The 129,377-nt window shown below is 37.4% G+C and overlaps 12 protein-coding genes across 12 annotated transcripts in view; 4 read left to right on the forward strand and 8 right to left on the reverse strand.

Annotated features, from left to right (window-relative positions):
- Positions 1 to 2,493, forward strand: part of LOC146164903 (inactive rhomboid protein 2-like) — a 23,331-nt gene extending 20,838 nt beyond the window's left edge. The window contains exon 20 of the mRNA XM_083383111.1: positions 425 to 2,493. Within this exon, the coding sequence (XP_083239237.1) occupies positions 425 to 661 (237 nt within the window). The 3' untranslated portion in view covers positions 662 to 2,493. The remainder of the gene's footprint in view (positions 1 to 424) is intronic.
- A 7,396-nt stretch (positions 2,494 to 9,889) lies between these two features.
- On the forward strand, positions 9,890 to 16,219 carry LOC146164904 (uncharacterized). The gene is made up of 4 exons (XM_083382404.1): positions 9,890 to 10,157; positions 12,686 to 12,862; positions 13,636 to 13,825; positions 15,385 to 16,219. The coding sequence occupies exons 1-4, from the start codon at positions 9,982 to 9,984 to the stop codon at positions 15,493 to 15,495; spliced, it is 654 nt and encodes a 217-aa protein (XP_083238530.1). The 5' UTR covers positions 9,890 to 9,981; the 3' UTR covers positions 15,496 to 16,219.
- A 4,202-nt stretch (positions 16,220 to 20,421) lies between these two features.
- On the forward strand, positions 20,422 to 25,940 carry LOC146164905 (cytochrome P450 2J4-like). The gene is made up of 9 exons (XM_083380874.1): positions 20,422 to 20,703; positions 21,632 to 21,780; positions 22,120 to 22,222; positions 22,465 to 22,574; positions 23,076 to 23,197; positions 23,564 to 23,679; positions 24,303 to 24,447; positions 24,876 to 25,039; positions 25,626 to 25,940. Exons 1-9 carry the CDS (start codon positions 20,422 to 20,424, stop codon positions 25,938 to 25,940), a joined length of 1,506 nt encoding a protein of 501 aa, XP_083237000.1.
- Positions 25,941 to 31,409: 5,469 nt separating this feature from the next.
- LOC146164906 (putative MFS-type transporter C09D4.1) lies at positions 31,410 to 32,786 on the reverse strand. Its single transcript, XM_083380875.1, has one exon. The coding sequence runs from the start codon at positions 32,784 to 32,786 to the stop codon at positions 31,410 to 31,412; it is 1,377 nt and encodes a 458-aa protein (XP_083237001.1).
- Positions 32,787 to 37,620: 4,834 nt separating this feature from the next.
- On the reverse strand, positions 37,621 to 39,068 carry LOC146164907 (choline/ethanolamine transporter flvcr2a-like). The gene is made up of 2 exons (XM_083380876.1): positions 38,053 to 39,068; positions 37,621 to 37,999 (listed from the first exon to the last, which is right to left on the reverse strand). Exons 1-2 carry the CDS (start codon positions 39,066 to 39,068, stop codon positions 37,621 to 37,623), a joined length of 1,395 nt encoding a protein of 464 aa, XP_083237002.1.
- A 4,058-nt stretch (positions 39,069 to 43,126) lies between these two features.
- On the reverse strand, positions 43,127 to 48,163 carry LOC146164908 (putative MFS-type transporter C09D4.1). The gene is made up of 2 exons (XM_083380877.1): positions 48,092 to 48,163; positions 43,127 to 44,506 (listed from the first exon to the last, which is right to left on the reverse strand). Exons 1-2 carry the CDS (start codon positions 48,161 to 48,163, stop codon positions 43,127 to 43,129), a joined length of 1,452 nt encoding a protein of 483 aa, XP_083237003.1.
- A 1,742-nt stretch (positions 48,164 to 49,905) lies between these two features.
- Positions 49,906 to 51,345, reverse strand: LOC146164909 (choline/ethanolamine transporter FLVCR1-like). The gene has a single exon (XM_083380878.1). It carries the CDS (start codon positions 51,343 to 51,345, stop codon positions 49,906 to 49,908), a length of 1,440 nt encoding a protein of 479 aa, XP_083237004.1.
- A 1,568-nt stretch (positions 51,346 to 52,913) lies between these two features.
- Positions 52,914 to 86,542, reverse strand: LOC146164910 (F-BAR domain only protein 2-like). The gene is made up of 24 exons (XM_083383218.1): positions 86,364 to 86,542; positions 85,814 to 85,905; positions 84,608 to 84,682; positions 84,190 to 84,331; positions 83,586 to 83,738; positions 82,916 to 83,020; positions 81,695 to 81,793; positions 80,709 to 80,805; positions 78,918 to 79,149; positions 75,282 to 75,309; positions 74,309 to 74,353; positions 73,597 to 73,698; positions 72,072 to 72,155; positions 69,923 to 69,941; positions 66,972 to 67,017; positions 65,851 to 66,143; positions 64,686 to 64,835; positions 61,888 to 62,089; positions 61,222 to 61,377; positions 60,155 to 60,287; positions 59,151 to 59,245; positions 58,114 to 58,218; positions 56,800 to 57,023; positions 52,914 to 56,162 (listed from the first exon to the last, which is right to left on the reverse strand). Exons 1-24 carry the CDS (start codon positions 86,448 to 86,450, stop codon positions 56,137 to 56,139), a joined length of 2,790 nt encoding a protein of 929 aa, XP_083239344.1. The 5' UTR covers positions 86,451 to 86,542; the 3' UTR covers positions 52,914 to 56,136.
- Positions 86,543 to 93,196: 6,654 nt separating this feature from the next.
- LOC146164911 (uncharacterized) lies at positions 93,197 to 102,274 on the forward strand. The gene is made up of 7 exons (XM_083380879.1): positions 93,197 to 93,273; positions 95,476 to 95,537; positions 95,704 to 95,797; positions 95,977 to 96,062; positions 96,814 to 97,070; positions 99,202 to 99,565; positions 100,832 to 102,274. Exons 1-7 carry the CDS (start codon positions 93,197 to 93,199, stop codon positions 101,362 to 101,364), a joined length of 1,473 nt encoding a protein of 490 aa, XP_083237005.1. The 3' UTR covers positions 101,365 to 102,274.
- Positions 102,275 to 105,422: 3,148 nt separating this feature from the next.
- LOC146164912 (uncharacterized) lies at positions 105,423 to 109,806 on the reverse strand. Its single transcript, XM_083382657.1, has 5 exons — positions 109,617 to 109,806; positions 109,014 to 109,180; positions 108,139 to 108,256; positions 107,519 to 107,694; positions 105,423 to 105,842 (listed from the first exon to the last, which is right to left on the reverse strand). Exons 1-5 carry the CDS (start codon positions 109,735 to 109,737, stop codon positions 105,681 to 105,683), a joined length of 744 nt encoding a protein of 247 aa, XP_083238783.1. The 5' UTR covers positions 109,738 to 109,806; the 3' UTR covers positions 105,423 to 105,680.
- A 3,804-nt stretch (positions 109,807 to 113,610) lies between these two features.
- LOC146164913 (metalloproteinase inhibitor 2-like) lies at positions 113,611 to 118,886 on the reverse strand. The gene is made up of 6 exons (XM_083382774.1): positions 118,778 to 118,886; positions 118,237 to 118,376; positions 116,523 to 116,659; positions 116,083 to 116,200; positions 115,103 to 115,287; positions 113,611 to 113,892 (listed from the first exon to the last, which is right to left on the reverse strand). Exons 2-6 carry the CDS (start codon positions 118,358 to 118,360, stop codon positions 113,713 to 113,715), a joined length of 744 nt encoding a protein of 247 aa, XP_083238900.1. The 5' UTR covers positions 118,361 to 118,376; positions 118,778 to 118,886; the 3' UTR covers positions 113,611 to 113,712.
- Positions 118,887 to 129,115: 10,229 nt separating this feature from the next.
- LOC146164914 (RNA-binding protein RO60-like) overlaps positions 129,116 to 129,377 on the reverse strand; it is a 10,331-nt gene continuing 10,069 nt past the window's right edge. Inside the window, exon 12 of the mRNA XM_083382103.1 lies at positions 129,116 to 129,377. This exon is cut by the window's right edge and continues 1,119 nt beyond it. The gene's annotated coding sequence lies outside the window, so the exon portion shown is untranslated.

Here is a 129,377-nt window from a genome sequence, read left to right on the forward strand (position 1 = left end):
GTTTTTAAATAACTCACATATAAAGTTGTATTCTAGTTATTGTTGAAAAAATTCTAAGTAATACAAGTGACCCCAACCCCAACTTCTAAAAGAATACCGAACTTCCGAGATCTAAACTTGTTTACAAATACAAATACTTAAATAATTTCTAACAATATCTACAATACTTGTAATCCCTCTCATAACTATATTGAACTACTGAACGAATAACTTTGTAACATTCACGATCCGAAAATAAAACAATCTTCTTTTAAAAGAGTATCTTACTTCCAAGATCCTTACTTGTTTACAAATACTTATATAATTTCGAACAATATCTATAACACTTGTATAATTCCGCACAGTAACTATGGAAGTACTGAACGAATAGCTTCGTAACATTCACGATCCTCTTGCAAAAATATCCTCCTGCTCTTTTTTCCAGCTCCTCTCCTTCGTCTTCCTCCCCTACATCACCTTCAGCAAGTTCGACAAGCACCGCAAGCGGATCCAGGTCATCACCTGCTCCTGTCTCTTCGTCGGACTCTTCACAGCGCTCATCTTCTTCTTCTACGTGCATCCGCTCACCACGTGCGACGGATGTCGCTATGTCAACTGCATCCCCTTCACCGACAAGTTCTGCTCTAATCACGGCTTCCAACCCGAGGATCGCCAGCACTAGGGATGCCCGGTAGTTTAGTATTTTGTTAAAAGGTACTTTGGTACTTTGTTAAACGCGCATTTGATTGTAATGCCATTTTTTTGCCAAGGAACTTTTGAGAGCTATTGAACTGTAGAAGCTTAATCTTTTAAACTTTTCCGCTTAAACTTTTTGAAGCTCGAAAAAGCATATTGCACCGTTATCTTGCTAAAAAAGCTCGAAAATTCCGTATGCTTAAATTAATTTAGTCAAAAAAGGCTTGGGTATTTCATTAAATAAGCGCGCATTGATCGATGGTAATGCCATTTTTAATAGGATTTTGCCAAGGAAGTTGTAAAGGTTATTGGACTGTGCAGAAACCGCTTAAACTTTAAAAAGTCCTTGCGAAGCTTAACTATCTTGCCAAAAATCTCGAAAATTCCATTGCCTTGAATTAGAAAGTCACGTGAAGATGTATAGTTGGTAAAAGTGATGCCCGATACTTTGATATTTTATTTAAAAAAACACCGCGCATTCCGCGATTGTCTAGCCATTTTTTGATATGATTTTGCCAAGGAAGTTATGAGGGATATGGGACTGTGTAGAAGCCGCTTAAACTACAAAGAGTTATAGCGAACTCGAAAACGCATATAGTGCGGCTATCTTTCTAAAAAGGCTCGAAAATTCTATTGACGCTCGAAAATTTCATTGACTTAAATAATTTAGCTGAAAATTGCCTTTTAACGAAAATCCATAAGACCATTTAAAGAAAGTCTGAGTCCGGCTATAGTTAGGTCATGTAAATATGATTTGGCAAAAGACAGTTCCATGGTATGCAAGGCGCCTTTTGGTTACGAAGACTCGCTTAAAGCTGTAAATTACGTTTGACAAGTCCGGTCGTCTGATCCGATAACCGACCTTATGGCCAATTAAGCACTGCTGGTGAAATTCAAACGCTCCAAAAAAATGTTTCCAGGTTTTTAAGTCAAATTTGCTTCAGTGCTTGGTAATTAGTTACCTTTCATTGTTATACTTTCCCCAAAAAATACCTTTGAAGGTGGCAATCGATACGTTGGGTATAGCACCAACATAAACAAATTAAAAATCGTTCTAATATCGGATTATTACCGATATCACCGCTTCATATAGGGTATTGGTTTCGATTCATTATTGTCAGTTATCCCTACCAAGTACTAACGGCCACTTCAATGCTCTAAACCGCACTTACTCGCGATATTTCCCAATTCTAGGAAATTATAAATTTTTAAATAATGGCAAGGTATGAAATTTTTTGTTTGTGGAGCACCTAAACTTAGCGAAATTTTCGACTTGCTAATTCTGTTGACCGAAAGAGTCTAACGTTTATTCCGTCCTTTACTACTTGACAAGTGTGCCGCCTCATACCTGTCCTTTCCACATCTATACGTACTTTTTATATTTTTACAATTGTCGCAGAAAATGAAAGTATATCGTTCACTTCTTTTTAAATCGCGTTTTTTATTTCTCCAGTAGAATGTTTTTTTTCTCAGTTGTCCGCAAAGTCGCCTAACATAACTTGTAATTGTGACACTTTGGCGTTAAAAGTTTTTATCGTTAAAAAAAACACGTATCTAAAACTCGGCGCTGTTTTTTTAACCTGTCGTTTAATACAACCGCTCACGCTTTTTTAAAGTTGTTTCAATAGTGGTCAACGCCTTATCGCTGTAAATTGTCAACAAGCAAAGTGTTTGCGCCAGTTTAAGCATGACCCAAATTCCGATGTTCATGAGGTTGGTTGCAATTTTTTGTGTGTACGCTTTATAGTGTATGGCTTAGACCAGTGGTTCTCTCCCTTTAGGTAATTACCCCCCCGAAAAACGGTTTAATCGGACAATTACATGAGATGATACGTTTGGACGCTAAAAAGCAATACACAGTATATAGCCATACAATTGTTTACCTTTTGCTAAGTTTAACTGAATGCAAATTTCTGGTCCATTCTAGTGTTGTTTATTCAACAAAAGATAATGCAGTGCACAACTTTTCATTTTTTTAAATTGGGTTATTGAAATCCATGAAGTTCTTTTTATGGTCAACGACACTTAAGGTTTCAAGCCCCACTTAGGCAAATGGAATCTTTTCTGTTTTGCACAACACGCCCCCCCCCCCCCCATACGACAAAATTGCTGTGAAAAAATGGCGGAAACGTCTCTATTTCATGATTTAACTTAAACTTGTGTCTAAATAATTTGACCGTGATAAAAATCCGCTGCCTATATAGCTACACGATTTTTAACGACTCGAAAATCGCCTTTGTAAGATTTTTGCCAAAGTAAAGTTTAACTTAAAATAGTAACGAGCTGAGATATGACGTTGCAACAATTTGTATTTTTACATGGCATACTTTTTTTCGCAATTTCCCAATACAAAACACCCGCACACCTCTCACAGTAATATCACAGTATATGAACGTTATCGCACCAAAATACCCGTTAAAATGATTCCAATGCTTTCGTTTTTTCTACGCAGTACGGTTAATCGTCGCCCTTTTAGTTTCGTTGCTTTATATCTCCACTGCCACAAGATTTAGTTTTCGCCCCAACTTGTCAAACCAGCCTTTTTCGCTCCCGTAATGTTGCACCGCGTTTCTACTGTACGCGGTTCGTCGTATTGCAAAATCAAACGCGCTGGATATGGTACACATGTGCTGTAAACACGCCAAACTTAAATATTCCGGAACCCCCGCTTATTTTGAAAAAGTTTCGAAATTTCATGACAGTATTTTTACACGCATGTATTAAAAGTTTTTGGGGGTTTAAAACGGAGTTTTTTATTCTTAGTTTAGCACTCATGGTAAGAAAAAACTTTCGTTATTATTCTGATTCAAATGAACGGTAATATGCGTTATAAACATGTTTCAGACATATAGGTTCTTTGATTAACAGTTTCCTAACATTGTTCAAAAACGTTGGAATTTTTTGCACTTTAAAAGTTATTACGCAAGCAGCCTTATTTATGAGTTGTGACATTTTCGTTTTCGCCTTATAGTGCTCGCCAACACCCCCACGCAAATGTGCTTGCCAGTAGGCCCATTGCCGTGTATTGCATTTACCGCCCAGCAGCCATCACTTTTACAGCCAATTTGCGCTTTCAGCGTAAAATCCACGTGTTTTTGTGCTCGTGTCATGACAGTCTGCCTCTCCGGCTACACTGTATACCAGGGGTTCCCAACCTGGGGGTCGTTAGCCTTTTTAATAGGGCCATGAAAAAAAATGAAAAATAATATTTTTTTTAATTTATTATCTCTAAGTCTAATCCGCTATAACGAAAGAAATAAATTTCTAGTGCAGCAATAATCTACTTCTTGATCTTGAGTTTAGGAAATATGAAGGACGATATCTGTGTTGTATTTACATCGTTTTATCATTCTAACTACCGGTTCCTGTATAAACCATTTTTTTTAATTAAAATGCGTTTTTTAATTTTTGTAAAAGGTTGAAAAAATAGGGGGCTATTGATTTTCTCAAATTTTTTTTCAAGGGGCCACGTTGTAAAAAAGGTTGGGAACCCCTGCTGTATACGGTAGCGTTTTTTAGTTACGTCAAACGTCAACGCGTATATTCATTTAACACCATGTCTTAAATACTTCTTATATTTCTATTCTTTTCTGCGAATTGTACAACATTTTTTTTGTATTATTACATTTTTTAATTTGTATTGTAAGTTTTGCTACAGTTTGCCTTTTTACCGCTTCGCTCGTTAGACTTGCAATTGTCTTCGAATTTGTATAGAAAGCAGTGGAGAAACTATTCCGCTAACTGTATTGTGCTTTTAGGCTCCATTACAGTGGTTCTCAAACCTTTTTATCTGACGAACTCCTTTTGCCTCTCTGTACCAAAAGGAATTTTCCTAAAAAAATACTCTGTAAAATAATTAACACTATAACATCGAATTAGTGAGATGTATGTACTTTCTTTGTTTTTTTTTCTTTAAAGAGTGTAGCCCATGGCATTGCCTAAATATGAAAATGAGCCAAAAAATTATTTTACATTTCAAACTACAACACAAAGCGGGCAATTTTCCAATCATATAATTTTTTGTAAAAATCAATGGCTTGGACAGAAAAGCCAAAAGGTTATCTAGTCCCCAGGCGAAAAATTATTACAAGTTTCCTATGGATCCGTGGAAAATTGGTACAAAAGTATGATAAAAAACATTACGTTTATATTCATGTAAACAAAAAAACTGCAAATATCCCCGCTCAGTTTAAAAATCATGCTCGTCGTCGAATCAGCCTTTCTTCATTTCTATTTCCTTGCATCACTTTCTCTCGTTTTTTGCTGGCAAGTTGCCGTCGTGCTTTCGCGCTTACGCCAGATTTGGTTACACACGTTTGCTAACAAACACCGTTCGGTGACCTATTTTTCCGGTTTGCTTGAAAGACCGACATTGGCGTTAAGCCGGATGAAGATACCAGACAAACATGAGGTTGATCTGTCGTATGCTGCATGATTAGGTAATGCGATTTTAAAATTCCCAGTAAACCACAAAATGATACGATTGTTTAAGCAGTGTTTATAAACCGGGCTGTCGAGAAGTATTTTTCATTCTTCTGGATGCTAGTTTTACTCTATATAGGTCAGCTTTTTGATATAATCGTTTGTGTAAGACCAGGGTGCATGGAAAATATCAAAGATATATTTTCCTACATTGTTGCAATTTGATTTGTTGTAAATTAGTTTTTTTATGACATTCCACTGAACTACTTCAGGATAATGCTAATATGGGTGCCGCAATCTATTCATGTTTTCTGTATGGTGTGTTACACCGGAAGGGTTGAGAACCGCTAATTCATAGAATAACATAAACGATCGTGCACTAAAGATAGGAGAATTAAAGAGCTGTAGGCTATCTCACAAACGCTGGACCTACGAGTTCCTAAGAAAATGACAGATAAGATTTTCTTTTACGTTGCTGGAGAAAAAATTATTAATATTAAGAAAATTTGTAAGTCGCTGTCGCCCTAACACTCGTTCAATATGCTTTACTGGCGACTTAAATAGCTGCTTACAAAAAAAACCCAAATGGGTAGCCCATTTAGGTAGGCTTAGTACGCTGTAAATTTCTTATCCGGTACATCGCCTTAACCCAGTATTCTTAACCTTTTATAGCTTACGGCAACCCTCAGAAATCAGTATTTTACTGAAATATCACTATAAACGGAACTGGAACAACAAAATCAACTTAAAACGTAGGAAAATGCAATTTGAAATAATGGTCTAATAGTTGTATCAAGAAGCTTGCCAGTTGAGCAAAAATCAGGCACGCTTGAGCATTAGAAATGGCACACTAGGGTGCCGAGGCACCCCATTTTGAGAACCACTGCCTTAACCGCTTAAATAAGACCTAATGATTTCGATTCCTGTAATGTTCGAATCTGATTTCGAACCCTGCGCGACACCTGAGCCGCTCGTCCTCTGTGTGGCGTAAACAAGCGCCTTTGTTTCCAACAAGGTCGTTTCAAAAGACCTTCCCGCCCACCGGCCGCCAAAACAAAGGCGCCAGGCTCGTAATCGAGTTACTGCTGGTTACTATGGAAAAACTGCCCGCCAGCCTCGCTTATTCTTTCCAACCCGGTGTATGTGTGTGTGTGTGTGTGTGTGTGTGTGTGTGTGTGTGTGTGTGTGTGTGTGTGTGTTGTTTGAGGACCGAGCCTTTTAATTGGGATTTAAATCACGGCGACGTTTGCCCGCAAGTCGGGAGGCTATTTTCGGTGCTGGCGAAAGTTTTGGGCACGGGAAAGCTTGTCTAAAAGGCAGCTCGGCTGCTGCTGTTGGTGCTGGATTGCGTTGCTCTGTGCTGCTGTTTTTGACGAGTTGTATGTTTACAGTCGAATAAATAGAGAGGACCGATTTTTAGAGCCACTAGGAATGCAGTTTATCGCAGAGTGCTGTTTGTTTTGTCAAGTCGAGGGTGCTGATGATATGAGCGCGAAATTTTGACAAGATATTATACAGTAAGGATTTGGGTAGCCACGCTTATCACAACTGTTTTGTCAATTCATAAAAAAATTGTTCGCTAATGAAAGTTTTTCTACCCGGCATTTACAGACAGCAGTTTGGGTACTATTACAAAACGCTACTTGACGGACGTACTATACGTTGGTCTTTTGGAAAAAGTTATTAAAATATGTATCACGTATTGATTTGGCGTTGTTTTAACAAGGAGGCCAACGGCTTATCCGACCGGCGTTTTTTGGTTATTATTGAGTGAGTACCCTGTTGTTTAAAAATGTGCAATTTTATCCTGTGTAATGTGGTGCTCATTGCGATGCCTTGACAGGTGTACATTTGACCTGCGTGATTTTCTTTAAAATGTGTTACCATAAAGCTTTTGTTGTAAACCTATTACTCTCGAGTCCTAACGTGTGCTTTACAACGGTCAATACTTCGTGTGTGAGATTGATTAGGCATAATTGTAACGCAAATAGAATGCTAGTGTTGTCGCTTACCTTTAGCAAACCCGGAAAACAAACTTGACGAAAGATTTGCCGCCCGCCAAGGCCTTTAAATGCTGTTCAGCAACCAATATGTATTGAACCTGGGTAACCAATTGCCCAATCGGTACACAGTTTGAGAAAAATTGTGGTTGGCACAGGCCTGTCGTGGTTAAGTGCTTGGATGGCGACAGCTCCCTGAAATAACAAAGTGCTGAAATCGGCCAACCAAGTGTAACAAATGGTGCGATTAAGCGATGCCATTCATAAGCTGATTTATTTCCTATATTGTTGTTACGGTATTAAAATAGTAATATTATACTTACAAAGTCAACGTAATTTGGGTCTCTTGGTTTAATTTTCTCCAAGGAGGCTCCAATGAAAAACGGCACATCTATCTTGTCTGTTAAACTTCAAATTAAACCTTGAGCTTGGATCTTCTCGATCACAAAAAATAACTACCAGCGTTAAAATGACTTAAGTCAAATGACTCGACTTGGACTTATTTCTTTGAGTCGAAAAACATGGATTAAAAAGAGCCCAGGTCCTAGGTGTTTTCATTTAAAAGTATATTATAAAATTTTGCACGTCAAACGATTAGCTTGATAATAATTAATAAATCTGAAAACCAAAGAGGTTGAGGAAATCGACATCATCTTGATAAAGATGTTTCGATACTTGTGATGCAACAAGTGCGGATTGAAACGTCTTTCTCAAGATGATGTCGATTTACAAGTGTTATAATGCCTTGACTTTAGTCACTGTTTTTAAATGAATTTTCTTGATTTAAGTTTTTTAAACAAATGGCTTGGCAAAGTTGACAGTCTTTTGGACAAATGACTTGGGTAAAAAAGTGTTTTCGTTTAGCAAATTTTTATAAAATTGTGTTTTTTATCTTAATTTTTGCACATAAAACAATTTGCTTGCTATATGTTGCGTATATTATAATTTTTACTTGAGTTATTGCTCATAATCGGACAAGTTTTTTAGTTTATGTAGTTTAAATTTTATTTTAATGACATAGAGACTTCACTTAAAGTTGACTTGCATTTATTGGTCCTTGGTGGGTTTTAGTATCCGCTAGCATCAAACAGTTTTTTATAGGCCAGTGTGCGATTTAAAGATAGCTATACATGCGGATATTAGGGTATTTTGCGTATGTTATCACGAACATAACAAATAAATAAAAATGGAGTTTTAAGTTTCCTCAAAATTGATTTACAATAAGTGGAAATTTATTCGCTTAAAATGAGTATGGCAAATATTTGTGATGCTTTTTTGCGCTATGTGCGTTAATGTACCAATTAGTTACATACACGCCGTTGGACCAAGTTACAATTAAAACGGTGGTTGCACAATATTATTTCACGCTAAAAAGCCTGTTCAAGTCACAAATCATTCAGATTTTCTTTTTACGCTTGAGATAGGTACTTGTATTACTTGTTCATCACCATTATCGTTGTCCAAGAGCTCGGGCGGAGAACGCGACCTTCTGCACACGCGCGTGGCACTTCAAATCTTCAGCACCCGGAGAGATGAGTAATCTCCGCTTTGTGCTCGCCAACGCCAAAACTCTCACTAAGGGCTGTCAAGGGCTAAGCAAACACGACGCAGAACCGTGAATTATCGGCCATTGTGACGTCATACGGGGGGTCGGCGGCGCCGGCACGGGGGCGAGGGGTGAAAGGGGCATGAGCTGGCGACAAGAGGCCTTCGCGCGCCCAAGAAAGTCAAACGAAGCCACTTTGGCGAATTAAAGTGGCGCCTGCTTGAAGCGTAATCTCCTGAAAGTAGCTCGTAATACACAAGCGTCAAGGAGCCTTTGCCATTTTCTGTAGCTGTTCAGAAAGGTTCAGTGTGGCCCAAAGGACTGAAGAGGAATTAGCGATGTTTACGTATACGAGGGCTGACACTGTAACAGTTGTACAGCTGGTGCAATTTTCCGACGATTTACCTTCTTCTGTTGAGACGAGATTTATTTTACAGATGATTTGTTTAATTTTACAACTTTGTAGATCAGTAAGTTTCAATTGAGAGTTTAGATTTGAGACAATTTGAAGCTTCGGAAGTCGAAGTCAGAAAATAGTTTTGCATATGCCACTAAATATATTTTGTTAAGGGCCATCAGAATCAATTCGTTTCAAATAGCGGGTCGATGTTGCAAGGGCGGATCCAGGATTTCAGTTTGGATGGAGGGTGATATGAAAATCTTACATTTGACGACAAAAGTGACGCCATATTTCAAGTAATCTTAAGAAACATGTTGGTCTCGAACGAACCTGTGTGGTATTATGCAACTAAAGCTAAGTTAATCGATTAAAACGCGAAAGAGATTGCGTCTATAGTTGCCAAGACATTTCCCTTGGCGTAAACTTGACGCATAAAAGTTTGCACGAAGCGCAAAGACATAAAATGTCTTTATTTTGTTTCAACAGGTGGTACTGCATATACAATGGCCATATTGCAATGATATATAAAAGATAACATTAACTAGATAGTTTGGCAAAAATTGAATTTTGGTCGTATTTTTTCCAATTTTTAATGTGATTTCTTTACTGGTTCATAAAAATAACCTCGCCAAAAAAAGTCGATGGCCCTTCAGATGGACCACGCTGGCTTATCCACATTACAAATGCTCTAATGCTGCAACGCATTTGATTAGGGTTTCAATACTGTGATAATATTTTTGAGCTTAAACTTTGTTATGTAAACTATATTTAGTGGCGGTTTGTTGAGAAATGCTTACACCCAAGATTTAAATCGCGCATTTTAACTTTTTTCCACCTTTCAGGAAACGTTAGGTTGCTTATAGATGCCTTTTATTCCCGCCAATGCATAGGCAAGTTTGAAATCAGCCCTTCGATAACCAACGGCGTCGGTCATCGCCATGACGACGGCTACCATGACGACCGCCCTACCGCCGGCCACCCAAAGCCCCAGTCACCCTTCGGGGCGAAGGTCACGACATCGACGTAGCGCTAACTTACCCACTCGCTTACCCAGCATCACCCCGCAATCCACCCTCATCGCCCCAGTGCTGTCGGATCTCAACCCAGTTAAACGGTGAGTTGAACTGAAGTGACATATCGTTAGCAAAACGAGGAGTAATCTAATAAGGAAATAATGTATTGTATAGGTATGTATCTCATATAGATGTCAATAAGCAGACGGCTTCCTTTTTTAAACCTTTTCGTGAGAACTCATTTTTCGTGAGTGATGTTGAAAACATTCAAACTTTTTAGCAGTGTTTCAATAACTTCAGTCAATTACTTGACTTTAGTGCACGTAAGTCCTGGTTTTCAAATGACCTGACCTGACTCAAGTCTTTTAAACAAAATGACTTAACTTGACTTTAGTCTTTTGGGAAAAATGACTTTGCTTGACTTAAGCCTTTTAAACAAATGACTTGACTTGACTCACGCCTTTTAAACCAATGACTTGGGTGAAATGAAGTCTTTTGTTATAAAATTTGGTTTATTTATCCTAATTGTTGCACATGAAAGAAATTGCTTGCTGTATAATGGTTTTGGTATTTTTTTAGTTTGGGTATTGCTCATAATCGGACTAGAACGACTAATTTTTATGGACGTGGAATTGACTTGCTCTAATTATGACTTGATTGGGACTTGAATTGGACTTTAGTTGTTTTACAAATGACTTGACTGGGACTTAAGTCTTTTCAAAATGACTTGTTTACAACACTGCTATTCAGCAATCCTAAATAAAAATAGCCAAGCGGTAAACATCTTGACTGAAATACGAAATACGGAACGGAAACTTTAAACCTTTCGACATGTATATAGTTAAAACTGGTCCAACAACATATATCCATTTGTACCTTGTATTGTGTTTTTCATGTAGGCGATTTTAGAATTTTTTAAGTCAAAAAAAAATTTTTTTTTAAGTCACAAATAGAAACATAAGGCTGCCAAGTACAACAACACTTTCTTGATTTGCATATTTTGTGCCACCGAAAACAACATATTTCGCTTCTTGTGAAACAAAATACACGGTTGTGAATCGCAAAAAAGGTCGAAGCCCTTTTAAAGGGCTATATGGATCCCGGGGTATAATCTTTTTTTCCGTCGCAGAAATTTTTTCTCAAAAACCTCAACAAATATTAGTGTATAGGCAAAAATGAAACAATTGTTTTTAAATAAATTTAGCCTTTTAGAGAATCTGTTTCTACATAAAAATGATTTTTAAGTGTAAAGCAAGCGTTTTTCGCTGATTAAAAAATACCTAAAGAACTCGGAAACTTGTTGCAGTTAGCCAGTCTGAGACAATGGGAAGGTATAGCCTACAGCCGCTAATACGAAACGTCAACGACTCTAGAGATAACAGCATCTCGTTTGTCGCGGGACAGTGACACGAAGGATCGCTGTTAAACCAGTGTGGGTACCCTTGTAATAAACGCCGATCTGTAAAGAGCCCTATTGCCCTGTTTGTTTGATGTAGACTGGAACAAAGGCTCGAAATGCGAACAAACCAGGTCGGGTTACGCGTTATCGTGCGTCCTGTGCTTATATGTCGACGTAGTTTAGTCGCTTTCCATTGTGTAATCGGCAGGTAACGTGTCCTAATCGCACCGACGAGTTTTCGACGAACTGGTCTACACAACAAGCCGTGTCACTGCATAAATTCCCACGTAAGGGTTGATTGAAGGTGAAAAGTGCGACTACTTTTTGGAAATTGCGCACATAAAATAAGAAATCTATTTGTCTTTTTGGTAAATAATACTTAAGAGGATATTTCACAAAACTTTAAGTTTGCCTGATTCAGCAAACGGTCGTTTAAAAACTTTTTGGGGTGCTTATTAAAGGCACATGCAGCCCAATCCGAGCCGAACATTAAGATATAGCACGAACGCAAAAAAAAACAAGTGTGTATAACGTCAGGCTTCGAAGCGTCTATAATGCAGGTCAGACATACACAATACACATATATGTGTGTATCATATCATGAAACCTGAGAGTCGTCAATATTTTGTAAGATCCAACCGCTTGATATGCGGTTGAATCTGTCAGTAGAAAAAATAGTTCCAACGAAATATTATTTTATCAGACTTCAACCACACGTGATGATTTAAAGCAGGGGTGGACAACCAGTCAGCGACCAAGAGCCACATTTCTGCTATGTTAACCGCAAAGACCCACACCTTACAAATGGGCAGAAATAACTTTCAAAAACACCGTTTCTTTCTAACATGCACAGATACTGTAATTTTTCACAACCAGATTTCTTTGAATGTTACCTGTACGCATCAAAATGATTATGAAAAATTTTAAGAAATCACTGTCGTGTCTGTTATATAATACTTAGCGGGTAAATTATAATATTCTTCAGTGGCAGGCTTGCAAAAGTCAGTGACAAGGTGAATTAGTGGCAGAAGTTGACTTACAATCTAAAAAAATACGAAACACAACATGAACCAAAGACCCACATAAAGCGTGTTGGCCATCCCTGGTTTAAAGCAATGGGAGTGGTGTCACTTTGCGTTCACCCTCACTATACATACCACTCTTTTTTCTCGCAAAGTTTTTAATCCTTCTTCCTAATCTTCCCTCACACCACCCCCTATTTTCCTCTAGGATCGACGTGCTCCACCCTCCCACCGTTCCGCGGCGCACTGTCTTCATGGAGACGGCCGAGTCTCAGTTCCACATGCAGCGCAGGTGCCTGCTCATGCAACAGCAGCAGTGGATGCGCGAACACGGCGAATGGCAAAAGCCTCTGTACGGAACGGCTGCGGTAAAAGAAGACTACAGGTGACGAAAAACATGACGCTGTTGTGTCTTGATTTGGATTTTGTGTTAACCTATGGGCTAAGATTATAAGCTTTTAAAACAGCCATTTGATTTTGGCAATAGAGGACGCCGCAGGTATCCTTTTACAATGTTTACCTCCAGACCCCTAAATAAGAATTCACCTCTAAACCCAATATTACCAATAACAGGAGATAGTCAAAATGTTCAAATCGTTACCAGTTTCTTAAAAATATGGGTTCTCACCACGTCTATAACCACTAAAATCTCCAACCGTTATGCTCACTATAGCTTTACTATATAGTTTTCATCAAACAAAAAAACTTGGAAAGCCGACCACCAGGTTCGGCTAGCTTATATCGGAAGTAACCCCGGTTTGCTATTGGTGTGTGTTCCGTCATCGTTTGTCAGTACTTTTAGTATTGACTTATTGTCGGTCATAGAAACATTGTATATGCTTAGGTTAAGAACAGATTTAACTGGTACATGTCAATGATTTCGCACATGTGTGTTCTCAAAAATACACAGCAAAACAAGATGATCATGAGACATATAGTATCTTAAGGGAAAATATATTTTGCAGTTAATAGCCTATTAAAAAAACAACGTGCCCTCAGCTATATATATATATATATAATAGAAACTATTATTTTTAATTTTGTAGAGCATGTCTCACTGCAACCAATAGATGTATGACACTCTGCTGTTTATAGAAAGTGCCCTATATAATCACCATTAGTGTTTCTAACCAAATATCTGCCGTATTTTCCGCTCAGGTCCGGCATTCGGTCGACGCTCAAAACGCAGATGGAAGACCGACAGCGCAGTCGGAACGTGCAGTGGCGCGAGGGAATCAACGAGAGCATTATGACGTCAGAAAAGGACCGACGCGATTGCATGGAGGACGCCGAGAAGCGTCGAAACAAACTCAACTTCCTGCTCACCTTTACGCGAGCAAACAAAGAGGTAAAAAGGCGGAATGTTTTAGCGTATCAGAGTAAATAGCCATGATCTGCACATATGTATTACCATATGGGTCGCGTGTAGGGGGGAGTGTTGTCAACAAGTAATTTTAAAATAATGTTTAAAAAATTGAAATAAGTGCACTATAGTACGCACGGAACTGTAATAAAGCTGGATAATAATGAATCTCAAGACCAAAAAGGTCGAAAATCGCATTGTTGTAAACAAGTCATTTTGAAATAAAGTCCCAGTCAAGTCATTCGTAAAAAAAACTTGTAGTCAAGTCTCGTCGAATAAAGAACAAGTCAAGTTCCAGTCAAGTCATTCGTATAATAACTGAAATCCAAGCCAAGTCTTTTGAAATAAAAAACAAGTCATAATTAGATCAAGTCAAATCGTTGTCTATTAAACGTTAATGTATATGAAATTTGGTAAACAAGCCGAGACAACACAACTAAAAAATAATCAAATACATCACAATTATGGCAAGCAAATTGTTTTATGTGCAAATTGAAGTAACCAATTTTATGAAATATCTTTAATGAAAACATTTCATTTCCACCCAATTCATTTGGCAACAATTTCAAAAAAGTTTACATTCCGCTAAATGTGAGTTTTTAAATATATAAGTACCTTTAAACACCCAAAAAAGTTTTTACGTGGTTACGTTTTTCTATCTGAAAATACAAAATTATGAATTCAATCGAAGTCAATGACGAATCGCACATTTAGGGTAAACACCAACACCATCCTTTCAAAAAAATATTTGAGGTGCTTTTGCAATTTATCACTTTTATCGTTTGAGTAAACTTTGAAAAAGCTTTCAAAGGCCTACTTTTAGCAAGCAAAGCAATCAACCTCAAACCGTTTCATCTTTCAAAAGACTTTTGAATTTGTTTTAAGTAACGAGTGGCCAAACCGGATTTTTGGCGCTCTTTGTTTGGCAAGTGAGGGCAAAGTTCAAAGCAGCTTGACCTGAACAAACAGTAGAACACAGAAAATTCCTTTATACGGATTTGGAAAGTTTCAAGTGTCTTGAAGTGATTGCTTTCGATCAAAGTAGAGATGGTCATATAGTTAACTTCCCGCTTTTTAAATCGCAATAATACAATTTAGTGCATTTCAGATTATATTTTGTATAGTATTTTTTGAATAATTCTTACAATAGGGTCAATAGGGTTAGTAAATTATTAATTTGACTTCTAGGTTTTGATTTCGATTATAAATATCTTATAAATTTAGGGCAAATAAAGGTCACACTATTGATGACTGAAACTCAAACAAAAATGCTTTTTATTTTGTTAAAAGTTTTCTCTTATAGCCTATATGTTGTTGTGTTATACCTTGCCGTTCTACTCAAAAAATAAAACAAGTTGAGTCACTTAGCCTAAATAAATGTATTAGGCTACTTTCTAATCATAGTGTCTAACCAAATACACTAACCAAATCACAGATTGTTGATATTCTTCACGCGTCTGAATTTCGTTGGCGGTGTTACTGATTTGCAAAAGTTGAAGGATATACCGTTGACTCAAAATTAAACAATTCTCTTGTGTTTTTAGATGATGGAATCGCGCTGGAAAGAGAAAAGACGCGAGAAAGTGATGGAAAACAAACGCGATTCGGAGCAACTCAGATACAATCCTATTAATTGGAGTAAAACCTTGAAATAGGGTTACTTTTTAGATAAGGGCCTCCGGAACATTTCTGGAGTGTCGAGACCATTACCCTACTAATCGCTGTGTTTTCGGGATTTCTAAGAAATCGGTTTCCTTATCCCATTACAAACCAATACGTTCGCATAACTAGGATTTTTTTGTGCTAGCCTAAATATGTCTTGTTGCATCCAGCCAACTCTTCACCATGTTTTTTTTATATTTGCTCGATGGCCTTACTTACAAGTTGCCGAACACATTTCTTAACTTTTTTTTATATGTTTGGCAATTTGAAGCGATGCGACGTTTTATTCAAATCTCGATTGAAGTCAACCTGCTTTTCGGCCTGCTTTATTGCGCTCTGTCGCCTTACATTCTTTTTCTCTGCCTGTAATTTATTGCTTGAATTTCTACCATGACATTGCAACATCACCGTAAAGCGGAGGCAACTTCTGCCAGATTTGGATTTGCCCGTGGGTAAACTGCAAATACAACTCTCCATTCGTACCTAGATTTCTGCTTGGAACTATTTTAATCTGCAAAAGTACCGCGACAAGGTTTAACCATGAGACTTTTATATACCGTTATTTAGGAAGCGCACAAACCAAGTTGTTCATGTCAGCCTTTTTTTTTCAATTTTAAAACATGACTTGATTTTTTAAGTCAGTAATCCTATACTTTTTATGTTTTTTACTTTGCGTTTTTTTGCACGTTGTCGCGTTTTTACAGGCGGTTTCAATACACTGTGTCGCTTTCGACCAATAGTGTTTAACTATGCTTGGTGGTTGACAACCAATGCCATAACTACTAAAAAAACAATTGAGGCTATTATTTAATGATAACAAACTTTCATAAACAACACATCGCCGTTTATCTAAAAATGTAAAGTTACAAGTGTCTGGTCTAAATGAAACACATATACAAGGATCGTACAAAGTGATACACCTGTTGCCAAACTTAAAACTTCTTTGGAAAAAATGACATTTTATTCAGTAATAATGCTGTAAACAAGTTATTTGGCAAATGACAAAATCCAAGTCAAGTCGTTTACAACAAATAACAAGCCAAGTTCCAGTCAAAGTCATTTTGAAAGCAAGTCAAGTCAAAGTTTCAGCATTGAAATAAAAATAAATACTCAACTTATAAAATTGGTGAACGCGTTACATCGTGACCAAGATTTTTAGTAAACAAAAATACAAAAATAAATAGGCAGTTGATTGAATAACAATTTGCCAAAAAGACATAAGTCAAGTCATTTGTAAACGGTGACTGAAAACAGTGTAAAAATGTCAACTCTGTAACGTCACAACTTTTGGAGATTTTGCCCAAAAACAATCTCAGCGCGCAATCAGAACGTACGGTACCGGAAGCCTATAGTTTATATGCCACACGACGCCACATGCCATATATTATCTGTATACTGTATTTCTGAATAGATTAATTTGTACAAACAATCACAAACACAGCAGAAAACTACTGCGAGATATTTAATTTTCAATGTAATACAGTTAAACACAACAAACTTAAACTAGATATTGCCCCGAAACAATTTCCGCGCTCACTTCGCTCAATTGATTGAATTCGTAGTCAACAAAGCTCTGTTGCGCCACGATGCGGACGTCGAACAGGAAAGATATTTTTGAAACAATATCGTGAAAAAATGACATGAAGTTGAAGGTATTTATCACTTCTGGTCATAGAGTAGCTAATTTGATATGAATTTATAGCAATAGCGCACTGACCTTGACACTTGTAATTTTCCCTTGTGCACTCACTATTCTGATCACCGAAATGTAAAACATTTTTGTCATTTTGTATACACTGTTCACAGCAATATCAAAAAATCTTAATTTACACATTTGTAATTATTTTCTTAAAAAGCCTAAAATATTTACCACAGACGGAACAAGAAATTCAAATATTTCGGAGTTATTGCGCTATATAAAAATCTCGGCGCGCCCAGTTCGAGCTAACCAGGTAACGTTTCAAACCACTAATGTCCGACTTTGGCCGTAAAAATAAAGCCGAAGCCGAATCCGACTCTCGACCCTGCACATACATCCACCTAAAAAAAAACTAAAATTGGGAATGCATATATAGTAATTGACTTATAGGACTGTGTTATAGCTCACCCACTCATGAACAAAAACTACTCGGCTTTGGAACTGACATGTTCAAATTTTAACGATTCAAACAACAATTATACTCTTCAAAACGATCAATCACACTAAGTCATTTTTAATCGGAACAGGTATATTCAACATTCCGTGTTAAAACCTAACGCTCTCCAAAAATTTTACTCTTCAGCAATTTCTCTTTCTCGTATTTTGCTTAATAGTTTAGGAACTGATAATGAATTGCAAAACCAAAACGATCGAGTAGATCGACATCATCTTGGTTAAGACGTTTGGATATAAACTTGTATCATCTTCAGTTAATGTATGATACATGATACGACCCGTATCGCAACGTCTTAATAAAAATGATGTTGATCTACTTGACCTGTTTGGCTTTACTATTTTTTTCTCATGTTATTGAAAAGTTAACCGATAACATAACACTGCTTACAGAAATAGTTTGCTCGAATTATAATCTGTCCCAGGGATGGATCCAGGATTTTGTGTGGGGAGGCGCAGGTTTCATGGATGACGTCACAAAGTTACGTCATAACGTGACATAAAAACGCAGCTAAAATCCATTCTAGTCGCGCGAAAAAATTGCGTTTATTTGGTTTAAATTTGCAAAAAAATTCAATTTAAAAAATACGTGGCGCCTTAGGCACATAAATGTGATTGAAACATTGCTCGGAATAACGACTATTTTCTTCCAATTTAATATAAATTTCACAAATATTTGCAAAAAACAAAATTTGGGGGGTTGTTGCCTCGACCCCCTCTGGATCCGCCTTTGATCTGTACTTATGTTAAACTCCTCAAAGAGTTTAATTATTCTGTCAAATTCAATTAAACACAACTAACTGAACTTTATAAGCTTGTGTTCTATTTGAAGCTCTAACTTTTTATCATAAACAGAAACAAACTGTAATGTTAACAGTCACTAATGAAAGGTCCTATGCTATTCAGTTCTGTGGAATTTTACATTTAATGTCCCACTGTTTCCATTAGCATGCCTAACCTTCTTATATTTAGAAGTATTTTTTGCTAGTATTTTAATTTAGATCAAGTTGGTATGTACAACAACATGGTCAATAAGCAGTGTTGGGGATGGCAATGGAAGAGAAATTCCTATCAGCTCACCCAGTGTTAAATTAAAAAATAATAATTAACTTCAAAACATAGATTTATAAACATGCACTTATGGCTAACTATTACACCTAAAAAATAGATCCAAAATTTAACAGTCCTAAGCATAAAATACATGTGAATGTAAAAAACACTAGCAAATTGTGCACAATCTTGCTGACTACTTTACTTGTATTAACACACACAGTTATTATTTATTATTAGGTTTTCCTACTAGCTTTGAAGATTGTTTACAACATGTCACTTAAGAACTTCCACCAGAGTGACAAGAGTTGATTATATGGTTGCAATATGAAGCAATTAAAGACTCGACAACCTACATGACACAATACAACATAACAGGTACAATAGCAGGTAAAATGTGAACAGTATGTACTGCAAATGTAGTACATCAAGAGAAAAGTGATCTGGTAAAAACAAATAGAAAACAATAAAACACTGTCTTGGTTTTCTGTGGTGATTTAAGTTTTTAAAGATGATAAATGGGATAAAAACAATTATCTGTGACTGTATGTCCTAAATTACTGGAAATGTTTGCATTCAATCTTAAAATCGTCTGAATTGAATATTTACTTGTGCTAAACTACACTGATACATTATGTAATAGTTCGAAATAATTAAATACTAAACACACCCACATAAAAGTAGCAATGCACCTTTCCACAAAGAAGTTCCAAAGGGTATTTTTGCTTGCACATAACCCCAAAACCTATTCCAGCGCGCCAAGTTCGCACAGGTCCAATAAGGTTACTAAAAGTCTATGCCGATTATTTCACGGCAAAAACAACACAACATTTCATTGTAGGGATATTTTAAACTAGGTTTAAGTCGTTTGCATGTGCAACTAACTGTTAAACGCCATAATCTGATACAAAGTTTCAGGAATTCACTGCACGCCGAGATTAGACTCGCGCCCTGCTTACGCACGTGCCTTGTGTACGGGAAATCCCCTCCAACAAAACGACAACAACTGACGCACTGAGTCTGGACTTTGTACCCTGGAGCTGCCAGCGTGTTCAAAAACGACGGGGTGCCCTTCTCATTCGAAGTGAACAATTTCACGCGATTTAAATTTTCGCGTCATATTCTGCCGTGTGTACCAAAATCGATTGGTGTAGGTGATGCAATTGTCGGCAAAAACCGACATGTTTTGCCCTATAAAACAGGAGACACCCCACAGGTTTACCACAAGGTACAAGCAAACTAACTGTAATCGTTAAACAGGATAAGAAACGACTTTCTAAATTTTGAAATAACTGTTTTGGTTTTTATTTAAACATTGAAGTTTAAAGTAGAATCGGGTGCGCCTTAGTGTAACTCATTGTAGTATTAAATACAATGTAATATAACATAATAATTATTTAGTCGTTGTAAATATCCGTATTTGTCTAATTCTAAATAGATGAATCAGGTGGACCACTTGATTCATCTGTGATTATTTGGTAAATTTGATTAGATAAAATTTGTAGCCGGAAACTTTATTAGATGTGCTTAATTTTAGTAGGTAATATGGCTGAAGATTGTAACGCAAACGAAATCTGTTTTACAGCAGTATAGCCACCGTTGAACAATCGACAGGCCTATATGTATTTAGTTCATGAGCTTTAAAAACTTTTATTTTCTGTCTGAAGATTTGTAAGTGAAGAAAAGTCGAAAGGTAAATTTGTGAAATAAACAGAACATGTGTGAAATGAATTTATTGTCTTTGCTCCCGACCGAATCGTACGCGACCCCCCTAATAGTGGGACTTTTCACCGCCCTGCTATGTTTCATCGCCTACCGAAGACCCAAGAATTACCCCCCTGGTCCCCGGGGCTTTCCCCTGGTCGGGGTCTTGCCCTCCCTCGGCAAAAATACGGAAAGGGTGTTTCAAAAGTGGAGCCAAAAGTACGGCGGCGTGATATCGGTGCCCGTAGGAATGAAGGACTGGGTGGTGTTGAACGATCACGAAAGCATACACGAGGTAACTGTCTGGTGTGTTTGAAATTTGTTAAATAAAACTTAAATGTAAATTTAGCAGTGTTGTAAACAAGTCTTTTTGAAATGACTTAAGTCTCAGTTAAGTCATTTGAAAAATAACTTAAGTCCAAGTCAAGTCTTTTGCGAAAAAAACAAGTCAAGTCCCAGTCCAAGTCATCGGTTGCCCAAGTCAAGTCCCAGTCAAGTCATTATGAGAGCAAGTCAATTTCAAGTCATGTCATTGACATAAAAGTTTATATATGAAATTGTTAAACTATTAAAATTAGTAAAATCGTCCGATTATAAGCAACAATTTAATTAAAAAATAACACAAACGCTATATACAGCACTTAAAGTGTTTAATGTGCAAAACTTGAGATAAATTTTAATGAAAAATACTTAATTTAATCCCAAGTTATTTGACAAAATGACTTAAGTCCAAGTCAAGTCATTTGTCCAAAATACTTAAGTCCAGTCAAGTCATTTTGGTCAAAAGATTTAAGTCAAGTCAAGTCATTTGAAAACAGTGACTTAAGTGCACAACACTGAAATTTAGGGTTAGGGTGTGCACAACAGTTCCAGTAACTGTTTTACAGGTGTACTAGTACTAGGCGCTGTGACCAAGAGTCTTTTTTTGGTGGGGCATGCTTTATTTAAAAAAAATGAAGTCACAAAGTTACGTCATGAAGAAGTAATCTTAGGAACACTATGCGCAGATAATTTTTTTTTAAGTTACGACATAAACTTTCGTAGTACCAAATGTTTTTAAATGTTACCATCGTGCCAAGCCAAGATATAACGTGTGGTGCTTGGCAGAGTGAACCACAACTGAGTCATTACAATTTGCTAGAATACCATTTTGCTGGGAGACATGAAAGTGTAACACGGTGTTTTGTGCAGCTCAGATTTTAACAATTGACAACTTTTTTAAGGCTTTGGTTAAAAACAAGGAGAACATATCCGGTCGGCCTAGGGACCCAGTCATCGATATAATTAACCAGAAAAAGTACGGCATTGCGCTGCTGGACTACGGACCTCAGTGGAAAGCACAGCGAAAGTTTGGAATCCATACTTTGAGAGGGTACGTCTAGATGTAAATGCAAATATTATACAAAACTGAACAGTTTATTCATATACGTTGTATAAATGTGGTCTTCCTTTTGTGCTTCTGAAGTTGTTCTGACTTACAATAATAATATACACAGATAGATTTCCAATATTTTGACGCCCCCAATCGTGACCAGTTAATTACAAGAGAGATTTAATAAAATAGTACAAGAGAGATTTAATAAATAGTAAAAATAAAACAGGATGTCCACTAAATTGAACTCTTCTGTTAGTTTTGAGAAAACAACCAATATAGGTTTGTAATAAATAACTTTGCACCTTAACGTTGTAACGGCAAAATCGTATTTATTAGGTTTGGCGTGGGTAAGAAAAGCATGGAAGAGCGAGTAATCGAAGAAGCAAGTTACCTCTGCAAAGCAATCCAGGAATTTGGCGAACAACCCTTTGACATAAAAGTAAGATATATTGTCAAGCAAACAGGTATCAAAATGAATCTGATTAAAACTTTGAACGCATTTTCTGTTCGGGTTAAATGGTCGTGAGACATTTCCCTCTGCAATAAATATATTTAAATAAGGGATGCTATGGCAAGAGTTACTAATTGATTCTAAAGGCGATGTATACAGAATCCATTTTGCCGGAGAACATTTATAGCGTGCTACTGTTTTGATAACATAACCTCATTTGTGATTTTCAGGAATCTTTGCAAAACGCAATTGCGAACAACATTTGCAGCGTCACTTTTGGCAAACGCTTCGAATACAACAACCCTAAGTTTATCAAAGTGCTGTACCATCTAACAAGAAAGTAAGTTGCTAAGGTCGGCGACGAATGGTCAACGTTTTAATATTGAATGGTTCAAATAAATATTATCTAGTATTCTAAGAATGGTCCAGGTTTTAATATTGAATTGTTCAAAGAAAATATGACCTAATATATTAAAAAATGGTCAACGTTTTAATATTGAATGGTTCAAAAACATATGATCTAATATACTCTACTAAGAATGGTCAAAGTTTTAATATTGAATGGTTCAAATAAAATATTATCTAGTATCCTAAGAATAGTCCAGGTTTTAATATTGAATTGTTCAAAGAAAATATGACCTAATATATTAAAAATAGTCAACGTTTTAATATTGAATTGTTCAAATAAAAAATTATCTAATTATACTAAGAATGGTAAAAGTTTTAATATGAAATTGTTTAAAGTAAAATAAAATCTAACAAACTTGGTGAAGACAATAGAGATTTTCAGTATTGTTAATAGCAAAATAGCATACGCTAATAAATACTGTTTTTGTAACAGCATATCTGATGCCGAATTAAGCTGGGTGGATAACCTTGTCAAACTGGCTCCTTTCCTGAAGCACTTTCCGCCTTTCTCCAATTACCTCAACGCTTTGCAGCACGACATGGACGTAGTACACGGTGGGACATACTAATTTATATGTACTTAATGCAGGGATGAAAGCAAAATAATTTGTTCTCAGCGCAACCATGGAAATTTTAGATGATGTTAGACAGTTTCGTCATAAATGGACGTCTCTGAATTAACCTTTCGAAAACGAAGGATTTTTTTCGATGTAGTGCATAAATATGCAACTAAAAGTTCTTAGTTTGAACAACGTTTAAGAAGATGGCTTAGTGAAAAAAACATTTTCTTACCGGTACAACGTACCTAAATTAAATTATTTTAACCGAACACTGTTCCGGACCGTTCCCACAAACTTTCAACACTGACTTAATGTTAAACAGCAGAGCAGCTGGTTTACTTGTAATTTGCTTTCACCACAGATACACTGCAGGAGATAGTGGACGAGCACAAGGCAACACTGGATCCGGAAAACCCGAGAGATTTCATCGACGCGTTTCTCCTGGAAATGAATAAGAACAAGGACGACACTTACACTGTGAGTTTTGTCAAGATATGTTGCAAAGGCGGAAATGCCACTTGTCACTTCTGCTTGTAAGGCTCGGAACCCCCTGAATATTTATTCGCACCTAAATGTAATGTGTTGAAATTTAAGCAACCTCATTAATTCATTCGACCACCATAACGAGGGCCGGCGAATATAGTTGCTGGGCTTATGACTTTGAATTTTCAACAGTTACAAAACGTTATTCCCATAAGTGACGATGCATAGCAGACCTAATCTTTAGTGGCTTTCGAGTTCCTTTGACAAGCTCTCAACACTTTGTTGCCTCCATGTTCACGTCCCCGAAACATACGTCACGGAGCACCACAAAGGATATCTCTTAAGTCAAATTCAAAATCACAAATTTGAGTTTAACTAACTTAAAACAAAAACGCTATAGACAATGTATATTACACAATGCGTATTGCCCCTAATCCGTGACCCCCGGGTAAAGGTCACAGTTAAGAAACCCGGGGTCAGAGCGGCAAACAAAGCTTGCAGCCATAATGTCACGCTATAATTCGCTATGATACTAACACAATACGAGAACCAGCATTATAATTCAAATGTATAGGCAAAGTTTGAAACTCCATCTGAACCAAAAGCTGTGATTACAGGAGAAGCAGCTTCGTCACTACGCGCACGATTTGTTCTTCGCCGGAACTGAAACAACTACCAGCACTTTGCGCTGGGCCATCTTGGTCATGCTGCATTATCCGGAAGCTCAGAAGAAGCTACGCAAGGAAATCAGGCGCGAAATAGGTAAATAGGTTACGCTACCATCCGATCAACACTCCCCCAAAACTACACCTATATGCGGGTTGTTTATTTATGTCATTTCGCTACAAATGTTGGCCAGGAGTTAAAAGATGTTTATTCGAGTGGTGATATCTCGCTAAACGTGGGCAAACAAGTCATTTATCAAGAACTAATGAACGCGGGAAGTTTTCGTCCAAGGGCGTAGAATCAATGATTTGAAATCAAATAAACTCGTTGATAAAACGAACAGCCAAAACATTTGGTGTATATGGAGCCTACTGCTTTATACACTTAAAAAAATTCACATCCAAGATTATCACCCGAAGCGTTGTTAGTTTGTTTGGAAAAACGATCAACGAGTGGCCCACATCATTTCATGTTGTTCAAATGTAAAATATAGTTTGTGGAAAAACATATTTGTTTCCAATCAGGAGAGTCGTCGATGGCAAACTACTCGGACAGGACCAGGATGCCGTACACCAGCGCATTCATGGAGGAACTATACAGGTTTCGCACCCTGGCGCCTTTCGGTCTTCCGCACAAAACCACTGGAAAAGTGACTGTGGGAGGCTTTGAAATACCCGCCGAAACTCAGGTGGGAATTTCACTGTTTTGCATAGCAGTATTATATTTCAGCTTACGTGTTTTGAAATGATTCGATTTGGTCAAAGTAGTATATGTGTAACAAACTTGTCTTAAGTCTTTCGAACAAATTATCTGACTTAGGTTTTGGGCAAACCAGTCAAGATAAATTTGTGCTTTTTAATTTAACAAATTTGCAGGTAATTTGTGGGATTTTCATAAATTATTTTATAATTTTAAAAACATTTTGGCTACTATGTGTTTAGCTTTTTAGTGGTTTAGATAAGATTTTGCAACTTATTTTCTAATATTGCCAACTTGTTTTGAATAGTTAAACTCATGAAATGAAGCTTGGCTTGATCTTTGTTAAAAACGACTTGAGATGAATGTTGTGTTTTTTTCTTATTTATCCTATACGCTAAAACAAATTTAATGGATCCAGGGCCTAAAACATCTGTCGTAAGACCTTACGTTGCTTGCGGGCTTGTATATAGCCAGACTTCGTAGATTTAAATAAAACTAACTTAAAATTTTGTTTCACTTTTTATAAAAGCGGTCAGAAAGATCCGATTAATTATCAAGCGCCACTTTATTTTAAGGTTATGCCTAACATTTGGGCGGTTCACAACGATCCACGGGTCTTCGAACAGCCTGAAGTCTTCAAGGCCGAGCGTCATTTAGACGGCGACGGAAACTTCGTCAAATCCAGTCACGTGATTCCGTTTTCCCTCGGGCCACGTCATTGCCTGGGCGAGCAGCTGGCAAGAATGGAGGTCTTCATCTTTCTGGTGTCCCTCGTGCAGAAATTCGAATTTCGGCCGGTTACCGAAGGGCTTTTGCCGGAGATTAACGGCGGATCGGATAGCGGAGCTTTCATTCCGCTGCCGTTCCAAGTAGTGGCAAAAGAATCCTAAGAAAAAACATAAATCACGCTTAAAATTTTGAGCATAATGGTTGGAGGTTGTAGTAAGACGTAATAAGAATATCAAAGCCCATACAGAAGTAGGTATCGTTTTGAACGTTGCGAATAGTTCTTTATTCATTTTCAACATGTTAAACTACTTATGTATGGGCTTTGATATTCTTATTACGCTTAAAACTGTTTTAACTATGTTGGTGATTGTGTCGCTCTTTAACGCATGTCACATTCTTTCACTTATAAGTTTCTTTTAGTGGTGTAAATAACTAGACGGCGTGGCGGCTATCCTCAAACGGGTCGTTTAAGTACTACCAGGATGGGTGAATAAAGAGAGTAACAATTGCTGCTTCGTTATCAGCAAATGTGGTATAGAAATGTTTTAGGCTTGTGGCCGATTCTACCCGTTTAGCAAAATTAAAGTTCAATACAATTTTTTTATTTTATCCTCGATCGTCAATACTTTCAAGTATTTAGACCTTAATAAAAATACGTTTGTTGGGCCCTGCTTTGTATGTAAATTATTTGTATGTTGTGTTTCTTATGTTGTGTTTATGATTGCGTATGTTTCCTTTATATCTATTCTAAAAAGTTATATTGCCGATATTATTTCAGTCCTTGCACTTAACCTGTCATTTATTGCCGCACTTTAACTCATAATCATTTTATTTAAGATGTAAAATCTTGTTTTAGCGTTTGTTTTTTTGTAATAAAAAAGGCAATGGCATTGATAAAACCACTTGTTTACTTAAGTGTTGGAACATTAAACCTGGGATGAGTTTGGTACCAAGACACGGTGAAATAACATACGACATAAAGCAATGCTTTCTCAACAGGGGATCTCGGCCCCCCTGAAAGGCCATGAAGCAGTCTTCGGGGTCACCGGCATAAAATAGTTTAATTTACCGTCAATTTTGTGGATTTTATTGTGACTTCATAGATTTCTCTTGTGACGTTTCGTGACATATATTTCTGAAATGTGTGGGTGGGGTTATACCTCAACTTAACTTATTGAGAGCTCATGAGCTCATGGAAGGGGCCAACATACATAAATAAAAGGTTGACATACCACTGGGCTATCAGCTTTTGACAAATTCTTCATTAGTGCTCAGTTTATTGTGGGTTCGTCTAAGCCGATATTTATTATGACTGTCAATTCAAAACATACAGTGGGCTCGATTGTTGTTTTTGCTTTGGTGAAGACAATTTTTGTAAAGTTGTAATGTCCAAATTTAATGAAACAATTAGCAAATTTAGAGAAAGTTGATATAAATTTGTTGGCAGTTGATATACAATTTAAAATAAAATTATTAAATATAGTATCTACTGATTCTTCTGTTACGAATTAAGATTTAGTCTTATTTTATTTTTTCTAATATTAGAGTGTTAACCGGATAACTTTATTGAAATTAAGTCGTCAGGTTCGATAAAAAGTGTTTGAAATGAAGTTACTGTTGCTTCTCTTAAATTGTCTGTTGGCAATTCCGTCTTTAACCGGCACTGTAACTACTCTATTATATTTATTCATCTTAAAACCAAAGAATTACCTACCGGTTCCACGGGGCTGTACCTAGACCGGGTACCCCCTTTACTGAGAAAGACTCAGGAACGGGAATTTCAAAAGTGTGTCAAAATATATATATATTGATCTCTGATTCTAGTGCGTATCGGAATGGTGAAGAAGGCGTTTTTTTAACGACCTATGAACGTTCCAAGCAGTAGAATGAATTTTGAAGCCCATACAGAAGTATGGGCTTTGGTATTCATTCTACGTGTAACTACAACCTCCAGTCATTATGCTTCAAAGTTTAATGCAGTTGTTCCAATCTAAACCGTTCATGTGCCTGCTACCTTCGAGCTTTTCGGCAACCGCTTTGTCGTTATTTTCGGTGGAAAACAGATTAGTTTGACCACCGAAAAATGGTAGTTCTTTTTGTTTGGGAAAAATATATTTATTTGTAATTAATAAATGAAAATTTCGTCAAATCAAGTCACGTGATTCCGTTTTTCCTGGGCCTACGATAGTGTCTGAGCAAGCAACTGGCAAAAATGGAGGTCTTCATATTCTTGGACTCCCTTGTGCAAAAGTTTGAATTTCTACTGGCGACCGAAGGGCGTTTGCTGGAAATCAAAAAAATCATTTGCTGGAAACGTTTTGCTAGAAAATCAAAGGGAATATACGTAGGAACTTTCATATCGCTGCCATTTGAAATGATGGTCAAAGAGTTTAAAATGTTTCTTTGACTTGTAACATCTACAATTAACACATTGTAAGACTTAAACAGACTAACCGAATTAGACGATTAGTTAAGGGTTTTTATGCAAGCCATGCTAGAAAAACAACTAAACCTTGCGGTGAGGTTCAAACTTCCGACCACCGGACATGCTGGGACCGCCGCTCTACCAACTGAGCTACACTGACTCAGAAGGAAGCAAGTCGAAAAACATTCATGGCACGAATGCTTGCATCCTGTTAATACAAACAACTTTGTACTTAAAAATGGGATCTACAGTTACGAAGTCTAATCGCTAGTTTCCAAGTCAAGCTAGGACCGCGCTCATCAAAAGCCGTTATCGTCGATTAAAAATCTTTCATTAAAAGTTCTTCAAAGCCGTTATCGTCGATTAAAATACGACCTTAGAAGGGCCCGATCAAAATTGTTGTAGGCCTACACGTGTGTCGTGTGTGTATGTATCTTTAATTCATTGACATATAGAATTCATTAGAATTTTCAACCATTGTTCGGGGAGGGTAATTAATTGGGATATTTTGAAACAATTTGGATAAGTATAAAATGGTGACACTCTAAATAATGCACTCGCTCCCTGGATTGTCGTCAACTTTATTGTAAAACTTTTAAAAAAGAACCTATAGGTTCGCCAGTTAAATGTTTGCTGCATATCGTACGGCCCCCAAATGTCATATTTCAAGAGGATATGTCTTCTTATCTTAAGAAAAATTAATGGTCCTCATTGGACAGAAATAAATGCCTAAATGTCAGATTTTTATGCATTTTCAGATAATCACCTATTTTGAACACAACTATACTTATTTATATACTTATCTATAAATCTTTTGGGGATGAGGCAAAGTCTAAAGTCAAGTCAAATGATTTTTTGGTGATAGTCAGCATGATGCCTAATTATCTTTTCTCTTATGCTATGTACCTAGCCTACTTGCTTAAAATGCTAAGTAAATTTTGTAGTTGATATTCTGCAGTTATTTCCACCACTGTATTTTCCAAGTGGCTGCATTGACAATCGTTTTTACGTTCTGACTCCGAGGGCGTGTAAATATTTGCAAATCAAACTCCTATTTGTCCCTGGTTTTAGCGATCGTTCTGGGAAATATAGCAATACAATTGCTGATAATAGTGAAAGAGGCGTTACTGGTTAAAATAAAAACGGTTTGAAGAATAGAAAAACTCTTCTTTGTGAGCTCAACTTATATAGGCTTAAGCCCTAGTGATGATGAATAAAGTTTCGACTACTATTCCATGCCAAAGTTTTGTCAAAATTCTGACTGATGCATGCAGAACAAGGTCTATAAGCAAACACATAGCGTGTTTTGACATCTATTATTATGTGTCAAAATGCAGCCAAAGGGTCCTTTCAAATAACTCACACGCGTTACATGCCTTCCACGGCATAACTTTCATTTGGATAAACATTAAATTTTTTGTTTACTGCGAAAGGCTTACTCTATATAGCGAAAATAAAATTACAGCATAAAAAAAATAGTTTTCGTTATAAATAGAGACAGTGTTTTAAGTGCACTTAAGTCACTGTTTTTTCAACCTCTACTTGTTATTAGTTTTAATCTGTGTTGTAATGACCTGACTTAAGTGCACTTAAGTCAATGTTTTGGAAAGACTTGATTTGACTTAAGTCTTTTGGGCAAAATGACTTGACTTCAGCCTTTTGGACAAATGACTTGACTTGACTTAAGTCTTTAGGACAAATGACTTGACTTGACTTAAGTCTTTTGGGCAAAATGACTTGACTTGACTTCAGCCTTTTGGACAAATGACTTGAATTGACTTAAGTCTTTAGGACAAATGACTTGACTTGACTTAAGTCTTTAGGACAAATGACTTAACTTGACTTAAGTCTTTAGGACAAATGACTTGACTTGACTTAAGTCTTTAGGACAAATGACTTGGGTTAAAATTCAGAGGTTTTACATACTTTCTAAAGGGTTAAAAATGAGGTTATTTATCTAAATTTTTGCACATAGGCTACAACAATTTGCTTGTCATATTTTGCGTTTGTTGTTTTTTACTTGATTTATTGCTTATAATCGGACGAGTTCACCAGTTTTAATAGTTTAAAGTTTTATTTTTAAGACAATGGACTTGACTTCAAGTTGACTTGCTCTAATTATGACTTTACTTGAACTTGACAACCGATGACTTGACTTGTTATTTATTCGAAAATACCTGACTTGGCCTTAAGTTAATTTACAAATGACTTGACAGGGACTTAGGTCATTTCAAATAACTTGTTTCCAACATTGGTTTCAACGAAGTCCACCACTGCCGAAACAGTTTGTGAAGGCTCTCAATAAAGGAGGGGCTTGTTTAAAATATATTCGAGAGAAGTTGTCTTATTTAAGTACCGAGAAAGTTAAAAAAGGCGTATGTGTTTGATCTTCAATCAGAAAACCTACCAAATATCCTAAATTTGAATATACTATAAAGAATGTGAAAAAAGGCATGGCTTTCTTTAACAGAAGTGCAATCATGGTTTTGAGGCAATGTAAAAGATACTGAATATAAATCATTACGACAAACTTGTTGATTTATTTCCTAGTACTAGGATGTCGAATGAATTTGAAAGTTCGTTTTTTATATACACGCTATACATTAATTAATTTCCACAAAACTTGGGCATTGTCAGTAATAAAAGCGCGGTAAACGCTTTCACCAGGATAACAAAAGTTTGGAAACGGACGAAGGACGATGGGATGTAATGATGGATGACTAAGCAGTGAACTGACAAATAAAAAAGGCAAAAGAATAAAATCCATACCTCGCACCAACAATAAAACACATAGAGTAGTATGAATGCAATTTTATTGTGCAAATGTAAATAAAAATGTGTTTATTGAGCTATGTAAACAAATGCGTTTTTGGGCAATATTTATATTTAAACTATTTTTCAAGTTATTTTGCAAACGAACTCTTAACAACACTGGTAAGACTTTCTCGCCATTACCTTGCCCCAATTTTTATTGTATAGTAATCAAATATTCTATTTGATAGACTAAATTAATTACATTATTTGGTGCACATTGAAAAAATCGAGCAAAGAGTTTTTATCTCGCCTGGAAAATAATGCTTTACGTTGACATGCGCGTAACATATCAACTTTTGTCAATTTCTCTGGTTAAATTTTAGTTTAACCGAGTTAAAGTTGTCTTCGGGCATATGACCACTGTCGTTCTACCGACTGAACTTTGATTTAATTAAACAGCTTGGGTCAGTTGCGATGCCTTTTCCTCAGTTTGCATTCGCCTAAAGGTCGGCTTAACTGCGCACGAAATCGCAAGGCAAAATAACAAACAGCTGCTGATGGTGCACAAGGTACCGTATGGGCCAAGGCTGGAGAGCGTTAGACGCCCGAGCAGCATAACGCCCAGTCCGACGAAATTGTCAACGACGACCATGCACAGCGTCACAAAGGTTTCGTCGAGCGGGTAAGTCTGCTGAGTCACGAGCTCGAAAACGCTGACCTGGCACGCGCTGCAGGAAAATCCGAGCAGCGAGTTGCCAGCGAAGAGAACTCCGAACTGCTGAAAGCTGTAACCCGCTATGAGAGCCAGACTCGCGCAGAAACCAGCAAGGCTAGCGCACCTGGTCAGCAGCATTACACGCTCGCTTTTGTCGATCACCTTGGCCGCCACGAGACCACCACATATGGCGCTCACCGAATACGCAATGATGAGGTAACTGCTCCACGAGTTTTCGTTTTCCGACGCGGTTTTGCCGAGGCTCCGAACTATTTCGCCCAAAAAGGCGAGCTCCAAGTCGAACATGTCGAGTTGTAGGGCGTAGAACACGGTCAGCAGCAAGTAAACCCGATCGCTAAAGAGCGCTCGCGTCTGTTTTAAGACATCCCTCGCGGATTGGACTAAGTCGCTCTCTTCTGCTTGTCGTTTTAAGCCTTGTGCCACCGTTGGGGCCAAAGGCGGGGTGTCTGTCACAAAAACGCAGGACAAAATGAATATGAACGCCGCCGCTAAAAAACAAGTCAAGTCTACTCCTGTGAATGAACTCCTGTCCTGTGCTTCCCAGCTATTGTTCTCAGCTTTAGTCCAGGTTTTGTTCAACTGTGTAGCGGGAACTTTAAGGATGTTAGAAAACAGGAGCGAACCAAGGATGGTCCCGAACGAAAATCCTATAACGCTCAGACTCATTGCCGTACCAACCTCATGGTTTGGGAACCATTGGACGGCGAAAACTCCTCCGATCGTATCGAGAAGAACAATAGCGGCGCTTGCCAACGCTTGGCCGACGAAAGCCAGCGATAAAAGGCGGCGAAACCACGCCGCTATGTCGTTGAGTAAATAGCAAAGCGCCATAGCGCCGGACGCCAAGATAATAAAGCTGCGAAACTTAATCAGATCCCTTCCACTTGCCCAGATTAGGAATGGCGAGGCCAAAATGGAGCCAAGAAAAGCGGCGGTTATCATCCAGTCCAGTGTGGCGTAGCTAACGTTGTAGTAGGCCGCGTAGACGTTGTTCACTTGACCGTAGGCGAAGTTTAGGGAGCTGATGATTTGCAGGAGCACCAGTGCTAAGAGGATGATCCACCTTCTGGCGTAAACTTTGGTTTCGATCATGTTCTGTAAATAAGAGAACAAGATGGGTTTGTCGTTAAGTGGTACTAGGCAGCACTGCAAATCTTACGCGAAAATTTCAAGTAAAAAGATTCATTGCTCTTAAAAACGCTGTATTTCCCACTATATAACTAAACTTAAAAGTATACCGTATAAGCTGTCTTGACCGAAGTAGAAGTTGATTTTGAAGAAACGCAAAAAATACCCTGTAGATAATAAATCTTGTCCATACAAGGAAAAAGAAAAAAACGTTTCAATGAACTAAATAATCGCTAAAAGGTTACTCAAATCACGCGATCAATGGTGCAAGCAAGGCAGGTTAAAAAACAACCGGGCTGTGATGAGCTTCGAACTCACGACCTCCGACCATACCGGAACCGTTGCTCTACCAACTGAGCTACACAGCAGGCTCAGAGAGGAGCTAGTCGAGAAACAACCATAGCACCATTGCTTGCTGCTGACACCATTGCTTGCTCGTGTACGTACAAATTACTAAAAAAAGCCCTTGAATGGCAAATTTTGGGTTAAAAGTAGCCGCAGATTAAGTAATATGAATGTACAATTTATGAAAATTACCGCAAGACAAAACCGGATTCCTAAACGTTTCGTCATTAAACCGGGGACTTGGTGTTCTTTTTCTCTTAGTTTGTTGCATCTTGATTTTAACGGGTCCTAATTCCCGGACATATACCGTTTTAAAAATACGAAATCTTAAAATTGTGGCCTGCTGGTCGTAGTTCGTTGACCCCTGATCCACACCTCCACAAAATGTTTTTCTGTTCAAAGGCTAAAATGTGTTTTGTGACGCAGGCTGAAATGTGGTCCTTCTAGCAATTTTTAATAAGCCGAGAGCTACTTTTTATTATTTCGATGTTATCATGTACTTGTTGGCCGCATATTGACTGTAAACCCATTAAGCTCTATTTACATAATTTGTGGTGGCTACAATTTTTTGTTTGTTTTGACTGATTGTTGAAATACCTACTTTTAGCCAAACTTTAACTACATGAATACAAAGTTTTCTTAGAGAATTCTCTTTTTTTCTCGGCCATTTACGTCATTTTGAGCTACAATGCATATTGGCCCGAGGAGGTTAACCTTAGTTGCGTTCCGTGCGCAATATATTTGGTGCCAAAGCAATACTTCAAGAGAATGCAAAACATTATGCAGGGAAAATTCCAAAGCGCAGGAAAACGGCAAAATGTAAACAAGTAGGCCTACCTCAAACAACAGTAAACGGACTAACACCTATGCCTAGTAGAAAGCTAACTTTACTAATATATGTTTTGCAACTCTACACGTCATTAAACTCCGGTACAGTTCAGATCAAATTGTTCACCACACTCAAACCACATAATGATAATTTTTTTCTCTATATGTTTATAGAAAGCTGGCTATATGCTTAAAATGTCCAATGTCTCTAATACAGAGGTTCTCAAAACTGTGCGTGTGACGCCCTGGTAAATTGATATAATTTTTTATTGGATCTCTCATAGTGGTGCTGTTTAGTATTTACCGTGAATCAATTACGATTTTTTTTACCAAGCAATAAAATAAATTGGCTGTGGTGTACAGATGTTAGTAAAATTTAATAAAATTCTAGGTGTGTCGCTAGTCCAACAAACGTTTGAGAACCACTGCCTTAATTAAAGGGTTATGTTTAACCTAACAGAAGCCAAATTTTCACGCAAACGACTCGCCTCTGCCTTAACTTCTTGATTGTAGCCTAATTGGCCTCCATTCTCTTTATACACAATAGCGGTCCACAATATATTGCGCAAACGAACGTGTATCCGCGTAGGGAGCAGCGTAAAACCGATTATCGCAAAATTGGGCAAGCTTGCGTTTATTGCAACGAAGGCAACATTCCCGTTGGATTTATTGCTGAATTCGAAAACATGCCGCGCCAGAAAACTTGCTTGCTCACCTAAAAAAATGTAAGTTAACACCTCTCCAACTCTTTGGTTTTGCTGAATGTCTTTCCTGGTTATAAACTCAACAGTGGTTCTCAAACTTTTTTTTTTTAAAATACGCAACGGTCCCCTAGCAACTTTTTAAATTGCTTACGGTCCCCTTAAAAATATACACAAATTAACACAAAATAATCACTTTATTTGAGTCAAGCAATCATGAATAGTTTTAAAACCGTGACCGTACAACCCACAGTGGCAGCGCAGCAAACAGTAAAAACGTAATTCTCATTAGCACAATGCAACACTATGACGTCACAATGGACAATTCAACTTAAAGCGTACAATAACGTTAATGAACAACTAATCGTAGCTTGTGGTGACGCGCAAAGGCGTTGGAATTAAGTTATCATAATGTCACTTTGAGCGTATAGGTCGAGCCTTACTTTGGCTTTCTTTCTTTTGTCCCACAATTAGGCCTATGTTACGGCAAAGTAAGTTTACTGAAAATTTTAATGCACAAAAAATATCTTCTTCAGGGGCGTCGTGTTGTTTATTTGTTAGGTGCTTCGCGGTTCCAGAAAACTGTCTCGCGGACCCCAGTTTGAGAACCACTGCTTTATAATGATAGATAACACTCAAAACCTTCGTAATATGAGGATGCTTTAGTCTTCTGATAAAATTATTGTATGATTTATAATGGCCAGTTTAACAGTTATTAGGAAATTGTTTTGTTCCGCTGCGGCTGCACCGTGTGGATATCGCGATCTTAATTTTTAGCACTGCTAAAGGTCTATTAACGGAAAAAGTACATAATTTATCAACAGATAAATACATATTTAATCAAGAGTTTTGATTTTAAAAAGCGAAATCTCTTGTTTCAAAAGTTTTCTAGTTCACATTGGGTAAATTGTAATCATGTGGTTTGGGTGTGTTGGCTAACACTTTTATCCTATTTCATCTGAACTTTATCGAATTTTAATGACGTGTAAAGCTGCAAAACATCTACTAGCAAAGTTAGCTTTCAACTGTATAGGCTTGGGTGTTAGTCCGTGTTGACTGAGGTATATATTTTCCCATTTCCCTGCGCCTTACAATTTTCCCTGCGTAATGTTTTGCATTCCATTGAAAAAGTGCTTCGTCACCAAATATATTGCGCACGGAACGTATCGAAGGTTAACCTCCTCAGGCCACGAGACTTTCGTGACACTGTGCATGGTCGTCGCTCTCCAGCTTTGGCCCATACGGTACCTTGTGCACCATTAGCAGCTGTTTGCTTCTTTGCCTTGCGATTTCGTGCGCAGTAAAGCCGTCCTTTAGGCGAATGCAAACTGAGGGCAAGGCCGACGAACGATTGAAACTGACCCAAGCCATGGACAAGTGTTTTTGTGTGGCGCGTCCGACCTGTGAAAATCAAAGCAGGGCTAAAGGTTTAAGTTTAAGTTAAGCAAAATGCATCAAGGGAAAAAAGTAACACTTCACCTTTTAATAACAATTAGTTGTTCCTTGTTTAAATAAATAAAAGTCCAGTCTGTAGAACGGCAATCGTCATATACCCGAGGCCAACTTCATCTGGGTAAAACTAAAATTTTACTAGATAAATTGACAAAAGTTAAAATTTCGAGCGCAGGCAACGTAAATCCCTCTATTTTCAATGTGCATAAAATATTTTAAATAGTTTCACATATGAAATAACATAATTAGTTACTGTACAAAATAAAATAGGGATTAAGGTAATGGCGAAAGTCTCTACCCCTTTTGTGAAGAGTTCATTGCAACATAACTTATTAGAATCCTAAATTTGAATATAATTTTGCACAAAGACAAATTTACAGATCTCAATATATACACAGTTTTATTTGCTTTGGTTCAGTAAAATTGCCTTTAAATTACCTTTAGGACTATGTTTTTACACTGCCTGTGTGGGGTATATAAGTTACTTTCAATCGCCAACAGCAGTCTATCATTATGGTTACATCTTTCATTAGTCCAAGTCAAGTCTTTTTTTAAAAACCCAAGTTTTTTAAAATGAGTAACACCCCGTCAAGTCATATTTAGAGCAAATCAAGTCCCTGTCATAAAAAAACGTTAAATTATTAAAATTGGTAACTCGTCCGATTATGAGCAATAACTCTACTAAAATATAATTAAACTGTTTTTAGTTAGCATAACACAGATAGTTAAATCAGGTTAGCCAAGCAGATTCAAAACAGTATAGACCACGCTTAAATCTGTTGGAACGCTTCACATCTCATCAAATTGCATTATATATTCATCGCAATACAAATATTTGTAAATTAAAAAAAAAAACAGCAAAAACAACTTTTACAGATTTCGGCAATAATTTGAGCCGGTCCACAGCTATAGGCGTGTTAATCGTAGGTAGGTGCACCTTACCGGTTCACTTTGCCATTGGGTTTCAATTTATCCTCCATTGTCCGCTCGACTTGACGTGAATCGTCGTGCCTCGGTAAGATAATGCCAAGTGATAGCCGGAACAGCTAATTCACGGCGCAGTTGAAACAAGAAGAGGCAGTCAGGATTTATCGGGATCTGAGAGGTTTGTGGGGCGTGTGTTTCACTGTTAAACAACAATTACATTACAAGTGCCCATCACGTCAAACCACCGACATACTGTGGCGGTACAGCATTTGATTTGATTTGGCAATACTACAGAACGAATACATGTTCATAGCATAAAGTTGGCATTAACTTAATTACGACTAATTTATGTGAATAATGCCATTGTTATTGTTCTGCGTAACAAAACTAGATGTGTAATTTGATCGCCTACATTAAGTGCGTCCGTTGAACATCCCGTTACGTCGGACCCATTGAAGTAAACATTATATTTGCTTGCTTTAGTGTTTTGTAAGGCTTTTTTGTTCCAGCATTTATACTCTAAACTTTAATCACGCGAGCAGCAATCAGAGCCCGTTTCTTGGCAGCAGAAGAGTCCTTGCATCCTCCCTATGGTCATCCTGATCCACGTCCAGTCGCTTGTTCCTCGAGGATACGGAGGCAAGACAGAGTACCCCAAGCAGGAGAAGAGCGGCCTGGAAGATCACGACAGCGGCGCCTCCTCGCCAAGCGAAGATCGCGCGTCCAACCACTCCTAGAAGCAGACCAAACGCGGTCTGGACGCCGGTCATCCACGTGTTGACCAGTGCCTCGTCCACCGGATAGGTCAGTTGCGTGCCCAAATCGAGCGTGACCACAGCCGCGGTGCCGAGGAAGAAGCCGTACAGAGCGTTGCCGGCGAAGATGGAGGCCGCCGAGCCGCCGAGCCGCAGAGAACGCCAGCCGCTACCAAGGCGGAAGCCGCAAAGGCAAAGGTCGCGAAAATGCCACCCAGTAACTTGTAGCGTTTGCAGCGGTCAACGACTTCCGCGACGGCCAGCAGCCCTAGAACGTTGCTCAGACTCCACACCGCCATAACGTCGCCGCTGAGCTCGTTTGATGGAGTCCTCCGCGGAAAAAGGCGCGTCGGAAGCGAGCGGATCAGCTCCGACATCATCAGGCTCTCGAGGAGTACAAGCTGGAAGCAGAGCGCGATTACGTAGAGGACGGCGACGTAAGAACGGTTGGTGAAGAGCAGCTTGCTGTCTTGCCAAACGCCACCGCGCCTTTCGTCTTTGGTTTTTAATTTCAAACGCTGTGCGTGGGTCGGAGGAGTAGGCGGGAGATCGGTAAAGAAACAGTAGAAAAGAGTTGCCACAATGGCGGATAGGGCGAAAAAGGATCCGTACATTGCCGAGAAGGAAACCTGAGCGCGGCTGAGAAGTTCTTCGTCAAGCAGCGCACCTTTGCGATTCCCGGTGTCGTTTTGCGTCGCGTAGAGAAGGTAGGGAGGCAGTAGATAGCCGGTCAAGTCGCCAAGACTCTGTCCGACACATACCATGGCGATGGCGGTACCCACTTGGCTCTCAGGGAACCAGAGAACGGCAAACGTCGAGGGCAAAGCTGTGCCAATCGTTTCCGAAAGGCCGCAGAAAATCTGTCCCAAAACAATTAGCGGCATTAGGGCGCTTTTGGCCAGCGATACAGTGACCAGCAGCAGGCCGAGAGTGGACGAGGCGGCGGCTAAACTGACCAGTGCTCGAAGGCGCAGCCTCCTGCTGGACACTAGCCAGGCTAGCGGCGCCAACCCCAGCACCCCTGCCACGTTACGTGAGTTTGTGATCCAGTCGACTGTCGCGTAGCTGACACCGAAAAACTGCGTGTAGAAGTTGCTCACCTGTCCGTAGCTGGCAAACGAAATGCCGGCCAGGAACTGGTAAAGGGCTAGCCCGGTTAGAAACAGCCAGCGCCGCCAGTACAGCACGAAGTCCTCGCTTTCGTCGCTCGGGGTTTTGTTTGAGTTTTGGTCCGCCATTTTTTTCGGTGGCGCATGAATATTGCGACAATTGTATTGCATGCTGTTTATTGTTCGATTTGAGAAGTTGCCTGAAATATAAACCGCGTAAATAATTAATTAATCCACTAATTCGGTTAATCGTTAAAGTCGTGTTGTTGAATGATTAGTGAATATTGGCTTTGAGCTGTCACCCAATACAAGTTCTTATTATTATCCCTAACTAGTTTAATCAGTTTAGACAGGCCAATAAAAAGATCCAGCATTTGTAACTTGAAGGGTATTTAGGTAGAACGCCATAGGAAATTCACGCGTCTAAAGTTTTAAATAAAGCGTCCAGGGCGTTGACTGCCCATCGTCACGTCAGCTAAACAATTTGCGGATATATAGAAACTATTGATACATGAAGTGTAGAACTGCTCATCTTATAGTGTTTTGACATTTGCCAATCAATAAACTTCTGGACCGAAAATCATTAAAAGCAACAGCTATAGTAGCAATAATTTTAGGTTAGTTAACTAGCGCTCAAATCGAATATTATTTCAATTAGCTGCGCCTTTTGCATCGGCTTCCTGAGCCATCACACCAAAACAACGCAACTAGGCTTAGGTAAGTATGGCGACTTTGGTATTTTATAAATGCCTCAAAAACCTAGTTGTTTTGCTTTTTAATTAATGTTGCAAGTGATTTTTTACTTTTCGATCCCTTGGAATAATTTCATCAGAACTTTTTTAATTGGCTTTGACATTTCAAGGCTAATAGTTTTAACTTTGTCCTGCTCTTTAGAACCTTTCAGAACGCTTATTGCTTCCAGTTTAGTCTCAACTTTACAGATTCAAGCAAACATCTCAAACGTGTCGGAATGGAATTACCGTCTGTAAGGCACATTTGAGTGAGTGATCGTGAATGGAAGGAAACGTTCAGTGTTTCAACTCGGCCAATTAGTATTTATTCGGTGGACATAATACTGTTGGATGCTACTTTGTAGCATTCGTAGGTTATTGCTTTCACTACACGTCAGTTTCGAGAGCTAGATTCTACATTGCAGTTTATTCTTTCCTCACATACAATTCAATTTGAAAATCTTCGAAGTTTGAATGGCTTCGTCTTTCCAACTTGGAAATGGAAATGATAGACTTCCAAGAAAGTGCAATTTGGAAAACAAAATTTATAGATTTGAATTACCACCTACAAAAAACTGAAGCACAAGCGGAAATGGATGGCAGCGAAGTTATTGCAATTGAACGCCGAGCGGAAAATATAATCCTTACAGAATGGAATTCCCTACCAAACTCGTTTGAAAACATGAAACGATTTGCGGTAGCTTTGTTAACAATGTTCGGTTCCACATATTCGTGCGAGTCATTGTTTTCACACATGAATTTCATAAAATCGATTACCAGAAATCGTCTCAGCTCAGATATAAGTGCTGCATGTGTTAAGTTGAAAACTACAAATTACCAGCCTAGGATCACAAGACTTGCAGAGAAGATGCAGCAACAAGTTTCTCATTGATATCATTAAATCTGTGACCCACTTTGCTTTTTTTCAGGATTAAGGTCTCGTCTATGACCCATTCACTTAAAAAGGTTCGCCATCCCTGCTCTAGATAATGCACTCGCTCCCTGGATTGTCGTCAACTTTATTGTAACACTTTTAAAAAAGAACCTAGGTTCGCCAGTTAAATGTTTGCTGCATATCGTACGGCCCCCAAATGTCATATTTCAAGAGGATATGTCTTCTTATCTTAAAAAAAATTAATAGTCCTCATTGGACAGAAATAAATGCCTAAATGTCAGATTTTTATGCATTTTCAGATACTCACACATTTTGAACACAACTATACTTATTTATATACTTATTTATCAATCTTTTGGGGATGAGGCAAAGTCTAAGTCAAGTCAAATGATTTTTTGGTGATAGTCAGCATGATGCCTAATTATCTTTTCTCTTATGCTATGTACCTAGCCTACTTGCTTAAAATGCTAAGTAAATTTTGTAGTTGATATTCTGCAGTTATTTCCACCACTGTATTTTCCAAGTGGCTGCATTGACAATCGTTTTTACGTTCTGACTCCGAGGGCGTGTAAATATTTGCAAATCAAACTCCTATTTGTCCCTGGATTTAGCGATCGTTCTGGGAAATATAGCAATACAATTGCTGATAATAGTGAAAGAGGCGTTACTGGTTAAAAAGAAGGTTTGAAGAAAAGAAAAACTCTTCTTTGCGAACTCAACTTATATAGGCTTAAGCCCTAGTGATGATAAAAAAGTTTCGACTACTATTCCATGCCAAAGTTTTGTCAAAATTCTGACTGATGCATGCAGAACAAGGTCTATAAGCAAACACATAGCGTGTTTTGACATCTATTATTATGTGTCAAAATGCAGCCAAAGGGTCCTTTCAAATAACTCACACGCGTTACATGCCTTTCACGGCATAACTTTCATTTGGATAAACACTAAATTTTTTGTTTACTGCGAAAGGCTTACTCTATATAGCGAAAATAAAATTACAGCATAAAAAAATAGTTTTCGTTATAAATAGAGACAGTGTTTTAAGTGCACTTAAGTCACTGTTTTTCCAACCTCTACTTGTTATTAGTTTTAATCAGTGTTGTAATGACCTAACTTAAGTGCACTTAAGTCAATGTTTTGAAATGACTTGATTTGACTTAAGTCTTTTGGGCAAAATGACTTGACTTGACTTCAGCCTTTTGGACAAATGACTTGACTTGACTTAAGTCTTTAGGACAAATGACTTGGGTTAAAATTCAGAGGTTTTACATACTTTCTAAAGGGTTAAAAATGAGGTTATTTATCTAAATTTTTGCACATAGGCTACAACAATTTGCTTGTCATATTTTGCGTTTGTTGTTTTTTACTTGATTTATTGCTTATAATCGGACGAGTTCACCAGTTTTAATAGTTTAAAGTTTTATTTTTAAGACAATGGACTTGACTTCAAGTTGACTTGCTCTAATTATGACTTTACTTGAACTTGACAACCGATGACTTGACTTGTTATTTATTCGAAAATACCTGACTTGGCCTTAAGTTAATTTACAAATGACTTGACAGGGACTTAGGTCATTTCAAATAACTTGTTTCCAACATTGGTTTCAACGAAGTCCACCACTGCCGAAACAGTTTGTGAAGGCTCTCAATAAAGGAGGCGCTTGTTTAAAATATATTCGAGAGAAGTTGTCTTATTTAAGTACCGAGAAAGTTAAAAAAGGCGTATGTGTTTGATCTTCAATCAGAAAACCTACCAAATATCCTAAATTTGTATATACTATAAAGAATGTGAAAAAAGGCATGGCTTTCTTTAACAGAAGTGCAATCATGGTTTTGAGGCAATGTAAAAGATACTGAATATAAATCATTACGACAAACTTGTTGATTTATTTCCTAGTACTAGGATGTCGAATGAATTTGAAAGTTCGTTTTTTATATACACGCTATACATTAATTAATTTCCACAAAACTTGGGCATTGTCAGTTATAAAAGCGTGGTAAACGCTTTCACCAGGATAACAAAAGTTTGGAAACGGACGAAGGACGATGGGATGTAATGATGGATGACTAAGCAGTGAACTGACAAATAAAAAAGGCAAAAGAATAAAATCCATACCTCGCACCAACAATAAAACACATAGAGTAGTATGAATGCAATTTTATTGTGCAAATGTAAATAAAAATGTGTTTATTGAGCTATATAAACAAATGCGTTTTTGGGCAATATTTATATTTAAATTATTTTTCAAGTTATTTTGCAAACGAACTCTTAACAACACTGGTAAGACTTTCTCGCCATTACCTTGCCCAAATTTTTATTGTATAGTAATCAAATATTCTATTTGATAGACTAAATTAATTACATTATTTGGTGCACATTGAAAAAATCGAGAAAAGAGTTTTTATCTCGCCTGGAAAATAGTGCTTGGAGAGCTTTACGTTGACATGCGCATAACATATCAACTTTTGTCAATTTCTCTGGTTAAATTTTAGTTTAACCGAGTTAAAGTTGTCTTCGGGCATATGACCCCTGCCGTTCTACCGACTGAACTTTGATTTAATTAAACAGCTTGGGTCAGTTGCGATGCCTTTCCCTCAGTTTGCATTCGCCTAAAGGTCGGCTTTACTGCGCACGAAATTGCAAGGCAAAATAACAAACAGCTGCTGATGGTGCACAAGGTACCGTATGGGCCAAGGCTGGAGAGCGTTAGACGCCCGAGCAGCATAACGCCCAGTCCGACGAAATTGTCAACGACGACCATGCACAGCGTCACAAAGGTTTCGTCGAGCGGGTAAGTCTGCTGAGTCACGAGCTCGAAAACGCTGACCTGGCACGCGCTGCAGGAAAATCCGAGCAGCGAGTTGCCAGCGAAGAGAACTCCGAACTGCTGAAAGCGGTAACCCGCTATGAGAGCCAGACTCGCGCAGAAACCAGCAAGGCTAGCGCACCTGGTCAGCAGCATTACACGCTCGCTTTTGTCGATCACCTTGGCCGCCATGAGACCGCCACATATGGCGCTCACCGAATACGCAATGATGAGGTAACTGCTCCACGAGTTTTCGTTTTCCGACGCGGTTTTGCCGAGGCTCCGAACTATTTCGCCCAAAAAGGCGAGCTCCATATCGAACATGTCGAGTTGTAGGGCGTAGAACACGGTCAGCAGCAAGTAAACCCGATCGCTAAAGAGCGCTCGCGTCTGTTGTAAGACATCCCTCGTGGATTGGACTAAGTCGCTCTCTTCTGCTTGTCGTTTTAAGCCTTGTGCCACCGTTGGGGCCAAAGGCGGGGTGTCTGTCACAAAAACGCAGGACAAAATGAATATGAACGCCGCCGCTAAAAAACAAGTCAAGTCCACCCCTGTGAATGAACTCCTGTCCTGTGCTTCCCAGCTATTGTTCTCAGCTTTAGTCCAGGTTTTGTTCAACTGTGTAGCGGGAACTTTAAGGATGTTAGAAAACAGGAGCGAACCAAGGATGGTCCCGAACGAAAATCCTATAACGCTCAGACTCATTGCCGTACCAACCTCATGGTTTGGGAACCATTGGACGGCAAAAACTCCTCCGATCGTATCGAGAAGAACAATAGCGGCGCCTGCCAACGCTTGACCGACGAAAGCCAGCGATAAAAGGCGGCGAAACCACGCCGCTATGTAGTTGAGTAAATAGCAAAGCGCCATAGCGCCGGACGCCAAGATGATAAAGCTGCGAAACTTAATCAAGTCCCTTCCACTTGCCCATATAAGGAATGGCGACGCCAGAATGGAGCCAAGAAAAGCGGCGGTTATCATCCAGTCCAGTGTCGCGTAGCTAACGTTGTAGTAGGCCGCGTAGACGTTGTTGACTTGACCGTAGGCGAAGTTTAGGGAGCTGATGATTTGCAGGAGCACCAGTGCTAAGAGGATGATCCACCTTCTGGCGTAAAGCTTGGTTTCGATCATTTTCTGTAAAGATAAGTACAATAAGGATTTGTTGTTATGTGTGAAGTGGTACGAGGCAGCCCTGCAAATCTTATGCGAAATTTTAAGTAAAAAGCCGGCCGAGAGGTCACTGAGCAATGATACCTCTTAAAAACACTGCATTTACCAATAAGATATTAAACTTACTAGTAACTTATAAGCCGTCTTGACCGAGTAGAAGTGATTTGGAAGAAACGCAAAAAATTACTCTGTATAGATAATAAACCTTGTGAATTCGAAAAATAAAAAAATGAATAAACTATCTTGTTAAACATTTCGTTTTTAAACCGCGTAGTAAAATCAGCGACAAAGTGTAATTCTTGACTATGAAAACAATCTGTTCCTTATTAGGAATTGGTTTGTTGCATGCTAATTTAACTGGTCCTGATGAAAAATATACATAAGGGTCACCAAACTTTTTTTATAAAGGCCGTAAAAGATGTAACGCCCAACCATCGACAATTGGTCAGTATAACATTTCACCAAAATATTTTGTTTGGAATTAGGCTACATCCCGCAATATTTAAACTCTACTTTATTCTCATTAAGGAAATATGCCGCTGGCTGGATTAATTGACCCGTCAGGCCCGCTGGTCGTAGTTGTTTGACCCCTAATTAACACCTCCACAAAATGTATTTCTGTTCAAAGGACAAAATGTTTTTTTTGTGACGCAGGCTGAAATGTGGGCCATCTAGCAATTTTTAATAAGCCGCGAGCTACTTATTATTATTTCGATGTTATCATGTACTTGTTGACCGCATATTAACTGTAAACTCATTATAAGCTCTATTTACATAATTTGTGGTGGCTACAAGTTTTGGTTTGATTTGACTGATTGTTGAAATACCTACTTTTAGCCAAACTTTAACTACATAAATACGAAGTTTTCTCAGAGAATTCCCTTGTTTTTTTCTCGGCCATTTACGTCACTTTGAGCTACAATGCATATTGGCCTGAGGAGGTTAACCTTAGTTACGTTTCGTGCGCAATATATTTGGTGCCAAAACACTACTTCAATAGAATGCAAAACATTATGCAGGGAAAATTCCAATGCACAGGGAAATGGCAAAATATAAACAAGCACCTCAGTCAACAGTAAACGGACTCACACCTAAGACTATATAGTTGAAAGCTAACTTTGCTAGTAGATGTTTTGCAACACTACACGTCATTCGGTACAGTTCAGATCAAATTGTTCACAACACTCAAACCACATAATGATAATGTTTTTCTCTATGTTTATAGAAAGCTGGCCGTATATGCTTAAAATGTTCAATGTCCTAATGCAGAGGTTCTCAAAACTATGCGTCGCGAGACCCTGGTACATTAATTTAATTTTTTATTGGATGTCGCATAGTGGTTCTGTTTAGTATTTACCGCGAATGAATTACGATTTTTTACCAAGCAATAAAATAAATTGGCTTTGGTGTACAGATGTTAGTAAAATTTAATAAAATTCTAGGTGTGTCGCTAGTCCAACAAACGTTTGAGAACCACTGCTTTAATTAAAGGGTTATGTTTAACCTAACAGAAGCCAAATTTTCACGCAAACGACTCGCCTCTGCCCTAACTTCTTGAATGTAGCCTAATTGGCCTCCATTCTTTTTATACACAATAGCGGTCCACAATATATTGCGCAAACGAACGTGTATCCGCGTAGGGAGCAGCGTAAAACCGATTATCGCAAAATCGGGCAAGCTTGCGTTTATTGCAACGAAGGCAACATTCCCGTTGGATTTATTGCTGAATTCGAAAACATGCCGCGCCAGAAAACTTGCTTGCTCACCTAAAAAAATGTAAGTTAACACCTCTCCAACTCTTTGGTTTTGCTGAATGTCTTTCCTGGTTATAAACTCAACAGTGGTTCTCAAACTTTTTTTTTTTAAATACGCAACGGTCCCCTAGCAACTTTTTAAATTGCTTACGGTCCCCTTAAAAATATACACAAATTAACACAAAATAATCACTTTATTTGAGTCAAGCAATCACGAATAGTTTTGAAACCGTGACCGTACAACCCACAGTGGCAGCACAGCAAACAGTAAAAACGTAATTCTCATTAGCACAATGCAACACTATGACGTCACAATGGACAATTCAACTTAAAGCGTACAATAACGTTAATGAACAACTAATCGTAGCTTGTGGTGACGCGCAAAGGCGTTGGAATTAAGTTATCATAATGTCACTTTGAGCGTATAGGTCGAGCCTTACTTTGGCTTTCTCTCTTTTGTCCCAAAATTAAGCCTATGTTACGGCAAAGTAAGTTTACTGAAAATTTTAATGCACAAAAAATATCTTCTTCAGGGGCGTCGTGTTGTTTATTTGTTAGGTGCTTCGCGGTTCCAGAAAATTGTCTCGCGGACCCCAGTTTGAGAACCACTGCTCTATAATGATAGATAACACTAAAAACCTTTGTAATATGAGGATGCTTTAGTCTTCTGATAAAATTATTGTATGATTTATAATGGCCAGTTTAACAGTTATTAGGAAATTGTTTTGTTCCGCTGCGGCTGCACCGTGCGAATATCGCGATCTTAATAGTTATTCGCAGGCAATCTCACAGGGCATTGTGCACTGCTAAAGGTCTATTAACGGAAGAAATACATAATTTATCAACAGATAAATACATATTTAATCAACAGTTTTGATTTTAAAAAGCGAAATCTCTTGTTTCAAAAGTTTTCTAGTTCACATTGGGTAAATTGTAATCATGTGGTTTGGGTGTGCTGGTTAACTCTTTTATCCTATTTTATCTAAACTTTATCGAATTTTAATGACGTGTAAAGCTGCAAAACATCTACTAGCAAAGTTAGCTTTCAACTGTATAGGCTTAGGCGTTAGTCCGTTTACTGTTGACTGAGGTATATATTTTGCCATTTCCCTGCGCCTTACAATTTTCCCTGCGTAATGTTTTGCATTCCATTGAAAAAGTGCTTCGTCAATTGCTGGAATGCCCACACTTTGGCCGCGGCCCACAGTTTGTCTCACAGTGCATGCTATATTCTAAGGATCACTCAACGGCGGCGGGCCAGATCCGGTCCGCAGCAAAGGTAATTCTACTGGCCCGCGGGATATTTCCATGATGTAGATAAAGTACAGTTGAAATATTAACTGATGTAATTCCAGACGTAACACTTTTTCTTTTCATAACAATTAATTGTCCCTTGTTTACATAGATTGAACTTAAGACGGTAGAGCGGCAGTCTTGATATGCATGATGCACCAGGCCAACTTTAACTGGACCAAAACTGGGGGGGTTGTACCAGCGAAATTGACCAAAGTTGAGGTATTCGGTGAGCGCCATATGTGGTGGTCTCGTGGCGGCCAAGGTGATCGACAAAGGCGAGCGTGTAATGCTGCTGACCAGGTGCGCTAGCCTTGCTGGTTTCTGCGCGAGTCTGGCTCTCATAGCGGTTTTGGTTACTGATTTTATTCTGTATTATGTAGTTTTGTTACTGCACCTTTTAACATCAATTTGAACTCTTTTACATTAAAAAAAAAAAAGAAAAAAAATTGCAGTTCTCTTCGCCGGAAACTTTCTGCTCGGATTTTCTTGCAGCGCGTACCAGGTCATCCTTTTCGAGGTCGTGACTCAGCAGACTTACCCTCTCGACGAGACTTTCGTTGACACTGTGCATGGTCGTCGTTGACAATTTCGTCGGACTGGGCGTTATGCTGCTTGGTCGACTCACGCTCTCCAGCTTTGGCCCATACGGTACCTTGTGCACCATCAACAGCTGTTTGTTTCTTTACCTTGCAATTTCGTGCGCAGTAAAGCCGAACTTTAGGCGAATGCAAACTGAGGGAAAGGCCAACGAACGATTGCAACTGACCCAAGCCATGGAAAAGAGTTTTTGTGTTGCGCGTTCAACGTGCAGCAATCAAAGTAGGGTTAATGGTTTAAGCGTTAAGCAAAATGCATCAAGGGAAAAAAGTAACACTTTACCTTTTAATAACAACTGATTGTTCCTTGTTTAAATAAATCAAAGTCCAGTCTGTAGAACGGCAGTCGTCATATACCTGAAGACAACTTTAACTCGGTAAAACTAAAATTTTACTAGATAAATTGACAAAAGTTAAAATTTCGAGCGCAGGCAACGTAAATCCCTCTATTTTCAATGTGCATGAAATATTTTAAATAGTTTCACATATGAAATAACATAATTAGTTACTGTACAATATAAAAATAAGGACTAAGGTAATGGCGAAAGTCTCTACCGCTTTTGTGAAGACTTCATTGCAACATAACTTATTAGGATCCTAAATTTGAATATAATTTTGCACAAAGACAAATTTACAGATCTCAATATATACACATTTTTATTTGCTTTGGTTCAGTAAAATTGCCTTTAAATTACCTTTAGGACTATACTTTTTACACTGCCTGTGTGGGGTATTTAAGATACTTTCAATCGCCAACAGCAGTCTATCATTATGGTTACATCTTTTATTAGACCAAGTCAAGTCTTTGATTAAAAACCCAAGTTTTTTAAAATGAGTAACACCCCGTCAAGTCTTATTTAGAGCAAATCAAGTCCCTGTCATAAAAAAACGTTAAATTATTAAAATTGGTAACTCGTCCGATTATGAGCAATAACTCTACTAAAATATAATTAAACTATTTTTAGGTAGCATAACACAGATAGTCAAATCAGGTTAGCCAAGCAGATTAAAAACAGTATAGACCACGCTTAAATCTGTTGGAACGCTTCACATCTCATCAAATTGCATTATATATTCATCGCAATACAAATGTTTGTAAATTAAAAAAAAACAGCAAAAACAACTTTTACAGATTTCGGCAATAATTTGGGCCGGTCCACAGCTATAGGAGGTAGGTGTACCTATACCGGTTCACTTTGCCATTGGGTTTCAATTTATCCTCCATTGTCCGCTCGACTTGACGTGAATCGTCGTGCCTTGGTGAGATAATGCCAAGTGATAGCCGGAACAGCGCAGTTGAGGCGCAGTTGAAACAAGAAGAAGCAGTCGGGATTTATCGGGATCTGAGAGGTTTGTGGGGCGTGTGTTTCACTGTTAAACAACAGTTACATTACAAGTGCCCATCACGTCAAACAACCGACATACTGTGGCGGTACAGCATTTGATTTGATTTGGCAATACTACAGAACGAATACATGTTCATAGCATAAAGTTGGCATTAACTTAATTACGACTAATTTATGTGAATAATGCCAATGTTATAGTTCTGCGTAACAAAACTAGATGTGTAATTTGATCGCGTACATTAAGTGCGTCCGTTGATCATCTCGTTACGTCGGACCCATTGAAGTAAACATTATATTTGCTAGGTTTTGTGTTTTGTAAGGCTTTTTTGTTCCAGCATTTATACTCTAAACTTTAATCACGCGAGCAGCAATCAGAGCCCGTTTCTTGGCAGCAGAAGAGTCCTTGCATCCTCCCTATGTTCATCCTGATCCACGTCCAGTCGCTTGTTCCTCGAGGATACGGAGGCAAGACAGAGGACCCCAAGCAGGAGGAGAGCGGCCTGGAAGATCACGACAGCGGCGCCTCCTCGCCAAGCGAAGATCGCGCGTCCAACCACTCCTAGAAGCAGACCAAACGCGGTCTGGACGCCGGTCATCCACGTGTTGACCAGTGCCTCGTCCACCGGATAGGTCAGTTGCGTGCCCATCTCGAGCGTGACCACGGCCGCGGCGCCGAGGAAGAAGCCGTACAGAGCGTTGCCGGCGAAGATGGAGGCCGCCGAGCCGCAGAGAACGCCAGCCGCTACTAAGGCAGAAGCCGCAAAGGCAAAGGTCGCGAAAATGCCACCCAGTAACTTGTAGCGCTTGCAGCGGTCCACGACTTTCGCGACGGCCAGCAGCCCTAGAACGTTGCTCAGACTCCACACCGCCATCACGTCGCCGCTGAGCTCGTCTGATGGAGTCCTCCGCGGAAAAAGGCGCGTCGGAAGCGAGCGGATCAGCTCCGACATCATCAGGCTCTCGAGGAGTACAAGCTGGAAGCAGAGCGCGATTACGTAGAGGACGGCGACGTAAGAACGGTTGGTGAAGAGCAGCTTGCTGTCTTGCCAAACGCCACCGCGCCTTTCGTCTTTGGTTTTTAATTTCAAACGCTGTGCGTGGGTCGGAGGAGTAGGCGGGAGATCGGTAAAGAAACAGTAGAAAAGAGTTGCCACAATGGCGGATAGGGCGAAAAAGGATCCGTACATTGCCGAGAAGGAAACCTGAGCGCGGCTGAGAAGTTCTTCGTCAAGCAGCGCACCTTTGCGATTCCCGGTGTCGTTTTGCGTCGCGTAGAGAAGGTAGGGAGGCAGTAGATAGCCGGTCAAGTCGCCAAGACTCTGTCCGACACATACCATGGCGATGGCGGTACCCACTTGGCTCTCAGGGAACCAGAGAACGGCAAACGTCGAGGGCAAAGCTGTACCAATCGTTTCCGAAAGGCCGCAGAAAATCTGTCCCAAAACAATTAGCGGCATTAGGGCGCTTTTGGCCAGCGATACAGTGACCAGCAGCAGGCCGAGAGTGGACGAGGCGGCGGCTAAACTGACCAGTGCTCGAAGGCGCAGCCTCCTGCTGGACACTAGCCAGGCTAGCGGCGCCAACCCCAGCACCCCTGCCACGTTACGTGAGTTTGTGATCCAGTCGACTGTCGCGTAGCTGACACCGAAGAACTGCGTGTAGAAGTTGCTCACCTGTCCGTAGCTGGCAAACGAAATGCCGGCCAGGAACTGGTAAAGGGCTAGCCCGGTTAGAAACAGCCAGCGCCGCCAGTACAGCACGAAGTCCTCGCTTTCGTCGCTCGGGGTTTTGTTTGAGTTTTGGTCCGCCATTTTTTTCGGTGGCGCATGAATATTGCGACAATTGTATTGCATGCTGTTTATTGTTCGATTTGAGAAGTTGCCTGAAATATAAACCGCGTAAATAATTAATTAATCCACTAATTCGGTTAATCGTTAAAGTCGTGTTGTTGAATGATTAGTGAATATTGGCGTTGAGCTGTCACCCAATACAAGTTCTTATTATTATCCCTAACTAGTTTAATCAGTTTAGACAGGCCAATAAAAAGATCCAGCATTTGTAACTTGAAGGGTATTTAGGTAGAACGCCATAGGAAATTCAAGCGTCTAAAGTTTTAAATAAAGCGTCCAAGGCGTTGACTGCCCATCGTCACGTCAGCTAAACAATTTGCGGATATATAGAAACTATTGATACATGAAGTGTAGAACTTCTCATCTTATAGTGTTTTGACATTTGCCAATCAATAAACTTCTGGACCGAAAATCATTAAAAGCAACAGCTATAGTAGCAATAAGCTTAGGTTAGTTAGGCTAGCGCTCAAATCGAATATTATTTCAATTAGCTGCGCCTTTTGCATCGGCTTCCTGAGCCATCACACCAAAACAACGCAACTAGGCTTGGGTAAGTATGGCGACTTTAGTATTTTATAAATGCCTCAAAAACCTAGTTGTTTTGCTTTTTAATTAATGTTGCAAGTGAATTTTTACTTTTCGATCCCTTGGAAATAATTTCATCAGAACTTTTTTAATTGGCTTTGACATTTCAAGGCTAATAGTTTTAACTTTGTCCTGCTCTTTAGAACCTTTCAGAACGCTTATTGCTTCCAGTTTAGTCTCAACTTTACAGATTCAAGGAAACATCTCAAACGTGTCGGAATGGAATTACCGTCTGTAAGGCACATTTGAGTGAGTGATCGTGAATGGAAGGAAACGTTCAGTGTTTCAACTCGGCCAATTAGTATTTATTCGGTGGACATAATACTGTTGGATGCTACTTTGTAGCATTCGTAGGTTATTGCTTTCACTACACGTCATATACTCGATTTTTTCAAACATTGTCTAATTCGAGATAAAAATTATATTTTTCTTACCATGTTTAACGTTTAAAACACTGTAGGCCAATGCAATACATGTGTAATATATCTATAAAAGTAACAAAGTGTAACAACTTACCGACAAACATAGGCTTCTAAAAATATACGATTTATTCACAGCAGTCTGGCAAACTCGTTTTTTTAACATGGCGCACATATGGATAGAACAATTAGTTAAAATACCACTATTTGTTAAAGAAGATTGTCACTAACAAATCAATAAGTTCGAACCATGTATGGTTTGACATGTATTGTATCCTTACCTGGGTCGGTCAATTCTCGGTAGAAAAATGCAATGCAACAAAAAGTATTTTTATAAATTAAAATGGTTTTAAAAATCGATAAAAGTTTCGGTACGCCGCAGCAATTTAACAGAGTAGTGAACTGCTTAATCCTACAGTTAAAATAGAAATTTTAATATAAAAGTAGACCACTTACCTGAATGAAAATCAGCAGGGCTATGCTGAAAGCTCAACACTAAACCATCGATAAGAGACAGCAGGGTATTACAGGTTTTATTGTGAATCGTAAAACGTACGAACGCGTATACTATAACGATAATATCAATCTCTAAACAGAAACCAATTATAGAAAAAGGAATACACGCGCGCGAGAGAGAGAAACTTGAAAGCGCAAATGATAAATCGAGTCGCGAGAAGATGCCAAAAAAAACACAAGAAAACGGAGTTGAAGCATACTTTGATCGTTAAATGAATGTGGGCGAAAGCTTAGCAAGGACGTCAATGTCATTCGGGGGGCAAATGACACGGTCACGAATCCCGTAAAAAACTTGTTTATTTTGTAAGACATACAGCAGTCGACACTAGAAAATTGCGCAAACTATATGTTGGCGTTTGTGAAATAGAAGGGGTTCTTACAAGATTCGATGCCGTGTTGTTTTGAAACGTTGGAAAAACGCCACCCTTGTGGGTTTAAGGCGTCTAAGGCTGAACGCGTTAGTTGAATTAGGTTTTACAAATACGATTAGCAGTACAAAAAATAAAGAAACACGAATTAGGAGTTACAATCACTTATCGAGAAGGTCGCAGAAAGTTTTTTCTAAAAGGTGACCACATCCTAAAGGTGATATTGCACAAAATCACGCACGGTTGTAACTTTCTGCCGACTTTAAACACAGTAGTGTTTTTTTTAAGAAAGGCTAGGGTTAAACAAAAAGAAACATGACTTTGATAGAACCCCAAGCTGGATTTTGTTTGTTAAATTCTTACTTATAACCTTGAAATAAAAAGAAAGGCGCACTGGCGATCGCCATATATGGTGGTGATGGTTTGGCCTAACTTTACCGCTCCGAAAAGCATTTTAAGTGTATTTACGTCTTTTTACAATGCTGGCCGTTTTTTCTTCCAATTTTCTCACCCAAACCAAGGTAGTTTAAAATTGGACAAACGTACGATGGGGGAATGGGTCACAATAATCAGGGCGGATTTGGCAGTGGCAAACACGACTGTTGTGGAACCAATACGAACACACAATACTTCCCGCAGCACCTATGCTCGTTTACTGCAAGAAAAGAAAGGGGGACTTTGGTATGTTGAAGTCCAGAATAGAGATACTGAAGGGCTGGTGTACAGGTTTCGGCGTTGGTTTCGAATACAAGGGTTCATTAAACCGCGTAAACTAAGTTAGACAGTTAACTTTTGCCGTTTTAAGAGGTGCCACCGGCTTCGTTTTGCGACTCAACCAAGGCAACTTGCGAATTATTTTTGTTAGATGAACGATTTTGGCCGAGGAGGTTTAATTTATTTGTTACGGTTAGCAGGGATACGTAATGAATTTTGCCAGAGTTTGGCTTTTGGAAAAATACACATTTATAATTTTCGGTGTTTGTGACTCGGTGAGCAAAATTCTGCGCAATAGGAATGTTGTGATTAAACATCAGCAAGCTGGGAGTCTAGAGCTGCGTGAAAGAGAAAAAGAAAAGGCTAAAGCAAAATACGTTTTATCGTCTTCTTAATGAAATTACCGTTGATCCACCGATACTAGCTTCACTAAAACGCTTGGAGGGGTAACATCCAGATCAGTTAAGTATTTTAGCTTTAACCATTACTATTTAGTGGCAGTTGTTTTAAGGAATTTTCGAGTGAAATCAGCTTAGGTAATGGTCTTAAAGCAGTGCTTTGCAATAATTTTATTGGACCATCGAGGTGCCATACCTGTACCATCTATTCTATACAGTCACCGTTTGTGTGTAGTGTGATCATGCATAAGTGTAACCAAACTCGAAAAAAATGCCACATTCCTTTCGGTAGAATCCAGTCGATGCACATTAAACTTACAGTTTAGCCTTGGCCTTTGTGGTCTGGCGCACACAGCGCGCACAATGCAACAGGACGCAAAATGGAGGCGACGAGCATCACAGAACGCTATTGCACTTGAAGAAGACAAAACATTTCACCGGCGAGTCGGTATCGGTCAATTGCGCTTTATTCGCGAAATGGGCACTGGCAGTCGCTAGGGACTATGGAGGTCCGATGCCAGGTTTTTGTTTGGATACATGTTCCAAAAATTATGCGACGAAGTAAGTTGGGATGAACGTTGAATGTCAGCAAACTTTTTTGGACAATACGAGATTACACGGTGTTTGATCGCTAATTATGACTAAAATCAATTTATTTGATATTGGACAGTACAGTACTGGACGAGAACTGATACTATACCATTTGGTATAATTACGATCACATAACATTGGATAACTCTAGCAGAGGTTTGCGGTTATTACCTCCTTTGATAACCGGCAACAAAATTGGTCCTAGCTGATTGGGAAATGGGATTCGGCCAATTTATACAGCAACTATAAAACAGTCGGATTTGAGTTGCAAACAGGACAAGTAATCATTGCAGAAAATAGACTGACAGCTTTAAAAATCGTTACGTGTCACCCACACAATAGTAGTTTCTGTCATGTTCACACAGGTCTCGGGCTAAGAAAAATTTAGCCGTTATTATACTGAGGTGATCTAAAAACGACGAAATTCGGTTAACGCTCGCAAACAAACTGTTTTTTTACGCTCGTATAAAGAAGTTCACCAGCTGAGTAAAAAGGTGCTAAATACTACGTAATAGCTTTTTTTTTAAACCCTTATACCAAAAGTTGTCTTTCTTTGAAGTTCGCAAAATATCTAGGCGACTTGATTAAATTTTAAGTCAGACGGTAAACGTACGAGCTGAAGGGTGGATCACAAATTTAAATTAGAAAAAAATCAGTTGATCACAGGCGGGGATTTCCCTCAAGAGTCACAAGGGGGATTTCCCAAATCGGTAATCGTAACGATACGTCTATAGATTTCACTACTGCGGAGCGATAAAAGGAATAACGCTGTAGAAAAGGAGAAGTGGAAAGAGAAGGAAGGATTGTATAAAACGACAACATATTTAATGATAAAACAAGCGGAGAAAAAAGCTCTACGGAGATCGACAACGAGTCGTCTGGCGCGAAAGGCCAGCGGCGTGATTGGTCGAGTGCGTTTTGAGGTTAAAAATGACGCGTCAACGAAAATCGACAAGAAAAAATGCCGCGTCCGATTTGCAAACTTTTCTGACAAAAACATCAAAAAATCGAGAGGTTGATAAAAAGACGAACAACTGACCCTTCCACTAATTAAAGTGGAGCGGGGTGTATACTTTTGATTGGCGACCGCGCGACGTTTTTTTAGCATTTTCTGCGTCTTCTATCATGGGACGATTGTCGAGGCGTCAGGTGTGGTGGGCGCTAAGTGCAGTCGGACAAGTACTTTCCTGTCAAAGTCGATTGCAGCGTTAATAGGGGTTCGTTGGAATATAAAGAACATCATGCGGCTGAGGGGACAGCCTTAGGTGTATCACTAAGTTATTTTTTATACAGTTAATCGGGATATGTTTCGTTTGTTATCGTACTTAATCTGCGGCTCCCCAAGCAAACTGAATTTACTATTGTTATTACAAGTGTAACCGTTTTAAGTATTACCAGTGTAACCGTTCTTTACACCAAGCAACAAGAATAAGTCTTAGATCTGATATAAATCTCCCTTAACCCAAGGATTGCAAATTTTCTATTAATCACATCACAAGTGTAAGAGATAATCCCTACAGAGCATTTCCAACAAAATCCATTTTAAATCTCGTAGAAAAGACCACGAAAGTATCGCCTCAGTAATAGGCACTTACCGAAATAAAAAAAAAATTGTATGAAAAGCCCTGACAAGTATCGTCTTAATAATAGTCACTTCTAGAAATATAAAAAAATCGCATGAAAAGCCCAGAAAAGAATTGGCTTAATAATAGCAACTTACCGGAACTGTAAAAGCCTACAAAAATCGCCTTAAATTAAGACGATAGTTTTGTGGGTTTTATATGATTTTTGACAGACTAGTCATAAATAATAATAGCCACTTACCGGAAGCAAACCTCTTCTTGACCAGCGACAGCCTGTAACCGGTTCCAGCCAGTTCGAAGTCGGCGCCGGTGGCTGTGCCCCCCTCAGACATGAATTGGGCGGCCAGGGCGGTGGCCTTACCCGGTCCCGACGCCAGGCCCAGACGGCTGTGTAGTTGCCCGTCCAGGGAAACCCCGCTCAGGGGGGCGGCCAGCTTCCAGGCGAGTCGTTTCTGAGAAGGATTCCTGTAAAAGAAACGGTAAGGTTTGGATATTTGTACTTCGTTCAAATGAAACTTGCAACCATCATGCTCCAAGTAGTTGGTTAGAATTGGCAAAATTGCTAGTTACTAAAGTAAAATCTTGATTCTATTAGTGAGTACAAAGTAAAACAAGGAAAACTGGCATTTTAACCGTACTCAATATAAAATCTTTAAGACACTGAAACATTTATACAAAAGTGCGTTTTCCTGTAAAAGACACGGTAAGGGTTGGATATTCCTACTTCGCTCAACTATAGCCTGAACAATTATGCTCCAAAGATTTAGTTACAATTTGGCAGATTGTTTGTTACTATACAGTAAAATGTCTTGCGTATATTAGTAAGTACCATTGAATAAAAAAAGATATTTTAACTGTGCTTAACAGAAAATCTTGTATTATGTTTTATATTGACACAGCAATTTTAGGATATTTCCAAAACTAAATCTTACAACCATTATACTCCAAAGAATTGGTTGGAATTGGCAAAATTGCTAGTTCTTAAAGTAAAATATTGCTTCTATAAGTGAGTACAATAAAAACCAATAAAACTAGTATTCTAACCTCACTCAATATAAAATCTTAGTATAATTTACTGTATAATTATATTGAAGACACTGAAACATTTATACAAAAGTGTGTTTTTCTGTAAAAGACACGGTAAGGTTTGGATATTCCTACTTCGTACAACTAAAACCTCCGACCATAATACTCCAAAGAGTTGGTTAGAATTGGCAAATTGTTAGTTACTACAGTAAAATGCCGCGTATTTAAGTGAGTAGAATTCTGGCCAGCGGGTCGTGGTTTGGTTACCCCTGGACTATGGGCGGTAGTTTTGGGACTCTTCTGATATTTGTGGTAAAAACACCGAGCTGTAACCTAGTATAATTAGTAGCTTAGTAAAAAATAAAAATAAGGAGACGTTTCGAATAACTTTTCAATATAGACTAGGTTGAAAATGAATGTAAAATGCTATACCTATTTACTATACTTCTGTATGAGCTTTGATATTCTTACTACGTCTAACTAAGACCTCCAATCATGCTTCAAACCATAAGGAGCCTAGTGAACTTACCAGGTGGCGTGAGGTTCCGATTCCACGTTGGTGACAGCGCCATCAATAGGAACAATGAACTGGACGTTCTTAAGCGCGAGGTTTGATGCTGTTTTGCTGTTGTATCTGGAGAACAGAGGTTATCGTGCAATACGGTAAAATAACTTTTAGATCAAAAACATTTTCTGTTCTTATGCGGACCCTTCTCATAAATAATTTTCCATCCCTCATCAGGCTGGCCAGATTACTTGTGACAAGCATTTTCGGCCCAAGTTCCTCAGTTTTTGGTTGCGTCCCTAATGGTAATTGCTGTGTTCGCCTCACGAATGCAATGTAATGCAGAGCTATCATACGGCTGTCACGCAATTTTCAGAAAAATATTCATAAACATTCAATGACTTTTCAAAGAAAATTTTAGACCTAAAATTTGAGATAGTCCAACGTTTTTCGCATAACTTAAAAAAGTACAAATACCATGGTCAGCGCAATAACAAATGGTTCCAAACTTGGTTTTACTACGACACTTTCTAAACCAGCGGTTCCCAAACTGGGGTTCGCATTAGTTAGAAAGTTGTCACATTAGAAAGAATCTTGACCGCGCTAGTGTACTACAAGAAACATGGGTCAACTGATCCTTGAATTTTTATAGGGCCGCAAAAAATCAAAATAATTGCATCGGGTCCACCAGGCAAAATTAAAAAAAAAATGGGAACCGCTGTTCTATACATACAACTTAAGCTGCACATAAAATAAATTCAAAGAATTCAGTAAAAACACAGGATTTTTTAAGGACATTTTAGTACGAAAATTAATTGAAATGCGCTTAAAGATTCAACGATTTTGCGGTACACATTTTACTTTACTCGCACTTCAGTAATTCTACAACGACTTAATTAAAACGCTTGTTCTTTACACGAATCGTTATCGTTCGGCAACACAGCAACCAATCGTGGAAAAATACTGCCAGTCGAAAAATTATATTTAAGTGAAAACGAAAAATCTTTCTGAAAGGTAAACTATAGCTACACTAAACAGTTAAGGGAAGAGTCGGCACTTACTTGTACTCTATTCGGAGATCGGTAAAGTCGTCTGTGCACTGCCAGTGGCTGGAGATGTGCAAAGGAACCAGATCAGAACCCGACGGCGTACTTATCTGAAAATACATTTTGTTATTTAGGTGCCTTGCTGGGGTTAATAAGGTAAAATCATCAACTGGTTTTCTGAATGGCAAGTCTCAATCACGTAATATCGACTGTAAAATTAAATTGTTTTCGCCCATAATTGACGCAATATTATAAGTCAGTGGTTTTAAAGCTCTTTTTTTAAGTTTGGCGGACATGTTTATTCATACCTAATGAAGAAAGGTTGTGCGAAAACTTGTCAATCTCATAACCAATCCGTTGTTTCAAAAGTTTAAAACTTAGTCAATTGTCACATTTCTTCTAAACCAGGGGCGTGCAACCTGCGGCCCGCGGAACCAAAATATGTGGCCCGCGGTGTGCTTTGGTTTTTGGCCCCCACCACTAAACATTCAGGTAACTGTTAAAATATTGAAACTTCCTGACTGTTCCTTAGTCTAGGTCGCCTTATATAGCATGTAAATTTTTAGTTGATTAGAATTAGAATAGAATGTGACCTGCTAACATATTAGAATAGAATGTGACCTGCTAACATATTACAATAGAATGTTACCTGCTAACAAAATAAAACTACAAAATGTGTTTTGGATGCTGTTGCTAAAAGTGTACAACTTTGTGTGAAAGTGAATTGCACTGAGTGCTGCAATTTTTTTGTTCTTGAAATGCTTTCGAATAGCTACTTATGACTATGTAAAGAAAGCTTATTAAAAATGTCCGTTTGATCTTTTTCGCTCATTTGAAATGTAATTGTTTTATATTCAATTTCAATGTTCATGCGAGTTTTAAAAAAAAGAAAAAAATTTCTCTGCGCAGCGCAGCGCAGCTAAAAAGTATTTTTTAATGACGTAACATGTTGCGAGGGCAAAGTTGTTTAATGTGATTGGTCAACATTGCAACCTGCTAAACATTTTCACTATTTTTACCTGGTAGGTGAGCACTTGAATGTTGTAGTAGGGGGAGTTTGGGTTCTTTTCGGCCATCTTCTTAACGTGTGTGGTGAGCGAAGTCATGTTGAACCAGAAGTTTTGTTGTGAGCCGTCCAACTGCGACGCATCGCTGAAACAAAACGGGTTGGTTTTAAAATTATAATAAACCAGTCATTCCCGACCTTTTTGTTCTCGCAACCCCTTTTAAGCTTTCGATAACTTGCGCCACCCCACAATTATAGTGCATGATACATAAACCAGAGTCAATAAAAAACACATTTTAAAATTGGAAAACTCAAATTTGGAAAAACTCTAGACGGATTGTATCAACATTTGGCTAAATATCGGATTTAAGTATGCATACCAAGCTTAAGTTACGGTTTCAGCGTTGATTCATATTAATTAGACATTGTTTGACTGAAGCTACGCTTGATCCATTAATTGAAAACTGTAATGGCTTCATAAACACGACTGGTTCACTACAGCAAATGTTATATTAACACAAATGTTAGACTGGCGGTTGCTCTTGCTCCTTCTATACTGCTAAACTTCTAATTTATATTGCTGTTTTTCTTTATGAATTACTACGCGACGAACCCCCAGGCAAACCCGTTGGGGGTCTCGAACCCCAGGTTGGGAACCACTGCAATAAACAAGAAAATACAAACCATGATGAGAGAACAAAAGATAGCAGCGTTTCAATGAATTAGGTTAATATAAGTCTTTCGGGGAACATGACTTGACTTTTTGGTGTTTGTTATGCGAAATATCGCTCAGTATGTAATGCGTTCACTTAATAAGTTAAAATTTTGTTTTAGATGCAATGCTGCGACTTGAGTTTGACTTTTTTTGACAAAATGACTTAGCCTGGGTTTCAACTTACTATTTGTTGAAAATGACTTAACTTACAACACTGGAAAATAGTTTTATGCTTACGCTGTACATGCGTGGGATGTTTATTTTCGTACTGTGCAGTTGCACGCAGTACAAAATGAGTGTTTAAAAAACGCTTCCAAAAATATCCGTTCCTTGAGTGAAAACAGGTCTCTGGTATTACTACTCACTGGAAGAGCAACGTCTGGTTCGGACTGAAGTCTTTTATCGCAGCGCATCCCTTGATTTTGAAGCTCAGGACTGGCGGGTTTGGGTTAGACGTGAATGCTCGTACGATACCGGCAGGAAAAGAAATCTGAACCTCACCAGTGATCTTCACCATACATCTGACAAACAAGTAAAATGCGTTAAAAAGTCTCGCTTAAAAACAATAAACTTTTTTTAAAGCTAACTATATTTTTGGTAATGTGAATCTGGGTCGGCATCAAAATTTTGGTCATAAATTGACGTCATAAAACAAGTGGACTTAAGAAACCTGTTGGTTTTGGTCCAAAAACTGTTGTACTGAAATGTGGGCAAAATACAATCAAGAAGGTCCTGGGGCATTTTTATCAATTAAACTATTTTCGCCTTTGTTAATTGCTCTGTTTTATTCTAATTCTTATTAAAAATGCTACCAATACCCGCAACTATCTCAGTTCTAGCTGAAATGGTAAATGACACTGGGGTAAAAACACGAAAATTTGGGTAACCAACTAACCACCAATTAAACCAGCTAAAAATTTAAAGCATCGTGGCATAGATTATATCATATAATTTCAAAATTCAAACTCTAAATTGACTCTCGAACCCCAAAAGCACAGCACAATAACAAAACCCCAAAACACTTCACCCACTTGCTAAGGTGATTCCCCTTGAAGTAGGCGTTCAGGGTTTCGGTAAAGGCCACGGCGATGGGTATGGGATCCCCGTGCATCAGGGTGAGGGGGCTAGGGCCTCGGGATGATGCGAAGCTGTCCATTGGGGTCCCCCCCACTGAAGAAATGGACGACCAGCTCTCTGAAGAGGCGAGAGGCGCAGACGGCGTGTTGCTGCCACCTGACGGAACGGGAAAAAATGGTTTTAGTTCACTGGGTGGCGCATTTTTTTTTTGAGCGGGAAATATCAGTTTCATAGTGTGGGGCATTATAAACAGGAAGTGTGGCGATACACAAAAGTGAATGGTCGTTAGCTGCCTAAAAGCATTCCTATTGTAAGTTTTTTTCTTCATTTTTTTTATTAATGAAAAAAAGTTAATAGTGTGGGGCAGGAATTATCAACTGGCGGGCGGCGGTTTATATACGTCAGGGCTATTCAACTGGGACCGCGGTCCGAATGCGGACCTTTTCAGTGTTGAATCCGGACGTCATCTGTTTCAGTATTTACTTAGCAATGCGATATGATGAGTTTTTTTCGGCAAAAAAATTCTGCTGTTCATTGAAAACCCATTTCTAGTAACGGGCATTATAGAACAGCGATGGACATAGGTAAATTATAACGTATTACATTTTGTATGACTGTACATAATTTCATGAGAGTTATAACGGACCTTCGAAAATTTTAAACTTTTGTAACTGGAACTTTGCTAAAAATAGTTGAGTAGCCCTGATATACAATATACAGACGTTTCCAGTGTTTAACACGGACTTCATTACAGGTTAAATTTAGTGAAAAGTTAAATATTATAATTATGTACGATGACATGATAGTAAAACAGAAGAATGCCAGAAGATGACATGTTAAACCACACAAGCTTTGTTTCAAGGATATGTTGATTTGTATAAATATTTATTGTATTCCATTAGGGCAAACTACAAAGTAACTAAATTTTAAGTGAAACGTTTTAGGTAGTTCTTTTGGGTTATACTTTTAAGCCAAAAAAAACGCAAAGTTTGAACATAAGGCAAATTTCCAAAGCATAGATAAGACCAAACACATGCAAGAACTGATAGCTGCTGCCACTCAGCAGGTAAGCATGCTGTCAAGAAAAAACGAAAATAAATCTGTGCTCTATTTGTCGGCGGGCTGCCTTGAAGCTATAAGCATATAAAAGAACCGGATAACACCTGTAACAAAAAGGTAATATTTTATAGCTAAAGCGTCGAATGCAAATATTCACGATCACTTCAATGTGACGCTAAAATTTACAAAGCCAGTCTATATTAAAACGTTTAAGTGTATACGTATTGCAAAAAAGGGATATTACACTGGTTATCAGCAGTATTTTTGTGGTGAAAAGGTGAAGAAAAATAAAACCAGTACTTTGTTAATCTTGTAATATAAATTTCAGAAAAAGGAAAATAAGTCACTTAGCCAATGACTTGTCCGATACTTGACATCTTATCGTGAAACGCGATATTTTTAACGAGAATTATCGCGATTCGATACCATATGACGTTTTTTTCATGTTTAATCAAGCAAAATCGATTTAAATGAGACGTTCAAAGGTATTTTTTAGGTTATTAGGCCAACATCTGTTTAGCGTTTAAGAAGTTTAGTTACCTTCAGTTGTTTATTTCATGTTTTTGAATAAATTAACTTTTCAAAGTACAACGTCTGCGTTTAATTCTTGAATGGCAAATTATTGTTGAAATTCCTATAGAAAAATGGTGTCGGACAGGCACTGGCAGCATCCTAGTATCGGGTGAGTACCGATACTACCACTTGGCATCGAATATCGGTTACGATTCGATATATCGGACATCCCTAAGATCACTTTGATCTTCCGCAAGTAATGAAATGAATGCGCGATGATATGATATTTTAGCAACAGTTTTTGCTTATAGTTGTTCGAAATGAATCGACACCGGAGTTTTCTTTATTCAGTCGAATCTCGGTTTCACACGCTTTTGGTTAAACTTGATTTGTAAATCCAATTATTACTGAACAAAAATGTTAAGACGCGTCAAGTGTGCCTGAAGTAGAGTGTAAAACATACACCAGTGACATTTGCTTTATGTGTTGGTTAGTATTTTTGCCTATTTAAATCAACAAACCACGGTTGTCAACTAAGCTTTCGAGTATTGAAGATTAATATATGTTAAAATGAAAATAAATTAAAAACTGTTTGATATAAATGATAATGTTATTAATTGAAGCAGAGAAATATTATACATTATTTTGAAGTAGCTAGGGCCATATTTTCAAAACAACCCAGGTCAAAAAAGTTAGTTTCAAGTGTCACTTTGCAAAAATCGTGTATCCCAAAAATGTCACAAGCAAAACAAATCGTTTTTAATCTAATATCCCTGTGCCAGAGGAACGTATTTTGATAAATACCCATGGCTTATAGGTTGAACAAAATTGTAACTTTAATCTAAACATTTTTTTTTCAATATTTTTACGGGCCAGTAATATCTAATGTCATTTTGCTTTACGTCTTGTTAGCCGTGTGTGTCATTTCCTGATGAAGACTTTCTAAATAGTTAGCCGAAAGGTCGAACAAACAAATAAACACCAGACTAACTTGATTTCAGTATATACTATGCCTGGTAGCAACAGCATATCTAGCACTACTCTGTTGCCCCTATACTACTTCTACAACAATTTTGGTTATAAAACGCAAGCCGGATACTATTCAACTTATCACAGATGAAACGCAAACAAAGGAACTCGTCAAATGTTCTTCTTACTACAAAAACAAAACACTTCTTGCCTTTTGACTTGGGGTAAGCGCTGTTGAGGGTGAGTTCGGTGGGTCGGTGCGAGGGGGTGACCTCGTTACCTGGGTCAGCTGACGCCTCGCCCCCGCTCGAAGAGTAGACCTGTTGGGTCTGGTTGCCCGAAGAGTTGTCTTCTTTCTCGGCTGCTGGGTGAAAAGAAACGTGTTAGAAGTTAGGGTTGACGTCTGCTTTGAGGCATAATGGTTGGAGGTTGTAGTTTGACGTAGTAAGAATATCTAAGCCCATACAGAAGTAGGAAGCATTTTAAACTTTTCGAATATATAAGCACTGTCTTTTTTGTCGGCTGCTGATGGAAACAAACGATTCGGTGAAGTTTGCAAAGCATATGTGGGTTGACACACAGAAAGTTCAGTTTACCGTCTTTTGCTTTTACAACTTTATCATTAATTAAAAGCGCGGTACTTAACGCTTATCTTACATTTCCAACACAGCGAAACATTGAGCTATGCACACCAAGCAAAACTTCAAAAGAAATGAAAACGCGTAAAACTATGATTATGGAAAAAAGTGAAGCTGGGTGAAAAGAAACGCGTGAGAAGTTATGGATAAAGTCTGCTTTGAGGAATAACGGTTGCAGGTTTTGGTAAAACGTATTAAGGATACCAAAGTCCACATAGAAGTAGGTAGCATTTTGAACGTTTCGAATATATCTTTATCCTTTTTAACATAGTCTTGTCTTGAAAAATGTCTTGAAAACATACCATGTTGAAAATGAATAAAGAAATATTTCAAACGTTTAAAATGCTACCTACTTTTGTATGGGCTTTGGTATTCTTATTCTGACTGCTTTAAAGTTTGGAAAGCATTCAAGGGTTGACACTTTTCTAAACCAGTTGTTGGTAAACCGATTGATTTCTATTCTCCCTTTTTAAAGAACGGGAACTATGGATTGCAATGAAAAAAAAAACAACACATAAATGACGTAATTAAAACCATACAAATATCTATTTAAAATTAAATAATTGAACGTCGTATTATATAGTACTTTTATTTTTTCACTTATTTTTACCAGATAGGATAAAATTACTGAACAAATTTGATCAGGTGAAAATCAGTTTAACGTCACAGCATTTTTCTAAAATCGTCGCCTCGACACTTTCGAGCAAGTTCCACGCTAAACTTATAGCGTACACTTACGCGGCATTATAAACAGGTTGTTAAGCGACACGTTTGAAGAGGACTGCGGCAGGCTTGAAGCTGAAAGGTGGCTGCTGTTGCTGTTCTGCTCGTTCCTGGCAACCGTGGCTGGCGACTCGGCCGGCTTGCTGGCAAAGAGGCCTGCCAGCGAGTCGAAGTTGTTGCCAGTGGCGCCTGTGGCAGGTGCCAGTGGCGCCGGAGCGTGGTTCCCACTTGCCAGCGGCGGCGGACCGCTGATACTTGTACTCTTGTTGCCGAACAAGTCCATGATTTCGTCGCTTATCGACTTTTCGCTTTGTTGGAAAAAATGCAAACAGTTTAAATCAGTGTCGTAATAACTAAGCCTATATATAGGCTTACTTTGATTGAATAAATTAACTGTTGGGAAATAACGTGAATTGACTTACTGTAAGTTGATTAATTCGGAGCAAACGAACTTACATTAATTTATTCTTAAATTTAAGTGCTTTTATTTTAATACTCAGTTAAAACTCCCTCATTTGTCTAAATTTTAAAGTTTTACAGTTAACGGTAAAATATTTTGTTTTTTAAGTGGGTTAACTTAACGACTGGTGGGACTTAAGGACTTGATTTTTCATTCGATAAAAATCACTAAAACATCTCGGGGCGTTTTCCCCAACCAGTGCAAAATTGATTTATTAATCACATCAATAATGTGACAGGCTGACAGCACTTAGATAATCAGCTTTTCGCTGTTGCAGAATATGACTAAAAAAAGGCATTTAACATAGCATAACTTTCTTACAGCGCCTTTAGGCCAAAAATATTCAGTTAAAATAAAAAAATTGCATTCATGTATATTGAAAAAAAAAAGTTTAGGGTGCCATGCCTATACCTGTTAATTTAGAAATGTTTTTGAACACTTTTGGTGAACTAAAACTTTGCTACAGAATTTAATTTAGCACACTATAGGTGAGCGCGTAACTTAGTCCAATTCACGATCGTTTTGACGCCTTGTCAGAAATACAGCGTCTAAAAACGCTCTGCACACACACGTTCGGCGCCCATGTAAGTAATTTCCAATGAAATCACCCTAATACACACAAACGGGAAAACCACTTAATTTAGAAACATATTTCGAAATTTTCAATTGTACTTACGCCTTATCCGTCGACGAGTCTTTGTTTTTGCTGCCGCCATAGCTGGCTGAAAGGGAAAAAGGGAAAAATAAATAGCAACAGGACGGAAAAACGACGACATCGAGAAAATCAAAACTTAAAAATAGGGAAGGAGAGTAGAAGGACACTCCATGCGAGTTGTTAGTGCAAATCGTTAGCTCGGAAACGGTAAGTTGACCCGAACTGTTAAAGTCACCGCATGCACTTGATTTGTAAGGTCAACGAAAACTCGATCGCTCGCTCGAAAGTAAATCTGTTCAAATCTCAATTCGTTTTCGTAAATAATAAACAGAGGCAAAAACTGAAACCGCACTCCTTTCGGCAATCACATAAAGTTCACCTCGAACTAAAAAGCTAAAACCTCGAACCAAAATACCGCAAAAAACCCTGCATGCTAATTTCAGCTAACCCTGGCACGGCTAACCAGCACATGCTGCGGCTATTTCTAAAACTTAAACCAAAAACGTAAAAAGTCGGCGCGCTAGAGACAACAAGCTACCGTCGCTAGCTGAATCTGCTTTGGCTGCGGCTCTCGCGCTTTCTTCGTCGGCAAAACTGACCCAAGATTTCATAGAGGAGCGTCGAACTGGAGGGTTATTGGAGTCGACGTCGCTTGATTCGACTAGATCGCGCAGGGAGAGATTGGTCATCGACTGCCAGCTCTTTCCACTAGCCAGGTTGCCTTTGGCTGTAAAGAACGACGGCCTCTGTTCTATGTCCTCGCCGCTTCTTGAAGACTTGACCGAATCGCCCGACGAGGCGGTGGCCGAGCGGTCAATCGAAGTGGACGATAGAACGTTTGTTCGCGGCCTTGCGGTTGGCAGCTGTTCGCTGACGTGGCCGGTGTCAATTGGCAGGCGCTTAGTGGCGAGTGGCGGCTGCTGAGTGGCACCCTGGCACGTGTCACTCGCCTCCTTCGGCTTGAAAGGCACGAACATGGTCGAAAAGCGATTGTCCAGTTTATTGCCGAGACGCTTCTTGGACTCGGAAACCGAGACCCGCGGTTTAGGCACCGGGATGCGCGCTGGCGAGGCGCCGGGGCTGCTGTCGTCGGAAGGGACTTTCTCGGCGCCGGGCAGGACGCGCACGGCGCCGTTGAAGCGCTTCGGGGTCGAGGCCGACCGGGCCCGGGTGCCCTGGGGGGAGAAGGCGTCGGAAAGAGATTGAAGACTGCCTGGAGTATCCGGCGTGTCTGGCGACTTAGCTGCTAAGTCCTGATCTTTGCTTGCGCTTTTGCGGCTATCGTTGCCGCTTTCCTCGGCCATTTCCGACAGGGAACTAGGCTGTCTACGAGGGGCTACGGCTGGACCTGGGCCTGGAACTGGTGGCGCTGGTGCGCGGCGTCGCGTTATGTCTGATCTGCGACCTGTACAAACCACACACTTCGGTAAAGTGCGATCGGCTATGAACAAGGCAGGGTTGTAATGACTTAAGTCAATAACTTGACTTAGTGCACTTAAATCACTTTTTTAAATGACTTGATTCAAGTCTTTCGGACAAATGACTTAACATGGACTTAAGTCATTGTGTCACATAACTTGGCTTTGAATTAAGTATTTCATTAATATTTTTTTAAATAAAATTGGGGTATTTATCTCCATTTTTTGGACGTAAAACAATTTGCTAGCTCTATTGCATATTTGTTATTTTGAGTAGAGTTATTGCTCATGATAGGACGAGTATACCAATTTTAATTGTTAAACGTTTAAACTTGTATGTCAATGATATGACTTAAAATTGACTTGCTCTCAAAATGACTTGACTGGGACTTGACTTGGAAGATGATGACTTAGACTGGGACTTAACTTCTTATTTTAGCTAAACACTTGACTTGGACTTAAGTTATTTTACAAAAAGACTTGACTGGGACTTTACAACACTGGTACAAGGTTAAAGCGCGATCGTTAATTGCATTATTCCGTTGTGAGCTTTGCGTTAGCACAAATGAGCGCAGCGATCACAATGCATGTAGGCCGAATATTTCGTGCCCTGCACTGTGTACCACACCATGTTCTATCGTTAACCTATAGGGCTATTTTCAAATAGGTGCGCGCGCTAAATACAAGAAGGTGGTTTAAGCGTAGGGGGATTAAAATATTGTGAGGCTTAAACGTTATCCACGCAGGGCTCGAATTTTTGCAATCCACGCGTAAACTTGGCCTGGGAAGGAAACAAGGCTCGAAGTGCGATTGCCGATTGTGTAATGAAGACTAAAGTTTTCAGTTTTGACGCAATGCATTTCAAGACCTGTGCTAAAATCGCTATGCTGTGTCGCCTACAGTTACATCGAAGAGTTCGATTTTTCGCCATCACGCAGTAAGTCTGCGAACATGATCATTGCCTAGTAATGGTGACACCATTATTGAGTATGACATATTGAATGGACTTAATACGAACTAGCGTCAATTACAGGATATAGGAATTCGAATTACTTCTCTGAAGCCCTTTCTAAAACGCAATATGGACAAATGTTTTTTCCCAACTATTTGACGATGGTTGTCTGCGCCAGTGCTTTTCAACCACTGGGTCGCGAAGCATTTCAAAATACTACAGTCTTCTACTAAATCGGAACAGTATTACATTACCATTCCGCACGTAACAATTAGATAATTTGTGTCGCATTAACTATTTCAGTACGTACGTCAGTTGTAAATATGCAGGTTTTATGTAACTTTATTTGTTTGGTCATACCTCATTGTGCGTAGCACAGTAAAACATGCAATAAAAGTGGGCCGTGAACTGAAAAAGGTTGAAAAGCACTGGTCTATATAGCGGCCCTTCGCGCCAATACAATGTAGGTACAATGGGTTAGTAGTACCCCTGCAAGCGAAACTTGAGCTAACAATAAAGTTTTGTAGGACAATATTAAACACACTGCACCAGCCAATAACCACGTGATTTGTCAGCAGCAATAAGGTTACAAATATACTCACGTGATAAACGCTTTCCACCCTGCGATGAAAACAAAATAAGAATGTTAGTTTCAAATAACTTGGTCCAATGGATGTGGTTATCGGTTATGTGACGTAAACATGCGCGTTTTTAGTTAGGACAACAAACAAAAACATTTGAATACGAATATAAACCATAGCCTTGGTTCAAAGTGGTATCAGCACACCGCCTATTTAGTTTACCATCTGTTGGCCTAGGAAATATTTTTTTAACATTCTTACAAAGCTGTATTCTATATACATTAATGAATAAACGTATATGTGCGGCAGGTGTTATGATTGATTTTGCATCACTGTACCGCATTTCCATGTAGCTTAGTTGGAAGAGCAACAATCCTTGTATTGCCAGGGTCATAAGTTTCGAATCTAACCCTTCCTCGTTTTTAACAGAAATTATTGATCCTAATTTTGGTTAGCCACTAACAATTAGTGTGTGCATAATTGGGCTTTTAACCTTAGGCGTTTAAGTTTTTAGGTCAAATTGTACACAAATCATCACACACGATTTAGTTGGTAAACATGAGTAAGGTTGCTCTTAGCCGTCATTGTTCCCTCTATATCAGGCCTGCACAACTCAAAAAAAGTATCACTAACTATTATATGCCCACAGTCACTTTATAAATATTATACGGAAACTATACTATGTGTTCTGTTGTTTTTCGTAAATAGTACAGCAGTTATGCGCCATCGCCCAATACACAACCAAGTTTAAATTGATTTAAAAAAAGTAATTACCCGAAAAATGTTATTACATCATGCGGGCCGAATGTTGTGCAGGCCTGCTCAATATATAATACACAAATTCTGGACAACGAAACACAACAAGTTGAACGGGAATCACTGAAGAGACGCACTCTTTACTTACCGGGCTCCGGTAAACAAATACATTCCTCTATCAGGCGGCATGCGGAAAAAGCGTAAAGGGTTAAATTCTACTAAAGCTTTTTGCATTTCCCGATATTTGGAACTAGTTTTTAAATTTATTTTTAACGATTCCTAATATAGTTTTTGACTATATTAATATTTGTCAAAAAAACTTTGGGTACAAATTACAAGTTCTATACTTGGCCGTATAGGTAATACCTTGACGACTTTAAGCAACGAAAATTTCCAAAATACTCAAGAGAAGTTTAAGCAGTACCCCACCATGACAGTTAACGAATTGAAGCTTGTGAGAGACCAATATTTAGCAAAAAGTAGGATTTAATTGATGGTATGTCGTTTCAAGTTAAAGTTTTTTATTTATCTTGGAGGTTACCAATGTCTGAGAAGAATTATTTGCACAAGTCATACAACACAGTATCTCTTTTCCGGCAACGACAGCCAAAAGGGTTGGGCAAAAGTACCTTATAACGACTTTAACATCCTAAGGCTAACATCCTAATAATGCACGAAACCAACTATTTCTTTACAAAGGGTCAATGGGTAAACTTACGCTTAATATTGGCTTCTGTTTGTTCAAAAAAGACCTATTGGTCCATACAGTTAGTGGTGTCGGTTTTTCGTTTTTTTAGAAATAAGACGCAAGGCAAAGGACGCACCGCTTTAGCGACAACCACTTGAGAAAAAAAGCATAAAAAAAATTGAACCCAGCGGTTACCTAACTACGGCCCGCGGATTGGAGCATAATGGTTGGAGGTTGCAGTTAGACGTAATAAGAAAATATCAAAGCCCATACAGAAGTAGGTAGCATTTTGAACGTTTCGAATAACTCTTTATTCATTTTCAACATAGCTATTATTGAAAAAGAATAAAGAATTATTCGAAACGTTCAAAATGCTACCTACCTCTGTATGGGCTTTGACATTCTTATTAAGGTTATTGTTAGTTTATTTATTAACAAATGTGTTTGTCAGATGCACAATCAACCTAAATTTGATTTAGGTTCAAACTAAACGACAATTTTATAAAGCGGCTATATATTTTTGTTTCCCTTTATTTCAAATAAGGTCAATACAAATGTTCTATCCGAACAGCTATATTTAATAGTTGGGTACACTATGCACGGATATGTAATGTAGCTTGATAAACCAAGCAATCTTTAATATTTACAGTTATCCAGCCAGCGACGCCAGTCTTTACAGTTATAAATGAATAATAAATAAGTCGCTGCAGTTGCAGTGCTGCTTACCACGGGAGTTGGTGAGCTGAGGGTGAGTTTGGAAGTGATGGCGTTCAACGTGTCCAGGTCGCTACCCGTTGCGTCACTCACGTTCTGCACAAAACAACACGAGTAAACAACTAACAAGGTAGATAGAAATTGCTCTTCTGGGATAAACCAACAATAAACCGACATTAGATACCAGTTGACATCATCAGGGTAAATAATTAAAACGAGAATGCGTTAGCCAACTTGTATACTAAATAGTATAAAAATAAAAAGACTTGAGATTTAAATGAATAAATCTAACCAACGACGTAGTCCGAAAAGCGGTCGGCCATCGAACACAAGGTATACAATATTTACTCTTTAGAACACTGTACTTCTAAACTAGGGTATAACTTAAACAACAGGGTCAAACGTTAAAGGCATTATCAATTGCTTTGAAAGTGCGATATGCCCGTTTTGTCCGCTTCTGAGGCAAATAGTTACTCAATTTTAAACTTTTAGTTCTACTTGTTTACAGACTTGTCAGGTAAGCACTCTTTAATAGGCAGAAATTTAAACTAACGCGCGATAGAACATTTACTATTAAGAACATTGTAGTTACAAACAAGTATAACTGCAAAAATTAAAAAATCTAGTAAAATAGAACGGGGTGAAATTTTCGTTTAAAGCAGTGGCTTAACAACCTGGGGTCGAAAGGAGTTATCGTCGCGGTGGGCAATTCAGAAAAAACACATGATTATGATCGTCAGTACAAAGTTTTGGTTCTTGTTTCCATAATTGGAAGCAAAGCGTACATTAATAGGCAGAAATCTGCTGCCAGCGGTTTTAAATATATTTGGCACGAAACTATAAAAAAAATGAAAAATCAGTTTTTTTTTTTTATTGTCACTTTATAAACTACGTTTTCGACAGTCTTCGTGCTTTCAGTGAAGTCTGCGACTTTTCGTTTACCCTGCACATTTTTTATTATTGTTCCGGTGAAGATTCGTATTTACACTTTATACTTTCACGACCGCTTCAAACTACGCCGCCTTTCACGGCGTTTTTACCAAGGGGGAATAAAAATATTCGCCCGATGACATAATGGCAAATGAAATGAGAAAAATCGAGTTGGCATTTCGGCGTACGTATTGATACAGTTAAAACGCCGTGGTAGGATTCTATCTTTTTTTGGTTTTGTGCAAGTGATATTGTAAAATTCCTATGTATACTGAACACATAGTCGCAGCGATTTAAAATAACGTTTTTTAGGAGTATATATTAACTTTGAGTTAGATTAGGAAGACACTGTTTATAAAAAAAATCTGGGCAATTATATAATAGCAAGTTTGCAAAATCTATTTTCGTAAAAATCACAAATAGACAAGTTATAGTTATACTCTTTAAAGACACCACGTTTTAGATGTTAAAAGTAAGCTACCAGCAGGCTAAAATGAATTCCTAATTTACAATTAAGTCAACTTGGGATGTGACCTCATGTCTTTCGTGCGTCAGAGAAACTAATTTAGTCAATAATCGATAAACCTTCTTTAAAATAGCTGTTTACCTCTCCCTTGGGGTTGATTTTGACTCTAATTTTTCTTGCGGCGTAATCGTCGGAATCCGAGTCAGAATCAGAAGAACCGAATCCCCAGCTATCCTTCGTGCTCTAAAAGTAGTTCGATTATTTCATTTTTGTTAACAAAGTTAGCAATAACGCTAATGCCTTCTATAGCCCTCAAGTTTCATAAAAAAAAATTGTAAAATTGGTTGTTTCTATAAAATTAACGGGAAAAAAATATAAACGACATGGTTTTATACAAGCAAATTAAGCTTCCACCAGAATTTGCAGAAGTATGGCGACAGCAAAACGACTATATTTTATGCATATTTTCTTTACCCTTTGGCCTGAGCTACCATTTTGAAGCACCCTTTTTATGATCCCGAAATCAATTTGTGATCATATTTCCAACAAATACTCAACATAGCATTCTCTTCAACGAATAGGTTAAGATTTTCCTTAAACACTGTAAAACACTATGAAGCCAGTTTCCTAATTTAAAGATTAAAAAGAAGATATTTATCAAACCAGGTTTAGGAGTAACACTTAATAGTTTACCAGGATCATTGTTATACATTCGAATGTTCGACTGCGTATAATTAGAGCAGTCATCGGTGTTGGTTTTTTAACGATAGGCGAAGCTCTAGTAACAATGTCGCTTGTCGCGCATGGCCATCGGCGACACTTCTGTCGCGATAAAGTTAACGAGAAAACTTGCCTTGGGCGTTTCCGGACGGATCGTGAAGCCTTCATCGTCGATTTTCTAAAAAAAGACGCTACCAGTTAGGCCGCAGTGATTATCAACCTTTTATGGCTTACCGAAGCCCTCAAAAATAATAAGTTGATTTTCGGCCACCCAACTCAAATTTCGTTAAGTATTTTACTGAAATGTCACTATAAATGGAACTGGAACAACATCATCAACTTGAAACATGTAAGAAAATGTCATTTGATATAATGGTCTCTAATAGTACACAAGTAGTTCTATCAAGAAGCTTACCAATTGAGCAAAATTCTTATAAATTCTCAAATACCTATCGGCACCCTTCAGCATTAGAAATGGCACACTTGGGCGCCGCGGCAACCACTGAGTTAAGGTCATGCTGTGTCTGGGCGTTGCCAGCGGCGGCGGGCCATTTCCAAAATAAGCCCGTCGTTAAATGCGTTTTCCGTTGATAAATTTATTATGCCTGACAAGCAAGGCTCAAAATTCTGTCATATTTTTTTAACATTTCGCCGCAGCACAGATTTTCAAAGCATCATACAGAAAAAAGTCAAAAAATTTTCGAGAAAAATGTTTTCAATTTTTTGGTGAAAAATAATCGTTTTTTTTTTTTTATATAAAACGTCACATGATATAAAACGTCACATGGGTCTGATTATTTGGGCAATTTTTTTATAACTTTATACAGGATTTAAACGTAGGTTACTCATATATAAAGAGCGACGATCAACAAAAAACACACACAAAAATTTCGAGCCCTGTTTGCAAATAATAAACGAATTACAATTTGACGCGTGATTTCATTATAGCGACGACCACGGTCGCAAAAGCGGCGCGCCTTTCAAACATAACGTAACGCATTGGGCACACATACACACACACACGCGCGCGCGCACACATACACAAATGAGCAAGTAAGTCGAGTTAGAGCGAAACAAGGGGAAACAATTGCATCGTGATTACTCACCACGCCGCTGTCTTTGTCCGGCGATTCTCTGCAAATAAAAGAACTGGCGTTACTCACACTGTCGTATAAGCCATGCTTACTCACTTAGCGTTGCAGCTTTCTACTTACGAACAAACAGCGGAAGGTCGAATATGTCTACCTTGCTAAGGGTAAGTCAAATACAGGACCACGTGGCCAGACCTAAGTATCTGTCGCGCTTAAAAAAAACATTGCTTAAACCCAGGGATTTTTTCGAACTATTTTTTGTTTGTGTTACATTCGGAGGTTGGACAAAGTGGTGGTCTAGCACACCTCTATCCACAAAATTTCAAAAAAATAAACTTGAAGATAAAGAAACGACAGCAAACACTCAACGAATTTAAATACTTTTTTATTAATTATGGTGTTATAATATTTTTAGCACTTATGCAAAATACGGCGTGTTGCCTGCGAACAAAACTCGAAAAAATTATTATTACGACTTCGGTACGGCGTAATCAAGTGTAGCTAGAATAAATCAAATTTGGAAAACAGCAGAAAATTAAACAATCCCCTCACTTAAAGTAATTTCCTAGATCCGGCCGTGATGTACTCAATGCTTTTTAAAATTTCCCTGGTTTAAAAATCCCGATTTGGCTTGTAGGCCATATAAATTTTTTCAACTTAATAACATGCGTAGCGAAATATCGTTATAGTTAGTGTGAAACGATTTTTGATGGCGGCTGAGTAATTCGTATGCATAATTGTGTCTTGGTTTCTAACGAGCGTCATCAACTAGTTCACATCGTCACATCGAACGAATTAGGGTCAACGAACTTTTCCTTAACTATATATATTGAACTAGAAAAAGTGATTCGCTTCAACGTAATATGACCTTAAAGTTAGTTCCGCAAAAGTAACCTGAAATAAGAAAACGTTAAGGCCGTGTAAATAAAGAATATGGAGAGCTTGTCTTTTTGTCTAATAAGTCATGTTGTAAGTTCAAGAGAATGCGAACAAATGCCTCCATAGTTTCGATTTTTACAGTATTTCTTTATTGGATTTCTCTGACATTTTTAACATTCCAAGTTTGCGCGTTATAGACCAACGCTTTCTAAAAGACGAGAAACTGTTTATTTAGGACAAATTTGTACAGCTAAGACTATAAAAATATTTAACACGTGGTCTAGGGTTTTCTTATTGACTGATTAACGCCTTGTAATCAGCATTTGCCAGAATATTTCAGCTTTGGTCGCATGTCCGCAATGAAATTGAAGATTGTTTGATTTATGAGCCTGACACGAAAATGTGTAAGCGGCTGGCGCGACCTAAATCGTACAGCTGGGGGTCGGCCGTGTAAGACATTGGCCAGAACAACTTGTACAGCCGCCTTATTATATATTTCGTAGCGCAACGTTATGGGATGATGTATTAAAAGTTACAGTCGATTGGCACTTGAAACTAGTTTTTTTTGGAAAACTTTAATACTTTTGTGGTTAATACGGTGTTGTGTTCACAAGGGGGCATCCATGATTTTAGTTTTTGGTTCAGACAACTTTAGAGGTGGCGTCACAAGTTATCATAAAATCACTGGTCCTCATAAAACTAGTAATCCTCGGAAACCTGCTTTTTGCGTATGCAATTATTTTACTGAATACTCGTCCAATCGTACGAAGCACGGAAAAGTAGTCGAACCTCTGGTTTAATGTACATTGCAGTGAATTTTAACTGTGCGTCGCAGCATACCAATGTTCCTAGACTAGATATTATGAAGTGCGCCGATAAATTGTAATTTTGGATAAATTTATTTGTATTACAAATAGCCAAACATACAGGCGCTTGAGACTTTAATGCGCAACATTTAAGACAAAATTGATAATAACAAACCATTTACACATCGTTTGTTGTGCGTTAAGGAAAATTTGTGAAGTTACTATTTTGCTGTTCTGTAAAAAGTATGCCGCGAAATATTTAACCTCTTTTAGTGTGCCGCCCATAAAGTTTATCAAAGTATATGTTGGCAAAAATGTTGTTTTAAATAAAATTATTTTTTTGGAATTCATGTCAAATTTAAAAGACGATAACCAAGGCACAGTGCGAACGGCGATTTCGAAAAAAACCCATCAAAACAGAAAAAAATATACCAGAAAACTACGATAAAATTTACGTTAAGCGTAAAAAAACGTACGTAGTCAACTTCCTGCTAACTTGGTAGGATAAATTCCATTTATGGCGTTTGTTATATTGTTATAGGTTGAAAACGATACAGTTAAAGTTATGTAAGACAAGTCGCATGACAGATACAGGGAGCTTTAAAAGAAGCTTTGCGCAAAAAAGTCAATCCTTATCAACATTATGTTCTTATTTTTCATCTACACAGAATGTACAATATATATATTCCGATTTCAATATGCATTTTAAATATCTAGCCTTTCTAGGACGTTTTTCTCAGCGGTAGAGATGAAGCTCTGTGCGTTTAAAACTGGTGTGCTAAGGCTAAAAGGTACAGACGAGTAGAATTAGGTTTAACGTAAAAAGGAAGCTTTATATTTTCCAGTTAACTGTCCTAATTGAAACCACGGCTTATAACGCATGTGGAAATGTGCAAAACACATGCGTTTATTCGACCCTTGTGTAATTGCGCAACGTTTTTATTGCAGTTTATGGACGGCTGACACGTGCTTTTGCACGATTTGAAACGCAGTCAACCATTGCGTTGTTTAGCAAGGCGATGATTTAGGTCAAGGGTCACCAACCTTTTGTCGTTATTAAAGTTCCGGATAAATGTGATGATTGACGATTGCAGACCAGAATAGATTTTTGTATTATATACCTTTTTTTTAATTAATAAAGCAAAAAAAGGTAAAATAAATGTTTTATTACACTTTATACAGAGCTTTATGAAATTATCGTTTAGTTTAAAGTCTCATCAAAATTTAGCTTGGCATGCTAAAACCATTTCGCTTAATAATGTACGAATATTAGTATTTTAGAATCATCTTGGAAGTAACGCGGGCCAGATGAAATAAATGGAATCGAAATACTTAATTGACCAAATGTTGACTAAGTTAACAAAACAAGAAAACAAGGCCTCGTTATTAACATTGAAATGAATACTGAAACCACAAGAAAAAAAGTCATCTTGCTATGGGCCGAATAAACTAAATCGGCAAAAAGGGATAAAATAAAACAACATAAACATAAAAATTTATCTGGCACGGATCAGGGTGGATCCAAGTTTTTCTGCCTAATACTTAACAGGGTTACGTTCTTTATTCATATTTATATACATTTTAACATCTATAAAAAGTGGGTTACCCACTACATCCGTGCCAGATAATTTTTTTTTTTTTAGCTTTGACAGATTATCCGGCCATTACTGATCCAGAAATGAGGTCGACGTTTACCTTGCACGCGTCGAGGTGATTTCCAGTAACATAAAACTGGACTTTTTTAAATGAAAAAACAGAAAAACGCCAAGGCGCGAAAAAAATCTAATTGGTATTTTTTTTGTTTACCCGGTGTTTTGGCTATAATATATGATGCTATGGGTTGCAAAAAAAACTTAAGAAACAAGCTTAATCGCAAAAAAGGGATAAAATGAAACAACAAAAAATATTGAATAACTTTTACATAAATTAAAAAAAAAAACAGAAAAAAATCCGACAAGCGACTCACATAGATTCGGCGTCTTTGTCCGTGTCTTTGCTTCCGGCGCTTACAGTGTCCTTCGGCACTTTGCGGCTGTGGTTTTTCTTGCGTCGGAAGGGCAGGCCTATGGGCAGTTTGCTGGGCTTGCTGGTCACAGGGGCCGGACCGTCGTCGGCGCCGGCACCACCCCCTCCCCCGTTTACGGTGGCGGCGTCCACAATCACTCCGCTGACGTCACATTCCTCGAAGACAATGGGGCCTGTACATAAAGCACGGGTTGTTTGGGATTTAGAAGAATGAAGGTTTTGTATAGTGTGATATAAAAGAGGGTAAGGATGATAATTTTTTTATGTTTTATTTTTTTAATTTTTGTTGTTTTGCTTTTTTCAGGGGTTGATACCCAAAGAAAGGTGGTAGTATCAGTAATGATCTGAAATTAGGGAACAATTATATTATATTCTGAAATTATATTATATTTCTAAGATTTTTTTATTTTATTTTCAAATTTTAAGTTTTTCGTCTGTATTTATCGTTTTGGGGCGTACGATGCTCAATGTAAAATGGTAGTATCCGTACTTATCCACTAGAAGATTTTTCTATTTTATTTTAATTTTTTGTTAATTTTCTTTTTTGTTTTTTTACAGGGGTTGGTGTCTGTTGTAAAGTGGTACTGGTAGAAATGGTCTGATAATAGGGTTGTATTTATGCCGATATAATGCAAAACTTATATGTTCTTTTCAGCTAGGGTTTGCGATGCAACCCAATTTCTACATTAAAAGAAATATTTCTCAGGAAATATAAAATTAACATTAGAATATAACATAGCCTTATACCGAAGCAATTTTGCCAACAACTTTTGAAAATACAGCATTTTACAAAAAAACTATTTGTAACCATGCAATGTTCAAATTTGCTTCCAACAACATTATTTAAAAATTTATAAACCTTGAAAAAGTAAATAAGGGATTGTGAAATTTTCCAACTAAATATTTAGACAAAGTACTTTTGATACGGAAGCCGTAATCGTTGGTCATAAAGCAACTTCCGAGGGGCTAGATCACAGATGTTATTAAACACATATGTTTGTGTGTGTGTTTCATTTAGACAAAGAAGTTTGTTTGTGATGCAACAAAAACATACTCAGTACTTTCTATTAGAACTCGGCAAATTTAGGAAAAAAAGTAAAAGAAAGTTCTAAAATTTTAATTCTCGACAAGTTAAGAATAAACTGTAAAAAATGGAAATATGTTACATTTATGAACCAACTTAACCTTATTTAATATATTTCACTACAAAACAAACACATATAGGTTCCTCTGGCAATATATATATATTGCCAGAGGAACCTGTTTTAAATATACTATGCCTGGTAGCAACAGCATATTTATTTTTAAACACATATAGATTCATGTTCTACATTATTTTTTGAATAAGCTAATTCCTAAAAATTTCGTAAAAACAGATCTTTATTTCATACATATATATTTTATCCTTAAATTGAATAAACTGGCCACGATTGTATACAACACTCTCACTTTTCAAAATGCAGCAAAAAAACTTTCCAAAATGTATAATACTATACTTAGTCAATAAATTGGATACTAAGTACAGTGACAAATTGGTTGAAAGTAAAATACATTCATAAAGTAAATATTAAAGCTTAATTATTTTAGATCAATTTTGTTTAATATGTGTTTCTGTTAAAAAAAAATTAAGTCAAAAAAATGAAAAACAATTACCAACAATAATGCATCTCTAGGGTTTCTATTAACATGTGAAACATGTTAAAGTTATTGATTGACCTGGTGTTATAAATACCTGGCTTTTCGGTGCCAGTTCCTTTGGACTCGCTGTACTGTTTAATGAGTGATTCAATCGTGTGTTCGGCCACCTGTCTTCGAAATTCTTGGTGAACCTGCAATTTTTTGTTATTAGGTTGATACACTGAATGAAGCACACTCTTACTTAAAACCTCATTCGAACTAAGAGACTGATAAAGCCTCATTTTGTGGTGACATATTTTCTTCTTTAAATTACTAGAACTTATTACTGACTGGCTTTAAGTAAGACAGAAAATATAAAGAGTATTTGCTCCCATTTGAAGTTGTCATCATTTATGTGTAAGGGCGAGGAGATATCAGTTTGTTATTTCTATGCAATGTGGGTTTCTACATATGATCTGCAATAATAGACTAGTATTTACACACCAAGACATATAACTTACAAATGACAAAAGAAAGGAGTTTTGAATTAACGGGCAATTTAAAGAAACACAATGCAAGTCATATAAATGGTTTAAGTGATGACTGAAAACATTTTGAAGCCCTATCAAATCTAAAAACATACACAAAAAAAACACACACAAATTGTTGCTGCGGTCAACATGACTACATGAAAAAAAAAATCATCAAAAATATCTCAAAATACAGAGTTGTGTTTTATTATAAAATTAAATTGATTTAACAATACTAGTACCATTAGGATGTAAACCATTACAAGCGCAGCACACTACTCTTTGTGTCAGGAAATGTTTATACATTGCATGCAATTAGTGATTCAACAGTTGCAATAACTTGCAAGCAATCATCAATTTACAATCTCCCAAAGGGACATAGAGTTTATTTAACAATACGTAAACAGAAACATTAAAAATTTATGGATCTAGAAATAAAATTGGACAGAAGTACATATTTGGTATGTTATTTATTTAATATTAATGATACTGGCGCAATTTTATTAATGATACTACTCGTGACACTTAAATGTATACTTATTATACACCCTTTGTACATTTTTGGTTTTACCTGGTTAATTAGTACACCAGCGTTTTCGTATGATAAAATATAAGTATCCAAAACTGATTTCATATGTTTTAAATGGGCCTCTTCAACATCTTGAAATCTCTAAATAAAACAAAAAAAAAAGAGTTAAGCTTGTATCTTCCATAGTAATAAATATAGTATTTAAAAAATGTTTGGGGAAGGCAAAACTAATCTTCTATAGCAGTGATACAAGCCTAAGCTCAGCACTGTGTATTACAAAAAAGCTTGGAAGTTTATCAGGTTTTAATTTGTGTGGTTAAACACAGTCACGTGATACACAAACATGCAATAGAGAAGGGTAAGTGTTTTGTGAATATTTTTATTTCACCTAGTCAAAAAATAATCCAAACAAAACTTTATAATTCAACTGAGCCTGTCTATACATGTAGCTACGAGTGAGTGTTCAACTTTTAAATCTGCATGTCAAAAGACAATTAGCATGGAAATGCCATTAGCCAAGCAATCAGAGGTTTGTCATGGTTACATAACAAATGTTTGCTTTGAGGATTTGTGAAAACAAAAGGCTGAGGAATGTAAACAAGTCTAGTACTAGTCATTAGGAAATAATATCCCAATACCTAAAGTATTACACAGCTGAAATGGCTACAACGTAGAGAAAATCCTAATACATAAACCAATGAAAAAGCGTACATCTTAAGCAGTTTCTCCCAATTGTTTTATATATTTGCATAAATTGAATACAAGATTGTGACTTAATTTCAATAAAGCTGAGGAATATCTTGTGATTTGCAAGTCCTACTAGGTCAGTAAGAGTGCTTATGGTGTAAGCTAGGGCATTGAGTAAAGCTATCAGGCAAAACATTTTCCTTTTACTGCCAAAGCAACTTCTAACAATAGTGAAGAAGAATGGAAAATGCATAGAAAGCCTGTTTACATAAAACTAGGTAGTAGGGCACTAGACATCAAAAAACTGCCTAGTTGGAAATAAAACTCATAAAGAAGAAAACTATAAAATCATCTTATTTTGTGTAACAGTTTGTGAAAAAGAAAGTTCGTCCAAAAATGAAGCACTCATTAGGGGCAATTTTTTAACAACTGTTTACAAACAAATTAAATATGATGTTTAACCTAATTCATATTAAGTACTAATTCATATTATTGTCAAGTAGATTCACATTATTACCAGCTATTACCAGCTAATACAAGTATTTTAAACTATAGAAATTTCTTTTAAAATGTTACCTTGGCACTTTCAGTCATTTTTTGTTCAAAATCGCTGCGCACATTAGAATACTTATCCACAATCGCTTTGTACTCATCACAAGACTTTTTTGATTTTGCTTCAGCCTAAAGAGCAAACAGAACATATTGTTAGTAAGTTACATTTACATGTATAACCATAGGCGCCGGATGTTGGTTTGCAGAGTGCATTTAGATGCCCTGGATTGCTGGTAGTGCATCAAAATGCCCTGGAATTTAACAAAGTTATAAACAAATTGTGCAGAATAATTTTTGTTGCACACCCTTAGGAAAAGTGTTTAACATTTTCCTGAATTACCATGTAAGGACTCGATGCCATAGAATCCCCATCAATGTTTTATATTTTTTTTTAAGCAAATTTTTCAAATTATTGTTACATTTAGCCCAAGGGTGCGAAAATAAGCTTTTCAAAGGCGAAATGGTTGGCTCTGTGATAACAGGCTAAAGCTGTTATGAAAGAAATCACATTTTTAATTAATAAGCCAGTTTAGACTGTCTAGGAAATAACACCCTGGAATTTTTGAAAGTTCTTATGTATATAACAATATGTAAATTGCAATTTATCCAAAAAAAATCCTGAATTGTCAGTTTATACAAAGCAGCTATAGAGATTTTTATCTCTTACATAAGCTATAAGCCAGGGAAGATTTACCTTTTCTATGTCTTTAGCAAGAGCATTTGACTTCCGTAATCTCTCAGCATCCAAACACTGTTGATTATATTTGTCTTTGCTTCGCTTTAACGCTGCGCTGGTGGAATGTATTAGGCTTAATGCATCTGCTGTGCCACTAAGTTCATCTTTAACCTTCACACAAAAAAATATGTTCATCCTTACTTCACATTGCTTGTTTTACTAATTGAAACTAAGAAATGCCTTATAACGCCTCAAAAACAAATGTTTCTAATTCTAAGGATAAATAAATAAATAACTTTGTGAATTGTATCTCTAGTTGTCCAGTGTTAACAAAAATATAAAATAGGGCTAAAAAAGAGAATCAACTGTCTTACATCAAATTTAAACATTTTAATATAGTAAGCAGAAAATTATAATAGAACAAAATCACATAATACAGTATGTATACACGTATATATATTACAAAATCAGTGCTATGAGAATAACAACAAGTGAACATTGACAGTCTTTGAAAAATGAAACCTGTTGAATAGGCTGTTAAAAAACTTACAATTTAAATCGCTTTATATGAAGCACACAATAAAATAGACAATTTCTATTTTTATGTATAGGTTCTTTAAACCTGTTTATGTTTTCCTTTCTGCTCATCGGTGTATTTGGACAATTCTTTAATGATATCTTGAAGCTTTAGCACCACATCGACATGACAGCTCGATAGCTTTTCTGCCATAACCTTGATAATGTCGAACATCGGGGCAAAAGTCCTTAAAATCAAATAATTGTACAAATATAGAAGATGAAGCTAAGAAAGCTAATAGAATACGTTTGTCAAGCCACACATTAATACAAGGTTAGGTTAATTGTAGAATTGACTATCTATATACCATTTCAGGATAAATATCATCCAAAACAAATTAATTACAAACTTTTAAAGTGACTTGGGCCAATTAAGAATATGTGCATTCAGAAAAAATAGTTTTATTATTTTACAAAACTAAGTTAAATATAATGAGGGTACAATCACAATGTTGTGTTTTTACCCGACAGTTGGCGTATTTGCAGCTTGTTTTGCCAGTTTTGTCAAATGTTTTGCATAGACGTCTTCTGTGCTAGCACTACAATAAAACAATAAACCTAAATTACCAACACACATACACACGAAACAACGCACTATATATGTATATATATATATATATATATATTATATACGGATTGATAACTAATAGTTAAATATTTCTTTAAAACAGTGGTTTTCAACCGGGTTGCCATTTCTAATGCTCAAGGGTGCCGTGAGCTATTTAGGAACTTATTTCAGAATCTGATTTTTGCTCAATTGGTGAGCCTCTTACAACTCTTTGTGTACGATTAGAGTACAATAAATAAAATGATGTTTTCCTACTTGCATTGAGTTGGTGTGCACAGTTTTTAGTTCAGTTTATTGTGACATTTAAGTACAATTGGTTGTTGAAAATTCTAGTTAGGGTGCCGCAATCTATTTAATATTTCTGAGCGATGCTATTTTTAAATGTGCTATAACTTGAACTTAGTAAATTTATAAAGTAATTTTATAAACATTAAAAGAGAGGGTCTATGAAAATATAAAGATAAATAGAATAGTGAAATATTTCCCTAAAACCACAAAAATAATGTGTCTCGTTTTTAACTGGGAAAGGGTACCCCAAAAAAGTGAGTGAATTACTGAAGTCCAAGTATGTAAAATCAATCAACTGTTTCGGTGAAAAAAGTAATCCAAAATCTTACACCAAACTGCTGGTATGTAATTACAAGCACAACCAAATAGTAACACACTACTTTACAGATATCAGTTTGCCAGCCATGAAAGTTTTTAATGTGCTATATCACTTGTGAATGGCATTGTTATCCACTGTAAGAAGTGGAAAATGTATTTGTTTTAAATGAAAAGACAATAAGTTTGTAAGTAAAGAGAAATAGAGAGTTGATATTCAATTCCAAAGGCTGGTATCAGCATTGAACAGGAGCCGGTTTGCATTCTGTGATAGGTTCACACTTGTGATTTTTAAAGCAAGTGTGCGCACACATTTGAATTGGCAAATTTGCACACCTAAATTTTTAAAAAACAGTTTGACTTCTGCTAGATTTCTGAAACTCAGCTACACCTGTGCAGTGTGCACTTCAAAATTTGGCGCTGCACACCCGAGATCTCAGTGTAAAATACCATGAAATGCAAAATAGACTGTTACGATAAATATCAAGTATTTACATACCTTTCTCTTAGTAAATCTTGCAGAAACTTTACAGAGTTTTGGCCATGTTTCATGTTGTGGTAGAGGACTCCAAATCCATGATTTTTATCACCCTGAAAACATAAACAAACCACTTGTAAACAGATAAAGTTCTCATATTTTATTAACTAGTGGAGATTGTGTTAATAAGCCAAAAATTATTCATCCATTATTGTACTATGTATATTTAGTCTTTCTGTAAATTGTATACCAGACAAAAATGCATGGTGTAAAGTAACTCAAGAAAGACAAATCTGGACAAACACAATATAATTTCCTAAAATATGTTTAACGATTAAATTGTAATTTTAAAAAACGTAAAACAAAACAAAAGTTAAAAAATGTGTTTATAAAACCAGCGAACATTATTTGGTGGGGTGGGTCAAGTGTTATTATATTCTTTACAATAATACTTGACCCACCCTAACCCAAACGCTAACTCGCACCCTAACCCAAATAATGTTTGTTGTAGTAGGATTCTAGAACAGCGCTAAAAATGCATATAAATTAACAACTTGACATGTAACAATACCCAGAAATTCTCTTCAAAATAGTCGCCGGTAACTGCATCATTTACAGTAGTCGGCCCAAATGTAAATCCATCAAGCAAATCCACCATTTCTAGTTTTTACTTATTCCAAATCGATTAAACAACTCTCTCCAGCCGACCAGCAAAGTCTAATTACTCAAAACCTATTCAGGTCCAGTCCATAAAGACCTGATAAGAAACTATATAACCGACAAATCATTCACAAATTGTTAAGGAATATATATATAGCAAATAGGGCTTTTAAAGTTCGCAGTGGCACAAGACGACCCTGTTCTAAACGTGATATGCAAATAGCATGCTACGGGTCAGACTCAGAAAGGAAACAAGGTTGTTCAACAAACAAGTCTGACATCACGACTTGCCCAACTCAAACTGGAAATCTACCTCTTTAAACTCGGCAGCTACGTACTGAACATAGGATGTCACAAAAGGCAAATAACACTAATTTAGTTTTAAAAACTGGGAATTTACGTGCTAACACAGCAAAATTTATCTTCTCACCCAGAGATTCCTAGAATACTTAAAAACAGCTAACAGGTAGACCCCATTACCGAAACTTAAATTTACGAAACTGCCAAGGTATCCTTATAGCAATGTAATGGATCAGTAAGCACGGTTTTACCGTAAAAACGAAGGCACTTCTTTCGAAGGTATTTACGAACGCATATCAAATAATAACCAGCAGGGATATTAAAACACAAAAAAAACAATATATATAATAACGTTTTGTCTCTAAACTACTGTACTTACTTCCATTAATATACTCCTTAGGTGTTCCCCCCTTTCAGGTGTGCCAGGTTCATTGTTTTCTTTTGTGGCAGACAGACTGTTGTGGAAGTTATGGATTGGGGTTGTAGAAGATCGGTCGGTTTTCTTGGAAATCTTCGGACTACTTTGCACAAAAGCACCCTGAACAACTGGGGCTAAAATGCTTGGGACTTCGTGAAAAAACGTCCCTGATCTTTTGCTGTTTGCCATTGTCAGGTATGACGCTAAACACTTACATATCTATGGCTGAGAACACACGAGGTTTAGAAACCAGTTTACGTTTGCAACTGATTATTTTAAGAAATTCGTAGGAAGTCATTGTTGTCCTTTTCATACCGCATACAGTCTACTCGTTCGTCTGTGCGGCTAAAGCAACCATTGACTTTATATTTTGCAGCTGAACTGTACAAAGCAATTTATCGCAAACATCAATTTGCACAACCCAAGAGAATCACCTAACTGCCTAGGCATCTGGTTGACCTCTATTCGTCGCATGTATATCGATCTACGACGTATATAGCCCGCCCAGCACCCAACGTGAAGCAATGCCACAGCGGCGTTTAGTAGCCTGGTTATACATGCACGCGCGCTTTGCTTAAGCCCTGCCTAATGAGCGAGCCAGTCGATGGGAAGTTGTTGGTGACGAAAAACGTGATCGTTCTGGCTAAACCTCGTAGTATTTCTGACGCTCGTCTAAAACACAGCCGTAGATTTCCCCAAAAAGTCTTTCTCAACTCTGTGGCCTATATGTTGTTATTAAAGCTTTGCAAAACGAATCAATCTGGTTGCTGTTTGAGTCGGCTTGCAGACGATCGATATAATATTGAACGCTGCTCTTAAAGCGCACTAATTACGTCACAGAAGATGTGTGACGTACGGGTGCAGATATAAACAGAAATGTCACGATTTCTGTCAGTAACTCGCCATGGGTTGTTGCATGCCAGTTTACGGCTCAATTAAGCTTGCTATATTCGCGCCTATTCAATGAACCTAAAGAAATATAGCTTTTTCGTTAACCATTCAAGGCTAAGTCTTGATTGGGCCTACTGTCAATGCATCAGGAGTCATGATTAGCTACTGCCAGTTCATGCCTGAGTTAAAGAACCTATACAGCGACTTTACTGAAGATAGCTTTATTTTCGTTTAACATTTGAAGCCCTAATCTCGGCAACATCGCCTTATTGTTCTTTTCTTTGGAAAGGCTCTCGAGCAGCAATGCCACAAACTTGCTTTGTGTCACCTGGAATTTAGCGTCTTGTTTCTTCACTCGTGTTGACACAGCAGCAAACTATTTTCCTTCGGCAAACAACCTCGACACGGCTTTCCGTTTTGGTCAAGACGACTTTTGTTTACAAATCGCTCGGAGACAAGTCCACAAAACATGGCATCACGCGGCTATACCTTGTTCAGTTTGGCCAGCATTTTGCCAATGCGCTGGCCACAAACCATCGCCAGACAAATGCGTTGCTGAATTGGCGTCTTAATGACCCTGCAGCAATTTGACTTATATTGTTGCTATATCGCGCACTTGCATTGAATGTATTAGTCTGTGTGTATAGGCCTATAGGTGGTAATGATTTGGCTGTAAATTTTTTTTTGCTGGAGGTAATAATTTGTTCATTTGTTTTTGAATTTCATTTAAATGGTATTACTTTTTATGTTGTCACCGTGAACGTACAATAGTTTCCTTGTTGGAACGATGAACATTTTTTCACCGGAACGCATCTAAATTTTCACAAACGACGTCACAAAGTTACGTCATAACAAGTAACCATATAAGAAACCTGAGATTAGGGTTCGATGTCGTGCACAAAAATCCAACTTAGATCCTAGTTTAAATACATTAAATGAGATGGCGGGTGATCTGATGAACGACAGAAGCATGGTCTTGTAAGAAGAAAACCGTTCCAGGTCGTTTCGGCTTACTTTCACCATTAGTGATCATAGAAACATAAAAAAACAAAGTCACTACTTTGCCTCTCAAATACACTTCAACGAAAACACGATTTCATTTAACTGCAAGAAACGTGCTTGTTAAATTTGTGATAAAAGCTTGTTTAATCAAACACAACATGATACAACCCAAGAGCTAAAACATCAAGTTTTTTTATATAACATAAAAACCTGAAAAATAAATTAAATTGTGTCTGCAAGATGGCGCTCGTAAGCAATAGTGTCGCTTATAACGACGTTTTCTGTTTTAAAAGTCACATCAACTACAAAAAAAGCTGTGTTGCTTATACAGTTCAAGTTTAGAAGCCGATCATCTACAATACATAAACTGTATCCTGATTTTCCGGTTATACAGATTGAGGCAAACCTTCTTGAAGGCATATCCCTATAGCCTTGGAGAAACTATCGATATGAGTGCTATTATTTTTTTATGTGTGTTGTTGCCTTAATTTTACAGAATTGATCCTTTTACAAAAAACTTCAAAAACATTTAAAATAAGGCGATTGTATGAAACAATTACAGGAAGAAGAGAAAACGGTAATAAGTCTTAATTAGTAACGTTTCTCTGTATTTTAAACGAAAGGTTTTAAATCAACACGCGTTTCAAAGAAGTAATTCGTCCATGACATGCGGTATGTTGCCTACCAGTGGTACGTCAGTTGGAGCCCAGGTGCAAACCCACGGGGCTCTCGTGTTTAATTTTACTCAGTAAATATAATTTTTTTAGTAGCTTAAAAAACAGTGTTTCTGTTATTGACAAGGCTTCCGCAAAATTATGATAATTGTAATTGCATTTTTATTGCAAATATATCGTCAAAAAGTATTAATTGCGAAGTTTAAAACCTTGTTATAAACATATAAATTCAAAATGTGCAAAAGTGTTTTTAACAGAGCTATTAGCACACTAAGACAAAAAACTACTTGAAAGGGTTAAGCGTGTATTTTTCATATCACGGGCGTGCGACCTTTTCTGGGGCGGATAGGAAAATGTTGCCGACCCCTGTTTTACTAACTATGTCAGTGGAGTAAAACACCAGGGCCTCAGGTGTGCCAATATACGAATATGCCTTTGGTGAACCGTTGTAACCCTAAAGTGATGTAACCGAGAATAGGTTTTCAGGAAATCTGACAGCAGGAAGTTTCATTGAAAAAACAAACGACGAACTGAGAAACAATGGCGCGCCGCGTAATCGAGATCACGCTGTACTTTCCCAAGACTAAAACCAAATGTTCCCGCTTTGGTTGCAAACAAATCTGAATTAAAGGAACGTAAAAGCCAAGGTTGTTGTTAAAACGGGTATTTTTTAAGCTTTTTATATAACTGTTAATTTGTTAAACCAGGAAAAGAATAATGCGTGAGGATACACAAAGGATGCTCACTTTGTTAAGAAAAATCGCTTTTATCTGGAATATTTGACCTATCAGTAACTCGTCAAAGCCATTAAACACAAAACTGTATGCCTGCAAAGAAAACACACGAAAAGATAGCGTGAAGCACAAAAATCATACATGAATACAGACATTAAAATTGCATTAACTACTATAGTTTTACAGAAATGTCGTTTTAAATAAAAATTGAGTCCACCTGTTCACTATTATTTTTATTTTTTTTTTGGGGGGGGGGGGGGGGGGGGGGTATATTCATTTTTTAGATAACATCACAAGTTACGTCAATCCGTGGCGTCTCAAAGTTACATCTAAACGTGACGTCGTAAAGACGTTACCTTAAAAACACGACACATGGCGTTTCTTTTGTTAAATTTTTGGTTGGAGAGGTGTTAGTTTCAATACAACAGCTTAATAGGCCTATCCTTACACTTTATACTCGCCCTGACCGCCTATAGTCAAGCCACCCGAGCGGCTGGACTTTCAAGTGCACTGTATCTGAAAAAATAGATAAGATGTTTCTACTTGAAACTGAATTGTATATAAGAGTCGTTGCTGTGTGCGATCTTTATGACGCATTGCCGTGTCTGCCTATAAGCGCTAAAGTCTCGCAGGAGTCGGCGACATTCATAGCCGGGTTATAATACGTGGTGTTGTGTGGTAATCGCGCTACCAGCATATACCAACCTACCAGTAAATACCACCCTACCAGTGAATACTAGCAGTATAACAATTCTGCTAAAAAACAGGTAAACTGCCAATTGTTTTGTCATTGTTACCTCTTTGACAGTAAAAAAGCGTAAGCAGGTAAAACTTTAATAAAAATGTGTAAAATGGATTGGCGTGGATTTGTGGAAAAAACTAATTAACATTGTGTTGCTTTATTTTGCGTGGTGTTGGGCGCGGTGTTGTTCCATTTCCTGATAAAGGTATCGTGGATAGGTAGCTAGCTTTTTTTCGCATAAAATAAATAACTACCGGAAGAACTTCTTTTCAGTACATATGCCTGGTAGCACCAATATTTTTATGTATACTATGTTTAATTAACGTTATTTATAAACGTTTTGCGCAAACTTAGCTTAATTACTGGCCGAGAATACCAAAGCACTCGCTTCCCGACTTGGACAACTAGATTTATTTTAGCTTTTTAAATTTAGATTAGAATTAAAATTAGAGCACTTCAGTTTTTCCAATTTAGATTAGAATTAGAATTAGATCAATTTTGTTATCTAAAGTTTGTTAGAATTAGAATTACCGAATTCTTTAAAAACGAAATTTAAACTAGAATTAGAACTAGAGCTACAGTAAATTATTCACAATCAATTTTATTTAAATCGCAATTTATTTTCATAAAAATGTAAATGGTAAGTATGTGTGTTCTAATTTTATATGCATGTTTTAGCATAGCATGTGCTTTTAAGACTGTAAAAAATACCAAAAAGTCGTTCCAACCGAAGAGTATGAATCAAACTTCTTTGTTTACGCTGAGAGAAGAAAAATGATTTTGGACAAAGTAGCATTTTTAGTAAAATCTGAATTAGATTGGAACTAGAATTAGTGCACACAAGCAATTCACAAATTAGATTAGAATTCGCCACATTTGCTTTATTTCATTGAATACGAAAACTAAAATTATCCAGTCGTCCAACTCTGCACGTTGTGATCGCCGCCGTTCGGTTGAAGAGTTTAAATCGGTGCCTATTCGGGAAAGCGCAAACTTTCTATTACATGAAGTCAGGCACAAATCATGCCAAACGTAGTGGCACGCGCAGCAGTACAGCAGCATAAGCAGAAGTCTCGCAGTGACACCGATTAGTCAGCGCAGCAGTTGGCACAAAAACACAAGCGCCGCGGCTAAACTAAAATCGGTGATTTGCCCGTGTGACGAAGGAGGCTGATGTACCATGAGCAGGCAACACGTCAACACATGAATCCCCGTTTGACGCCAGCAGAATACCCCTTCGCTTTATTTGTTTCCTTCAGTCACGTCTTAAGGCTCGCGATTTAAATCTGCACTGGCCGTAAATATCTCCACGTATATAGTCGTCGCTATTTCTTGACGAGTCGATTAAATAGAAAGGCACCCCTCGTCATTTTCTGAGCGCCTTGGCAGAGTTAATTGCGATGTGCTAGCCGTCGTGGAAAGACTAAAATTGCACGGCGAATATACGACTAGAGACTATTGCTGAAAAAACGACAAGGTAGGTTGGCAGGTTTATGAAAAAGTACGCAGGTTAGGATTTTCAAAACATTTGATTTTTGATGTACTGGTTTATCTTTGCAACGTCGAAACTAAATTGATCAGATTTGGACATAAACAACGCTGATACAGATTAGCACATTTATTTTTTGACCGACGTTATCCATTTGAGAAATATAAACAAAACTATACAGACATATATGTCAATTTTAGTGTACATTACAGTTAGGCCTATACACAAGCCAGATTGCTGTACGAATCGCGTTGTTTTGTATGTATGCTGTGCACAGCCTGGTCCAGTTTGCTATAATTTCGTGAAAATAATAATAAAACTTACAACAGCATTTTTAACCTTAGCTACTAGGCATGAAAAAAGTTATCCTGATTTATTGTTTTCTTGATTCGATACTATTCTAACTTTAATTATAAACTCCCAATCTACAACTCAATTAAAGCTGAATTACATATTAGAATCCGTTTTTGGTGTTCAGGTATTAACATACGAGTATGTACAAGCTTACCTACGAATCGGAGGACGAACTTGAAAACAGCAGAGAGGCCAAAGCAGCACCGGATGCGTCAGGGTAAACAAGTTGAACGGATATATATATATTTATAAACGTTGACCGCTTTGCAAGTCATGTAGATTTTTCGCAATACCTTTATTGTAGGAATCTTGACCCATATTACAACAAGTAAAAAACCTGTACAAATCATTGCGCAAAACATTTATAGAATATTTGTACGAATGTACTTACATAAAAAAAATGTTTTCACATGATAAATTTTCGACAAAAAAATGACGCGTGTATGTTAACAATTTAAATAATGTGAAATCTGAAAAACAGTTGCAAAAACTACATTTTAGTAAGGTTTTGTCACATTTTCGGCCTGATAGCTGCTCATACAACGTAAAGTACGTTAGCGTTTTCTATTGTGTAAAGTCAGTGCGTTTACTGGACGAAATAGTGACCGTCAGATATTCAATTAAGAGGACGCAATTTTTGTTGAAAATAATTTTGGTAAACTTGAGTGCATTTAAATTATTAAAATAAAAATATACGCAGCAGTAAGAAAATAAGATTTTTAGCTAGGTGTAAAGATTTAGATGCGCTGTGCATTGTTTAAATCAGTGGTCGGCAAACTGTGGGCCGCAGAGCCATTTTTGGTGGGCCGCGAGTTACTTTCGAATATTTTAGTGTTATTATGTAGTTGTGGGCCGCGTGATAGCCGTACATTTATTGCACTTTGTTTTAAAAGTTCGTGTGGTCTATAGAATTTAAATACGTCTTAGCGTAGTTCAGACCCACGTCCCAAATGTGGTTTTAAGAGTGCCTGTCGAACTATATTTTTTGTCAACTTTAACTGTATGTTCGCGCATTTATTATTCCATTAATAGTATGTTTTACATATTCTATAACACTGCTTTGGGCATTAAGGCGCCGTATAATACTTCCATCTTAAAATCAAACATCCTGAACCCGCCACTGTTTCCGTAGTGGTTTTACATAGTGGGCTTTCAATAGCTCTGAAAAGAGTATTTTCGGCCGCGACAAAAAAAGTTTGCCGACCACTGGTTTAAATCAAGGAGTCTTGTTTTATACAAGGATAAAAATTTCTTCACAATGGCGCTAAAGGTTAACCACTCTGTATATCGTTTATTTAGCTGGAGAACGAATCTAAAAATTAAGTCAGATTACCGAAATTCGCAGGATTCGTGAAATAATTGATTTTTTAGAAGTTGGTATTGTGCTAACAAAGGATTCAAAGTCTGTATTTTTAGGAACTTGTTAGAGCTATTCTGTAAGCCAGTTGTTCACCCTTTTTCTTGCGACGCAAAAGAAATGTTGTACTTGCGACGCACCAATTGGGCGATAGGAAATATTCCTTACTTTTATTTGTTTATACATGTGTTGTATCAGAAAATCGTAATCAATTGTTGCAGTTTTTCGTAACAATGAATTCGAATGGGTTTGTTACGGGGTAAGCATCTTATTCCCACAAATGGCTTTAGATGAAAATGGAATTATTGTGCAACGCCTTCGAACAATTTAAACGACGCACTAGGTAGGGCGTAGCAGCACACTTCTATTTAAAAACCACTGCTAGAGAAGTTCTGAACTTTAGTCATGCATTTCAAATAGACGACGAATGTGCAATAAATAACTTCTGGTCAGTCGCATTGCGTCAACTCCATCGTGAGTCAATGTTACTCGAAATGTATGTCGGGAGTTTTGCAAACTTCCAGCCTTGCCATAATCGGCATTCGTATCTTACATGACGTGGGCGTATCCTAGAGTGCGCCATTCGGAAAAACAAGTGAATCATGGGCGGCCTACTCATTAACGACATGCTGCCTAACGAGCCTTTTCCTATTGTTCACCTGATCGTGGATGATTTGATTTGCAATGAGAAACGCCTAATATCCTAATAAGACATTGTAATCATATTATAGGGTGCACAATCTATAGGGCAAACCTTAACCAGCATGCGACCGAAGTAATCTCGAACGCTTGGTTGGCAATTGGCAAACCCTCTTTTTAATCTTTGTACCAAAATAATTATCACAAGACTTTTAGTAATAGATTGCAAACTTGACCCTTCTTAAAGCTGCACTGCACAGCTATAACTCTTTTTGGTATTTTTGTCGTGCCTGGCATTTTGTCAAACTTGGGTAACAGTCGTAATTGTCCAGTATGTTTACAAATTATTTTACAACAGCATTGATTTTCAAGTTGATTAGGGCAAAAGTCAACCGCGTGTAATTTTTCACGCTTAATCTTCAGGTATGCTAGTGGAGAAAACGTGCTGTATGACCGCTCGAGTTCACCAGAGGAAAAAACTGAAGGTATTTACCTATCATATATTTTTACCCTTTCAAGGTATCGTGACGTTGTTTTAAGTGCCGCTGTAATATTTCTTAAATACCGCAATGAACATCACAAACATGACTTAGATGGTTAACTATAGATTCTATTTCTTCGCAAAGTGCGTAAAGTTTGTTTTTGTTTTAGGTGACGTCAAAAAGGAAAGAAGTGACACAACCAAGTCGGCCATAAACAACGCCTACGCAGCGCACGACCCTAAAAAGAAGAAACAGAGCGATAGGTAGGTAGCATACACTTTGGAACGGCTGATTGAAGTACTCACCAATAAACTACAACAGAAAAATCCACAAACAGTAAATTTGTCTAAATTTTTTCCAGCTAACTGTGCAGCAAAAGTTATTTGCAACAAAGGCACCCTGGCTTGATCCAATGTATTAATCCAATTACCATGCATTTTAGAAACTTTTACGCCATGTTTCGCGATATAAAAGACGCGGAAGATGAATTTAAAAAGCAAGAAGGGACATCCACATCCACAGGAATTAGTAAGTTTTACATAACGTAAATATGTTAATTAACGGGAACTTATATTTTATTACAGGCAAAATTTCAGTCTTGTGACAAAGCTTTTAAGGTTATATTTGGTCAAATCTCTTAACCGTTCGACCAAATGATTACCAATGGTAAAAAAAATTGTGTTTAATTGTAAACAAATTGATAAAACCACTATATTAGTTTAGTTTCTGATCGACACCGATATCACCACAGTATCGATACCAAACCGATATCATCGTACATTCTTTAGTTGGGCATTCGTATTTTGTAGATTCAGATAATAACGACATACAACATGAATCACGTAACAGCGTCATTATAAAACGGAAAGCTTTAAACTCAACAAGAGCGCTCTGTCGCAGTGTTTCTCAACTTTTTTGTGGCGACCCAAACACTGAGCATAAGATTAATAGCATTTTTGTCAGCGAACAAACCATAAAACATTAGCAAAAAGAAGTTGAAATTGAATTAATAAGAGCTACGTCTACGAACGGCTTCTGCAATTGTTTTAAGTTTTTGAGCACTCTTACTCGGAACCAATCTTAATAAATCTAAAGACATCAAGTACTGCAGTCGGCGACCCAACCAAATCAAATGGCGTCTCAATTTTGGGTCTTGACCCGTAGATTGAGAAACATGAATCCACGTAACAGCGTCAGTATAAAACGCAAAACCCGACAAGCGCGCCCTGCCATATAAGTCTAACCACCGACAATAAAACTCCTGTCTCGTTGCCTATAGGATTCAAGGACTTCCTCACAATCTGCTACCTACTCGTACTGTCCATCGGCATCGTAGTGCTGGCAGTCTACTTCCAGGCCTGGACGCACAAGTTCGACGAGCTGCAGGGTCAGGTTGACTACCTGGAGAAGAGCGTTCAAGTGCTGAGACTGTCAATTGTGAGAAACCCAGTAGTCGCCGCCACTGAAACGACCAAGCCTAGTGCGCCAGCTCAGCTCATCGCCGAAGCTGCTGGATTGCCTCCTATCGCTATCAAAGTAAGTTGTTTGCTAATTGAACAGGGCTTACCCACACAGGTCACTTTTGTAGAAAAATCTACCGGTGATAACTCGAAACAACACGACGGGGGAACAACACAATTACTCAAACAAGTACAATTGCTCCTCATCGGAAGAGTTGACCAATTTTTAGTTTGACGTTTAATTTTTTCATTAATTATTATTAATGACTTTACTTAAAGTTGACTTGCTTTAATGCAACCTGACTGGGCTTGACTTGTTATTTAAAAAAAGACTTGACTGGGAGGACTTAAGTGATTTCAAAATGACTTGTTTACAACCATGCTTTGAGAATCCATGACGAGAGCAAACAATTTTAACACCCTAGGTAAGCCTGTCAAGGTGTAAAAGTGGAAGCCAGATTGCATGAGAACCAAATACCCCAAAAATTCCTTTACAGCGGAAATAATTTGTTTACCTTGCTCGCAATAAGGCACTGAATTAGACCAGTCTGTTTGGTTAAGATGTTGTCCGACTTGCTGACAAGTCGTTGAGTTGCTTATGTAACCAGCGGATCCATCCCGAAGTCGGTCATCCAAGGGACAGGAAAACTAAGTATATACGGATTTAAGTGTCTACGGCAGGGGTTCCCAACCTGTGGTACGCGTACCACTAGTGGTACGCGAGGGCTTTTCAGGTGGTACGCGAGTAGCTTCCGTTTTTTTTCCTGAAAACTCTTATTGTTACGTAACTATTCTTATTGTTTCGAAACAATGCGATCTTTAAAATACAGGCCATGTCAATTGTCGACAAGGAACACAGTTGATTTGAAAAGCGTACAACGCTGTGTGGTACATTGGGCGTTAATTATGTCAAATGATTACTCTTGATAAATATAATGTACTGTTTTAGCGTTGAATAATGCTAGTTGTAAGCTAAAAATATGATTCGATCAAATTAGTTGTTCTGCAAGAAGTGGTGCGCGTGGCCGTACAGAGCGTCCAAGTGGTACGAGATCTTAAAAAGGTTGGGAACCCCGGTCTACGGTGTTCACTTGAGTCTGTTCCCTTACCTTAGAGAATTCGAATTTTTATCAACCTCATTCGGGTGTCGCAAGCTAATATTTGATAAAAATAATTGTTTATGAATGAGTCACAGCTATAATTCCTTGACTTTGGAATTAACAAACATTGATGTGAGGCAAAGTGGAAAACAACTTTTATTGAGACATTTAGTTGGCATCCTTCAAAGCAATAGCCATGCGATAAGGTTATGCGTTAATTATTGTAATCGCAGCAAGTTAAATACCTAAAGACAAATATAAATCGTTGATAATCTCTCCTTTATAATAAATTAAAAGCTAACAGATTGATAAACCATCGAATCTGGACAAATTAACTGTGATTTTTATCACGATTATATAAAACGTTTTAAATCGAAACTTTTCTCCTGTTGAAATTTAATATTAATGGCCCGTTAACACTACAGCTGCACTGACCTCAGCAAAGCGTAATTTGCATTTAAATTCTATTGTGGCGAGCGTTTCATGCTTTGCTAAACTCAAGCCCTGTGCAGCAGCTGCAGCTAGCTTAAAAATACGCTTTGGAGCGATTTTCACGCTTTGCTAAACTCAAGCCCAGTGCAGCTATAGAAACACATTACGTTTGGAGCGATTTTTACGCCCAGTGCAGCTCAGTGCAGCTCAGTGCAGCTCAGTGCAGCTGTAGTGTAAACGGGCCTTAATGCTCTGCACAACTCTATGATTGTCTTCTGTACTCGGTTCAAACATGTCAGACCACCAAGTATACGACTTCCTTGTGTTGAATCACGTCGTCAGGTGTTCTGTGACTAACCATCGCAGTTCTTTATGGGTTAATCAAAGCTATCAAATATGTCGGCTGTGTGGACTGCCCTTGAATGCATAGGGTAATACAACTCGAAGAACGAAGCAAAAACAAATGCACGTTGGAATAAATAGGTTTTTCGCGAGTATTCTCTTTCCATATTTTGACACTTAAAAAAAATCCGTTTTGTAAATGTTTTACTAATGCTTAAAACCAAACACTACATAAATTTACATCGATGCATGATAAAAACTTGTCTTTTACCAATTTATACAATTTAAAAAAAATGTAAAATAGTTTTAACTTAAGTATTTTTTCCTCTTAAGGAAGCGATCCCAGATCCTCCCTCCTTCCTGGAGCACGAGCAACCTCCTCTTCCTCCCCAACAAGAACCTCCAGCTCCCTTGATCCACCAGGACTCTTTGGGAGCATCCGTGTCGCTAAAAAAAAGGCTCAAAGCCCTGGAGAAGAAACTTAGAGATAACGACAAGCTGCTGTCACTCAGCAACGCACAGGTCGCGAAGATGGAATCGAGGATTAAAGCTCTGGAGAGCGCCGTCCGAGATCTGGAGATGGAGGCGGCGCATCTTGAGACGCAGGAACAAGAGTCCCAAGGAATGGCTTCACTTGCGCTCCAGGAGGCGACGGAGTTGGGTGCCAGTGCTGAAACTGCGCAAGTGCTTTCTACAGGTAAGGATCGCTAAATGTTAATGTTAAGTTTGAGGTTGTTTTCCAACTTTGAAAACATTAAACCGTGTCCAGCTCTAATGACTTTAGATGGGTATTTACAACCTATTGTAAATTACTTTTAATGTTCTACTCGGTTGATTGATTAAAGTAGTGGTTCCACACATTTTGAGAATAAATACCTGTGAATACCGAGCTCATATACGTGTTATTATAAAGTGATTTGCAACTTTTTGTAAGTAAGTCTTTCTAGTATTATAGTCCTATATTAATTTTTGCGTTTAATTCAACGTTTATTTCGACGTCACACTGCCTGATATTTAAAATTAAAAATAACAAACTAGGCAAGTGCTTGTTGGAAATAACAATAGGCAAGTGTCTCATCACCATTTTAGATTCCTGGTTTTGTGCTGTTTGTATATAGTCTCAATAAATATAACCAAATATAAGAAAGAGCTTCAACTAAATTTAACCAAACTTCGTGCTTAGACGTCGCTAAATTAAAGAATTAACTCGTCACACAACGATTTTGACTATTATGGCCTAAATATCCTTTATCCAACAATGTCCTTCTTAATTTAAATATTGTTAGTCCTAAACCATGCCTGCAGGTTCTAAACTTGTCATTCTGTTTATTTTAACCTGCACTAAGGTTTGTTAGAAAACCCAACAAACCTACAATATGTACGAATTATGTATATTGAGTCTAAATACATTGACTTAAAACAGACTTAAGTCATTTGGAAAAAAATAAGTTAGATGCGTCATTTTTAAACAATGAAATGCACTCAGTACTCTTAAGGGCAAATTACGATAAAGAAATTGAAGCACATGTAATCATTTTTAGGTGTTTTTTGAAATAAATTGACATTTAAACTATATACACCTAAATATTCTAGATATCACTTGAATAGGCCTATACCCACAATTTATCACCTATAAGTATTTGTATTTTAAGTGTGGCATTTGAAGCGTATTGTAAAAAATTAAAGGAAACCGCTAACATATTTTATAGATTAAACTGTCTTAGTGTTTAGGCAATTTAACACTTTAAGTCGTACTGCAATTTAATGTTGTAGCCATTCGCTAATAACTCTTAGTCCTTCACATTGACGTGTTACAACAAAAGGTGACCCCGACGTGATTGGACACGTAATCTTCTAAATAGTGTCCCAATTCTTTCCCTTTTAAATGGGAATTGCTAACATCTTCCTAAATAAAAATACTATCGCCCAACAGTTTTTGATACATAATTGTTTGCTGGCTTAGGTGTGGCTTTCGAAGCTTACCAGCTCAACACCACGGCGCCATTCGACCCCACGATCGGAATATATGTATTGAAAGCCGAACTCGGGTCATCAAAGTCGGTCACGTTTAAGCAGGAAAATATAAACGGCGGCGTGGACATCACTCCGGGCGAGGGATTGTTCGTGGCGCCGTCTAGCGGTAATTACGTCTTCGAAGTGTCGTTCTGCACTCTGAACAACGGCGGACTCGGCAAGACCCAGGTATCATTGATGCGTGACCTTTTGCCGATACGCTCGTTCCGTGTTCCCCTGTTCGTCATCCTCTTGGACCTGGCGCAATTCGACAAGGTACCATTTGAAGTGGACGCGAGCATGGGAGTCCGGATGACGTCAGAGGCAGGCCGTTCCGTTGTACGTCATCAATTCACGGCGATGGCGTCACTCACGGCTGGCGAAGTGGTAAACGTGTCTTTGGATCAAGGCAGGATCGTTGAAGGTGTAGAGTACGGTAACGCGTTGGGTGCCTGTACTAGCTTCCTTGGGTATAAGGTTTAAACTCAGCAGCAGCTGTAAGAATTTTTAAATCTGGTTAGCCTCTCAAAGATAAGCTTTAACTAAATTTAAATAAACTTCGCGCTTAGATGTCGTTATAACAAATTATTAACTCGTCACACAACGATTTTGACACTTTAAGTAGTCTTTACCCACCAATGTCCATCTTAATTTTAAATAATGTCCTAAACCAGTGATCTAAACTAGGCATTTCGTTTATTTTAAACACCTCTAAAGTTGGATATGAAACCCAACAAGCTTACAGTATCTACGAATTAGGTATACTAAATCTAAATCAATTAATTGATCAAAAAGAACATTTAACACAATGAAATGCACTCGAGGCAAAAGACTATATTGTTATTGAATCATATGTAATGATTGTTTGATAACAATTGGATTTAAACTACATTTGAATATTCTGGATATTACTTGAATAGGCATAAACGCACAATTTATTGCCCTATAAGCTGTAAGAATTTTAAAATCTGCTTGGCCCTTCGTTTGGATTGTTTTTTTAATACTGTATTTTATCCAAAAAGAACTGAAATCGTTATCGACTGTGTTTTTCCGTTTGATATTTATTTTTCTTCGCTTAACAATGTCTTCACTGTACATATAGCTTTTGTGCAGATTGCATATACATTATATATATGCCACTTTCTATGTATCGATTTAGTCACCATCTTAGACTTCAACGTATTATTTTTCATTGTTTTTTATATACTAAAGCATTCCACTGTATATCTCATTATTGAACCAAATAACTTACTAATAAACGAATAGCTAGTGTTTACTATACGATGCACATTTTTATATGTATCGAAATGTAAATAAATCATCCTGTGTTATTACCATTTGCATGTATCTTATTGAGATTTCAAAGTAGAATAAAATAAGATGTTTACAAATACGACAATGTAATTTGTTACGCATCAACTAGGTAAAACACATAATAAAAAATAGACAACATGTTCATTTATAAAAGGGTTTCACGCGAAAAATGGCAAAACAGGGCATTTTTAACGGTGTAAAAGTAACAATTTGAAGTAATTTAAATACTTCTATACACTGTTCTTTAAACTTGAACAGTTAAAAAAAGCGGAGGGTTGATTTAAAAAAAAACATCAGTAGAGCTGCCAGCATTAATACCTCAGCAATTGAAAGCCGACTAAGCTTCAAAGGATTCCGGATATTCTGGCACCTTGGGAAGAAAGCCGTCGGTTGTAAGCTAGGAACAAACTCCAGCTTTTGGGGGAACACAGGAAGACTCGAAGTCGTACTTCAACGTCAGTAGACTTACGCTGCAAACGCGTTTCGACAACATTTTCTGAAAAGAAAAAAAATATAAAAAAAATTTGAAAATGTTCAAAATGTTCAGTTGAATATCCGCAGGCAAAAATACTGTGGATAAGAAAAGGCACCAGATATGTAACCAATCATAAGTTATCGAAAGCATTTGGTATAGTTTTCGCTTCTTGAGTGACTTCTGAGAGAACTATATAGACGCACAATAATTTTTGGGGAGCTATATAGTTCTCTGTTGTATAGTTGAAAATAAGAGCCATATTTTGAGAGATCGCTTAGGACATTTGTGACCGTCCTGTCCTCAAAAAACACCTTACCAACACTGCGTATATGCATAATAGCTATTTGATAAGTAGACTGGGATGTTTATTATCAGAAAAGCTGTCTTTGCTTTCGGCCCTCTAATTTATATTAGTGCTTTTTAGCACATTTTACAGTAACTCTTTTCATTTTCCGATGATTGAGTGTTCAAATAACCCAGGGTTTCTTAAACTGGGGTCCATGGACCCCTTAGGGGTTCGTGAACTAATTTTAGGGGTCCATGAAGGCCTAATTGAAATATTAAGGCAAATTTAGAAAGTAGGCCTAATCAATTTTTCAAAGAAAATTTAAAAGAAAACAGTTTTGCACTGAGATAAAGACTCCATTTCACTTTCACATTTTTTGACCGAAATCAGCAGACTCATAAAGTCTATTTGTATTGTGACATAAACTTTTGACGTCATTTTTGAATTTTTGGGCATAACGTGGTCCGTTGCAAGGCAAAACAATTTTTAGGGGTCCGCGGTAAAAAAAATGTAAGAACCCCTGAAATAACCTGTTTGAGAAGAGATACATACTCAGAATATAAAATTGTCGATGCAAGGCAAGTTATGTCAACTGTTTTTTTTTTTTGCGAAGGCCATATAATTCAACTGGAATTATGGTTAAACGAATATAACAGTTCGGCTTAATACTGTTTAGGGAGAAATAGTCCCGTGGTTGTATTATTGTTTCAGACGTAACTTTGGCAAAGATAAATTTGTGGTGCGCCAGACAATTTTCCGAAAGTGTGGCGCACCTGGGTTGGTTACGGAGAACTGATTTAAAGTTGTAGTCGGTCGTTGATTTGTGATTATTGGTAAAGCCTTCAAGCGGAACAATATAGGACAAAGGAGAGCTTGAGATTTGAGCAATAAGAAAGGGGCTTAAGCTAGTATTGTTTTTACAAATATGATGAGTAGCACCTTAACAAAACCAACTCATGACCGTATTTCGCCATGTATATCATATTACTCCGTGTGGACTCAAAACTTTTTCAAAGTGCCAAATCTTTTTTATGTGCTTATAATGCATCATAAAACTTTAAATGTAAAGTTTTTCCCATTTAAACTCAATAGATGCCTTTTTGGCGCTTCGCGCATTAGGCCAGAATTCAGCTCAACATTTTGACAGGAATTAGCGCGAGAACAGCAGGTGTTTTCAAGACTTATTGTTTTATGAAGTATCATTATGACGTAGCTGTGTGACGTCATTCCAAAAAGGAAGTCATTCCCCCCTTAAGTAAAAAATCTGAATCCGCCCCTATAACGGCATAGGTATGCGAAATAGAATTATTTTAGGTAAATTTTACGAGAGGTCATTTTGATAAATTGTGCTGTCTCCCTAAAGTTTAGCAACCGTACACTTAACCTACCAAACAGTTTTTGCTGCCGGTTTGGCAATCGGACACACGACACTTTCTACTACACCCTTCCTTGTAGAAGACTTTGAGATGGAAGAAATCCAAGGCGCTCAGTTCGTTGACGTGCATGCACGAGTTGATCGAAAACAGACCTCTTTGCACCGAACCTTAAGCCCGAAAGATAACTGTTGGTGATTTAAGTACAAGTCGTACATACATAAGTATGATATTTTAGGCAATAACGGACTACAGTATTTTTACACATATATGATATCTGTCATTTATTCCTCATGAAATCGTACGGATTGACGGTGACGCCTCTTAATATAAAAATCTAAACTGGGTGCCTTTGGGAAAACTTGGCTAAATCAATTTCTTCATATATATTTTACTTTCCTATTAAGCTTAGCTCATTGATTCCACAAGCCTTTCAAGTAGAAAACGCAATAAGACCCACAAAGCAACAATAGCTAAATCAGATAATTAATCTATAATGGGCTACTATAGTGACCCTTATAAGACCACCGACATAATAACGCCACATTCGCAGTCATAACTACGACAGAATAAGATCTAAAATAGTCTAGTTAAGACCTAAACATGTCGAAATAAGCTTAAATAGACAAAATAACGTTTTAGTCTTGAAGGCTGGAGTCCCTTTAAAGATATGCAAAGAAATACCTGTACATGTGTACACTGTACACCTAAAAACTTTCGCGCTCGCTTCGCTCGTAAGGTGCGCCGCCACGTTTTCATACGTCTCTATAGGTGCGCCCCCAAGTGAAAAAGGTTAAGAATCACTGTATTAGAGGGACAATGCTATACGAAACAAAATGTCAGTCAAACTAATAATAGGGCTGTGTCAAAACGATAGTGCGTTTGTCCAATTTTCTTTAAAGGAAAAAACAGTTTTGTAAGTTGAAAAAACATAAAAAGTGTGTTTTATTCAACGTTGATTGTTTAATTTTTGAAGTCACATATCAGGCTTTTTGGAATTTTAAGTCTAAATATATTATTAGAATGGAAGCATTCTATTTGCCCATAGTAATCGTTTGCGGTCATCCTAAAAATCATGATGTAATCATTTGAGTCGTATGTAATTTAATACGCATCAACAAGGTAAAACACATAATAACAAATAGACAACATGTTTCCTTCATGGAAGGGATTTACACGAAATTGGCAAACAGGGCATTTTTAACAGTGTACAAATAAAATTTAAAGCAATTCAAATACTTCTATTCACTGTTTAAAAGAACTAAAACAGTTAAAAAAGGCGAGTGCGTGATGTAACAAAACCATTCAGTAGACCTATACCCGCACAAATACTTCAACAATCGAAAGCCGACTAAGTTTCGGAGGATTCCTGATGTTCAGGCATTTTGGGAAGGAAGCCGTCGGCAGTAAGCCAAGAACAAACTCCAGCTTTTTGAGGAACACAGGAAGACTCGAAGTCGTTGTACTTCCACGTCAGCTGACTTACGCTGCAAACGCGTTCGGAGGAACTTTTCTAAAAAAGAAAGCAACAGGTAAAAAATTGTGCCAAAGAAATGGAACCAGATATATAACCACTTATAGGTTATTGAAAGCATTCGGTAGTTTGCGCTTAAGTGACTGCTGAGAGAATTTGAAAGGCGGCAAATGAAATTTCGAGGAGCCATTTCTGGGAAGACTGTGCGGAGAAGAAATGGCACCAGACATATAACCAATCATAAGTTATTAAAATCATTTGGCAGATTACGCAAAGGTGAATGCTGAGGAAAGTTGAGAGAAAAAATTTTAAGCGAGATAGTTCTCTGCTGTAGTTGCAGATAAAAGCTATATTTTGAGAGATCATTGAGGACATTTGTGGGAAAGGTAAACTTTGATGTTTATGTTGTGATAAACTGTCTTTGCTCGCGGCCCTCTAATTTGTATTAGTGGCTTTTAGCGAATTTTACTTTAACTTTTTCACTTTTTGATGATTGTGGGTTCAAATAACCAGTTTGAGAAGATTTTTACACGCAACGTAAATCATTAAGGTGCTAATAAGCCTTTTTTCGTGGGTCACCCTTTAAACCAGTGCTTCGCATTCGGTTAACCACGATATTTGCCGTACCGCGACAAAGCACGGGCATTTATTTAATGATTTGTTTACAAAATAAACTGTTTACTATTTTTATCGAGGCTGATAGAAAAGACAGCGGTATACATTCCCAGAACATAAAATTATCGCTGCGAGGCAAGTTATGTTAACTATTTTTTTCAAAAGACCGTAATTACGTCATGGTTAAACAAATATAGCAGTTCGGCTTTATTGCGCCTAAGGAGAAATAATCCCGTGGCTGTGTTATTGTTTCAGACGCAACTATGTCAAAGGTAAATTTGTGGTGCGCCAGCAAATTTTCCGAAATTTCAAGTATGACGTAATGGGTTGGTTACGGAAAACTGATTTTAAAGTTGCAGTGGGAAAATAATTGGTAAAGCCTTAAGGCGGAACTGCAACAAGAAAATGAGCTTACTCGAGGATTGTTTTTACAAATATAAAAAGTAGCACCTTAGCAAAACCTAACACTCGCTATTTGTGAAGCCTCTTAAGTTATTTTTAACGATATATTTTTCTTAACCAAATTAAAACCAGAGGGGTGCACCAGGCCGTTGCCCACCTTCACAAGATATTTCTTATATTTTTTAGCCCAATCCTATTTCTGTTGTTATTATTATTATTTTTTAGTTTCAGGGAATACATTCAGCCGCTATTTATATAGTACGCCGTAAAACTCATAAACTCTTCAAAATGCCATTTCTGGTAAATTAGACTATAAATTTCACTATATATGCAAATCTCTTTATGTGCCCAATGCACTACCAAACTTTAAATTGAAAGTCTTTGCCCATCTAAAGACAATATTATGCATTTTTGCGCTTCGCACTATTACGCCGGACTTCAGCTCCACACTTGCACAAGAGTTCGGTCAAAAACAAGTGATTTTATTACATATATTTTATGACGTAGTACTATTACATAATTTTGTGACGTCATTCCAAAACAATTCCATGCCCGCCTTTAATAAAAAATCCTGAATTCGCTCATATTACGGAATAGGTGTGCGAAATATAACATTTTAGGTTTTTATAAGAGTGCTTATTTTGACAAATTGGACTGTTCCCTTAAGTTCAACATCCGTTATACCGTACTCAACTTACCAAACAGTGTTCACTGCCAGGCCGGCAATCGGCCACACGACACTTTCTTCTGCATCCCACTTTGTAGAAGGTTCTCAGGTTTAAACTGACCAAGTAACGATGAAAGAAATTCAAGCCGTTGAGTTCGTTGACGTGCATGCATGAGTTGATCGAGAACAGACCTCTTTGCACCGAACCTGAATACCGAAAGGTTACTGCATGTTGATGACTTAAAATACAAGTTGTTCATACCAAAGTATGCCCTGTTAGTAACCGAACCACAGCTGTTGTTCACATATAATGATATATGTTGTTTAGCCTTTTTTTACGATAATGGCAGATTTACGATATTGGCCCTTTAATATTAAAACTAAACGGTGTGCCTTAATTTGATGGCTTGTCCAAATTAATTAGAAAGAAAAACAAAAACGAACCTATGATGAGGTTCTAACAAATAACTTCTATAATATACCTGTTTATTAAAAAGTAAAACCACAGTTTTGTATGTTCTGGCGTATTTACAATTTACCTGTTTGGACAGCATAGTCAACACGAATTATAAATCAAGGTGAGGTTGTCTTATCTGTGCTTCAGTAAACAACTTGTATTTACGAAAGATAGTATAAGGTCAGGCTACAAACCTCCAATAACGGCGTACGTCGCTCCTATTTTAAGTTTAAGTCCGCAAGCTGCGCTGCTTTTACGAGAGATCAAAGTCGACATTTCAACTTTGCTGAGCAGTTCGTCGCCTTGGTAGATCTAAGCAAGTAACAGTGCCAGATTAAAACCAAAATAGCCAGACAGTGAAGCACTTACTGTATAGTGCTATCGCAATTTCAGGCTATCTCACGAAAATATCTGTAGTGACAGTTTTAGATTAAATCTAATAAACAAATGAAATGTCAATGTGGTGTCTCGATTAAGGATTTTTAAAACTGAAGATACGTGAGCTAATTTAAGAGGGTGATGAAGGCCAACAGAAATCGAGGTGAATAGTTTAAAAGATGAAACGAATTTGCAAAAGAAAATATTTCAATTAAAGAAAAACGGGTAGAGGCTTTCTTCCTAAATGAATTTGCCTTCATTTCAGTTTCACATTTGTTAGACTGAAAACAGCACGTTTTCCAAGTCGTTTCGTGACGTCAACATATGACGTAATTTGTAAACATTTCACACCGACCATGTTCCACGAGAACCAAAAATTTAAGGGGACGTGTTAAAAAAGTTTAAGAACCACTGAGCTTAGATGATATATGAATGTAACCTACAACGTATATGTTTAATATTAGAATCAATAGAATTACTGATAATAACTACCTCATTAGTATACTGCAAAAACTTTTTTGACAAAACAAAAAAATTATCTCTAAGGAAGCAAGTTTAAAGCTTGTACCTAATTGGAAGACCATTTGTTCTACGCAAGACAAAAATGGAACATGAAGTTAGTTTAAATGTGATAGAAAACGACTTTCACCCAAACACGTTACAACCACACTTATCGAACTTTCGGACTTACCACCAAACCTTTAATTTTGTACATGAAATGCTGCAGGTATTGGAATCGAAATCCTAGCATCTTAACGCTGGAATTTAATCCGCGAAAGGAGCGAAAAGTTCCTTCATCCAAGTAGCGACCTTTGTGAAAATAAACAACGCTCCTTTTCTCGACAGTGAACTCGAGCGCTGTATTAACAAAATACCAGGTGTTGTTTTTTTATAAGTTTTTCTAAAACTCTTTATGTGTATAGCTGAATAAGTGCACCGTAACCGTAATGTACTTTCGTAAAATTGGTGAAGGCGAATACTATATCGTCACAGTATAGGCATACAGACAGCTGTTCATTAGGTATTATTTCTACAAAAAGGAGTTCAACCATTAAAAGTCACAGAACTCTCAACCGTAAGTTAGCAGGTCAAAGTAAGAATTAAGCAATAAATAATACCTTTTATTAATGCAACAAATTCGCAAGTTTTCTAACTAGATCAATAATAATTAAGCTACCATCTAATTCTTTGTAGTAAGTTAAGTACTATTTCATTGTCATGTAAGTAACAAAGACTGCAGTACATCCTTTCCATTAAAGTTTGTCACAGAAAATCAACTTATAAAGTCACTTACCGAAATCTCCATCGCAGAAACTGATTTGTTCGTGCTTAGGTATACAGGAACAACATAACGAAACTTGTGCCTTAATCAAAAACAAAACGCAGACAACGACAACTTGGCGATGTTTCTCCATTGTGTAAGCTTAAAACCTGTTCTTGTCAACACTGCAGATTAGGTCTGGTTCAAATAGCCAACTAATCTATCTCGCCTCTATTGGTAAAATGCAAATCGACATCGTTATATCTGATTTATAACGTGTCTCAAGGCGAAAAAATCCCTTCTTGTGGTCCTGTAATCCTGGCGGTTATCATGTAAAACGACTGTTTTGCTAGATTGGCAATTTGCGAATAGATGTGAGTCATTTTTCGTGGGGAAATTTTAAGCTATAATCGTCACATTCTCGATATAGGCTTTTCAGCGTTAGAGGTATTAATGGACATGCTACACATCAAAATGTCTGTCAAAGTAATGCCAGGAATGTGTCAAAGTGCCAATGCGTTTGCCTTTTTTTTGAAGCAAAGTTTTTAAATTTTGAAGAAAATACAGGTAGATCAAACAACAATAAGCGGAATGAAAAGCCTAGATGCCAAACGACAAATTTATCAGTAGAAATGAGAAATAGAAAAAAATGTAAAAGTGACCACTGAAAACAGACAGTTTAGGCCAGGGTTTCCTAAACTTTTTTGGACCACGGACCACTATTTGTGAATCTGTTTTTTCGCGGACCGCAAAACAAAGCAAACGGATTTTATTTATTTACAAAACTGACAACATCAGTGGGGCGGTTCGTTTCTCATCTCTTCGTTTTACAAACTTTAGTGTTGGCAAACGGTTGAAATGATCTCAACAAACCCGCAAATTCCGAATGGCGATAAGAATATATTATTACGTCTTAGACGAGGAATACGAGAATTTTTCGTAGTTAACTTTTTGACTACAACGAAGGCGCAACAAGTAAGATTCACGATACTGGATAGAAAAAGCTTTCGAAATCATTAAGTTTTGGATAACTGCTGCAGTTAGCTTTGAGACGGTAAATACTGTACAACGTATATGTGTGACTTTGTAATTTCTTGTCATATCGCCACGGACCACCTGTGCAGTCGTCGCGGACCACCAATGGTCCGCGGACCGCAGTTTAGGAACCCCTGGTTTAGACCATGGATTCGTAAACTTTTTTCAACGCGGCCCCTAAAATTTAGTTTTGCTTCGCGTGGACCATGGTAGGCAAGAAACTTTCAATATTGCAACGAAGTTTAAAAACATTTAGTGGTAAAACGTCTTATTTTTAATTAAACTATTTTTTTTTTGAAAATTAATAACTTTTTAAATATACACCAACATTTCCATTGGACCTTCTTGGAACCCCTAAATCTAGCTCACGGACCCCAAGGGGTTCATGGACCTTAGTTTAGGAACCTCTGGATTAGACTAAGGCAACGTCTGTGACCCTTGTCCTCATCGTGGGGCCAACAGACATAATATTCAAATTGTAGATAACCAGTTAAATTCAAATTAGTGGTTTTCATTTTGGCTTCAGAGACCCCTCACTTGTGACGTTTCGTGTTTTTATGAAACGTCAACACGGGACAAAGTGTTGAGAACCCATGGAATTGAAACCACAGCCCACGAATGCTTGAAAATAACTGTTTAGAGAGAGAGAGAAACAGGAGAAAAAAAGAAAGACAATGAAGAGAGATAAGGTTTTTAAAAGAGAAAAGCAAGAGAGCGTAAAAGGTATGTTGTTTGACAATTTGCTGATTCGCACGTTTCAAGTTATTTTCGTAGCTGTTCCACGCAGTGATCGGTGTGATTATTTAATGCGGGTTATCGGCAATCCTTTTTCTAAGATGCAAGAAGGCTTGCGCGAATTGAATAGCCCAAGGCTGACGAAGTTAACAAGTCGACAACAGCAATTAAAAACGCTGGTGTTTCAGCGAATACTGCTTTTCGAAAAGTTAAGTTTTAAACTTCTATAGCTGGTTTTGCAAAACGTTTCAGTGATCGGTCAAGAATTTAAATACCGGTAGCATAATTACTGGTTTTAAAAATCCTAATAAGTTAATCGCTCAGGCATGGTCTTCCAAGATATTCCGCGTCATTTTATTTATTTTTGCTTCTTCCTTTAAGGCTGGCATTCTTAGTCAATTCTCATTCATTTACAAATGATCCATATTTCCAATGTTTAGTTGTTATCCACGCATGCTTTGTTTACAAATAACACACTTTTGAAATATAAACAAATTAGTTCAATAGACAAGATTTTCGCATTTTTCATGTTCAAATATATTTAATGTATAGTAAGGTTACTTGCGTTTAAAAATCTTAGCTAAACTCATCGTGGTTTATATAGAACAGTGGTTCCCAAACTGTGGTACGCGTACCACCAGTGGTACGCGAGAGTCTTTCAGGTGGTACGTGACTAACTTTAGCATACATGTAAATTTGCGAAAACCTTCAACTTTTAAAACTTTTAGATTGGGTAATTTGTCATGTCGTTTTAGTAATTTTGGTTTTGTACATTTATGACGTAACACTTATCTGTTCGAGATAATAAAACGCTAATTGTTAGCTGGTTTAATCAGGGTTGCCAGTTTGGATTTTTTAAAGCCAAATTTGAAAATTTAGGCTTTTTTTGAACCTCTTTTAAAAAAAAATCCAAATGAAATTTGGCTTTTTTAGGCTTTTTATTGTTTCATTCCAAAATTTCATGAGTTTTATGTAAAGAAGAGATCAAACTATCACAACAAGAGAAAAATTGCCACAAAAAAATGTACAAAAAGAGATAAAATACCAATAAAATTTTACAAAATGCGCCAAAAAATTGGCACAAAACGAGAAATTCAATGTACAAGCATGATCATTTATTGTATTTTTATTAATTTAAGGAAAAACATAGGCTTGTTAGAGTTTGTAGTAGTTTTGGCTTTTTTTTGAGGTGAGTTTGGCGTTTTTTTATTTTTTCCATCTGGCAACCCTGGGTTTAATATGTATGTAATGTACTAATAATGAATCCAACTGATAGCAACAGTGTAGTATTGTCCTCTGTATATTGATATTTAAATCATATTATTATTGAACTACTATACTTTCTTCTAAAATAGAGGAATAGCGAGAGAACTAAATTTTGTTAAAAATTTAGGAACATGTCTAAATGAAAGTACAGTCAGGGTCACATAAAGTACGGGTTTATAGCTATTGAACACAATGGAGAAGCTCTTTCACAATGTGTATTTATATAAAATATGTTATCATGCTTTAACCGAGTGATCAAACTAGTAAATTTCGTCAAAACATCTGCCCTTAATACTCGGTTGTTTAAACGTCTTTGTGAGAATCTCAGTTCCAATTACACCTGTTTGCTCTATTACACGGAGGTGCGCTGGCTCTAATATCCATTGCATTAAAACTATTTGCTGTATTTTGTATAATTTATGGCTTTTATGTCTTCATGACATTTGTTAAACTTTAATACAGCCACATACTCATTTTCTTATCTATTTGCTAAAATAGTTATGGTTTGAGATATTCTAGTCAGTTGTAACTTAGGTGGTACGTGAATACTGTGCAAAAGCTCAAAATGGTACGCGAGAAAAAAAGTTTGGGAATCACTGATATAGAATGTAACATTGCTAGAACACAATTAGGCTACATGGTGGCTCTTTTCTGAGAACATATCAAAATCAGCAGCTTGTCAAAACTTTAAGGAGGTTACAAGAAATAGTAAAATTAATATTCGCCAAGTGGCTTTGTCAGTACAAACCAGTGATTCTCAACCGTGGTGAGACGGCGATGCGAACATTTTTTGCACAAAGTGCGCAAAAATGCACGCCCAAATGTGCAAAAAATGTACGCACTTTTTTAACAATGTGCGCACATTTTGAACTGGCTTCAAAAATGTGCGCACATTTTTAGGTTAGAGTAAGTTAGGGTTAGACTTAGAGTACCGGTACAGAGTTTAGCTAGCTCTAGCTCTAGCTAAAAAAAAAAAAACGTCAGCTTATAGTTTGGCGTTTATTTACAAGCAAAAAGCTGTTGATTGTGATGCACACTGTTGTACTGTCGAATCTACAGAGATGCAACAAAATAAACGAGCAACATCCGTCCATTAGTTCGGCTTGGTTGGCCCGACCGGTAAAACTATTACAGGTTTGACTACATCGAACCCGTTCAGCCACTTGCAACCCCTGTAGTAAGACTGGCGATAGCAGATAGACTGGAAGTCGGAGTCAAATTTAAGAGCCTCGGGTAGGGCGTTGGTGTAGCACTGGTTTGGCTTGCGCGGGACCTTGAAATAAAAAAGAAAATTATTAGGGTCTGAAACAACAGTAATAAAGACTGAAGGAAATAATTTTATAGCATATGACAAAAAACACTCGTCTTGTACGGATTAGGCTGGCAAAAGGCAACAAAACTTACTATTGGACTTTTATCACAACTGAAAAGAAAAAAACTCGATATCGATCTTTAGTTGAAAAATCAATGTTCATTATTACAGGTTACCTAATATAAAATAAAAATAGAAAGAATAAACCACAAAAGCAAGTGCCTTGTTATCGCTGTAAAGGTTTAGTCGACGACTAAATGCCAAGTATGCAATGTAGCCTATATTACTTTTAAAAAATGGTGATTTAAAAAGAAAAATATCAGATAAACCATTCTTTGAAAAATTAAAGACGGCCGACGGTTACTATAGGCAAGACCAAAATGGAGGGTAAATTACCTGTATATTTATCAACTGTAACTTTTTTTAAACAGTTAAGAAATCAATTCTAAAAGATGATGCAGTGTAGGTACTTTAAAAACAAACATTTTGCATGTAAATTAGAACATATTGCCCATTGCGACGACGTGGGCTAGAATAAGCCAACAAATTCGAAACGTTTTTTAAGAGGGTTGCTGTCAGACTTTAACAACTAGATTAATTTGAGCTTTTTAAAACTAAATTAGAATTTAAAATTGTCGAATATGTAAAAAACATAATTTAAGCTAGAATTCGAACTAGATAAACATTTAACCATTCACAATCAACTTCATTTAAATGGTAATTTATTCTCATAAGAATTTGAACAGTAAATATTTGTGTGCTAAATGTCTGTTTAGCATATATCCTATGCTATTCAGACTATAAAAATCACAAATAAGTCGTTCCGGCCGCAGAGTACTAATTAGCAGCATTTTTAGTAAATTAGATTAGCCTACAGAAGCAGTTTACAAATTATATTATATTTAGAATTAGCCACATCTTGCTCTAATTTTGTTAGAAAACTAAAGGTATCTACTTTAGAACACGATATACGATCTGTTCATAAGTTTAATGGTGAAAATAACGGTCCAAATAGACGTGATATCACTGATGATGGCATGACCATTTGGCGAAACGTTTGAAAATAAAGCATGTCGCTTTTAACGTCTATTTGGGCAGTTATTTTCACCATAAAATGTATCTAGTTGTTCAGTCTGGTAGCCGGGTAAGTCAACTTATTTCATGAGCCTACCGTACAGTCGCCGCCGTATCTACTACACTCCACAGCCTCGCAATCGCCAGGTTCTGTCCCACACGCTTTTCGATAGCGAAAAATCAAATTGGTGAACATGATAATCTTCCTATAGAAATTATTTGTGAACTGAGTGATGTGATTACACGATGCAATGTTGAGTCGACCCTTGTTATAATAGCCACCTGTAAAGACATAATATTGTTGGTTGAAAATCAGACAGCACTTTGTAAATAGTTTAAGTTAAGAAACAAAGCTATTGGCTACGGATACGAAGCAAACTTGAAAATATTACACGGTGCCTTTGGACTGAAAATATTTCTATGAAACAGGCAAAACATAATATACAATCGAATAAGATTCGTACGGAACGCGATAATGTTTCGCTATTAGTATTTAGGTATTTAGGTTAACCAAACAAAAAAAATTGTAAGGATCTGGGCCTCGTGCCCTCCTGGATTTGCCTCTGTCAACTATAGGACTAAAGTAACGTAGTTTAACAAAACAACATTTGCAAATGGTAATTCTGAACCCAAAAGAAACAATTGACCTATATGAAAATTAAAGATAAGACACGGGGTCTTTTTAGCTGGGTTGCGGAATTCAAGTCGGACTCGGGACTCGACTACGTAGAACTCTTCAGAGTCCAACTTTCTCATGCGCATTACCAAATTGTGGGTGGATGAATTATATGATATCTTTTTGAGTGGATTGCTGAATATCCACCATATTTTAGTTATACGTTAATGGGTGAAGTACAGGCTGTAGAGTCGGACTCGGGACTCGACGAAATCGTACATTTTAACAGATTCGGATTCGGGACTATGGAGTGGAACTCGGGTTTACTTTTTGACCGTCGTCGAACTATGGAGTCGAACTCGGACTTATTTTCAACCCACTCCACAACCCATTTTAGATACTGAAATGTAATCAAATATTGTCCAGTACTATTCTGACAAGTCTGATTTACTGCTGCTTACCTATCACTGCGTAGAACGTGTTCAGATAAAGACCCACACCACAAGCGGCGCCGTCGGAAGCGGAGTAGATATATTTGATCGGTGTTCCTGGTGTGACGACATTGTTTCCCCTATAGAGCTAAAAAATGAAAAAGTTTTCCAAGTTGGAAAATTCATCATGTATAAAAGAAAGGCAATTGGTTGTCAAAGTGGTGCTTAATATTTTAAAATAGGGTCTATTTTTTTTTGACCTTTTCAGCTTTTTTAAATCAATCATTGCATCACCATTTAACTATTTACCTCACTTAATTTAATTTTCCCATGTAGCCTAAAACAAAGTCGTGCTTTTTCCTGATTTTAAAAGCATCTGCTAACTTCATTTCGCAGGGGTTAACTTCAAAAATTCTGGTGACGCATTTACTCATTCGCATGCATTCCTAACCGCTGTGACAAAAACTTACCCGGAAGTTTTTCACTTTGTATCGGCGCTTCACATTAAATCCAAGCCATTGGCCGCCATTGTTAGGGTCAGGAACGGTAACATCTTTCTTTCCTCGTGCATCCACGAATGAATCCGATTCGACTTGAAACGAAAAAGCTGGAGAAAGAAACAAGTTAAACTGCTTTCAGAGGCGAATCCAGGATTTTTGTTCTAAGAGCGGGGCATGATTTTTTCGGGCGTTATGTCACAAAGTTACGCTATAACGTAACGTCACAAAATTAAGTCAAAACGTGAACGTCACACAGTTACGCCTAAACGTGACGTGACGTCATAAATAAGTAACCTTAGGGACAGCAGAAAGTTTATTTTGTTAAAGTTTAAGGTTAGATGGTGTTGCTTTCTATAAAGAGAGGGGACGTTGCTTTCAAAATAATTTTGCATCTACGTAAAAGTAAAATAACCAAAATACGTTTTTTTCGGGGGGGCATGGTCACGTTCCCCTCCCCTGGGTCTGCCTTATTGCAATAAAGCCTGCAAATAGTTGATATAAGATGTTACATGTTTCAAACACTATTTTCATGCCAAAAGACCTTCTACAATCTAGACCAGGGATGTCCACCCTTTTAAGAAAATGGGCCGCAAATGGCCACTTTAGAAATTTCGACGGGCCGCAAAAGCCATTAAATTAAAAGGGTGACGTCATAAGCTACGTCATTTCGTGACGTCATAAAATAACTCAACTTATAAACATCCGCTCTTTGAGAGTGAACTTGTGCGCAAATATGCAAGTGAATGTCAGAAAGCGCAAATTGAATTTACATGCCGTATCACGCCATGGTAAGACACCTTTGGGCTGATATATTTCCTTAAATCGGTCCGCAAAAACACATTTAGAAAAACACACATCTTGCTTAACAATGATAGTTGCACAAGCGTTCAATGGCTGTTAAAATGCGGCATTAGACTCAATTATAGTCTCAGAAAATATATGACATTAGGCATTTATCAAAAACTGCGCGTTCTACACGTTTTTTTGATAGTCCAAACAATTTTTTTGAATAAAGGCTACTGAAAGTGAGAATAAGTAGTGGGCCGCACGTAAATATCAGGCGGGCCGCAGGTTGGACATCCCTGATCTAGACTGATATAAATTAATTTTTGATTTAAATTGTTGTGAATATATACCTGTTATGCCAAAAATCAAAAAAATCATATTCAAATGTAGGGCGCATAATTTTATTTCAATAGAGTAATGATTTTGTTTCGACATAATTATCTCCTTGAATTTCACATTGACACAATTATACCTATAAACTTTTGTTTATTGTCTAAGATTCTAAATCTGTTAGCCACATCCTTTTTTGCTTTAACGATTCAAGCCCATATACGTATCAAAACACAAATAAAAATATTAAAAAAATTATACTATTTTGGTATCAAAATAAAATATAAGGCCATGGTTGTAGTTGCTTGTTTTCAAGTGTTTTTAATATAATATCATCAAATGTTCAAAATGTGATTCTAAATCTGTTAGTCGCACCCTTTTTTGCTTTAACGATTCAAGCCCATATACGTATCAAAACACAAATAAAAATATTAAAAAAATTATACTATTTTGGTATCAAAATAAAATATAAGGTCATGGTTGTAGTTGCTTGTTTTCAAGTGTTTTAATATAATATCATCAAATGTTCTTAAATGCTTATAAAAGGTCCACCTCTCTGGAAACTTACACAGCGAGTTTTCACTGCAATAGCTGACTTGCGGATGAGAGAAGGCACAGGAACAGGCGTGCGAAAATTCCAGCATTGTAGCTGTGACGACGACGGCCAGAAACAGCTTGACGAAAGTCGACATTTTTCTTGATCGGAACCTGAAATGCGACAAGTAACGAATAAGGGATATTGAGGATAAAACGAATGATATACGTAGGGTAATTTCATTTTATCGTGATAATTTCACGAATTTAGCGGCCGGTCGAACTCTATAGAGAGCCAAGGGTCTTTCGATGTTTCAAAACTTTCCCATTGGTAAATTTCTGTGACGTAGCGTTGCTTAGTAACTAATTATATGACGTCAGGTTGGCGCAATGTGTCTGAAGTCAAATTATGCTGTGCATGGAAAAACACGCCTCCTTTATTTTATTTTAGCAAAGTTGTCATCGGTTAACTTGCAAAGCAGCGGCAATGTATATTATAGGGTAATCGCAACACGTACAGGCGTTCCACCGCAAAAACATTGCGGTCCTTATATTCAAATAACAAGTTTACTTACAGTTCACAGCAAAATCCAGCTTCAGGTCGCCACTCCAATTAGATTACGAATGACCGAACGAGACGAGGATTCGCATTTAAGCAAATACCGCGAGAGAACCGGGGAAATTTTCAGTCATCTGACATTAACGCTTCGACGAACGATAATCCGACGAAAAAAGCCTCGGGCGATTTGGCCTATCAGTAACGCCGCCAAACCTTTAATCTCAAAGCCGCCAATGCGCCTTAAGGTAGTGTTCCAGGTAACAGTATTTTGCGGTTGTTTAATTGGCCTTTTATACGACCGTACAGCAAGAGAGCGTTATCAACTGACGAAACTTAATTTCCTCGCCTCCATTATTTCCCGTGATTTGTTTTGGGGGAAATTAACAATTCCTGGGAAAGGCTATTTCTTCTATTTTGCTGTCTTGTGATATCTCGAAAGGTTTGACGGCTGCAAACTCAAGGCCTGGGGATTTTTTATGCGTTTACTCGCTTGGCCGTTGAGATATTGCCTTTCGGTCATGCGATCACAGAATTTTCACAGAAAATTTTTTTTTGTCAAAGTTTCTATGCTCTTCGAAATTTTACCGACATGTTTTCGTCATTATATGAAACACAGCCCGTGTAAAACAGGTTGCAATTTAAAAAAAATATTTATTTATTAATAAGCTACCGGTACATGTAAGCAGCCGAAAAACAAAAAATGGTCAATAAATCCTTTACTTGGGTTAAAAGCCAGTGTTTTCATATAACATTTTACTATAAAATCGGGATAATATTTGAAGTTTTCACCTGAAAGCATTATATTTCAACATATTTTTATATTGTTTGTGAATGGCTTGCTGTGACTTGATTAGGACTTGACTTGTTATTTTTTGAAAAGACTTGACTTAGACTTTATTTATTTCAAAAATGGCTTAACTGGGATTTAAGTCATTTAAAAATGACTTGTTTACAACACTGGCGTTTTTACAGTTTTCCTAAAAGAATTGTGTTTTGCAATTAGGCTGTCAGTTTTGAAAGCTAGTTGCTTAAACCGCTGTAGCATCAACTGCTGTTCAAGTTGATAATTGTTTGCTGCAGCCGGTTGAGGCCAGGGAGTCGAACCGGAACCGAACCGGAACTTTATGAACCGGTTTTGGGTCAATTTTTTCCGAACCGTAACCGAACCTGAACCGGTTTTTATAAGATTTTAAGGAGCCGAACCGGAACTGAACCGAATAATTTGAAAGTACCTGAACCTTAACTGAACCCGAACCAGTAAACAAAAGCGGTTCGCTCCAGCATGACGTCACAACTTCTATTTTACCGAGTCAAGTTACGCGATGTTCGAAATTTTGTGAAAAAAATATGAATATTGAATAAAAAATTCGTTCATTTTTTATTTTTTAGATATTTCAATATTGAGTTGGTGTTTTTTTAGTAAGTCACGGAACTTAGATTAAATGACTTACAATTTAAACATTATTCTCTACATTTGTCGACCCACATTTTGAGATTTAGCGCAAATGTTATTGTATCTGAACCGGAACTTTATGAACCGGTTTTGAAATAACGATGTTCGAACCGGAGCTGAACCGGAACTTTTAAATTACTCCGAACCGAAACCGGAACTGAACCGGATTCCGAAAAAATCCTTGAACCCGAACCGAACCTGAACCGGAAAAGTCAAACGATTCGACTCCCTGTGAGGCAATAATTTAAGAAGTTTTGCCTAAGGCGGCAAATTTTTTAAGTGATTTAGAGATATGTAAGAATATATTTGCCTCCAAAACGTGATTGGGCTGCTTGCTTTTAAGGAGAGCTATTCAAAATGTAATTGCGCAACGGTATGAATTATTCTAAAACGCACATTTGGAATACAACTTTTTGACAATAGTTTATGCTGTTTTTTATGATTTTATAAAAGTAAAAAAACGTGTTAACTGTTTTAAGCGTTCCCTTCTATCATTTTACGGCCCAAAAATACTTGTGTTACCTTATGCCAGTAAAACTAAGCTACATCTTTACAGTATCATTTATCAAACATGTTCGATTTTCATGTAAATATGGAACAAAAACACAAATTTCGCATTTGACTTGACTGAGGTGAGAATTAAGTAATTTCAAAACTTGTACAGCAAACTGCTTAGTTCGCAATAACAACGGAAGCAAAAGGCTCGTTGCACCTTGCAAAGAGTGCAGGAAAATACTACTAAGGGTGATGGCGTTTAATATTAGCAGTTTAGCGTGGCTCTTTTCTGAGAACATATCAAAATCAGCAGCTTGTCAAAACTTCAAGGAGGTTACAAGAAATAGTAAAATTAATGTTCGCCAAGTGGCTTTGTCAGTACAAACCAGTGATTCTCAACCGGGGTGAGACAGGGATGCGAAAATTTTTTGCACAATGTGCGCAAAAAAAAATGTGCAAGAAATGTGCGCACGTTTTAAAATAGCTTCAAAAATGTGCGCAATTTTTTTTCAAAATGTGCGCACATATCAAACTGCCTTCATAAAAGTGCGTACTTTTCTTTAACAATGTACGCACATTTAGAACTGTCTTCAACAATGTGCGCACTTTTTTTCACATTTTAAACTGCCTTCAAAAATGTCGCACTTTTTTTCACAATGTGCGCACATATTAAAATGCCTTCAAAATGTCCGCACATTTTTAGGTTAGAGTAAGTTAGGGTTAGACTTAGAGTACAGAGTTTAGCTAACCCTAACCCTAACCCTAACCCTAACCCTAACCCTAACTCTAACTCTACTTCTAACTCTAACCCTATTTTAAAATGTGCATATTTTTGCGCACATTGTGCAAAATAACGCCACGTCCCCTGTTGACCGGGGTGCCGCGGCACCCTGCTGGGGTGCCATTTCTAATGCTCAAGGTGCCAAAGGATATTTGAGAATTTTAAGGAATCTGATTTTTGCTCAACTCTTACAACTTTATGTGTAATATTAAAGTGGATTAAATACAAATTTAACTTCCTACGTCGAGAGAAACTGATGTGTGTTGTTCCAGTTCCGTTTATCATTCTAGTGAATTACTGACGGATAAACCTTGTAGGGGTGTCGCAATGTATTTAATATTTCTGTGGGGTACCACAAGCCATAAAAGGTTGAGAACCACTGGTATGAACAATGAGTTTCAAATGGGGTCTTTAAGAAAGTTTGCAATGGAAAGTTGTCTAATAATAATCATATCCCATTAACACATCCTGCTTGCAGTTTTATATTATGAAAACTGATGACAAGCTTTTCCATAGTACGTGAGTACTGATGATACTTGAGTATTGATAGCGTGATTTTTTATTATGATTTTATTTTATTTTATTTATTTTTTATTTTTTATTCAAATACTTATAGGGTTGTATTGGTAGGGTTGTTTACCAAAAGGGTGCGACAGTTGAAAAAGTTTGAGAACTACGGAAAAAAGGTGCTACAAACAACTATTAAAAATTGGGGAGCAGGCTGCAACTTTGTTTGGTAGCAAACAACTAGTTCTGTATAGTTTTACAACGATGAAAAACGTCAGCTTATAGTTTGGCGTTTATTTACAAGCGAAAAAACTGAAAATTTTGATTGTGATGCACACTGTTGTACTGTCGAATCTATAGAGATGCAACAAAATAAACGAGCAACATCCGTCCATCAGTTCGGCTTGGTTGGCCCGACCGGTAAAACTATTACAGGTTTGACTACATCGAACCCGTTCAGCCACTTGCAACCCCTGTAGTAAGGCTGACGATAGCAGATAGACTGGAAGTCGGAGTCAAATTTAAGAGCCTGGGGTAGGGCGTTGGTGTAGCACTGGTTTGGCTTGCGCGGGACCTTGAAATAACATGGGAAATTATTAGGGTCTGAAATAACAGTAAAAAAATGAAGGTAATAATTTAGTGGAATATGACAAAATACGCTCGTCTTGCACCGTATGTATTTGTCTGACAAAAGGCAGCAAAACTTACCATAGGAATTTTATCACAACTAAAAAATTTTTTAGCGGCGATATGCATTTTCTTGAATTCTGGTTAGTTCGCAAGGTCACAAAAATTTAAAAAAATGATTTCGATCTATAGTGGAAAGATTAAGATTCGTTATTACAGATTACCTAACGTAAAATAAGAAGGATAAACCGTAAAACAAGTGCCTTGTTATCGCTGCACAGGTTTGGTCGACGACTAAATGCCATATGCAATGCATATTTCTTTAAAAACATAATGATTTCAAAATAAAAAAATATCAAATAAACATTTGTTATACGGCGGTCGACGGTTACTATACGCAAGACCAAAACGGAGGGTAAATTCCTGCATATTTATCATCTGTAACGTTTTTTTGTAAACAGTTAATAAAGCAACTCTTTTTTAAGAGTTTTTCAAGAGGATTGCCTACAGACTTGATTAATTTATTTTAGCTTTCTCAAATTAAATTAGAATTTAAAATTACCGAATTCTTGAAAACCATAATTTAAACTAGAATTCGAACTAAATAAACATTTAGGCATTCACAATCTATTTCATTTAAATGGTAATTTTTTTTTTATACGATATGAATGGTAAATATTTTTTTACTAGTTGTATATGTTTCAGCACAACCTATGCTTTTCAGACTGTAAAAATCACAAACAAGTCGTTTACCGATATAATCGGCCGATATTTGGCTTCTACCGATATATCGGTATCGGTAAATGTAGGCCGATACTTTTGCCGATATTTTAGTACAAAAATATGATATAATTTTTCCTGTACAACAAACAAAAAACATTTTTTTTATCAAAAAAATTTTGGTATTAGCATCACACCAAGTTAATATAGAAAATAATTGTTTAATAATTAATAAAGGTATTTAAACTAAAACATTATTAGGATTTTATTTTCAATTAATTTCAGTTTTGAACATTTCCCAGGTATATTCAAATATCGGTATCGGGTATCGGTTGAAAAATTGTAAAAAATCGGATATCGGTATCGTTCCAATAAATGGGTATCGGTCGATCTCTAGCATTTTTTGTAAAATCCTAACTTGGTCTGGGATTAGAGTAGCCTACAGAGGCAATTTACAAATTAGAAAATAATTAGAATTAGCCGCATTTTGCTCTAATTCGTTAAATTAGAAAACTAAGATTTTCTAGTTGGCCAATGTCTGGTTGCTGGGTAAGTCAAGTTATTTCATGAGCCTACCGTACAGTCGCCGCCAAATCTACACTCCACCGCCTCACAATCGCCAGGTTGTGTTCCACACGCTTTTCGATAGCGATAAATCAAATTGATGAACATGATAATCCTCTTATTGAAATTAGTGGGAAAAACAGTGATGTGATTGCACGATGCAATGTTCAGTCGGCCCTTGTTATAATAGCCACCTGTAAAGACATAATATTGTTGGTTGAAAATCAGACAGCACTTTGTAAATAGTTTAAGTTAAGAAACAAAGCTATAGGCTACGGATACGGAGCAAACTTGAAAATATTACACGGTGCCATTGGACTGAAAATATTTCTATGAAACAGGCAAAACATAATATACAATCGAATAAGATTCGTACGGAACGCGATAATGTTTCGCTATTAGTATTTAGGTTAACCAAACAAAAAAAAATTGTAAGGATCTGGGCCTCGTGCCCTTCTGGATTTGCCTCTGTCAACTATAGGACTAAAGTAACGTAGTTTAACAAAAAAACATTTGCAAATGGTAATTCTGAACCCAAAAGAAACAATTGGAACTCGGGATATTTTTGGAACTCGGGATATTTTTTGACCGTCGTCGAACTCTGGAGTCGGATTCGGACTTATTTTCAACCCACTCCACAACCCATTTTAGATACTGAAATGTAATCAAACATTGTCCAGTACTATTCTGACAAGTCTGATTTACTGCTGCTTACCTATCACTGCGTAGAACGTGTTCAGTTGAAGACCCACCCCACAAGCGGCGCTGTTGGAAGCGGTGTAGATATATTTGATCGGTGTTCCTGGTGTGACGACATTGTTTCCTCTATAGAGCTAAAAAATGAAAAAGTTTTCCAAGTTGGAAAATTCATGATGTATAAAAAAAAGGCAATTGGTTGTCAAAGTGGTGCTTAATATTTTAAAATAGGGTCTATTTTTTTTTGACCTTTTCAGCTTTTTTAAATCAATCATTGCATCACCATTTAACTATTTACCTCACTTAATTTATTTTCCCATGTAAAACAAAGTCGTGCTTTTTCCTGATTTTAAAAGCATCTGCTAACTTGATTTCGCAAACTTACCCGGAAGTTTTTACTTTTATTGTAAGCACACTGCACACCTCTGAAGCATTAGCGCAGTAATCGGCAAGCACGTGTGTTTATGGTAATTAGCATGATTTGATCAAAATACGACATCTACAAGTTGAAGTGAAGATGGAAAGTTAGCCACGAACTCTTCTAACTGTTACGAACTCTTAATTGCAAATACATTTTGTTTTAAATTAATGTGATATTCCTAAATCGATTATTCCATTTGCTAAGACTTAAACGTTTTTGCAATGAAATAAAAATTCTGGTGACGCATTTACTCATTCGCATGCATTCCTAACCGCTGTGACAAAAACTTACCCGGAAGTTTTTCACTTTGTATCGGCGCTTCACATTAAATCCAAACCCTTGGCCGCCATTGTTAGGGTCAGGAACAGGAACATCTTTATTTCCTCGTGTATCCACGAATGAACCCGATTCGACTTGAAACGAAAAAGCTGGAGAAAGAAACAAGTTAAACTGCTTTCAGAGGCGAATCCAGGATTTTTGTTTTAAGAGCGGGGCATGATTTTTTCGGGCGTTACGTCACAATGTTACGCTATAACGTGACGTCACAAAATTAAGTCAAAACGTGAACGTCACACAGTTACGCCTAAACGTGACGTGACGTCATGAAAAAGTAACTTTAGGAACAGCAGAAAGTTTATTTTGTTAAAGTTTAAAGTTAGAGAATGTTGCTTTCTATAAAGAGAGGGGACGTTGCTTTCAAAATAATTTTGCATCTACGTAAAAGTAAAATAAGCAAAATACAGTTTTTTCGGGGGGGGGGGGCATGGTTACGTTCCCCTCCCCTGGGTCTGCCTTATTGCAATAAAGCCTGGAAATAGTTGATAAAAGATGTTGTACGTTTCAAACACTATTTTCATGCCAAACGACTTTCTAGAATCTAGACTGATATAAATTCTTTTTTAATTTAAATTGTTGTGAATATATACCGGTTATGCCAAAAATCAAAAAATGTAGGGCGCATAATTTTATTTCAATAGAGTAATGATTTTGTTTCGACATAATTATCCCCTTGAAGTTCACATTGACACAATTATACCTATAAACTCTTGTTTATTGTCTAAGATTCTAAATCTGTTAGCCACACCCTTTTTTGCTTTAACGATTCAAGCCCATATACGTATCAAAACACAAAAAAAAATATTAAAAAAATTATACTATTTTGGTATCAAAATAAAATATTAGGCCATGGTTCTAGTTGCTTGTTTTCAAGTGTTTTAATATAATATCATCAAATGTTCTTAAATGGTTATAAAAGGTCAACAACCTCTGTCGAAACTTACACAGCGAGTTTTTACTGCAATAGCTGACTTGCGGGTGAGAGAAGGCACAGGAGCAGGCCTGCGAAAATTCCAGCATTGCAGCTGTGACGACGACGGCCAGAAACAGTTTGACGAAAGTCGACATTTTTCTTAATCGGAACCTGAAATGCGACAAGTAACGAATAGGGGATTTTGAGGATAAAACGAATGATATACGTAGGGTAATTTCATTTTACCGTGATAATTTCACGAATTTAGCGGACGGTCGAACTCTATAGAGAGCCAAGAGGCTTTCGATGTTTCAAACTTTCCAATTGGTAAATTTTTGTGACGTAGCGTTGCTTAGTAACTAATTATATGACGTCACGTTGGCGCAATGTGTCTGAAGTCAAATTATGCTGTGCATTGAAAAACACACCTCGTTTATTTATTTCAGCAAAGTTGCCTTTAAAATGAAGTTCAAATCATCGGTTAACTTGCAAAGTAGCGGCAATGTATATTATAGAGTAATCGCAACACGCACAGGCGTTCCACCGCTAAAAAAGTGCGGTCCTTATATTCAAATAACAAGTTTACTTACAGTTCACAGCAAAATCCAGCTTCAGGTCGCCACTCCAATTGGATTACGAATGACCGAACGAGACGAGGATTCGCATTTAAGCAAATACCGCGAGAAAACCGGGGTAATTTCCAGTCATCTGACATTAGCGCTTCAACGAACGATAATCCGACGAAAATTAAGCGCCTCGGGCGATTTGGCCTATCAGGAACGCCGCCAAACCTTTAATCTCAAAGCCGTCAATGCGTCAAACTGACGAAACTTAATTTCCTCGCCTCCATTATTTCCCGTGATTTGTTTTGGGGAAAATTAACAATTCCTGGGAAAGGCTATTTCTTCTATTTTGCTGTCTTGTGATATCTCGAAAGGTTTGATGGCTGCAAACTCAAGGCCTGGGGATTTTTTATGCGTTTACTCGCTTGGCCGTTGAGATATTGCCTTCGGTCATGCGACCACAGAATTTGAAAATTTTTTCGTCAAAGTTTCTATGCTCTTCGAAATTTTACCGACATGTTTTCGTCATTATATGAAACACAGCCCGCGTAAAATGTTGCAATTTAAAAAAAATATATTTATTATTAAGCTACCGGTACATGTAAGCAGCCGAAAAACAAAAAATGGTCAACAAGTCCTTTAGACAAATGACTTGACTTGGACTCCAGTCACTGAGTCAAATGGTTAAAAGTCAGTGTTTTCATATAACATTTTACTATACAATTGGGATATTTATTTGAAGTTTTCACCTGAAAGCATTATATTTCAACATATTTTTATATTGTTTGTGAATGGCTTGCTGTGACTTGATTAGGACTTGACTTGTTATTTTTTGAAAAGACTTGACTTAGACTTTATTTATTTCAAAAATGGCTTAACTGGGATTTAAGTCATTTAAAAATGACTTGTTTACAACACTGGCGTTTTTACAGTTTTCCTAAAAGAATTGTGTTTTGCAATTAGGCTGTCAGTTTTGAAAGCTAGTTGCTTAAACCGCTGTAGCATCAACTGCTGTTCAAGTTGATAATTGTTTGTTGCAGCCGGTTGAGGCAATAATTTAAGAAGTTTTGCCTAAGGCGGCAAATTTCTTAAGTGATTTAGAGATATGTAAGAATCTATTTGTCTCCAAAACGTGATTGGGCTGCTTGCTTTGAAGGAGAGCTATTCAAAATGTAATTGCGCAACGGTATGAATTAATCTAAAACGCACATTTGTAACGAAACTTTTTGACAACATTTTATGCTGGTCTTTAATGATTTAATAAAAGAAAAAAACGTGTAAATTGTTTTAAGCGTTCCCTTCTATCATTTTACGGCCAAAAAATACTTGTGTTACCTTATGCCAGTAAAACTAAGCTACATCTTTACAGTATCATTTATCAAACATGTTCGATTTTCATGTAAATATGGAACAAAAACACAAATTTCGCATTTGACTTGACTGAGGTGAGAATTAAGTAATTTCAAAACTTGTACAGCACACTGCTTAGTTCGCAATAACAACGGAAGCAAAAGGCTCGCTGCACCTTGCAAAGAGTGCAGGAAAATACTACTAAGGGTGATGGCTTTTAATATTAGCAGTTTAGCTAAACATTTTTCTTGTGACACGTCAAAGAATAAGGCACCTTCATAAGGCTTATGTTATCAATTGTTTTTTATAGTTATTATGTAATTCAGGAAATTAATAGCGCTATTAAGTAGGTCCTATAGTTATTCGAAGGATAGAAAAGCTCTAGTGTTACGGTGCTTAAAGTAGAGAGTTGTTTATATGCTTACTATAGTGCAGGGGTGGGCAAACTGCGCCGGCATGCTTTTTGTGGCTCTTCTAGTTGAATCGTAAAATTTCAAAAAAATTCTAAAGGTTACTAAGAGTACCGTTCATAAACGTTTCTCTCTTTTTGTTTTCTTTATTTAGGCCAGATTTCGTTTATGACGTAACACGAGACATAGAGTCCGAAGAGTTAGTTAATAAAAGACTAATATTAATAAACATTGTGCGTGTTATTTTGCTATCACCGTTATTATTGTGTTGATTATTACCGTTTTGTTATATTACAATTCCGTTATTATTACTGTTTTTGTATTAAAGTAATTTTAAGGCTCTTTGGTGCTTGTATTTTCTGCAAATGGCTTTCCATTGAATACATTTGCCCACCCCTGCTATAGTGTGTGCATCTAATGGGGCTTTTCTATAAACCTTTGTTTGAAAGGACACGCATTTCTAGCATAAAGTTACGACTAATTTGACAAACAAAAATTGTATTTTTTTAATTTCCTGCTATACGAACGTGAGCACATGTATAAAGGCGTACGAAGCACACTTGTCACTTTGCCAACGCATATTGAATACGACGTAGGAAAATGAATCATTCACTAATAAAGGCAAAACTCAAAAGTGCAAGAGGTGAAGAATTTTATCCAAAATATCAAATTCTGTTAGAAAATTAACTCGCTGGTTGGCATCACAGCAAGCGAAGTATAATATAACGAAAGACATGTGTTAAAGTATTTTGCATATAACGTTTACAGTGATACAATTTG

This window comes from Ascidiella aspersa, chromosome 2 (assembly GCF_963924565.1).
Source record: "Ascidiella aspersa chromosome 2, kaAscAspe10.2, whole genome shotgun sequence".
Taxonomy (NCBI): Eukaryota; Metazoa; Chordata; class Ascidiacea; order Phlebobranchia; family Ascidiidae; genus Ascidiella; species Ascidiella aspersa.

Coding starts and splice junctions, on each gene's coding strand:
- LOC146164904 (XM_083382404.1), top strand. CDS start 9,982: ATGACGACGGCTACCATGACGACCGCCCTACCGCCGGCCACCCAAAGC. Junction 12,863..13,635: donor GCGGTAAAAGAAGACTACAG/GTGACGAAAAAC, acceptor TTTTCCGCTCAG/GTCCGGCATTCGGTCGACGC. Junction 13,826..15,384: donor TTACGCGAGCAAACAAAGAG/GTAAAAAGGCGG, acceptor TTGTGTTTTTAG/ATGATGGAATCGCGCTGGAA.
- LOC146164905 (XM_083380874.1), top strand. CDS start 20,422: ATGTGTGAAATGAATTTATTGTCTTTGCTCCCGACCGAATCGTACGCG. Junction 24,448..24,875: donor GGAAATCAGGCGCGAAATAG/GTAAATAGGTTA, acceptor GTTTCCAATCAG/GAGAGTCGTCGATGGCAAAC. Junction 25,040..25,625: donor AAATACCCGCCGAAACTCAG/GTGGGAATTTCA, acceptor CTTTATTTTAAG/GTTATGCCTAACATTTGGGC.
- LOC146164906 (XM_083380875.1), bottom strand. CDS start 32,786: ATGATCGAAACCAAAGTTTACGCCAGAAGGTGGATCATCCTCTTAGCA.
- LOC146164907 (XM_083380876.1), bottom strand. CDS start 39,068: ATGGCGGACCAAAACTCAAACAAAACCCCGAGCGACGAAAGCGAGGAC. Junction 38,000..38,052: donor GACCGCTGCAAACGCTACAA/GTTACTGGGTGG, acceptor CCGCCTTGGTAG/CGGCTGGCGTTCTCTGCGGC.
- LOC146164908 (XM_083380877.1), bottom strand. CDS start 48,163: ATGCACAGTGTCAACGAAAGTCTCGTCGAGAGGGTAAGTCTGCTGAGT. Junction 44,507..48,091: donor ACCTCGAAAAGGATGACCTG/GTACGCGCTGCA, acceptor TTATCTTTACAG/AAAATGATCGAAACCAAGCT.
- LOC146164909 (XM_083380878.1), bottom strand. CDS start 51,345: ATGGCGGACCAAAACTCAAACAAAACCCCGAGCGACGAAAGCGAGGAC.
- LOC146164910 (XM_083383218.1), bottom strand. CDS start 86,450: ATGGTGGATTTGCTTGATGGATTTACATTTGGGCCGACTACTGTAAAT. Junction 84,683..85,813: donor CAAGATTTACTAAGAGAAAG/GTATGTAAATAC, acceptor GTTTTATTGTAG/TGCTAGCACAGAAGACGTCT. Junction 58,219..59,150: donor GATCTCCGAATAGAGTACAA/GTAAGTGCCGAC, acceptor TCTGTTCTCCAG/ATACAACAGCAAAACAGCAT.
- LOC146164911 (XM_083380879.1), top strand. CDS start 93,197: ATGTACAAGCTTACCTACGAATCGGAGGACGAACTTGAAAACAGCAGA. Junction 93,274..95,475: donor GCAGCACCGGATGCGTCAGG/GTAAACAAGTTG, acceptor CTTAATCTTCAG/GTATGCTAGTGGAGAAAACG. Junction 95,798..95,976: donor AAGAAGAAACAGAGCGATAG/GTAGGTAGCATA, acceptor CATGCATTTTAG/AAACTTTTACGCCATGTTTC.
- LOC146164912 (XM_083382657.1), bottom strand. CDS start 109,737: ATGGAGAAACATCGCCAAGTTGTCGTTGTCTGCGTTTTGTTTTTGATT. Junction 109,181..109,616: donor TTTCTGCGATGGAGATTTCG/GTAAGTGACTTT, acceptor TTGTTAATACAG/CGCTCGAGTTCACTGTCGAG. Junction 105,843..107,518: donor CTGGCAGTGAACACTGTTTG/GTAAGTTGAGTA, acceptor TTTCTTTTTTAG/AAAAGTTCCTCCGAACGCGT.
- LOC146164913 (XM_083382774.1), bottom strand. CDS start 118,360: ATGTCGACTTTCGTCAAGCTGTTTCTGGCCGTCGTCGTCACAGCTACA. Junction 116,660..118,236: donor TTGCAGTGAAAACTCGCTGT/GTAAGTTTCCAG, acceptor TTCTTTCTCCAG/CTTTTTCGTTTCAAGTCGAA. Junction 113,893..115,102: donor GATACGGCGGCGACTGTACG/GTAGGCTCATGA, acceptor TTTTATTTCAAG/GTCCCGCGCAAGCCAAACCA.